The 144,179-nt window shown below is 38.9% G+C and overlaps 1 protein-coding gene across 2 annotated transcripts; it reads left to right on the forward strand.

Annotated features, from left to right (window-relative positions):
- The first annotated feature begins 8,249 nt into the window (after positions 1-8,249).
- On the forward strand, positions 8,250-63,714 carry tbx15 (T-box transcription factor 15). Of its 2 annotated transcripts, none has more exons than XM_084724950.1 (8): positions 8,250-8,775; positions 18,969-19,176; positions 24,588-24,689; positions 37,730-37,901; positions 47,242-47,409; positions 48,993-49,057; positions 55,977-56,074; positions 61,759-63,714. In XM_084724950.1, exons 1-8 carry the CDS (start codon positions 8,589-8,591, stop codon positions 62,589-62,591), a joined length of 1,833 nt encoding a protein of 610 aa, XP_084581076.1. In that variant the 5' UTR covers positions 8,250-8,588; the 3' UTR covers positions 62,592-63,714. The 2 variants fall into 2 exon arrangements, with proteins under 2 accessions (XP_084581076.1, XP_084581077.1); XM_084724951.1 differs by having other exon boundaries at positions 8,251-8,466.
- The last annotated feature ends 80,465 nt before the right edge of the window (positions 63,715-144,179 follow it).

Genomic DNA, 144,179 nt, shown 5'->3' on the forward strand with positions numbered 1-144,179 from the left:
TCATTGATGCATTATGGCCTCAGCAAAAGAATATTTGTCCCGTCTGCTGACCTTCATCTGTGCTGCAGGGAAACAGACTCAGCTCTGCAGCTTCAGGACGCACCATCACACCTCATGAGGAGTCACAATGTGGAAGAGGTGAATCTCGGAGGTAAAGATTTTAAACTGAGCACTGTTATTATGGTGATAAAAGTGTGGATGTGTGTGTGTGTGGTGGGGACAGTGCAGTCGAACTCTGCTTGCTAGAGATGTCATATGCTTATTTCACTCATCTGTCTTTGTATTTAAAAACATGAATGAGAATACATGATTTTTTTTTTTTGGACATTTGCAGCTCAGCATTTCTTTTTCACTGATAACTAATTTTGTTGGAGTCTTGAGACGGGCACACACACTACGTTTTCAAACTTTTGAGGGGTTTTTTTTCTCTTCTTCAACTCTTGGCTCTTTCTCATTCCTCACTCTTTCTTTCTTCTCTCTCTTTTCTTGCTGTCTTTGTTTCTTTCTCATCTTTTTTTAGTCTTTTATATTTTACAATTTCTCCTTCTCCTCCCTCTCAACCCCTCATGCTTCCTTCCTTTATTATACCCACTCATTTTTTAAAATTTATTTTAGCTAGTTTGTCCCATTCAGAACAAGCATCACTTTTACAAGGGACACCAGAATAGCAGTGACACAGAGTTTCAACAATAAATGAGCGGCATTAAAATAATCAATTTAAAAATCTATACACAAACAACCTGGACACCATAGTTTTAAAATAGTTCAGATTAATGTAATAATTGACAACTAATTGATCAATCCTTACAATTCTACTGGAGATACACAAAAATCTTAGCAGGAAAGCATGGGGAAACTGGGGATGGTAGTAACACTTTTTGTTTGAGCATCAGTAACTCTATGATCTTTGCTTTCTGCTACAAACTGCTTTGGGGAAAAAAGTGAACAATTTAGAGCAATAAAAATGCAGAAAGTCTTATAATTTTAATGAGCAGGTATCCCCTACTCCAAGCAGCCATTTGATAGCTAACTGTATTATCATGTGGAGTTGAAGATGACGTGAATGTAAAGCATCCAATTCAACTGGAGAGTTCCCCTCTATCTACAATACAATGAACAGTGGCAAAAAGTAATGTTAATAATAATAATAATAACTTTACTTTTATACCCGAAAATCAGTTTTGTGGTCATAAAAATCACAATGTTGCTCATAGAGACATGCCTCTTCTCCTGTGAGCTCATAAAAGAAATAGAAGGGGACTTTATTGATGGCATCTCCTCAGCTCTTTTCTGATTGGTCAAACTTTTAGTTTTTTTAGGCGGTTCCCGTCATGGACATTGTATGGCTGGCTCCATCTTGTTGTGACAAGGATTATGTTATATATGTTGGTATTTCTTTCTACAGTTGTATTTCTGTGTTGAATAAACTAAACTTAACTAAAAGCTGACAGGGTTACAGCTAACCTGGTGTTACAACAATCCCTGGTCTCCCCTATTCACCACGCAGTTCATCCTCCTGCTGTTTCTGCTCCTGCAGTTTTAAGGGTATGCTCACACTTTCTCTAATTGAAAATGCACTTCTCCAATCCTATAATATTCCTGCAGGGACTCAGACCATGCACACACACACACACACACACACACACACACTATGGAGCTGGACTGCGCTGTGGTTTTTCCATCTCGGTGTTTACCTGGGAACAGAGCGTATCCTCGCTCGGTTTATTTCCCTTTGGTCCCGTTTTTCCTGTTGGCATAAGCAGCTGACAGAATATAAATAAAAAATATATAGACTACATATACACACAGCAGCAGGCTGTAAATCACAGCGACCTGTTAGGACCGCAGCGTTATGACAAACACTGTAACGTCTCTGTGTAAAGTGAGACTGCAGTGATAGCATCGCTCCGCTGCAATAAGTAGTCTGTTTTAATGTGAAAGCGACACCGTAACTGAACCGTTTTATGCGCACAAGTAAAAACTTTAATAGAGTCGTAATAAATGTGACTTTTTAAAGAAATGGTGGTAAATGGAAACAGCTACAGCCCGGGTACAGAGACAAAATAAATATAATAAAACCGAAACTTTTTACTGATGTTGAACTCAGACGGTGTCAATGCAGTGAAGGAAACTAGTAAACTTAAAGCCTCTTAACCTTCACACATTAATGCCTGTTTACTCATGCGCCATTTCTCTTTGATTACCAAACAAATTAGTGTGTTTTTTTATCGTGCTGTTACGCTATACAGTTAATTTAGGGTTTTCTCAGAGAAATCACGGTCTGTTCGCCAGAGATTGGAAAAAACTACTAACAAACAAATAGTTGCTATAGGGGAGAGCGGGGCATTTTGTCACACTTTTTGTCTTTCACTTTAATTTCTTGGTCTCAATACACACAGTCACTAATTTTCCACATTAAATTACATAAAAAAATTCTTGTGCACAAATGCATCACCTTTCTATTTTTACTTCTCACCTGAATATAGACTTAAAAATGTTTAAGTGCAGAATGTGTATCTGTGACAAGTTGCCCCATCGTGGAGGACATTGTCACACTGCAGGGTAAATTGTGACATTATATTTTTCAAGAACATAAATAGCGGATTTACACACTCATTTTGAAATTTGAAGTCTGACTTACATATATTTATTGAATATCATTAATATTTTCCAGCTTTACTTGCTTCACTGCCCTTAGTCTTTTATAATTTGTGGTATGCTGCTATTGTTGCTCTTTCATTTATAATTTTATTTTTCTCCTTCTGTTCACCTGTTTCTACAAAAAGATTTTTGCATCATAATATGCAAAAACTAAAGGCTTATTATTCACCATCCTGTGTATGTCTACCATTTTGTGGCCACACCATTTATAACAATTTAATCTCTTCAACTAATAATGTGTGAAGCAGTATATTGGCAAAAATGTTGTTGTTTATATGTTGCAAAAAAAAACATCAACTTTAGCAGCTAGCGAAGTTGGCTTCTGCAGAGTTGCAGCTGGATAATAATGCATAATGGGGCAAACTGTCACGTGTAAAGAGGCAGCAGAAGAAAACATATTTTTCTCCCCTCTGTTCTGTGCAAACATAATATATTTGAACACACTTAATTATCACAGTGTGCTACATAAACAATGCAGTTCAGCTTTTTTACTTACATGGTTGAAAAATGTGAAAATGAGATCACCATGACATATACAGAATGTTAAGAGCAAAATGACTTCAGAACAGTGAGTTGCACATGCCGTTGTTAGATTATTTTAAATAGCGCCCCCTGCTGTTGGAGATATATCCAGTATGACAACTTATCCATGTGACAAGATGCCCCTCTCTCCCCTCCTTAGCGTTTTCAGATACCTGTACTTTACTTGAGTATTTATTTTTCTGACAACCCTTTACTTTTACTGCCCACATTTTAATACAAATATTTGTACTTTCTGCTCCTTACATGTTCAAAATAGACTCCTTACTTTTGTTTTAATGCATTTGAGAAGTTATTGATTATTTTTGTCTTGATGGCGCGCTGCCTACCCAACGTAAGGACCGATTTCCACCGTAATGGTTGGGACAATAACACATAGAAAAGATATTTCCTTGATGTATCCATCAGTAAATATCACAGACGGTGGATGTCTCAGTACCTCTACTTTTACCAGTCTTTTTTTCCTCACAGGTATCTGTACTTCTTCTTTAGTGCAAAATATGAGTACTTTTGCCCCCTCTGCTATTCACAGTAGGTTATAAAATGTGCGCCTTGGATCTATAGTTTCTGGATATATACAGTATATAGGCCAATATATAACTGTGTCGACTTTTATGATATTTGGACCAGGAGACTAACTCGTTCTCTTTTTTTTTTTTATTTTTATTTTTTTTATTTTTGGACTTTAAAATCTCCCTGTGATATTCCTGAGGGACCTCGGCTCGGTGTAGATGTTAAAACTTAGCCTGTTTCATTTAACTGTAAAAAGACACAAACACACAGTCCTCGTCTCAGCATATCTACAGGCTTGATTTATTTTCTACAAGAAAAGGGACTGATAAAAGTGCAATACTCTGTAGCTTATCCTGCACAAACCCTCATTTAAATATATTTATATAATGATAGTGAATAGATTTGTATTTTATTTGCCTATTATTTTTTTGTTTAAAATGTATTTATTTTTATCTCATTTAATCGATATTTAGTGCTCTTATTGTTGAGCTGGCCTATTTAGGTAGTCAGTTTTTTGTCGAATAATTAGAAATGTATAATATGTAGCCATAGAGTTTTCAGGTGCGTGCTATTTTTTAGTTTACTGTTATAATTACATCTGCATAAAATCTGTTTAATTTGTTCTAATATTTCAAAATAAAGGAAATGCGCAGAATGGATTTAGTTAGAAAGTCATCACGATCAGCGTGTTTTTATGGGCTCTTTTTTTCAATCCTTTTTAATAGTGAGCTGCTCTGCAGTGCCTAAACTTTGTCGTTTTAAAATATAACGTTCACTAAAATAATTATTCACTTCTAGCCTACGTTTCTGACTATCTCTCGTGTTCCAAAAATATTCAACCTGCGATTAAAACGTAAAGATGAAGATAATTAGTTTATTTCCTGCTTTGATCTTTGGCTTTTGTTTGTTTGTTGCCGTTGTTTTATGCAAATTCTTCTTTAAATGTATTATTGGTAGCATAGGTATAGATGTCGGGGGATGGTGGGGACAAGCCCCCCCTCAATATTTAGAGCGTGGGCATTTCCCCTTACCCCAATAAAACATTTAAGAGACAGCAGAAGACTTTTATTTTAACAAACCGCTTACCTGAGATCCTTACTGTATTATATCACATTAATTTTGAGTTGTTACCTGGTGCCTAAACTTTGTGTTTTCCTGTAGCCTAAGTAAATCAAAACCTTACCACTATAAATTGATGCATAAAATAATTCCCAGAATGCATGAAATGAAGTGTTTGACGCACAAAATGTCCCGGAGGAGGACTCCGCTTGATACGTGATCCCGCAGTGTGTAAATGAAACCTACGTCCTTTCGTGCGAGTTTGAAGATGGTGAACTTCGACCCCTTGGTTGCACAATTTCTTATTAAATTCACAATTTAACACCCGCTCCAACATCCCAGACCAACCAGATGCTGGTGATTCAATATTTTACGCATGAACATGAGCGTCAGGTGAGTGCAGATCTTTGCACACTGACCAGTCTCAGTTCTCACATCTTCAACTTCTCGATGTCTGCGACTCCTGCAGTTGCTCTCCACACTATATTTAGAGCGTGTAGTCCTGCAGGAGGACCGCAGTCCTTGGCCCCGCCGGGGTGGAAGGTGCTGAAACAACCGGAGAGCTGCTTGCTGTCAGTTTGAATGCTTTACTGCGCGCTGCGTGCTCTGTCCTCGGGGTCAGGCGGGGTCAGAAGCCCTCTTTTACTAATTGAACATTAACGCCGCTTTTGACCGTTTCCGCCCACCTTCCCTCCACGTGTCTGTCTGGTAGGATGAAGTCAAAAAACAAAGATCCTTCAGAGAGATTTTGGGTTTATGACCGTATTTTGCGCCCAGTTTGGTTAAAAACGGAAAACCAAACAAAACTGTCAAGAATAGCGTGTTTTATTAGCCATAGTGTGAAAAACTGCTACTAGATTAATTTAGAGAGTGTTTGAAAGAAAATATTTGAATCCACTGACGCTTATAAAATGTTCTATTTGCTGCACACCTTTGGAGATATTTATCTGAATTTTAAAAAAGAGAGAGAGAGAGAGAGAATCAAACCTTCAGATGCTCCGCTCATGCTTCAGATTTGGATTAATGAGATGCCATCGGGACTATAACTGGGATCTAAACAACAAACAGTTGGTTTTTAGCTTTTACTGCTTGTTTTTAACGAGTCTCCTTCCACAGAGATTTAAACCCACCCTCCTCCACACAGGCAGAATATTTAGCCTACTTATTTACTTTGCCCGAACTTTACACACACACGTTCATCAAAAAAAAAAAAAAAGAAAAAAAAAAAAGAAGAGAGAATGCAGGACGTGTAAATTCCCATCAAAATGATATTCGTATAATTTTACATTCCTCATTCCTCTCCGATTTTCTGAGTATCTACTCAATATCTAGTTCTAAGCTCAAATAAAAATAGTCGCTGTAGCATTATTGTAATTAAATCGCATAAAATACACATAATATCTCAATGCATTAACGCCAGTTTATGTTATGTGCGCTAAACGCTTTTGACTTTTATATGCTGTATTGACGGCTACGCCTCAGTAAAATCCGCAGACAGTGTATGCACAACATATGTTTTTTGTTTGTTTTTAAACCTTAATATATTTTTGTTAGCTCTCTTAATTAGTTGTGATGTTCTGAACTTTATTTCTGTTTCTACAGACTGTTGCTTTATTATGGAGGTGCGCGCTTTAATAGACTGTTGTTGTTGTTGTTGATGTTGTTTTAAACACTTTACAATGAAGGGCACAAAATTATGTTATTGTTTGTTGTTGCACCAGCAAACCAATTAGGAACTAACTGCTAGTGAACCATCAGTTAACGAGTTTTTCACAATCCTTTGTTTTTTTTTAGTAGTTAATGATCAGTTAATCAAGAAATGAGTGAGGGACTGATCCAGTCCGTTAACAAGTTCTTCCCTAATATTTCTTAATGGAGGACCTTGCAGTAGATAATGATACTAGTTATTAGGTTTTGTGCCCCTTTTTTGTAAAGTGTTACTTTTTCAATTGACAAAGCCTCATTTCCAGGAGCCGCAGCAGGTTGACCTCAGCCTCAGGCCTGCTCCGTGCAAACAGCCGTCTCTGCTCTGACGGACCAAACCAGCAGCGAACATCCTCAGCTCTTTTTTCACGGGTCTGTTTGTTGTGCCGCTGACGGGAAATGTGTGAAATCTGTTTTTCACCGCGCTCTCGTCAGCCTCTCGTCTCTGTTGTTGAGCTCCAGGCCCGCAGACTGATGCAGCTCAGAGCAAAGTCTCAGCGAAGAGACTGAAAAACAGATTTAATCTTTGGAAACCGATTATCTTTGACCAAAAGTCGTTGCAGCAATAACTTTAAGTATTAGTCTATTATTATCATTATTATTATTAGAATTATTATTAGCCCACTATGTATTTGAATATTATTATTTGTGTTTAATATTTAATAGCATTTTATATTATGTTTGTCTATATATTTACTTACAATGCTATTAAAAATACTTTTCTTTGCATCAGATCAAAGGCAAATTATTTTGTTTTTATTTTCCCAACGTAATATTAAACGCAATAATAATAATAATAATAATAATAATAATAATAATAATTTAAAATAGATAAATTGATAATGAATTAATCGAATAATTTTTTAAGTGTTACGTTGTTACGTTGTTTTAGGTCATTTTACACCAGTATTGTTTTCATCAGCGGCGGGGATTTAACTTGCAACTCTTTAAGTATACATTCAAAGACTAATAAATGAGTATACAGTTAGTTATTTAGAAGAATGAATGATTAAAGTCCCTTCATCTCCGCTCCTGAATGATTTCCATCTAAACACGTCAGTGTATTGTCCATAATGTGTATTTTGCTGTTACCGACCTGCAGACACGCTGGAATAAGCGCTCAATAAGCCGAGCAGAGTTAAATTATTTCACTTGTTAATCTTCTTGTTCCTTTTCGTGTCCGACCTCGCGGCCCAGGGATGAGCCCACCTGTCCTGCTGCAGCTCCTCAGCTGCCGGGGGACACAATGAAGCTGTAATGTGACTTTTCCTACAATCCCTGGTAATGATGGAATCAGCGGCTCACTCACACTCGGCGAAAAGACAGACATTAAAATGACTCTGGGATGTTCCCCTCGAGGCGAGGGCCTCGTAGAGTCCTCGACAGTCTGAACTTGAATGATGAACCTTCGGAGTAAAGTGAAGCTGTGGGATCAGAAAGCAGACTGGTGAGGTCAGTAAATGCATCATTTAACTCAAACTGACAGCATTTCAGCATTTTATTGTTCAGTTTGCACAGAGATGTGTGTGTAAAGCGTGTATTGGCATAATGAGGAAAAAAGACAAGCTAATGTATTTTTCCATATGCTACATTATGGAGTCAGTTCATTAAGCTGCTTCAGTCCAAATGACGGTTCGTCTTCCAGGACGCGCGTTCTCCTCCGCTGCCATTGGACGAAACACTTTGTCTAGCTGTCTTTCTTCACTTCTCATTGGACGAGCGGGTTTGACAGGGAGCAGGAGGGCCGCCCCCCTGCGCCTGGAAAAAAACTCCTCCAGAAGTGAGTATCAATCAGAGAGAAGTTAGGGGGACAGAAAGAGAAAAAGAAAGACGCGGAGTGGACGGACGGAGAGACGCGCAAAGCGACAGACCGCATCAAAACGATCAATCTCCTGGACTCGATCTCATGCGCAGCCAGGATGGCACAGTCTGCCTCCAAAAGTTTGACGCAGCGTTTCTAGTCACAGTTGGGATTACTTTGGACACTTGGTGAGTTTGCGTCCCGCTGTAAACACTGACGTGTGCATTTTTACTGTTTTGCTTCACTGCGTTGGACGGACGGAGTGGGTTTTTCACCGCGTCCCCCCCGCCGTCGGGTGGATTTGAGAGAAATGAGTGAGAGGAGGCGATCTGCCGCAGCTCTGAGCTCTAGAGCCCACGCTTTTTCCGTGGAAGCCCTGATCGGCTCCAACAAGAAGAGGAAGCTCCGGGGCTGGGAGGAGAAGGAGCTGGAGTTGTCCATGGAGAGCCTCGCCACGGACGGAGAGGACCCCGCGCACTGTCTGGATATGGACCCGGGTCAGTGCGCAGCGCAGACATGCACCACACCGCTCAAATGTCCGGATCTCCGCTCTGTCACAAAGCGACGAGTCCCGAGTCAAAACATGGCTCCACTGTCAATGACCAAACCCACGACAGGGCATGTAGCTAGAAGCTCCACGGTGTCTTTTCTTAATTTAAACCCACTGAGGGATTCTGCTCAGTGATTCCGCTCTGCTGCAGCGCTGTTACATAAAAAATGTTTTATCTCTAGATAAAACTTTTTTCTTTTTCTGTAGCTTCAGCTGATAAAAGTCATGCATGCAGGCCTGTAGAGACAGTCAGTCACGCTGCTCTGTTGTCAGGATTATGACATAAGACGCATCAAGAAAATTCATTAAAGGAGTCAGTTTGTTCCACTGAGAATCAAACCAGCAAAACAACTCCATAAAAGATTCACGATTCAACACAAGTCTGATAATTAGATTTTTTGCCACTGTGGAGTGCCTTGTCCAGGTTTTGACTCGGACCCTGGACTCCACGGTAACATATTAGTGATATTAAAAAAATGGTGTTGCTGTTGGGACGCTGTTTGCTGTCAGTTTGGCTGCAGGCCTTCACAGGGAGGCCTCGGCTTGTTGCACAAGGGTCCGCTGGCATTAAAGAAATGATTCAGTGTGTTTCATTCTCAAAAAGAAACAAAGTCCAAACATTCTGAATAATTTTGTCTGTTGCTCAGAAATAAACTCATTGAACAGCATTAGTTAACTTTGTAATGGAAGCATCAGCCCTGCGCAAACAGAACATCCAGTATTTTACAGCTATGAAAAAACTTTCCAAGTAAAACTGAAGATGTGATCATTCATGAAATGTTTCAGCAGTTTAAAGAAAAAAAAAATCAATAACCACCCAACCTCCGTCTTAAATGTGAATAAATTAAACGTTACAAATAGTGAAGAGGCACGGTAACCAGGACACGATGATTCTTCTTCCTCTGCAGACAAAACGAAGACATTTGTCTGATGCCAGAGAGAAAATACAGGAAAAAATCGAAACAATCACAAATAGAAAATAATAAAATTAAATTTACAAGACAGACAAGGAGCGATTAAAATGATTTTTCATTTGTGCGTAGTATAAGAAATGAACAATTGTGACAATCAAGATTAAAAAAAGTGGTAATATACAATATTTCTATATTTTCATTTCTTTTAAACAAACCGTCATTTTTTGGCAACAACTGCAATTTTATGTAGTCTAAACAATTCATTTTATATATTTTTATTTCACTAATTGGCATAAATTTAAACGTTGAATAAATTTTTGGCATGTATTTAGTAAATTAATTAACCAAGCAGGTGTAATGACATTCTGGCTCTTTCATTTTAGATTTCAGAGTTTAGAGGAGCTGATCACAGATAAACTTGCTGCGCGGCTGAGATCTAATTTGATCAGATCTGACGTGACTTTGAACCTCAGTGCTTCACTTTGAGCTCAGACATAAAAACCCAATTTTTACATCTACAGATAGAGCTGCGCGGTTCGAGCCATAAAACATGTTTTAAAAATTCAGTTTGTTTGAAAATTGAAGGTAATTTAATTCATATAATGACAATGTTTAGATTTAGTTGTAAACAGTTATATTCGTGAGGATTATGGATCCAAGTGAGGCCCTTCATTAATTACTGAATATTCAGTGTGGTTTGAAATTATATTATATGTACATCACAGCTCACTGAATCATTGTAGAACTGTAGAGACAGAAATGAAGCTCTCTACCTCTGCGTGCTGCTCAGACAGTCTCAGGCCGACGCTGCAGTCTGACCTCCGGGGCGCAGCGCCTTTTACGCACCGCTCCTATCTTCTCTCAAACTGCAAGTGACTGAAAAGAAAAACTTAAAAATCCAAAAGAGGAGAAAACTTTAACTTTACTAGGAGGAGGATTTGAGGAGGGTTATTTTGCCCCAGGAAGTGTCACGAAAACAATTGCTGTTCCTGATGTCAAACTGTAGCTAAATCAGGGAGGCGAAACTGAACGTCGATTACACGCTTGTTTGTGTGCGCTTGAAAAAAAAAAACAACAAACGCGTAAAAGGGTGACGATAATCAACAAAAAAAAAACAAAGCAAGCAGCCATTTTTCTACCGTTCTTTGGAGAAAAGTCTCTCTGGTCATCATCTCGCAGCTTTTGTCCGGGCAGTTTCAGGATTTGTGGCTGAATGAATTCCCCAGTTCCCGGTCCCTCGCCCCCCCCCCGGTCCCGCTCATTAGCAGGCGGGTTCCTGGCAGGTTCAGCGGGTCCTGCTCCTCAGCTTTGGCGCGTCGGGCGGCGGTGACCGAGAACAGCGAGTCTCTGTGGTCAGATTATGTGGTTGAGAGGAATCCTTAACGGAGTGATTTTTATTTTTACTCAACTGCAGGCGAGTCTGGAAGCCGGTTGGTCGTATAACACGTTTATTAGGCTCAGAGACAAGGGCAGGACTGAGAGAGACACAGGCTGTGCACCAGGCTGGTGTTTAACGGTCTGCCTGTAAGAGCTGAACTGCTCAGTGAGCACAGAGAGAAGTCGTTTTGTTAGACCTCACAAAACTACTACAGCCACATCTCCATAATATTTATCCTGTAAATTTATAATTAACAAGCTGGACTACATCTAATATAACTTAATATTTAATGTCATTATCAAAGGTCTAATGTGATTTACAAGGTGAGGTTTACGCACAGATTACACACAGACCTGATTCCCCACAAACACCTGACGTCTCACTGTAAATTCACCCATTAAGATTTCTGTTTAACCATATATGAATACTAATACTAAAGTTACCCAAACACTGCTCCTTGTATTCAGTGTTTATCTGGTGAGTCGTGTATCATGTTTTAGTTTCAAGTACGCGGGATGATAAAAGAGTTGTGAATATGAGCCGGACTGAAGCTTTTACTGCTTCCTCCCTGCCCAAGTCTTCGTCAGTGTGGAAACAGGTGGTCTCACTGTATAGATTTGGTTACTCGGTGATTTCATGGTTGACACTTTGCTACTGTCCACGTCAGAAATCTGCTGCAGCTTCATTAAATGCATCAGTTTCATAAAAGACCATTAGTAGTAACAAGCATATAGCAACTGTCAGTACAATTTGCCCTCTGTTATTTGTTAACTCAAAATATCCCCGTGAATTTCCTCCAGTGAATGCAAGTATGCAAAAATAAAAATTTCACAGAATATAACCGTATCACAGACATGCTGCACGTTCTGTAACTGCTTGTAACGCCACTGCATGGTGCTCACAGATATTCAGCTGGTCAAATAGATTAGATTTTTTTTTTTTAATTGCTGCACTACAACAGCAAATGGAAACACTGCAGATGAAAATTATCGTTTTAGTTTTCTAGATCTCAGCCTCATATTTTTAGTTTGTTTGGAAACCTTTTGTGTTGAATTCAAGTTTTGTAGGTTTGAAATTTGCATTGCTATAAAAAATGGTTAAATAGATAGTTCAGAGATACAATCCTGGGGAATTGTATTGCTTTTTAGACAGAAACTAAAAAATCCCTTTGGTCAGACCTTTTTTCATGTGTTTGGTATGTAGTCTGAAGTTGTGTCAAACAGCAGTATTAGGTTACTTTGGCTCTATTGTTAAGTGTCTGTGGGATCAAATAATATAATTATGATTCATTTAACATCCAGGAATTCAGCAAAACTAAGCAAGTTAAGTGAAAACGCCTGTTTTAAATCAAGTGTAGAACTTCTACCTGCTACCGCAGTAAAACACAGTTACAGCTGTATGTCAAACTAATGCTATAGGTTATTCTTTTCTCTCACATCAGTCTGCAGCTCCTGGTTTTAAAACTCTGATTCAACATCATTAAAATCATTTACCCTCAAAAGACATCTTCATGAAATACAAATTTAATTCATTCATTCTTAAAAACTCTCCAGCAGAGGTGCACCACCAAACAATAAACATTTCTGATTGGAATCCTCCTTATTACATCATTAAAAGCACTTCTTTTCTGCAACAGCTTAATTTAATGCATTTGTGCATGAAGACCATGCTTTAAGCAAACTCCAGACCTTCTGCAGCTGTATAAGTGTGACTGCATGTGAACTGTGACACAGAGGACAGTTTGATGTACAGCACTGACTTGATTAAATTCAGACCAATTAGTGGCCCTTGATGGATGTTAGCCTCGTTTTAATGAGGCCTGGCATGAGCTGATTGGGAGCCTTTAACCACAAGATACAGGCCCTGAGTCTGTGTGTGTACTCTGTGCGTGTGTGTGTATGAGTGTGTGTATGACCGCAGCAGATGTCAGGACAGCGTTCTGCTGAGGGGGCAGATTTTTGTTCATCAATAAATGTCAGTTTTTATTCATTCAGCTTTAAAAAAAAAATCTTCAGTAACTGAGAGGCAATCTTCACGTAAAGTTGATACCGAACTAAAATGATTGTTTTTAATTAATTATTTAATTAATTTGAACTGTAGTGACAGTTTGTTTGAATTTTGGAAATTTTCAATTCACATCAGGCCTGATGTTTGACTCTACACATGAACATATAGATAAACTTATGCATACCGTGTGGTTTAGGTGTGTGTGTGTGTGTGTGTTTGGTGAGTGGCGGAGGACAGGTCCTTCAGCCTGATGACAGGGCTTCCAGGCGGAGTCAACAGGCTCCTGCTTGGCCGGCGTTTCCCTCCTCTGCATCTCGGAGGCGTTCCTGCCAAATTATCTTATTTAGTCGGGCCACTTCTGCTCCCTGGAATGTATGTGTTTCCTCTGAACGCCTCAGTTTCACACACTAACATCCAGTTTGATTTCAGATGTAGATGGGGCTGTGGATTCAATGTGGCTTTTCAGGTTTCAGATTTTCATTTTGGGTGCCAGAAGTTTTTCATGTAGTGTCAAATCTTGTTCCTGTCACAGCACAAAAGCAACCAATTATTATTAGAACGGTTAGGAATGCTGTGATATACCAGTATTGACGATAACTGTGTTATTTTTTTTTTTTTAAAAGTAAATATTCTTTTGGATCTTTTGTTTATCAGTTCATCTGGTTGCCTTTTCACTATCCATGAAGTATCATTGCACTTTCTGTGCATTTTTGAGTGTAATTAGTTTGCCAAAAAGGAGACAAAACACACAATTAACAAAGTTAAAGATGGATTTGACTTATAGCTTTAATTCCAATTTTTCTATAGATATAGAAATATATAGATATATTTCTATAGATATGATATTCTTATCATGAATTCATATGCACATGACAATCGTATAGTGAAGTTCTATTATACTGGCAGCACTAAATGATTAAATTATTGACATTAAATGAAAAAAGAATCCTGGCAGACGTGTCTGACCTGTTGATATTTGATTAATAAAGCCTGATATTAACAAAATTGTAGAGCAGTCTACGTCTTTATGACTTTGTTGTGCATCAGTTTGTGTAAAGTAGCTCAAGGCTGGGATAACCTGAGCCGTGTTGCCTTGTCAGGGCAGCAGACTCTATTTTTCTGACTGACAGTGGCATAGCGAGGAAAACAACAATTTATTCAAAAAACAAAAACAAAAAACCCCGTCAAAAACTTGGGAAACAAACGACCAAAACACAGGTGTAAACAGGGGTTGCACTATTTGTCCAGTTATTTTTAAGACATACTGTATACACCCTGCATGTACAGTCTGTATTTAATACGAGGGTGTCACAGCATCCAGAAGGCATGATAACAATATTATCACAATGTCTTTAGAAAATTAAAATAAATAAATAATGCTATCAGTCAAATTAACTGTTAACTTTGTTTATTGTGTGTTTCATCTCTTTTTTGGCAAATGAATTACACTAAAGATACAAGTGTGGGGAGGTGGAGAGAAAAGTGTAATTACATTATTTACATTGTTTTCATTTTATTATTTTCAAATATCATAGTTATCGTCCGTACCAGTTTATCGTTACACTGGTAATTCAGTATGTAAAGGAATCGGCCTCGTAACAATCACATCTCTTTCTGTTAGATCAGTGGTTCTCAACCTGGGGGTCAGGATGCCCAAAATCATTTCCGGGGTTCGCCAGACAGTTGAGGAGAGTAAAATAAAATAACATGTTGTGGCAACCAACAAAATGATCTCTCTCTGTATTTGGATAGAAGAGCAGCAGTGAACATGGTTTACAATAGAAGTCACGTTAAATTGGGTAAATATTGTGTTTTCTTATCTAATATTCATTGGCATTGCAGTTATTGTGCCTTGAAAGCATCAAGTTAATTTAATATGGGCATATAAGTAATTATACATCCTCATGCTGTAGTTTTCACTAGTCTCTCTCAACACCACCATGCAGTTTTAACACTGAACAACCAGAAACACTTTTGTTTATACATAATTGAAAAGATTCTGTTCTGCATAGTAAATATAAATATGAACGCTATACAGTAATGATATGCAACATATAGAAAAATATCCTTCACGTGAAGGGAATAATCTTAAATTCCAAAGATGGTGCGTTTGTATTGATGTAGCAGATGACTAAGAAAACATGCAGAGGTGGAAGGAGTACTAGAATATTAATGATAATTGGTGGATGGTGCATGAAATCAGAGGGATAATCATGGAGCGGATGTTTTCCTAATAATAATAATAAGCAACTTTGGATAGAAGAAATATCTGTTTCTGTCGCATTATTTGTGTTTTCCCAGATAACGTATTATCATTTTGGTACATTCCTAATAATTAGTGTTTCCCAAAGCACAAGATGATGTCCTCAAATGTTTTGTTTTATCCACAACCCAAAGATATTCAGTTTAATGTCACAGAGGAGTGAAGAAACCAGAAAATATTCACATTTGAGAGGCTGAATCTGAGAATTTGAATATTTTTTCTGAAAAAGAAAAAAGACTCAAAAATGATTAATGTATTATCAAAATAGTTGGCGATTAATTTAATAGTCAATTAACAGACTAATAATTGCAGCTGTGGAGGTGATGGTTATGAACACCAACCTGATTACTCTGAGTGGATCAGCACTGTGTAAGATACTGCAATGAACTGTCCTCTGTGTGTATGATTTAATCTCACCTGAAGATGACATTACAACAGTGCACATTCTTTAGGTTGGTTGGACAAAAGAAGCAAATTGAAGACGTCACTTTGGGCTCAAATTGTGATGAGCACCTCTTTTTTTGACAATTTACAGACTAAACAATTAATTGCAAAAAAGATTGACAAATATTTTTTTTATAAAATATAATTTTCATAAAGCTACAGTTAATTTGCATTAGAGCTGCAAGTTGATTAATTTATTAGTTGTCAACTATTGAATTCATGGACATATATTTAGAGAGCTGATTAATAGTTTTGGGTCATTTTTTCCAAAGAAAAAATGTCCAATTTCTCAATTTCAGCTTCTCAAATCAAACTTAAGGTGTTTTTTATTTATTTACTCCTCCATGAACGTAAACTGAATATACCTGGGTTGTGGACAAAACAAGACATTCGAGGACACCATCTCGGGTGACAGTTAATCGAGCAGCCCTTGTCCCGTCCTCCTCCTTTAACAGTGCAGTGTGTGTGTGATAGGTGTTTTACAGAGAATGACGGGGCAGCTGTATGTGCATGTGTGCGAACAGTTAAAAGAAGGGGAGAATAATCATGTGTGACAGTCCTCACTGGCTGCAGTGACACTGGAAGGATCTCCCAAGAAGATGATGGAAAGTCTGTCTCTGTCTCTCTGTGGTCATTACAGCCCTCCACCCCTCCTTCTCTCCTCCTCCTCCTCCCTCTGCTCTTCCTATCTCCATCTCTCCTCGCCGTGCTCTTGTTTCCAGCGGGGTTGGCTCAGCCTGCGCTGCGGTGGTTTTCGCCTGGGACGCTGTCCAGTCTCTCAGCAGCTCTGCATTTGCATAACCATATTTGTGTGCCCTTAGTCTGCCAAGTCAACCTCCTCGTGTCAGGGCCCTCAATAAATAATACATTATTAGATTCTTTTTTATTTTTTGGGTGGTGGTGGTGGTGTTGGAGGGGGTGAAGGATATTCAGCTATAAACTATTTCTGAGAAAAGTGAAATAAGAGACAACATGTGGTGATCTTATGAGAGTTTTATCCGGCTAAAGTGCAATTTTGAGGTGTTGAGCATTAAAGTTTTTACATCCCAGCTGGAAAAACTATGATGCAGTTTGATATTTAACCCAAAAAAGGTTTCCTTGGGTTAAATGTGTTAAGTAACATTTAAAGGTCAGAGTCAAGTAGAAGAATACTTTGTTGAGAAATTCTTCAGTGGAAGTGCAATTTAATGTTTGAGCGTTATGATTAATTGGCAAAAAGCATCTTCCGAGAATTTGGTGGAATAATTTCCTAATTCACATAAACTCTCATCCTACCAACATATTTAACATGCAGAGACTGATGATAACCGACCAAAGAAAAAAAAATACTGCAGGAAACTATCATAGCTAAATGTTAACTTATTCACAAAATATTATGACTTGTGTAATTAATGTCATCCGAAGGAAAAAAAAGATTATTATTCAAATTTTAGTAAAGCTACAGTTAAATGATTAGTTGTTAACTGTTGAATTAATTGCCAACTATTTCAATAATCAGTCATTTTGAGTTATTTTTTTGAGAAGAAAATGTCCAAATTCTCTCATTTCAGTTTCTCAAATGGGAAAATCTTCTGGTTTGTTTACTCCTGACAGTAAATGGAATATCATTGCGTTGTCAACAAACTAAGACAGTGATCAAGATTTTTCACCATTTTCTGATTTTATGGTCTAAGCAACAAATCAAATAATGGAGAAAAGGATTGGCAGATTAATCGATAATGAAAATAATTAGTTGCATTTTGTGTGATGCGAAAATGGGACAGAGCATGAGGAAATCTGACTGACTCCTTCAAAATGCCTGATAGATTCAATCAACTAAAATAGTTACATCTAAATAATGTGCTTTTGGGTCACCCAGGACTCCAATACATTTGTATATTTAAAAATCACAAATTAAAACAGAAACAGGAAGCAATCATAAAGTCATTAGGAACAAACTGACTGACAAGTCATGAAAATTTTGAACGATAGAATAAAGCAACTGTGAGATGTGACAAAACATAGACCCCCGTGGTCTGCAGGTACCCAGTCGGTTAAAGAAATAGTTCGGTTCACGGTTTTTTGAGATCAAATAACAGTGAACAGGGTTCGTACTGGTGCTGGAAATCCTTGGAAACACCTGTATTTTAATGTAGTGCTTGGATTTTAAGTGCTTGAAACTGCTTAAAATTGCAATTGCATCATTTTCATAATAAATCACTACATGACTGAATAGGTCACTTTTTAAATAAGGACATAAAATAAGTCAGATTATTAAAGGATAACAAGTCTACTTACAGACAGGTGACACATTTTGAAAAATTAAACTTGTGTTCATAAAACATTTTTGTTGTTTGTAGCATAATAACATCCACTTAATGTGATGAAGTAGTGAAATAATAATTTTGAGTAGATGTGCAACAGAGCTTGAAAATAAACCTTGAAAATTCTTGAAAAGTGCTTAAATTTGAGGTGCATGAAAGCCAGAGTGAAAATAACAGTGAAACGTGTGGACAAAAACAGGAAAACATCACAGCTCTTCATAAAGGTCATGCTGGGTATACGGTTGTGAGGTGTTCATGTTATTCTGTTCACCCTGCCTGCTGTGGCCTAGACAGTTGGATTAAAATAAAGTGAATGTAAAGGAGGCTGAGGTCATCCCGGTTGGTGTCTGGGAGTTGGAGGCTCAGGCGGATGGAAAGCTCTCCTGTAGGTCTGGATGAGTTTCAGGATGGAGCTGAACGGTTTTATCTGCCCTCACATTGTGACCGTGTTGATGACTCTGAACGGTCAGTCTGTTAAACTCGCTCCAGAAGGAGCTCTGGAGGGGAAACTTCATTTGCTGAACGCTTCCCATCGGAGTCGGTCATTGTGTGGCCCAATTTAAAATTTAATATTTTCTACATCGCGTTTCAAAGGCTTCACGCAGCATTTATTCTGCTTTTGACACAAACCCAGAACTCCATGACGAGCTGAGCCAGCAAGAGCCAGACTCTCCAAGCCGCTGCTCTCCGAGCTGAGCAGACGGCAGGTGATTTGGAGAGAACCGCTGCTCCCTCACACCCGCGCCAAGTTTCCTGCGCGGAGCCTCATAAGCAAATTAATTCCCCTGTTTGAGAGCTCCCTCCTCATCATCTTCCCCATTTTCCCCTCAGACTCGGAGGCGAGTCCCGGCTCTGACGGAGAGGGTCTGGCCGAGAGGACGTCGTGCTCCTTCGGCTCACCTGACGACGTGGCCCCGGGCCCCTGCGAGCCGTCGCCCCCGGCTTCCATGGAGGAGATCCAGGTAGAGCTGCAGTGCGCGGACCTGTGGAAGCGCTTCCATGACATCGGCACGGAGATGATCATCACCAAGGCGGGCAGGTAGGCCGCACGCGCACTCACTGACACACAGACACTCACGTGCGCACACGCACCTGATGTAAGTAGCACAGACTGTTTAGACGCGACTTTGCGGCAAACAAGGTAATTTGCTCACTTTTAGGCGCAACTTTCATTATTTGACGAGACCAAACAATCAAATGCGTTCCTTATAGTTTTTTTTTCCTTATAGTTATTTATGAAAATAATTTTGGTCATATTTATACAATCAGAGTCAAATCCTCACACACAAGGGCACAGATTCATCAAATAAGCAGACCCCAAACATCTGAAGACTTTTTAAAAAGGAAGAATCCATAGGATTTCTCCGAGCTGTTCGCAAACGCACCAGAAAGGAAGTTGATTGTTGTTGAACGTCAAATACCAACGTCTCGTGTTGGTAAAGCATCCCGAGCACAGTGAAATAATGAGAAAATAAGGAAATACAGGCAGAGCGCAGGGTCTCCACAAACGCAGTCACCACTTTACACAAACACGCGCGCGCGCGCACACACACCTCCGTCTGAGCTCTGTTTGGAGGGTGTTAATGTGTTGCACATGCAGGCCGCTCTGTTGCATTCAGGCCTTCATGACGCGGCAGGTTATTCCTGATGTCGGAGGAGAAGAAGGAGAGCTGCTTCTAATTAATCCCTCTCTCGTTTTAACATGTTCCGGGTTTTCTCGCTCTCGCGCGCCAACAGTCCGTGAGCAAGCGCAGAAGTTAGAAGTTGACCCGCGTATCCTGCAGGAAAAGACCTTTCCCCGCAGTCTGCTCCTGCTCCCTGCGCCACCAGCATTTCCCTCTAACATCTCCCCCTGACTGACATTAGGTTGAATATTAGTTCAAGCTCACGGCAGTTGTCTAAAATAACAAGATCTTTATTATCGTGATGACTCTTTCAAGTATTTGGTTCTTAAGTGAATACATGAGGCGAGATAATTCTTTACATTTACATTTCCAAGAAAAGAAAAGAAAAATCTTGACAACATTTTCAAGATTGTGATATTTTCGTGACAAAAGTTAAGAACCATCGACTGAATTATTAGGCTATATTATATTATGTTATATTATATTATATTATATTATATTATATTATATTATATTATATGTTACTTGGTAGTTAAACTGATATAATAAAAAATTATTTTGTGTTTTTTTCCAATTGACTTTTATCTCAAATTGGCTAATAACGCGTTTGGTGTATTTTTCTTCTTGCAAAACGAATAATTTAATTATATATTTTGTGTATATTTTTATGTTTACCAGGGTCATTGTATTAGTTTGTAATATAATAGGCGTGGTATCTATACTTTATATTTTAGCCCAGCTTACTAAACCTGTTATTTTGTCCTGTTGCACTGTGTTGTACGTTTTTTCAAATGAGACCCAAGTTGTTTTTCAGTTCTGACTTCATACTGAAATAATAATAATAAAAAAGTCGCTCTCCTCCACTCAGACTACATACATTCGTCTGTTTTTTTATGAATTGGCTTTAAATTGGTAATCAGCTCATAAATAGAGCAACAATCGGTTTGCGCTGAAGCAGAGTGAAGGCGGACACGACCGTCGCCGTGTGTATTTCACGGCCTGCTCATAATAAGCTCATAAATCCAGAAGAGAAGGGAAGCAAGAGAACAGCCCTCTTTTCTCATTAGGCCAGCACGGATTTACGACCTTTAAATGAAAAGGGAAAAATGCAGCGTTTGAAGTGCAAAACGAGGAATTAAGTTGAAATGTCTCCCGCTCCAGTCCACATATACACCATTTATATAGATACCGTTTTTTTCCACCTCTTAAATTTTCGGGGGGTTTACGTGAGTTTAAGACGCAAGTTTTAGCCTGCAGCTTCACAGTGGGAGGAGCTGGTTGCTAAAAAATATTTAAAGGATAAAAATACATTTGTTGATTATTGCTGGGAAAACAGTATCACTATACGACACGAGATATTGTCTTAGATTTTGGATATTTTATATCGTGATATGACAAGAGTCTTTTCCTGGTTTTAAAGACTGCATATAATTAAGTAATTTTCTTATCAGACTTTTCTAGCTGTTTTATGATTTTTCTTTACCTACTTAGTCACTATATCCACGTTACTGGTAATTATTCATGAAATCTCATTTTAATATTTTGTGAACGCATCAATAGTGATCCCTACAATATTGTTGCAATATTGATAAATATAATAGAAATATTTGGTTGAAAATATTTTGTATCATCCAGTGCTACACTTCCAGTTTAGAATATTTTAAAGCATAATGACAAAATGAGGTTAAACCCAAGAAGAAAAGCCTGTATTCCTGGAGTGCAAAGGTCAGAGGTCAGACTGACATGCATGACAAGATGGAAGGATGTCCTTCTTTCCACTGACAAAAATCATTGGCAAAATTCAGAGTGGAAAGGTTTTTCAGCTATGAAAAGAGTAAATTGAGAATGTTTTTTTGGAGTCAGAGACATGACAGGTGCGATGTATCATTTAAATGTGATGCATCTCATAAACTCTCTGTTTAGACCAATGGTTTTAATGGAATTAGGAACTGGATGGAAGATACTTTAAAATGCAGATTTGGGTTACTGGTTCTGATAACCTTCAGTCACCTTCATCTTCTCAGTCTCATCTGCGTAATCTTGGTGTGATTTGTGGCCAATCATGAGTTTCATTGCTCACATTAGGACGCTGACTCGATCATGTTTCGTTCACAAACCCAAACAGGTCTGTTGTGTCCAGAAATGAAAGAGAGATGCTAACACATGCTATTATCTCATCACGTTTGGATGACTGTAATTCTCTGTAATAAATCTTTCTCACCCCGTTTACAGTCCCATATTACACCTAAGGCCCGGCCAGTAGTGGGTGTTTAGGGTAAATGCTGATACCGATTTTGGAGAGTAACAGAATTCCAATATTGATAATTGGCTGATATTCTTTGTACAGAATATAATAGACAGAATATAGAATATACACATAAACACAGATTCGTTTGTAATTATCCCTCAAAGGTCGTGAAAAAGTTATGAAATGGAACCAGGATATTTTACAGTTTAACAATAAACTTTATTGTCCAAAATGATATCAGGGCACTGAAACACTAAACTCTCACCATTATTTTTAATAATTATAAATAGCTATGAATGAAGGAAAAAAAACCAAATAAAGTAAAATATTTGTATATATTAAACCTAAATTAAGAAATAGGTTTGGATATACACAAAATGCCTATAAAGCTAAAAGTAACAAATAAAAACAATCAACAATGCATGTTCTGCATAATATAGATGCCAATATAGGGAGATAATAGGCCAATATCAGGCTGATACTATTGGGCGTCCGATACATCAGTCAGGCTCAAGTTACTCTTCGTTTAACCTCTCTGCTCCGACTTCCTGATCATTTTCAAATTCACTGATGCTCACCACAGTATATCATGGACGTCTTACATCCCCACACTACAAGTGCACCTCGGATGTGTTTCAAGACTGGGGGAGATCGTTCTTTCCAGTCAGCAGCCACTAAGCTCTGGAAGAGTCTCCCAGTACGCTTGAGGTCTTTGTTGACTTTTTTAAAAAAAGCACCTCTGTTTAGACGGGCATTCAAGTAGCATGTTGTATTTGGTGTTTTAACTTGTGACTGTTCTGCCTGTATATTTTATCTTTCTAGTATTTGATTTTATGAGCAGCAGTTTGTGACTAGAGTTTGTGAAAGCTGTCTGTATAAATAAGCTTTTCTTGTTTGCTCAGTAGAAGCTTTTGAAATGAAGGTGGGTCATTTGGTTTCGTCAAATAAATCTCAAGACTATATGTTACATATTAAAATACTGAACTCTGATCAAGCAAAAGCTGCCTCTCCCCTCAATCAAAGGTGGAGAAATTCTGAGAAGAGACTTTATAAGATGTAAACTGGCACGACTGGACGGGTTCAGTAAAAAGAGTCAATCAAGACCATGTTAGCGTGAAACCATCTGCAAAACAAATGTACAAATCCTGGAAAATAAAAATAACCACTAACTCAGACTCAGACTTTCACAATGCTTTAAATGTTTCTACATCATATTTTTGTAATTGCTATGGTGTGACCCTTTTAATGAACAGTGAAGAAATGTGTTTGCAGGGTGCTGTTTGATGGGTTCACTCAGCGCTGCACAAACATCAGCGTGTTTACATCAGTTGGGGGGTTGTTCAAGCCCCTGCTCATTACAACCATTAAAGACTGGCAGACCAGAGAGAGATTTTGGCTGAAGCATAAAAAAAACAAAAAAAAAAACAAATATTTTAAACTGATTGTAAAAGCTCTCCTGTTTGATTTTCATTTATCCTATCCAGAGCATTAATAAAGACACTACAGCTACAATTTTGTCATTTACACAAGTTAATTCAGTAGTTGTGATTATGTAACAGTGTGCTGTGTGCCTCACGCTCAAATCTGAAAGGAGGAGTGTCCAGTGCTTGATAATCAGCTCTATCAAATCTTAATAAGAACCAGGATTCTGGAGCTCCTGCCTTTTTTTTTTTTTTTTTTTTTTTTTTTATCAACTTGTAACGTGCAGTGTTCTTTGTTAGTTGACATGAAAAAGTTTGGGAACTCTTGCTATTGTGTATCCCCCCCCCCCCCCTCAGATCAATGAGTTGAAGAAATAATTATTTTGGTACCTGGGAACTATTTTTTTTTTTTTTTGTATTGTATTTTCCTTAGCCAGATTATTACTCTGCATTTTTATATTACAAGAAGGGAAACACCAGCTTCAGTAAAAAATAATATAAGTTTCAGAAGATGTTTACCTCAGCGTCTTTCTTGACCACAGCTGCAGAAAACTGACGAGATATCAGTTTTTTTTAAACCTGAATTTTCTGCAAGTGTTTTTAATTATCCTAAAATAATTTCAAGCAGTTATTTATCTGTTTCTTTTCCTCTGAATATGTGTTGTTGTTCAATCTGCCTTGAGACCTCTGCTGGTTTTACTGTCCACACGATGCTGTTTTCACTGTAAAACATCATGAAGGAATGTAGTGGAATCAACTAATCTTTTCTCATTAACTTTACATAAACACATGTATATTTTCTATTAACCTCAAGTTAATTAAACTTAAATATCCAAGTTATTTTCAGACGATCAACACATCAAATTGAATTTCAAAAGAAACATCATCACTACACAGCTCTGAACTACCCTAATTATTAACTTCAGTCAACTCACATTTTTACATTGGCTGGGGAATGTTTTTAAGTTGAAATGCTTCATGGTGAGGAGGCATGTCTGGCATATTGTTTCACCTGTAATGGTGATTACTGTCAGGGGCATTTTTAAAAATACTAGCCTGGTTATCTCTTTTCTCAATTTACATAACAGAGGGAAAGAGACAGAAATGAATATTTCTCCATCAGATTTATCAATATGTGTTGCTTTTTCCTCCTCAGGAGGATGTTTCCTGCCATGCGAGTAAAGATAGCAGGTCTGGACCCTCATCAGCAGTATTACATCGCCATGGACATCGTGCCTGTGGACAACAAAAGATACAGGTACCTCCCACACACGCACAAATACATGAACAGGAGCGAATCCCTGTTCCAGACAACAGAGGTTCCTCTTTGAATGCATTCACAGATGATATTAAATAGAATTGTTTTTGCGCATTTTAATTACTTTTTTTTTTTTTGCATTTTTACTCCCCTTCCAAATGGAGAAAAGAACCCCAGAGTTTCTCTACCAAACTGCTGCTAAACCAAAATGATTTCATTCTTTTGGGTTTCAGAGGGGAGTTATGTTTCCCATGATGGTCTAAATACTGTTTCAGATGCTTCTCAGCCATGACAAGAATCAAACTGTGGAGAAAACAGAGTAACTGTATGAAAGAATGTAACATGTACAGACGCTACATACCAGCACGAGGTATGGGTGATACACAACTTTTTAATTGGATACAGTATCGATATTTTTTGTCACAATTTTGCCAGTACCAATACTGCTAATTTTTAAAATTGGTTTGTAGTTTTACAAAATAATTAATGATTTTTGGAAAAAAAAATATTTCAAAATGACATGACACATACCAGTTATTAATAACAAATTGAGTACAATTAAATAAAGTGCACCAACAAGTGTAAAAAATCTATTTAGTCTATTTTGGCAAAATACTATAATAAAATTATAATAAAACAAATAATCATCTTCTTGACTTTGTTCAGCCTCCTCACAACTTTAAGGGTGTGATGTTCTTAAATATTTAAATATTTACGTTGCTGCTGTATAGAACTTATTACATATAGTGCACCTTGCTGTATTTTTATCTACAGGTGAAAAGTTGCAACACACCATACATTTCCTTTCTGCCAAGGGCAGATATTTAATGCCTCTGTTGGTGGGGACAATGAAGATCTAAATGATAAACAATAAACACAGACAGACGCTGTGCTGCTGCCAGAGGAGCGCTTACTCATATTACAATGAATAAATGACAAAATAATGGATTAGTGTATATTTCCCTCTGATGGTCTGAATAACTCACTACATTTGTCACTTGTATACTAAAAATTTTGGTAAAAAAAAAACCAAATATCTGCATGAACAAGCCGCTGGTACAGCTGGACACAACACTGCGTTTTCCTGGATGATTCTCAAATGTCAGATGGAGCATAAACATATTGACCTAGTTGGATTAATCTCATCTTCATGCCATTTCTCATGTTAAAGTCATATATAACAGGATCTGGACTGAACAAAGGCGTCCCAGCCGCTTTCATTTTTCAGATTTCTCATAACTGCCGCGAGAGGTGTTCTTGTCTTCTTCTTGGCAATGTAGAAAAAAGTAGTTACTCCCATCATTTGCATCAGTGAAGTGAAGCGAATGTGATTAAAGTCTGCATGTGCTGGAGGAAGCCTTGTATGTGATGGATCTCTCTGGATATGCAATAAGACTGATATCCTGGCCCACAGTACTAGTCCCTGAAGTCGGAGCCAGAGAGAGGAGATTGAAATGTATTCATCATCCCACAACTGGCTGAACGGCAGAGCCAGAGGCTGCCTGCAAATAGGATAACTCTCAACATTCAGGTCTAATGACGGAAATAGGGAAAAACGAGGTCGAGACAGAAAGGAAAGAAAATTCTCAATGCTGCACGTTAACAGGTTATTTTGTGGCTCAGTAGAATCTCTTCAGGTATTATGACAGAGATTAGAAAGAAAGATGAAGATGCTGAGGAAAGTGTGTGAAGTTTACCTGCGTATTCAGTGGTTGTGTCTGGTTTTATGTATGCTGATGTAGATACAGGCTGTTACTGCGTGTGATGAAGTGATAATGTGGTAAATAACCCAGAGCCCGCCTCATTACATTTAAAATCGAGTTGAAGCAGTCAGATCCTCTGAAAGCTGAAGCTGCTGTTTTGTATCAAAGCTGCCAGTAGACGGTGTTTAGTGCTGATATTTAAAACTGATGATAAAAATTCCAGTTGCCTTTTTATTTATTTTTCTTGGAGACTGAGCAAAAATAGTGTCTGAAGGATAAAGTTGATTATGTGCTCTATTTTTGTTTTTGTCACCAAATCCCATGAAAGGACAAAAACCAACAAAAATTAAAGTAATAGCCTTTGAAGCAGGGTTGTATGAGTTATATATTGATCAGTAAATGCTGGTCGACACAAGCACAGTTTGGAGAAGCAGAGAGGAATACCAGCAGCAAAATTTATTTTAGCTTTTATAAAGGTTCATCTAAAACATCAATATAGAATGTATGCTTTATTATGAATATTTTCAACAGTTTATCAGACAGCCTTTTCTGATGGAAACTGCTGTGACACAAAAATAAAAAAGAGCAAAAAGAGTAATTTTACTTTGGAAAAAAACAAGAGTTGCTGGTCTGTAGCTGCCTTGATCTTTTAGTTAGTTAGTTTTATTGTGTGACTTCAGTGAATCAAAACTAACCTTTCAAAAACAGCAAAGTCACACAAACAAACAAACAAAGTGACCAATCGAGGCAGAGGCAGACCAGAAACTCCCATGTTCTGCCAAGTAAAATGGCTGATTTTTCCAATAAATTCCGGTGGCCTTGGAGAGAGCAATATTTGACTTATTTAAATGGCGGCAGAAAAGGTTGTCTGATGGCAAGCTAACGCAGTGAAAATATTCTAAATACCCCTGCTGTTTCTCCAAACTGCCATTTACCGCCGTGTCACCCAGTGCAGCAGTATGGCTCATTGATGTGCTTTCAATCATATTTGAACAACAGTGGAACAACAACGCAATAAGATGAGATTGGATTTTCTTTGACAACAAGACAAATATAGAACATCACCAGACTTATCCACTGTGTTCAACTAGAAGACACTCACACTTTACTCCATGCAAATGCAAACAACATTCCTCTTATAATTAGAATTCCAAATTCAGAATTTGAACTTTCTGTCAAGCGGTTCAGTATATCAATAGCCTTGGGCGTTTCTGGATTTTTCTGGCTGGCCCAAGTAGGATTCTGACTTATACGAGGGTGGCAGGAAGTACACATCCCATTTTTCTTTCATTCATTCATTGTCCGTAACCACTTGTCATTGAAGGGTGGTGGGGGGCTGGAGCCTGTCCCAGCTGACACTGGGTGAGAGGCGGGGTTCACCCTGGACAAGTCGCCAGTTCATCGCAGGGCTGACACATAGAGACAGACAACCATTCACTCTCACATTCACACCTATGGGCAATTTAGAGTTATCAATTAACCTATTATGCTGCATGTCTTTGGACTGTGGAAGGAAGCCAGGGTACCCGGAGAGAACCCACATGGACACGAGGAGAACATACAGACTCCACACAGAAAGGTCCTGCCCCAGCCACAAGCTCCCCAGTGCCCCAGCCGGCTGGGGGATTCAAACTCAGGACCTTCTTGCTGTGAGGCAGCAGCGCTAAACACTGCACCATCGTGCCACCCCCATTTTTCTTATCTACTTTAATTAGTAGCATTACATTATCTTACAGGTGAGACACACCTACACCTTACAGGTGTTTGAAATGTTTATTGTAAAGATAAATGGTCCTACCAGTCACAACACAACAGAATGGTATCATACAAATAGAATATTTCAACACTTTCCATACTTAATTCTTTAAGTCCTCTCTTTCCTCAGATTGTGAAACTCCAAAATTCACTCTCGCCACTCCACCGTTTTATTTCTATGATTTATTATTTAAGTACATCCTCATTAAAAAAAAAAAAAAGAAAAGTAGGCAGCATACAAAACAAAATAAAACAATGCACATTTAAAAATACTTGTCAAACAGCTGGTTCAAACTAAGGTCCTGCCTCTCACTGGACAGATATTCCCCCTCCCCAGAAACGCCCCTTCAATAAACATATGCAAGAAACATAAATATGAGTAACCAACAATGCAGCTGTGAAACACTACAACCAACTGAAACACAGCTTCGTTGAGTCACACACACAAACACCACCAGACAGGCCACAGAAGGCTAGTTTTCACAACTTAAGGCAAACACAAATTTCCTTAAACACACAATAATAAAAACATGGAATTCTTCACCGCTATTATTGACTAAATTAACACAGAGGTCAATGTTTCAAAAGCAAATAAGGAAACATCTTGGAGTTTGTAGTTTTTTGCAGAGAACTCTATTGAGAGAGTCATCAGTGCATGTTGATGCAGATGTGGACCCCAGAAAGATCAGTTTTGCTTTTGACCATGGCTGATAGATGACAGATCTTAACAAATGAACAAATAACACCCATCTGACCCTTCAAACCATCCCTAAAGACATATTATTCTGTAAAATCCAGAGGAAAATGTACTGTATGAGCAATAACGTAGATACTCTGAATATAGTTATGTAAGAAGTTCTGTTGTGTGTGTGTGTGTGTTCTGCACTCAGTAGTGTATCAAGTGTATCAGCAGTGTCTTAAAGGCCTCTCTTGGCAGCTGGTGGCCATATTTCAAAGCAGGACGTTCAATGACATAAAACATATTTAGAGGGAGTTAGTTTTTTTCATGCATTGCTGTTGGACGTAGAGTATTTGACTAAAGGCTGAGTATGCCAAAGATATGGCCCCAAAACAAAAACCCTGTCATCTAAAAAAAAAATCGTGAAAAGCCACCCCCTCATGTCAAGATTTATTTATGATGAAAAACATATGAGGGAGAAATTAAAGAATATAAATACAGCAGCTTGACCTGAGCCTCCTTCATTTCATATCGTTGTTTATTAATATAAAGTTTTCCATCAGTGCGTAGCAGACGTTCTGCCCTGCCACCTCTCCCCGCTCTCCCACCAGCGAACCAAGACATCATGGAGGATTTTTAGGGGCCAGAAGGTCTTGTAAAATTAAATAGGATTTTCTTCCTGGCTGGGGAATTTACCACAGGCCTTTGCAAAGTGAGCTGGGAGCTGTCACTGGTGTGTCTCACAGTCCTGGGGAGTTTGGGGTCTGGAAATACGGTCTTTATTGGAAGCGACTTGCTTTACTTGGGCTCCCTGCCCCTCTTTAGGAACGTCTCATTGGTACCGCGCTCATTAAATCTCCATATATTACGGTTCTTTCATGTGGACAGTCGCTCGGTTCGCTCTGTGCTTGAGCCGCCGAACTTGGAGCTGTCTGGCTCCTCAAACATATCTAATTTCTCTGACTGTGTGTCAGAGCATGTTGCAGTTCTGCTTCTTTAACTCACACACACACACACAAACACATTTATAAGCAATTATGATGGCATTTCTGTTATGTTGTCCTAACTTTAATCCAATAAACTCAAGTTGTAAACTTGACATGGTCATAATTATGTAGAAGTGAGGACTGGAAAAATCCCATCAAATTGAAAGTTTTCTCTCTTTTTAAATCTGACTTTGTGAGGACATCTGGCCCTCACACACAAACACATATGTAGGCATTAAAGGGATAACTCACCCGAAATGAAAATCCAGTCATTATCTACTCGCCCTCATGCTGACTGAAGGTCGGGTTTAGTTTTTTAGTCCACAAAATTCCGCTGGAGTTTCACAGGAAAACAGCGTTGCAAAATCTCTCGAACAGTGTAAGTGAGTGGTGACCAGTTTTCAAATGTAAAAAAAGACAACCTATAAAATACCTCAATACTGCTCATCTGGCAGAATCCCAGTCTCTTAAAGGCCAGACATGCCGTTCACTTGCGGGTGCGCACCGTCACACCACACACCCAGTTCAGATGTTGTGCAAGCATGTGTGAATGTGGCTCCAAGATAAGGATGTACAGTGAAGATTTAGGCTAAAACATGCTGTAAATTATGTCTTTTAAATCATCTTGGCGTGTCGGGGCTTTTTGAGACTTAGATTACACTAGACAAGCTGTATGGATGAATATGCAACTTTTGCCGCTCAGGGTCTCATATTAAAACAATAATAAAAGTCACTGTTTGATAATATCGTGCTCTGGCATGGGCTCATGGGAGTTGTTGTCTTCATTGTTAAAGACTGCCATTGCAGACAAAAATATATCTGACACAACTCAAGCAGAAATCATGTTCTTGGATAAGTAAAGTATCAAAGTTTTCTTCATGCACTCACATTATCCCGCAATGTCTCCAACCATGTTTAAGAGATGTACATTATTTCATTCAGGGCAATGGTGCATTTCATTTGTTTGCATATCAAAGTCATCACATCCCCTTTATCTCTATAGATGCTATAACTCCCGAGGAGACACAGGAAACACCAGATGATAAGTCAGAAAGTGAGGAAGGAAGTTGTTAAACGAGAATGTTAACGAGAATAAAAACCACATTATCTCGTCTGCGAATATGATTTGTGCCTGACACTGCTTTCACGTCCTGTTTTCCAAGTTGAGAAGTTGTTCTTCTTACTTCTGTTTGTTTGTGAGCTTTTAAGTTGTAATGTGGACACAACACAGACGCTGCAAAGAGTAGGGTAGAGTTCTTGTTATGCTTGTTGTAGCATCTGGTTAATGGTTTGACTGAGACTAGCATCATATTGCTATTCAAGTCTGCTGGAACAGTTTGAAGCTACATATTACAAAATGATTTTACCTGACTTGTTGCTGCACCAGTAGATTCCCTAAAACCACTAAAATATTGCTTTACCTGACTTGTTATCAGTGTTAATAGTAATAAATAACTTTTCTAACTAATCTAGGACAGCAATTAATTGTTACAATCTAATATCATATTACAAAGTGTACAAAAAATGATAAGCAATACATGAATTAATGAAAAGTTTTTAACCTTATCATTAACTAACTATTAACTACTATTTACTTTTGTCTGTTCCTGCTACCATGATGTCAACAGACAACAACTCGGCAAGTGGTGTAACAAAAGTTTTACCGACTCTGACACCACATGAATGCAGAATGACTCGCATCATGTAGATTTTCATCAGTTAAAAGACAACAACTCCCATGATCCTTCACTACTGGTGTACAGCTGCCTTGATCAGTTTGTTCTTTTGTGTCATTGTGTAACTTATTTGAATTTGCCCTTTAACCCTTTAAAATATCGGAGTCACACAAGAACACAAACTAACTAACCAATTGAGGCAGGAGTATAGCGACAACTCCAGTGTTCTGTGAGGTAAAATGAGCATTTTTGCCAAAGGAGTCAGATGGCTTCAGAGTGAGTGATATTTGTTTAAAATAACCACAGTTTCAAGTTGGAAAGGGATGTCTGATGGCGAGGTATAGTGGGAAAATATTCTAAATACAGTGTACTCTTAAATTGATACAGATTTTTCAAAGTATTTTTTTAGAGGCAGCTAAAATATATTTTTCTGCTGACCCTGTCCACAGCAGTACGTCGTTTAGCTTCTTACACAGCCACCATCTATAGTAGGTAATACACTGACTGTGGATAAGTACCTAATACAACCATACTTCAAATAAAATCTGGACTATCCCTTTAATCCTATAAACACTAATCCTGCTCTGAAAATTTCAGTTGACATTTGGTCCTCATAAGTGTATTAGAGCTCAAGAACGCACACGCATGCTCGCACAAAGCTGTTGTTCTTCTCTTACAAACTCCGAACACACACACCAGTCAACCCTGAATGGTAATTCAATAGCAATATTTACTCTGTCAGTACAGTAACCCAATATACAGCCTGGGTTTGGCAAGTGTGTAAATGTGTGCGTGTGTTTTTATGTGCATGCCTGCTTGTGTTACTGTATACGTGTGATGAGCTGAGAACACACACACATTCACACATACACTGACAACCTGTTTTTGCTTTCTGATAGGTATGTATGTCCCTCGATGTGTGTGTTTTAACATGTGTGTGTGTTTATCCCTGTGGGTGTAATTGTGTGTGTGTGTGAGAGAAAGAAGTGTGCATTGCAGTTTGGATTTGTCAGCTGTGTGGTTTGGTGTTGGCTGAGAAGGGAAAGGACCCCCACCTCCCCTCTCCCCCATCTGTCCAGTAAGAGTGTCACATAAAGTCCAGTCTTTATTGATCGTACCGGTGCCAGATGGCAGATTTATGGAAGATGAAAGCGGGGGGACTAATCAGATTTCCAGTCCTGTTTGGGGCTAAAGTTTCCGCGTTCCTTAACACTTTCCCTGCTACGCTGAGCGTAACCCTAAACAGCACTCCAAACAGGAAATTACAGAAACGCCTGGCACCCTTTGTCGGTGTATATGCGTGTGTGTGTGCGTGTGCGTTAAGGTCAAAAGTCAGAGCTGTGTATGGAGGTGTGTTCTTGGTATTAGATATAGTGAAAAGGTGGAACAGATAACTTTGTGTTCTTTTGTAGGTCATTGCCCCAGGTTTCAGTAAGCAAAGACATTTTCATATTAATAAATGACCTCTTTACATCTTCACACAGTATAAAAATAGTTGAGAAAAATCATAATTTCAAGGCAGCTGCCTTCACTAGATTTTTGAGTTTTCTCTTAGTTTTAAAATTAAACTATAAACCAAACTATAATCTTTTCTTCAGATAATTAACTTTTCCTTTTCAGATGAGCTTGAATCTTTGACTTTCTTTGAGGGGACCAAGTGTGCAATTTTTTGCTAAATGCAATTCTATGCTGTGTTACAAAAGTACAGTGTCCATAAACTACTGTGTCAGTAGGGCTGCACAATTAATCAAAATATTCTTGAAATGACAATATGGCCAAGTGCAATATTGAAAATGCAGAAGCTGCAATTTTTTGTCAAAGGGAAAATGTGTGACAAAACAGCATTATAATAAAGTACTGCAGAGATATCCTGGTCTATGAATCTCGCTCTCCAGATGTAAGAAAACATGCTTGTTTGGTGTGGACCCAAATAAATGTCACATCATCATGATTTGAAGTTTTTTTTTTTTCCCAGTGAAAACAAAAATTGTAATGTGCCATTTCCACTAATTGGAAATCATGTTGTAATCATAACATCTGTCAGAATACTTATGAAATACACCATATCGTGCAGCACAAGATGTCAGATAGCATGTCAGTTGTGGCTGTAACGATAATGTGAACAGTAGCAGACAAGCAAATGTTGATGCAGAGGAAGACATTTTAAAGAGACATTGGAAAGCAAATATGTATTTGTGCTTAATGGCGATGAACTGATTTGGCTTTTTTGTCTTATATTACTTGCATATTTATTTATTTATTTATTTTTGTATAAACTGTATAATAGTTATACATGTGAATGCCTGTTTGCCATTATTTTCCTAGACTTCTGCTCTCAGAGCTAGTTATTAATTATTAAATTATTACTAAAACCAATAATAATCAAATGCAGAGGCAACTGTGTAATGTGTGGACCAAGAATGTAAAGCCCCTTGAGGTAAATGTGTGATTTGTGATATTAGGCAGAATGAATAAAACTGACTTGGCTTGACTTTGTGATCCTCTATATTTACACTTGCTGTGTGGTCACTCTTTCCTGATACACAGGAAGTGTGTGTTTCTCATTTTCAGGTTATTTAGAGTAAACTCAGCATGAGCAGCAACAACTACCAACAGACAAATAAAAGATCACTCCTACAGAAAGGACTAAGACCTCACTCAGTAACACCAACAACATGATTTGTGCAAAAATGCAGACGATGCCAAAGAGGGCTTAGCTGAGACAGCAAATATGATTAAATATTTATTTACTACCAATAACGGTTTTTGAATTATGTCACAAAGTCTTTATTTATAGTTCAGTCTTTCTTTGCTCAAAAGAAAACCAAAACAACTGTGCTGGTGTGATTAAAAGCCAAAATGGGCTTAATAAGACATGTCAGCCTGTGGATGCTGCAAATCATCAACATCAAGCTCAATCATGGAGGTCTGGTGAAAACTGGATTCCTGTGATGACTAAATTGCATATTATATATCAAACAGGTCAGAGAAAGAGAATACCATCAGCATTAGAAAACACCAACCATTTGCAGGTGCAACTTAATGTGTTTCCAGTATGACTTTTACACTCCCAAAGTCCAAACTATTTAAGAAAACCTAGTATAGTATCTAAAAAAGAACACAAAAAGTGCACACAAATATGAATAAAGGAGTCAATAATGAAATTCATTGAGGGTCAATGAATCCTGAGTGACACATTTTGCCAGCGATGATCCAAAGTTTCCTAAACTTTCCTTAACTAGTGTCTAACTAGTGTTATTTTGGACACGACCTTTGACAAACTTCACTCTCTTAAAATGACAGGCACCATCTCCAACACAACAGCACTAGATCTAGATTGATCTAATGATATGTAATGTAATGTTCTAATACTGATGTCTATACTGACCCACTGTAAGTGAAGTCAGACTGGACAAATGACAAAGTGTGGACATGACAATCTGATTAGTTATGTGTCTAATCCTTGGGATTTTGGAGGTTGAGCTGGCCTGAAGAGCTCTAGAAGACCATTTTCAGTCCAACTACAATGCAGAGTTGAGACCAAGTCATTGTTTTGCAGTCAAAGTAAGTTTCTGAGTTCCTAAACAAGTCATATTACTGTTTTTTGTGCTACTTCAAAGGCCGAACAAAGTTGGTAGTTGTTCTATTTTCATCTGTAATTTTCAGCCTGAACATTTTGCATACTGAAATTTGTGGGTTTTTTTTGACCACCTTGTAGTTTTTAAAGTTTTAAACTTTTAAAAGTTTTCAATACAAATTTTAATCTGTGGGTTTGCGGGATGGTATCAAATATTTTCAAAAATACTTGGCTCAAGGCTGAAGTCCAATTGTCATGAGTTCAAATGTTTTTTTTGATTTTTGTCAAGTTGAGTCTTAAGTCATCAAATTTGGTTGCATTTTGACCAAAAGTACCCAGAACTTTTTAGTTCCAGGGACTTCTCTTTAAGTAACTTCTAGTTCCTGTGACCTATTGTTGTCTGCACTCTAAAGTTCTGTGAGGACTATGGCAATTAGTATTGAAAAGCAATACAAGTAACTGCTCTACACCTCCAGTCCAGTAGGTGGCAGTAAGAAGAATACAAAGACTATATAACAACAATGATGCCATATACAGCAACAGACAGGCTGGCACCATTACTGTGCGACACTACAGTTAGCCTGTTGGCATGGAGAAGATTCAAGTCGATTGTGCTTTATGGGATTGCAAATTAATTCATTAAATCAATATGGGAAAGGAGACAAACACGAGTAGTGTTTCTAGTCTAACCAGAGTCCAGTTCATGTGATTCCAGTCCACACCTCTGATACATTGTAATATGGCAGATATATAAAATATAAAATAAGCTTTTCACAGTCACACAGAGTTGACTTTACCTCCACAGGAGTGTGTGTTTGTGAACATCTCTACAGAAATGGCCCTGATTCTTAAATTTAAATATGTTTATGTATTTTTGGGACCTGTGTCTTTTGTGTCAGAGAGATGCTAACTATGCATGCTTTTATTAGAATGTAACTATAAATAGTGTGTGTGTGTGTGCATGTATGTAATGGGGTGGTACAGCCCTTGGAGGCAATAACAAAAGGACCAAATGAGAGTTTTGTCCATGTTTCAGGAGTGAGTGATGACTTTGGCAGAGACGCTGCAGATAAAACACTTTGAACTGAGCACAGGGCAGAACTAAAGGCAAACAGCTGTGCTTCACACTCACTCTCCTCCACACATTTTCAACCTCACTCTCCCATTCTGTGTTTCTTTTCTCTTCCCGTTCCATTGACTTTATCTCGCTCATTTTCTCTTTATTCCTCTCTCTTCATGAGTCTTCCCATGCATTTTTTTCTTTTCTCCTTTTTCTTTAATTTCTAGCATTTTTATTCTCTCTCATTTTTCTTCCCATCCATTCTTTTCTTTTCCTTTTGTCTTTTCCTTTATTTTTTCGAAACAGTGCGTACCGGCTGGCCTGTGGTTTGTGGACTTGTTTTTAAAAATGAGGGAGAAAAGTCCATTTCTTTTTTGCTTTCTTCTCTCTCCCTGCTGTTTAATGGGTGGGACGCCCCATTGTACCAAACTCACTCACAACATCATCAAATATTATGGCTGGCCTTAATTGAAACTATGCAGCTGAGTGTGTGACTGCATATGGAATATTTTATGTTGCTCGTGTTCAAAATTTCAAGCACAATGAAAAAACAACAGCTGAGTTTTAAAAGCCGGTGTTGTGGCAACGTGGCCGAGTGTTTGGAGTTTGTTTTCCAGCTGAGTGAAAAAAGCGGCCTCGCTCCAGCCTGTTTGAAAATCCAAACAGCCTTTATAATAACCCCGAAGTGACCTCAGAGATTCAAATGACTTTTCACAACAGTGAAGCGATGAGGGAATAATAGTCCTGGGGATTGCTCTAACCTTCTGTGAAATAAAAACATGGTTAGCAAAAGAGAGCCAAGTGACATATGCAGATGAGAAGAAGCAGAGTGTTGTTGTAAGATTAAATTGTGCTTTTCCAGTTTGCATTAACATTTCAAATAATACAAATTTAAATTACACAGTTCTCTAACATACTGGGAATAAAGAAAACAGCTGACATGATCTTCCTGCAAACTGTACAAGATGGATTTTATCATGAACACTATTGTATGGTAGAATATTTGAACCCTAATATTAACCAAAACAATTTGCACAAACTCAAAGAAAACAAAAAAACAAAACAAACAAAACAAAACCAAAAAATGGAAAACTGTATTTGAAGCATTGAGTGATCCCATCCTTTTTCATTTATTTATTAATGGTAACTACAGTTTACATCCATGTGAGTCCAGGCTCATGTAATGTCTGGCAAGATGGAAGTTGTCACTATATTGACATTTATGATTCCAGTAAATCATTTCCAGGGAGAAACATGCTGTCTTCACCTAGAGACTATTTTTACAGAGGAGTACAGAGGACTGATAGAGCTGAACATTATGATGTCACAGTGAAGTCGATCTTTGACCTTTTGTATATAAAATATCATCACTTACCATTTTATCCTATCAGACATTTCTGTGAAATTTTGTCATAATTAAGGCATTTCAGATATGAATTCTTAAATTATAGCCAAAAATGTGTTTTGTGATGCGCAACCTGAAAACAAAATACCTTCACCATGGCTGTCACTTGTACAGAAGCACAAAAATGTGTAATGTTTCTTTTCAATAACAGAATTCTTGTTTTTGGTGCTTAAGCCACTTTTCGCTGTCTCCCTCCCAGGTATGTGTATCACAGCTCCAAGTGGATGGTGGCAGGAAATGCCGACTCCCCGGTGCCTCCGCGGGCGTACATCCACCCGGACTCTTTGGCCTCAGGAGACACCTGGATGAGGCAGGTGGTCAGTTTTGACAAACTCAAACTCACCAACAACGAGCTGGACGACCAGGGACACGTAAGGGACCTTTTCTCTTTTTCTTTGCAACTGTGCTGCTGAATGCTTGTATGTTGTACATGTTGTTATGTATGTTATTTTGTTACAGCATCTTTGTGTCTGTATGTGGCTCAGATGTTTAATAAAAAGACCTCCACACTTTGTAGGAATACGTTAATACCTGCCATGACAGGGGAACAAACATGATAAATTACACACTGCTTCATTACTGCATTGAGTCAACAAAAGTATAGTTATCATATATGTTATACCCTAAATTATTATGTAAGGCTTATTTGTGTTCAAAACATTATTGCTTGAATATTACAAACCAAAATATTGACATCATCATTGACATTAACATCAAAACATTACTAATGAATAACTAAATCTTTCTTTAGGGTTTATATCATCTTTAGTGCTCACATTTTCTCTCCCCTAGTTGCTTGTTTATTCTGATATTTCCCACATGATATAAAGCCAGTGTAAGAGGAATCATTCCACAGACATTACACCAACAAACATGTTAAACCTATTACATGGAACGTTTCTCGATTAAAGGGCCAGTGTGTAAGATTTCTAGAACACAGAAACATGACGGTGCAACATGACGCCGGCCATGGAAGAGGACCCACGCCCTCTGTAGATATAAATAGCTCATTCTTAAGTAATGAGAGCACAATGATTCTTATTTTCAGGTGGTTATACACTAATGGAAACACACTTATAAATATTATGTTCCATTTCTGCCAGTAGAGCCCCAAAAGTCATACACTGGTCCTTTACAATGTCTACTACACCTCTATTATATAGTTTGTTGAGTTGTGTACTTGAATTATCCCAAATGTTTCCAACTATGTTGAATAAAGGTGTCATGATATACTGATATTGACAATAACGTATTTAAAAATGCAATATTGATACCATGTTAATTATACATATAATAATATTGTGTAAGTAATCCAGCACCTCTTAATCATACTGTTTGCTCTTAAATCTTTTGTTTTTTTCCCTTTTTGCTTTGTCACATCAGATAGATTTTCAGCCGCAATTCTGCGTGTTTACTAGTGAAGACAACAAGCCCCATGATCCCACACTACTTAATTACATCATCAAACTACATCTTTTGTCTTTGTTTTGATGTGAGACCCCTAGCAGTAGAAATACATATTAAGTGTTTAAATGATAACCATGGTTTTATGCCCACAAGTTACTTAAACTGAAGACTTTTTCAGTGTGTTTAAACATCACAGACCAATCACATGACAGTATATCTTTTTTTTTTTTTTTTTACTGCTTTATTGCTTTGGATTTAGATGCTAAAGCTGAAGAGGTGAATGCAGTCTGTGAGGCTGTTTTTGAACAGAAATGTTTTTGATGCGTTTGCATGAAAGGAAAGTTAACACTGAACTTCATGGATTTAATGCTTTCATGACTCACAGATCCATGAGACTTGTTCAGAATTGATTTTCTGCAGTACATGACAGTGTGCTCTGCCACATACTGCCCTCCCACAGTCTGACGGTTTCTTTTTGAAGATGGTCCACCCTGGCTGAGTATTATTAGGTTTGAGGATTATCATGGAGAGATATTAGAGGTTTGGGATTTGAACCCGTGCCCTTGATTTAATATATAATATTCATTTCCTTCATGGCTCTGCAAAGCATTTTGTAATGAAACGGTTTCGTTAAAGGCACTTAATGATTGAATTTGATTTGTAGTACGCTCCAGCAGCCACACCACTGAGCTCAAATTTGAGTCTGACCACAATCTGCCTGATTTACTGCCTTGCTTGTAGCCAGTCAGTAACAGAGGTGGTGAGCTAAAGTAAGTCTCTTATTGGTTCTTGGCTGCTCTAATGTGTAATGTGGGTTTCATAGGTGAAATATTTAACTGTAATGCAACAAGTTAGACCACAATTTGTTTGATTTACTGCTTTCCTTATGTATAATCCGCAAGTGGGCAGCAAGCTAAAGTGAGTCCCTTATTTGCACTTCTCTATAGTTAGAAATGGGTTTCATGGGAAAGGGACAATATTAGGGGGAAGAAAATTGTGTTAGCTTTTGATTGCCCCCTTATGTTTAAACTTGCAATGAAAGCTATGAAAGTACTATATAAAATTCTATAAAATCACATTATAATAAATCTTATTAAAAATGGTAAAGCTGCCCAATAATGGTCATCTGTGCAGCAGCACTGCAACTCCTGCAGTTAACTGTTTCTAGCATAGAAACTCTGATACAACCTTTGTGAAGTTACTGAGAGGCTGGTAAACACAGTCGAAAACATAGCCAGTATATAGTGAAAAGACCTTTTAGGTATGAAAGTGAAGGTATTGCAGAAGAGCCTTAAACCTGCATTTTTCCTAATGGCCAGCAGGGGGCAACACCACTGGTTGCAAAAAGAAATCCGATTTTATGCAAGCTAATGAAAAAATGACCCTATCTCTCACTTGATTTATGATCTCAGTAAACAGTTTCCATGGTCTCAATCACTACTTTCAAGTCCTCCTCTTACAGCAGTTTGTAAATTATGGTCCCATTTAGAGTAAAATAGGTGATATGTCAAGGTATCCTTAAGGACATAGCTACCTTGTGACTGACAAGTCACTACCATGGCATGTTCTCAGTTTCTCATTCAGATCCAATTAGGATAGAGGCATAGTAATGTGCACCCTCCCAAGCTCCACCCTATTATCCAAATATGATCACTTTTGACTCCCCAAAACCAAGATGGCAATAGCCAGGAGTTGGTGGAGACCACATCAGAGTGAAAAAGGAAAGAACATGTTGAACATGAAATCACTGCACCTTTAAAAAAAATTAGCAAAACACATTTTAACTACACTAGATAATAAAAACATACCGCGGTTTACTTGAGTATCACTAAATATTTTATCTTGAATATAAAATAAAAAGTAACATTAAACTTGTGCATTTAACGGAGAAATCTGTAATATATTTATTGCAATAAATCATAAAATGACCATGGGATGTCATCAGAGATTAATGAAACATGCTAAGTTGAAATACCGGCTTTTCTGACAGCAACACTTCAGATTTGGTGTCCTCCTTTGAAATTTCTATTCCAGTCTGTAACATGTGTTATTGTTTGCCAGTTTCAGGTTAATTAGAGGGCAGATCAATGCAGAATGTTCGCTGAATGAGTAAGTGTCTTTTTATGAGCCTTAAGAGATCATTAATAATCTTTTAGAAGGACCAGATGTTTATAACGGTTAAATTGAGCAATATGTTAATGGAGTCTGGCAGGCAGTCACTGAACTCTGACTCCAGCGTTTATTTTTGGAGGAGCATACTTTTGTTTTCAGGATGACAGGTTAAGCTTTACATTGACAGACAATTAACAGTTGTAAACAGCTGATCAGCTTACAGTGTAGGACTTGTCATCGCTTGTTATTGTTAAAGTATAATGTTGTACTTGTCTTGTGCTCCTGCAGTCTGCCTGAGCTTCCTCAAGTCTCAGGAGGAGGAGGCAGGTGGAAACAAGTCGCTTCAAACATAGACTCTGTATTAAATATGATTTCAACCTATATAACACACCGACTATGGCTTCTGCTCACTGTTTGGACTGCAGTACTCATTTTTCATGCACAGTTTTTACATATTCCTCCTTTAAAGATCATAAAAATTTGCAGCGTTGAATGAAATTGAATCTCATGACTCAAAGTTCATTTTTTATATAATCTTCTCTGCAAAATGTGTAAAATTATTCAGAGCATCGATCTCAGTTTAATTTAGTCTTCTGTTGAAATTAAATCAAGTTGAATCAAAAACAAAACCAGGAGTGTCTCAGCTCTGAATGAACTCCATGTGCCCTTAGTAGCTGGTGGAGAGTTGGTGCAAACAGGAGATGATCCGCTCCCTTTATTTAATTACATAATCGTAATGTTGAAATAATGGAAGATGGCACGATGCCTCCTGTCATGACTGTCGAGCTGTTTTAGGGATGACTGCTTTGATCACTGCCGTCTGAGATACTGCTGAAAGGAGCATGAGGAGCTGCTGCAAATCAATTTCTTCTCAGAGCTCGTCGTTAGTGTGGAGACGCCAGGTGATGCAATGATTAGAAAAGCGGTGCGGTGATGTGTAAGGACGTATCCAGTGCTACAACAAAATGGTGGCGTCCAGTTGAGCATAACGAGCAGTCACGTGGGGCTGGCAGGTTCCTGCTCCATCACAGTTGTGCAGATGATCACATCAGCTCAGTGGTGACAAATGTAATAACATATGGGTGTTAGTGGGCGAGGATTCACATGCAGGGCTCTGTCTCCGATTGAGGGGAGGTTGTCTTTCCTCTCCCGCTGCTCAGTTTAAGGGCTTTGTTTCCCTGGAGGGGGTTTGGAGGCCAAAGGAAATTAATTTTGGAGCTTCCTGTGTGGGAAACCTCAGCACTTCTCGCTCATCCTCCTGACTTGTGGTGTCGTGAAATGTCTGCCTCATCAGAAACAGACACCATACATGTCATGAATCATCAGACGTCACGGCGCGCAACAGAAGTAGCGTCTGTGAGAGAAAAACAATATTTATTATGTCTGAGACGGCACATTCATCCAGACTGATAAACAGTAACTCCACTAGTTTGTGATTTTGTGATGAGATTTGCAGATTTAACTATTGACAGTGCATATACAATATAAACTCTTTGTCATTTTTTAAGAAATTAACAAAAAAAGTGACAATTTTACCAGTTAAAAAGTTTTCTAATTAAACCGTTTTTCAGTAAACAAATAATAATGATAAGAATTTAAAAATTTAATATTTACAACAAGGCATAATCATAAGAACAATAGGACACATTTAAAATTCTAGTATGTAAGAAATTATATAAATAAAATCCCAATAGAAAATAATAAATAATTAGAAATTAAACAACAAAAACATAATAAAATTGCAGAAAAAGAAAATAAAGAAAAAAGTATTTGTTTTAGGGATCATCAAATTTTTTGCTGTTCTTCATAAACCTTAAGGAGGGACTTTTAATTACAGAGAAGACACTCTTTATGTCCTTCATGTTAATATCAAACTCAATATTTTGTCTTGTCAGAGGAGTAAGTAGTGGGATTTTGGTTGACAGCCAGTCATGTAAATCCTCCCATAATCTCCTACAACAAGACAACATGATGGAGCAAAAGACAGAAGCCTTAGCTTTCCACTGCTGAATGAGTGAATGCTTTAGCTATCATGGCTTTATGAAAATGGCTGAAAATTATAAGTTGATCATAAGTTGTTATAACTTGAAGCAAAAGTTATGATAAGTTAAAGCAAAAAAAAGTATGTCCACCTAAATAAAGTTCTTGTTATGGAGTATTTTACACTGCGGTATTGGATGTGAAGCTTTGTGTCCTCTGTCACACATCAACTGACAAATAGTCCAGACTGTAGTGCACTGTAGGCTAACGCTACTTCAAAATGTTTCTGTCTTTGGGCCGCCTCATCGCCTGGCTGGACCCGTTGGCCTCAGCCTTCATCCTCATGGGTTCAGATCCGCCTCATGCTGTCACTCTTGCCTGTCGTCTATTTCCTGTCTGTCCTCGCTGGTCTATGGGAAAACCCAATAAAATGCTGAAGCAGGCCGGACGGGCCAAAAGATTTCTTCTGTTGCTTCTCAGTTGCTTTGTTGTTAATGGTCCATTGCATTGTAACGTATCGATGCTGTTGTGCGAGATTGTTCAAATCTCCACTGAAGAGTTTTCTGCATAGTCTGCTTTAAACATTTGCCTGTTTTTCTTCAGTCTAGTGACTCTGGTTGATCGGAGATGCAATATTTTCACATGGCATTGTAGCCCTGCTCACATACAGTCAATACTGTCATTGCTCCTGGCTGGATGTAATTTCACTGGTGAAATATTAACAATAATTTAACAAGTTAACCCACAGTCTGTGTGATTTATTGCTTTGATTACTACATTTTTATGGTCATTAAAGTGCTTTTAACTATGTTTGAAAATCAATTGAGGCCACACTGTTGTGTAAAATGTGCTTTAGAAACAAAATTTGACATGATTTGACTTTATAGAGATAAACATGACATCTGTTATGTGGGATGTGTCGGTGTCTCTTGGGTGTGAATGTCCAGATGATTTTCAAAGGGGATTTAAAGGACGTCATTACCTAGCATGAAAATGAAAACATCACTTATTTAGCCTAATTGTATTTGAGCGTGAACAACTGTCAGCTGATGTCCTCTGGCTGCCCTCTCTCGTTTGTTCTGAGTTCAGCCTGTCGATGTGTGATCCGCTCTGACTTTACATCACCTCAGCCGGCTGGGGACTACAGGCATGACTCCTCTGGGCCATAACACAGCTGTGTGTGTCTTTGTGTGTGTGTGTGTGTGCGTGCATACATGTGTGTGTGTGTGTGTGTGTGTGTGTGTGTCTGCTCTAAAATGTCTGTTGCTAAAACATGACTGATTTAACACTTCATAAAAACTTTTTTGTTGTTTGCTATGCTTGTTGGATCTCTCTTTCTTTAGCTTTTTTATGGCAACATTCATCGACATACATATGTATGTATGTATGTGTATATATATATATATATATATATATATACACACAATACACACACACACACACACACACACACACACACACACACACACACACGTATATATACATAACCAGTAACTAGAGATAGAATTGATTTTACTTTACTTAAGTAACTTTTATCCCTCAGAATCAGTTTTTGGGAACTTCTTTTGAGGTGAAATCATCCTGTCCCTGTATCACAGAGAGAAAATCCAACAGAGCATGTGCAGAGTTCCATCTCTCTAGCTTGTTTGAATTGAGTGTGGAACAATTGCCTCCTGTTACTATTGCCCCTGGTCTCCTCATACTCCAAAAACTGTCTATCCCCTCACTTCAACAATAAAATCACCATGGTGGAAAAGACATAAAGAGACAAAAGAAAAAAAAGCCTGACCTGCATCCATTACATTAAAACATTTGCTTTTGATACTTTAACTCTGTAATTTCCATTTTCAAAATTCTGTTTTACCAACTGGAAGAACAGCGGCAGGAAAACAGCCCACAAAATTTGAAAGCATTTCTTCCCTGGTGTAAAACTGATCCCGAGACATGCAGCCAAGAGACATTTGTTGCTTTGGGGGAACACAATTTTTTGCAACATTTACCGAACACCCGAGGATATGGACACCACAGCACCGCCCACACAGTTTGATGGACAGGTGATCTCTGGGCACAGTGTGCTGAAGACACCACAGACATGAACACTGAGCAACACACAAGTTTAAATTGCAGATTACAGCACGCATCTGTGTGTATCTACACAGCAGCCAAGTCATAATTTGTATAGAGAGTGTGTGTGCGTGTGCGTACGTGTGTGTGTGTGTGTGTGTGTGTGTGTGTGACTGTGTGAATGGAGGTCTGGAATGTTAAATGCAATATTTCTGATACTCAGAACTGTTCCCCCTGCAGCCCTGGTTTGAAATGACCCCCTCTATTGCAGCAGAGTGGGGAGGTCGGGGGTGTTTGGCTCTGGGTAGGTTTTCTCACTCTCAGATTAATCAAGAGCAGACCGAGGCCCTGAGGCAAGGCTGGGGCCGACACTGTCTGACGCCTCCACTCTGCTGTGAAATAATCCTTGGCCCTCCTGCGAGCATCATTGCAGTGTGAACTCGGTTTCCGCTTAATGTCACGTAGCCCTGATAGAGAATCGGTCGAGCTAATTGATGTTCAGAGCACTTGCATGCATTATGAGAGGAAAACTGAAGGCTGAGCCTGTATTTTTCATTTTGTCTTGAACTGGAAAGTCACACAACACACATGAATATACAGATTTATTATAGATGACTAAACTGATGAGGGTCATCATTCACCAAATTCCCTTCATAACCCCTAATCCTTGACAAGGAATAGGAGTTTGGAAGTTTGAGATGTTTCTACCTTTTTCTAGATTTTTTTAGTTTAGAATCTGAACTTCCTGTTTTAACAACAACAACAACAACAACAACAACAACAACAACAACAACAACAACAATACCAATAATAATAATGATAATAATAACAATGTCTGAATGGATATATACAGTGGGTGAATGGACTGTCCTTATGAGAGAGTTCACTTTGTTAACTTGTGTTTTTATCCTTTTCATTGTCATTTTAAGTTTTCAGCTACAATTTTGGTTGGGTTTAGGAAATTAAACTGCTTGGATAGGTTTAGGAAAAGATGATTGTTTGTCTATTGTGCAGGTGTAAATAGCAAGCGGGGCTATTTACATCATGGGTTTTTGGCAGTGGACACTGGGGTGCTTGTTTGTTTCATGCCAGGCTATAACCACATTGGTTATTCCACCCTGGGTCCAAATAGTATTGTTAGCCACTGACACCTGGGTGAAAATTGCACTTGCCTTAAGTATTTCTGACTAAATTATCCAATTGAATGTATATATTTAATGTAAGTCAAAGCTACTTGTGAAACTCAACACTTTTAAAGGTTTTATTTATGTCCCCCTCTGTCCTACTCAATGGTCTGAACTGTTTGTCACTTTCCCTTTTGGGTGAAAGCAAGCACAGTAAAAGTGCAGTGCCAAATTGAAAATACTAGTTTCACCACGCCTGTGTTGTATTTAGTATGTCCAGCTATTAATAAAACCAAAGTGGATATTTTTTTAACTTTCCCAAAGAAAAAGGACGGTTAAAAAAAAAGCTCTGTGGCCTCGGGCCGTCTGCAGAGACGATGAAAATGGTGAACTGTGTGACACGGACAGTCAACATGTGTATATCTGTAGTACTTTATCACAGGTCAGTTGATGATATTACTGAGTAAATTATGTGTGCTGAGTGTACCTATAGATTGAAGCAAATCAGAAAACAGTCATAGGTGTGACTTAAGTTTTTACTGTGAAAAAAAAAATGTCCTTACCGTAAAATGCCTGTTTTATAATGGACTCTGGTTTAACAGTCTGTCCACTCAAAAGACCGCCGGGAGCAGAGTGTTTAAATGCTAATAATTCTTAAATGGAGCTGACCTAAATTCTACTAATGAACCTTGTAAACAGTATAAAGTAACATGGGAAGTGTGGCTAAAATCGACCCATTTTCTATTTCTCTCAGCATGAAGGGTTACTTAATGAGCACAAACTGCAATCAAAATGGAGATTAGTAATGTAATTAGTTTACAGCAGCATCAACCTCATCCCAGCAGATAATTCCTGGGCTGAATTTCACTGACCTCCTCTAAGTTGTAAGGAGATGTGCGGTCTTGATTTGGATTCAGCTTTCTGCAGACATCGTACCACCTGAACTGTGACTGAGATGAGCCTTCACAGACTGCACCGTCACAGCTAATAATATTAATAAATATTCTTTCCTTTCATATTTCAGATCATCCTCCACTCCATGCACAAGTATCAGCCTCGTGTTCATGTCATCAGGAAAGACTTCAGCAGCGAACTGTCTCCAAACAAGCCGGTGCCGAGCGGGGAGGGAGTCAAGACCTTCAGTTTCCCTGAGACCGTCTTCACCACCGTCACCGCCTACCAGAACCAACAGGTATGCAGCTCGCATTTTATTTCCTCGCAGGAAAACTTCATGAATCTGTCACTACACATGTACACACATTGATGTATATGTACTGTCTAACCAACTGGACAAAGACAAGTAGGACCACATCACAATCAGTAGCAGGACTTTATTAGCAGGCTTTGAACACACTGGATGAAAAGTCTAATTCATATCATTGTTCAATGTGTAAAACTTTCCACGATCTGAATTCAAAACCTACCAGAACTACTACAGGGACTTTTAAATACCACATAGAAAAAATACCTTTGAGCAGTCAGCCTTTCCTTTTTCAAAGATTGTTATTTTGGGGCTTTTTTGCTTAGCTTCAGATAGCTCAGCTTTTAGCTTTAGATAGGCAGGAAATGGGAGAAAGAGTTGGGGTAAGACACGCAGCAAAACTTTTTCACTTCCCTTGTTCTCCACATCTATAAAACGGTGGTTACTGGACAATCAAACATGCTGTCATGGTCTGGAGTCATGGTTATGCTACTGTGTTTATGTGCTTTTGTAGTCTATGTTTTTTATATTATATCGTTATGTCATTGTTTCACTATTTGTACTTATGTGCTTTTGTGTGTTTTCTTTAAACAAGGACTGCAGATGAAAATTAACCTGTATGGCTAATTAATGTGCATTGCCCCTTGTTAAATAAAATAAACATACACGTACATACATGTATAGAGTCTATTTATTCTTAATGAAAATTATACTGTGCTCCATTTCTGAATTTTACTTTGTTGTATGTAGGTAACTCTCCAGTGGTAGTCTCTGGGGCGCCAAAGATAGTAATAGTAATAGCATTAGTGTACATATTTGTCTGTGTTGTGCCATCACATTTAATTTACTGTATTGACTTCTTCCTTGTCTGACAGTACAGGACACACAACACAACACCTGACAGCTACTTGTTCTCTTGTTCTTGTGTCACCCTGTCAATGTTCTGTCTTTTTTTAAAATCTTACAGTAAAAATGGGACCCTGCAACCTCAACATTAAATGCAAATTCAGACATTCCCAGCAAAATTCATTTTGCATAATCTTGCAACTTATTAAAGCCCCTGTAACTTTCCTGCAAAAATGGTTGAATTAGAGGACTGCTTGCCAGTGTTACCAATCACCGCAGATTTCAATGAAAATATAATTGAATTCCAAAGCACTTTTACAAGCAGTTTTATAGGCTAAAGTCAAATTAATGTAGAGACTCAGTCTATCTAGTAACTACACTAGGGAGGGCATTGAGAACTTGTTCTGTCAGGCACTCCTTTTTATTATCAAACTTTCTGACATGCACCCATTTCAACTTTAATTACTAAAGTGAATCATTTGGATTGTGGAGCTAATTAGCAATACTACATGGCATGGTAGGAACAAATAAATGTTTTCCTCTCGATGATTTAGAGAAAAAACAAACAGAAAAAAACAAAAAATAGCTTGCAGCTTATAATACTACCACAATTTATTGTGAAATAGAACAGACCTAGTGCTGTATTTAAGTGATCTTGAAAAGTATCTGTGTAATTTTACTTTGCGATAATCACAAACATTTCCTTCCCACGTTCTCTTTGTCATCAGATCACCAGACTAAAGATCGACCGAAACCCGTTTGCCAAAGGATTCCGGGACTCTGGCAGAAACAGGTACATTATCAAAGCGTCTGTTTACCAACTAGGCCACTGCACAATACAACATATTACAATGTTTGTCATGCTGCCACAAAAACAAAATCTGTTTTTCTTTAAATATGGAAATAATACTCTGAAGATAGCACTTAGCACCATATGCTCCTCCATATAAAACCAGCTGCCGTCTGTTGCCCAGGAGGAGCTCTTGAGATCTGCAGCACAGACAGTCACTGGCAGATGGGGTTACATGTACTCCTTACCCTCTCTTTATTTCATCAATATTCCCATTCATCTCATGAAATGTACGGGAAGTCTCAAAGTGCAAATACAACACATGCGTGAAAATGTAGCTCATCATCAGATTTCACCAGTTGATAGTTATTTTCTCACCACACCACCAGACAGATGTATTGTATTTTATTAGGCCATGTCATACTCTAATTATATACCACAAAGTGATTGTCCTGCTCAAACGGTGCGTCATCAAGTGATTCGGAGTGTTGTCTATTTTTTCCATGTGACGCACGCTGTTCTCAGCAAAAATAGATCTGAAAATGATCTGCTGATAGTCGTATTGACATCATACCAGCAACACGACACCTTTTGCGACAGTTTCAATGTCTGCATCTGGAGAATAAATAGAACAAAAGTGGATGAAGGGCAGTGTTTTTCTGGTGCTCTCTTGCTCTCTCTCTCTCTCGCTCTCTCTCTGGAAAACTCCTCACTTCTCCTCAAGACTCTCCTGCAAACTCAGTGTAGAGATAGGCTGGCAGTAGCAGTGCTACGGCAGCAACGCCGTCACAGACCACCACATGCGAGCCAGCTGCAGCAGTTCAGCAAGTTTGCCATCACACATAGGTAGAAGAAGGCAGGCAGGGCATAACGCACAAGTACACATGAACCGTCAATCTCAGTTGTAAATCATCGACCAACTTTTTTACACACAGTTGACACATATTTTAATGGTTGAAGGATGTCATCTTTGCATTTTGCTTTTTTTTTTTTAAATCCTTCTCACTACGGGAAACAACAACGGCCACCTACGCACTGAAATGGCAAGTTCCTCAAGGCTTAGCCAGTCGCTAATGGTACAAAGGTAAACAAGCTAGTAGCTTTGTAGGGATTTAGGGTGCTAGAGCTTGCCTCTGCATGTGCAGGGGTTACGTTGCTGTATCCTGGGTTTGGCACTGCCCAGGTCAATTGTGACTGGTTTAAACAAGTGCAAGCAAGCCAGAGCATTTTTCCCTTATAGCAGAATGATCATGTGTGGAGCCAGACCTCTCCACAGCCCTTGAGATAGGCCTGCTTATGCAGGACTAGCTATAGACTGAAATACAACCATTATAATGCTGTTGAAACAATGGTAACACCTGACCATCCCAAAAAATTCACTTTTCAACCAAATTTAGCCCATTTCAGCCCAGACGTTTAGGCATCTTTTGACCTGCAAATCACCAAATCCCTGCTAACAGTGTGAAGTTGTTTTTATTCCATATTCCCACACACCAAACAATTCAAGCATTACAAGACTTGAACAGGATTCTTTATGATACATTGAATCCTCAGATAGACAATGATGAATGATGAATTGAACTGACAGACAGGGTGTTGCAGTGTTTCCTCTGACCATCCACATGTGTGACAGCGAACAGCACATACACAACCTGACTGGTCAGACCCTTTCATCGCTCTGTCAGCTGTTGCATCAGCTGTGTTTTCAATACCACAGCGCTGATGTCAGCCAGACAGAGCTCTCCTATTGGCTGCTGACACTCTAGAATCATAAATCATGTTACTGATCATCACATATAAGCAAGGTAATGATATTGTTAAATATGTTTCATTGTCTTGATGGCGGCCTCTCTGTCTTTTCCTTAGTCGTCTTATCGCTTCCTCAAGCTTCCTCTTCACTCTTTTCCTTTCCTTCCTTTCCTTGCTCTTTCTCTCCGTCTCTGCATTATCATATATAACATTTGTGGAAGAGAGAGGGAGGAAGGAGAGGGGGTGTACCGAACCACCAGACGCCTCCGCACATGAAAGCAGCCCCCTCATCTGGTCTGCATTATTGGCACACAGATATTTGAGACATCTTTTTTCGTTTTTCAAACAATAGAGCGTTTGATTTATGAACTGGCATTAGAATTTCATTGCAGAAAAGCTACAGATGAAAAGATAACGGAGAGTGAGATATTTGTCCGGAGAGAGAAAATGAATTGATCCTCACGTACTGCTTGTGATTCCTTCCTCTCAGTCCTGCCGGGGTTTGTTTTGTTCAGATTCAAGTGGGCGCCTCAGAGAATTCAACTTCCATCACCTTAGAAAACCCTTTCTCAGTCATAATGAACTACACACTTTGTGTCTGGAGGTGTTTTCTATCTTTGATCATTTATAAATATTGTTACAGAGCTGAGGTTCAGACTCTTGACCTTCATACTGCTGCTTTGACATAATTATGATGATTTAGGAGTTTAACTGGTCACATACTGTAAGTCATTCTGGTGTCTCCTGAATATATAATGTGGCTGTAAATCCAGTTTTAGTTTGGTTCATTGTTTTATTAGGTTTCACAGCAGAGCTAAAAGTTTTTGTCCTTCTGTGTGGCTAAGATTTGATTTTTAATGAACAAAAAGACCCATATTTGGGCTGATAATGATAATGATACAAGATAATGATAAGTTTATTTATTTCAAGTTTTTTTTTTAGGAGCGATAAAAACAAAGCCAAAAAGACTGTTAAAAAATACATTTAAAGGTCCAGTGATTTATGGGGATTTATTGATTCAAGATGTTTATCGTCACACTGGTTATACTGGGTTTGGCTGGGATGCTGCTTTACAAAATTACAGTAAATTTAGTAATAAAAGACAAAAGAAGAAGAAAAATAAAAATATACAGTAATAGAATAAAATGTATTTTTATAAATTAAAATCTACAATAATTAAATAAAATATTGCATAAAAAGACATAGAACAAATAAATATAAAAAACAGTTAAATAAAGGTAAAATATTGCACAGAATGTAGCAGAAAGGGAATATAATATTCAGAAGTATGCTGGTGTATAAGTGTTTTCATCACCTCAGAATTAACCACATGTACAGCGGGTGCGGGTCCTGTTCCACAGAGGTTGCCATGTTGCACCTCCATGTTTCTACAGTAGCCCAGAACAGACAAACCAATTACTGGCTCTAGATACGGCCTTTCATGAGATGCCATTAAATCCTAACACACCGGTCCTGTAAAACAATTATATTTTACAAGAAATAAAAACAACATAACCACCTCTGTCAACTCATGCAGTTTTTCATCAGACTGAATCCTTCTGTCATTTTTAAGAGGGAGGGGAATTCATCTGTCAGTCATTCAGGGATCCTCAGTTTTGTTTGCACATATTATGGCCTATATATGAACAAGGCATATATAAAGGCATATAAAAACTTTCCTGCTGAGCTCCTGCTTTGTTTTGTTTGTCATTTTTCCACTCAGTCTGACAACGTCACATGCGTATACTGTTAGATTGGATAGTTAAGGCCATGTGTATCATTTTTTTTTTTTTTTTTACGCATCTCCCTATAACATGCCAATATATCTGGCATGTTTGGAAATATTTGTATCTTGACTCAAATTTAAAGTGCAGTTTGGTGGTTTTGATTAACACTTGTTGTGTAATATAATTTGTAATGATGGACATGCTGACAGGGATCAAAGAGGTCAATACAAATGTCAGAAAGAAAAACGCACTTTACAAAAACTGAGCACAGAGTGCCTGGTTGAAATTCTGATAGATTACACATGTCTTGTTGCTATGACAACAAACGCATTTAGACTGTTGGTTTCACCAACAAAGATCAGTTCTAATCAGAGTTTGGATAAACTAGGTTTAAAATGGATAAATTCAGATTTAAAATTAAGCAGAGCTCTGTTCAATGAAAAAAAAAATCTTCATTTAGTATATCAAGGTTTATTGATGTAAACTAAAATTAAACAGTTTAAAGCTTACCTGCTTGCTTTAAATGAATAAAAACTCATTTGAGTACAAAATGCAACAATGGAACAAAATGTTAGCTAAAAAGGTAATGAAACATTAAAATGTTTTCTAGCTAGCTATAAATTAAAAATGATACCCTGTTTGCTAGCTAGCTAAGTTAAATAGTTAGTGTATTCATGATGGCCCAACAGTGTTTCTCCCTGTTTGACACAAACCTGTTGGCTAAATTAATGGAGTAATTTGGCCAAGTAATAGAAGATAATAAACAAATAAACAAACAATTGTGCCAGTGCAGTAATCTGCCTCATAGAATAGATTTCCTTAATTTTCATTGCACAGTAAAACAGGACAAAACAAAATTGAGTTGCAATCATGTTGGAACATTCACACTTATCAAACAGCTATTAAAAATAAATAAAAATAAAAATAAATAAAATGTAGATATTTTACTTGATATTATACTTCTGAATATACCACATTTGGTAGATTGTAGGGATCCAGTGAGGAGGTTGGTTTGGAGTAAGTACGTACATATTCACATCTGTGCAGCTGGAACATGAAAACTAGTTCTAGTTCAGAATCCAAAAGTGGAGGCAACAGCTGCAGGTAAAACTGTTGGAAACAAGAAGCTGCAGACATTAAAACAGGTGTGACATATTTTGTTTTTGTTTCTCTGCCAGGTGCGTCTTTTAAACATGACTCAGTTTATATTAGCATCGGATATTAATGACATTAAAGTCAGCAGAAAATCGAACATACTTTTCTTTGAATTTCAGCAGTAAAGTGACTGTGGTGTGAACGCAGGCTGTTTGCTGTGGAACATTACCAACTAATTCCACATTGAGGGGAAATTCAAAATTAATAGAAAGGGCAAAGCTGCACTGCTAATTCTCAAATTAAGCACCGACGTGTTTTCCTTTTTCTGACTTTCTTAATAGCATCTAATATAGAACTCTCCCAAGCTCTGAGTTATGGTGGTGTCGTCAGTTGTGTCTGGTGACCGGGCTTTATGGCCTAGCGGAGGGATACAGCTCATTTGTTGGGTTTTGGTCCCGCAGCAGTGTGACTGTATGAATGAGTGCAGTGATGGCGAGGGTTCGGCCGATTAGCATGGCGCACTAACGAGCTGCCACGGCCAGGGAGTTAGTGGCCCTAAAATAACACGAGCAGCAGTGGCGGGCGCTGGTTACCCTGGGACGGGGCCGAGCGGCGTGCAGAGGAGTAAATCAAGCAGGAAGGAGAACCGTGTACAGATTCAAGATGAAACGTCACCCAGATTTATGTGCACAGTAAAAACCTGCTCCTTTTTAATGGCTCCAGTTTCCTCCGAGCAGGACTCCAGTTTCTCCCTCCCTCCCTCTTTCATAAGCTCTCATTCAGTCTGGCTTATTTACCACCAACCTCCTTCTCTCATTCACACACACACACACACACACACACACACACCTACACACACACACACACACATTAACCAATATCACTGCCCCCGCTGTTCAATATTTTTGCTCTTACTCCAAATATTCTGTCTGTCTCTCGCATATCTTTCTCCTTTCAGAGTGCCTTATTACACACACACACACACACACACAGACACACACACACACACACACACACACACACACACACACACACACACACATTAGTCATATATTTTATGACTTTATATAAAAATAATTTATTTTTTTATAATTCAAGTTTTTATTGACTTGAAAGGCACGGTACATGGCATACATATATTAATTTCCGGTCATACAAGAAAATATATAAAAATATAAAAAATAATTTTTAATAACACTGCACTTTTTAAAACAAAGTAACACAGTATATTACAGGAAAGAAAGGATAACAGAAAACCTGATGCATATCTTAACACTAAGCACAACTGGAAAAAATTGCAATTTTTAATTTTAATTTTTCAAGACTTAAAACAATGACATCTGAATACGAATGACTCCATCTTCAGGACTGCAAGAATGATGGAAGTGATTGATTGATTGATTGATTGATTTCCCGTTGTTGTCTTTATTATTTAAAGGTCCAGTGTGTTTTGTGGTTTCTAGTGTGTTCCAGATTTTCAGGGATTTATTTTAAGAATGTGGCAGAAATGCAGAATCTAAAATTCATATTTTATATTATCTTAAGTGCAAAATCACCTTCTTTTTTTTTTCAAACTTTTGAAAGAGCCTTTTATATCTATAGAGGGTACAGGTCCTCTTCTATGGAGGATGTTGCACCGCCATGTTTCTACAGTAGCCCAGAATGGACAAACCATTCACACACTTTTTCTCCTACACGCTTAGAACGGGAGGAAGAGATGACGTGTTTGCAATCTACAAGCTTTTTAAGGACTGAAAGACTAATGTATGGGAGCTTCATATAATAATTGTGATTGTGTTTATTAAATAACTTTTTTTTGTAATACAATCAATTATGTGAGTAATTTAAAAAAAAGTAATTTGTATTCAGTAACTAACTACATTTCAAAATAATGTGAACCAACCCTGACTGAAATACCATTTGTCTGGCTGCCCATTATCCTAAAAACAGCGCCCACTGCTCCAAACCATGCACTTTTCCTGCAGTAACACACTAACCCTAACAACTGTTGGGAGGCTGTGTGTTTTTGGTGCAATGGTTGTACTTGTTTTTGGGGATACGGGTGGTCGGTCCAGCTAAAAAATTTTCGACTATTGTAATTTCCGCCGTAAGAGCTGATGCAGTGATCAGGCTCGTGCAGAACAGCAGATCATAGATATAATCTGACCAAGGAATAAGAATGAGCAATAAAATCTTAAAAGACCAATGTTATTAAACTCCCCCCTCTTCACATCACCCTCCACCAAACTCTCTCTGTGTTCATGTCATCTGGCCAACACGCACATGCAGAGGCCGTTATTGTCCCATTTGTTTTGTGTTCTGAAACCTCTCTGTCTGTATGTCTCTGTCAGGACTGGCCTGGAGGCGATCATGGAGACCTACGCTTTCTGGAGACCTCCTGTTAGGACCCTCACATTTGAAGACTTCACCAATATGCAAAAACAGCAAGGTGCATGAATACACATGTAGGATGTTTTTGTGCACTACATATATTGTGAATAGCTTAGTGCATAAGGACTGACATCCAAAACTGATGATTTGACCTCCGCTGAGTGACATACATTTAGGGAAACTAAACTAAATTACATAATAGATAATCCCAGAGTGTTAGGATGCATTTTATGGCTTGGTTTACTGTCAAAAACCTGACAGTATATGACTTTTCTGACCTTTTCTCCTCAAACAGATGCATTAGAGCCCCCTGACCCCAAGAGATCAGCCCTTTTCCTGCCTAAAAGAACTCACATGAGATGAATGTGAACTGAAGGCCATGATTTCAATAATCAGTGATATGAATATATTCCATTGTACAGGATAATAGTGAAATTAAAATATTCCTTATTTTGCATGCGACCTGAAACCTTAGTGACTACTTTGAGAACCACTGCGGTATCCCATAATACTCCCTGCTGGTGTTAATGCACTTTTGGGACGTTTTATACCGCTCACTTGGATGTGAATGTGTCAACCTGTTGGCACAAAACAATTGATGGTTAGTCTCCTGATTCATTATTACAAGAACGATTATTACAAATAATCACACATACGATACAATTTGCTGCTAATTAATCTGTATGTGATGTTTTTAGAGGATACCTTTATTTTGGATTTTGGATTTATTCTATATTTTTCAATTTAGACTTTATTTTCTCGTGTTATATGGGGACAACAATTTTTGAAATTGGTCCAATATTGAGAGAGAGTGCTGCAGCCAGCAAAAACGGAACAAAGCTACAATGCAGTCCCTCTGGGCAACTGCATACCTTCAAATTATGTCCTCTAAAAGGCTTGCTTTTGCCACTGGCAGGCTCAGATTGTTATTATAAGTGTCTGACAACATTACGGAATAGATCTCTACAGAGATAGATTCTTACTCTTTTTTTAAAGAGTAAGATAAGTTTTTGTTTAACCAGAAACAGCTGTTTTATCACTATAGCCAAACTCACACCAGGCTCCCTTTCCAAATTCAGTAATCTTATCTTGTAAAACACACTTCATTCAAACTTGACAGAAACAAAATAAAATTCACCAAAAACATCTTGGCTTGTCTTTTCACTTTTCCAACAATGGCCAACCCTGGTCGTTTGATCAAATGACCCTTAATTCAACGTGATAGATGTGAAAATATTCTGGCTGAATATGCTGTTTCTCCCCACTGTTTCTCACTCAAGTCCCAATATTTTCTCATCTAAGGCAGTGAATTAAGGATCAGTTTTTACCAAACCAGAATTGCACAGTGAAAAGACGAGCCAAGACGTATTTTGGTGGGTTTTATTTTGTTTCTAGAAAGTTTGAATGAAGATGACAATCACAGTGAGAAAATTAGTATTTCTGTAAAGGGTGTCTGGTGGATTTTTGAGAGAGATGAAACTGCTGTTTCTGAATAAACAAAGCCTGTCTTACTCTTACTCTGTAGAGATCCTTTCCTTAATGTTTCCAGACACTTGTTAACAATTATAACAATCTGAGCCTGTCAATGGCAAAAACAAGCACTTTCAGTGGACGTACTTTGACAGGGCCTGTTTCACGGCTTAGAGTTGCAGTGGTCTCCCTAAATACTGGATTTCGAGAGCTGTTGTCCCCATTAGTCACTAAGGCACAAAAACAGGGGAAAATAGGGTTCATAGGTTATCCTTTAAGGTTAGGAACATGGTAAAGTAATCAATTACTATGTAGTTAAATATCCCAAATGAAAGTAGTGTACAGTGGTAATTTGCATGACCTTGGTGCATGTGCCTGTCCCAACCTGAACTCTCCCTCTGCATATTTTCCCTGCATATATCACCACACACTGCATCAGCTATGGTTGTCCTTCATTTGAGCTTGGCCATACGCTGCTCCTCTGGCAGGTCGGCCGGCGTCTGCTGAACTTTTCACATCACGCGCAGCCCTTGAAAAGAAAATCGTTAAACAAACCCTGTGGCTTTTGGACGGCTCCACGACACGAGTCAGCGTCCGTCGGGCCACCTCCCTTTGTTTCGGCTCCAGCACCCGCACAAGGTCTTAGTCATGGCTCATATCAAGGGCCACGCTGCTTTAAAGCGACTCGGTTTCCTCACCGGCCCTATCTCCGTTACCTCTGGAGGTCAGCATGACGTGACGCTCCATATTTTGTCTGAGCAGGCGGACATGTGTTTGTTATCATTAAACTCCTCCAAAGTGATTAGGATTTAATCAAAGTCCTTGGACCGCCAGTGAACCCTGTGTCACCCTGAAAGGACAATGGTGTGTGCATGTGCAGTGACTGGATATGTGTGTATTCAGCCCTTATGGCACCAAACACCCTTTTCCCTTCAAGTAATCAACTATTCCCCCTCGGCACTGGAGCACCTCGAGCCCTTCTAACCAGAGGAAAACATGACATCACTATCTTCCTCTCTTTTTCCTCATATATGTCTACCTTTCTTTCTCCCTCTGTCTCCCACTTTTCTTTATTTCTCTCCCTCCCCCTCATCTGCTCGAGCACAGCAGAGCAGAGCGCTGCAGCAATATTATCGAAGGCATATGGTGCAAAATCAGAACCCTAGCCAAGCAAGTCCTGGATTATTTAGTTATGCCTCCTCCTCATTCTTGGTTCAAACTGAATTTCTCCAACGGCAGGATGAAGCCTGGCCAAATTCTCATTAATAGAGAAATATGCGATTGATATCCCACAGCTATCGTTTCACTTTGAAAGGCTTGACTTAGTGGATGTCTAAACTCAGAGTCGGTGGCTTTTTATTGAGGAAAGCACTGGGGATGTGAGGCAGCTCTGTTGACCAGACATGGTCAAAACTAAATCCATATTTATCTCCACATACTAGCAATATATTTTATGATACGGCTCATGATCTCAGATCCAGTGGATAGAGTACTGCAATTAGTCTGAGAGTCGGAGTTTGAAAAAGCCCATGTGGATCAACAAAGTTAAAATGGTGACAGGTGAATTCATAATGTAAGTTACTGCTTACTTTATGAGTCTAACTCAGTGCATGTGGACGGCTGTGAATGCTCCCGTTGGCGATTACTACTGCATTGGGCCTCCATCTGCTCTATATGAAGAAAGATTCAAACGTAGAAAACACATCCTGATGATGAAGAATTTGAACAGGAACTCTGGATGTGCATAAGAGAAGATGCCTTGGTTTATTCTGTGGAAATACGAGAACACATTAAGAAAAAAAAAATCTGTCTTAAAGGGAGATTTATACATTCGCAGCAGTTGTAAAAGACATTTCTGCTGCGTTGCCACAGGGTAGGAAGGATGTGGAGGTCTGGCAATGAGAGACTAATATTAATACCTCCCCACAGGGAAAACCTGTTTGTCTCTTGCCACCCTCCACAGGAAGGAGGTCAGAGGTAGGCAGGCAAGGATTTATGTCACTTTCTCATCATATCATATTTTCAGTGAAAAAAGAAGGAAAAAAAGGTTTGCCGCCATATATCAGTGAGCATCAACAGGGATTTCAGTGTTGATTTTTAGTTGAAAACTGGGTGATTTTTGTCCTAAATGTCCAAGACTTCTTATCCATCCTCTTTTCAACAAGCTAAAATCAACGTGTCACAAAACACAAATTTGTTTAATCTTTCTAATAATTTGTTCAGTGAATCCTCCAGAATGATATTTCACTGGTAGGTGAAATGTGTGTGTGTGCTGCCAACAAGAAACTTCCAGGACATTGTGATGGGAGAATCTCTTAATGTAAAATTGAAAAAAAAAGCACTTTTTGCTGTAAATTTACAGTTACATCAGTATACAGCCATACATTACAACCAGTCAACACTACTAAGCACACATTTAGATAAAAATACGATTAGAATCAATATACAAATCATTAAAATTCTTAAAATGAATAAGAATTATTGTAGTCATATCAAGTGAAACACCAATATTGAAAAATTACAGATTTATATCTCCTATTCAGTCTGTCATCTGACTGCCAATAAATGCCTCTGCTTATTCTATTTAAAGGATAGATTTATTGTTTCCTCATGTTGGCAAGCTTCCTCAATTCTGAAGTACTGATGAGTAACTGTGGCTTTATTATCCCCTGAACACAGCACCACTGACCTGCTCATCACCACCTTAGCATAGAGGAATCTTGCAAACATGAGGAAATAATAAATAACGTGACTGTTCGTCATTCAAGAAATTTGATGCTTGATTTCAAGTATAATTAACTCCTTTTTACAATTCATAGTTTTAGGGATTCTATTAAGATTTAAAGATGAATAATGTCATACATCATGGTTACAGGTGTGAGTTTTTGACCCCGGACTTCATTAGGGCCTTTCTGCTTGTTTGTGTCTCATCTATAATCGGATGATCCTATCTCACGGCACAGACACTTCAGTGGATATAGACAAAGGATACAGTCTACAGTCAAACAAAACACAGTTTGATGTTAAAGCGTTTAGTTCAGAGATTGATGTACTTCTCTTTTCATGCCAATGAAAGTCTGTGAATATTAGGAATTCTTTGCTTTCACTAAAACTCATTTTGATCTGGTCTCTGAACTTATTACTTTTTGTTACGAATCTAAAAACAGACCCTATGTTGCAATAAATATCCCGAATGTTCTACTGGACATGGTTATTTTTTTTATTTTATTATTTTCATTTTTTTAAAGGACTGCTGCTGACTGCTGTATTGTTTTGTTTCACAGTTGTAAAAACAAAATTCAAGCATTCATTTCCAAAGACAATTCACAGAATATAGAATTCACTTTAAGATCATCTTGATCACTTTCAATTCCCTGCATGGTCTGAATCTAAACCCTTCACTCTGCCCCAAGACTCTCAGATCAGAGAATCAAATGTTGTTAAAAGCCCCAAGGTTGAGGTTTAAAACAAAAGAAGATAATGCTTTCAATGTTTTAGCTCCAACACTTGTGGTTTATTTCACTTCGTGATGCACATTGTAACTCTGGTTTTGAAAGGCACCATATAAATAAAGTTGTTATAATTCATGCCAATTTTTTGCACACACTCAGGTCATGACTGGGTACTTATATTTTATTACAGAAGGAAGAAGAAACACTTTAAGTTAAAGCTATAATATGTAACATTTCTGCATTAAAATGTCTAAAAATGCCTATGTCATATATTTTGTTGAGTTCTGTTCTAAAATTATCCCAAATGTTACAAACAATGGTCAAACCCAGAGAAATCTGTAATTTATTCAATTTATTAAATACCAGTGCGTTTACTACTGCTAGTTACTAGGACTTCTAAAAAACACGGGAGACGTTGGATACATCCAACAGTGAGGAGGAAAGCCAGCAAACAATATTTAACATAACATGAATAAAACTTTAATGTTAACTCATCCGTGATTTCTGCATAAATCATACAACAATGAAGAAAACAACTCCAGTGATCTCACGCCTGTTCAGATGTAAAACTTTTTCTTCTTCTTCTGCTGTACAAACCATAGTTATTATTTAATAAGGGACATTTTTTAAGCCTTTATTCTTCTTTTTGTTTTTTAATATCTTTTAATATCGCAGTAAATTGACTTTTTATTATGGTTTTATCGTACCTTAAGTTTTTGGTACTGTTACAGCCCTATTTCTCATATTAAAGTGCTCTTGGCTAAGATAGCCTGTCAAACAGCACAGTTTTTCACTGTCTCTGTATTTGTGTGTTTTGCAGGTGGAAGCACAGGCACTTCTCCAACCACCTCCAGTACGGGAACCCCCTCCCCTTCTGGTGCAGCACACCTCCTTTCTCCCTCCTGCTCCCCTCCGACCTTCCACCTCGCCCCCAACACCTTTAATGTGGGCTGCAGGGAAAGTCAGCTCTGCAACCTGGGCCTGTCCGAGTACCCGGCCTGCGCTCGCAGCAACATGGCGGCCCTGCAGGGCTACGGTGGCCTAGCCGACAGCTCCTACGGACGCCTCCAGACTGCAGGGGGCGCTGTGGCCTCTGCTCAGCCCTCTGAATCCTTCCTACCGCAGAGGACTTCCTCTTTGATTGCTGCTGGCATGCAGGGTGGCACTCACGCCTCCCTGACCGGCAGCGGTGGTGGAAGTGGCACAGGAGGCAAGATGGATGCCTACAGCGGTCAGCTGGGCTCCTTCCCCGCCTCACAGCTTCAGTACGTGATGCAGGCCGGAGGAAGCTCCGGCTCTGCTTCATCCTCCTCATCCGGATCCTCCCCTTCCTCAGCCCATATGTTCAGCGGGAGCCACCACCATGTGCAGCAGGGCTCCTACAATGCTTTCTCCCTGCACAACCCTTACAACCTGTATGGATACAACTTCCCCACCTCTCCTCGCCTTGCTGCCAGCCCCGAGAAGCCCCAGGGAGGTTTGCTCTGCTCCTCGTCTCCGGCCGGGGCCTTTGCTGAGCGCCAGTACCTGTCCAACGGAAGCATGGACACTATGCATGTGATTGGCAATACCGCCAGCAGCCAGCAGGGCGGCAGCTCCTGTGACGGACGTCAGTATGGCTCCTCCTCTCAGATGTCCATGCACATGGTGTAGAAACTGGGATCGAACCTCACAGTCCTCCATGTTTCTCAAGTCTTCCAGCTGAAAAGCAAATTTCTAATCTCTGAACCTGGTAGGGTGTTGATGTTGAACCGGTGTTTTTACATGAAGCACCAATGTACTACGGTACAAAACAATCCTTTCTGAGGAGGATATCATCTCATGTTTTTGTTTTTAAAGACACTCCACCACTTACAAACCATTATTGAGGGAGTCGAAACTATTATTTAATTATCTTTGTATTAATAAAGCCAAAACTGGGGCAGCAACCTGACTCTCAAACCATTTCTGACAGGAAAGAAACAACAAGCTCCGATTACCATAAGAAGGAGAGGTCAGAGCCCACATGCTCTGGTTCAGAAGGGAATCTGTTATGGTGCAATAGTAGCAAAACTATTTTCAAATGACTCATTCTTGACTTTTTGGGACTTAAAGACCATTTGGTCATGACATCATGTAACCAAAGATACCTTCACTGTGATTCAGAAGTTTTTGCCTCATGCAGCACTTGCCGTATCACATTAGAAATTTCAAGGGGTCAGTGATTCACCTTCATGGTTGGAAGTTGTGGCTGGAATGAAAGGGACAACTGGACAGTTGTACAACTTAACGACTCACTGCTTCACATACATGCAAGTATCTGGATGCTGTGGCAGCCAGATGATGTGCCAAACAGGGTCAATACAGCACAGGACACAGTAAGTCGGGTTAACCGAGGAACTCCCAGCAGGCATGTACATGAGAGTTCAGGACTTCACCAAACTTCATCAACTCGTCATCCTCACGGACTGGAATGGCTTCACTATTTTTGAGTGGATTATGTTTTCAAACGTATATATAAGATGGCGAATGCAATCAATAACATAAGCTTAAAAGTTGTTGTGTGAAAAGTTATAAAAGAAGCAATAGCAAAACAGAGTAATTAAAGTATGTCTTGGTGTGTTGTAGAGATGTGTATTTAAGTGCTGAGCAATGTAACAATTTTACAGGCCAATCTGTTATAAAAATGTGTGAACAAAGTGAAATGGCAAAGTAATTCTTTTTTGAGGCATTTTGAAAAAATGTAAATACAGGTGCCAAGCACGTAAAAAGCTCAATAAACGTTTTAATTCATGTACATTGTTTGATTTTTTTCTCTTTGTTACCAGTAGGCTGTGTTTTCGCACAAGACAACATCCTATATATATTTTTTTAATTTATTTTGGTAACACTGTTTTTTAACACTTATATAATGGTATATTGACAATTAGTTAGATGCTAGTTAATAATTATTTTACTGTAAAAAAAAAATAAAATAAATAAAATACAATATTTATATGTGGGTTATAAACCATTATAAAACAAATGTAATGTTTTATAAACATAGTTTGCAAAATTTGCAATATTCGTCGTCAAATACAGCAGCTCTCTCCCATCCTGGTAGACTTTCAAAATAAAGGCACAATTACTTCTTGGCTATGTAATGATTTCTTTAAAGTTTACAAATCATTTGATAATCATTAACAAATACTTAAATAATAAAATGTTATAATGTAATTAGCGAATTGTTAATTTACCTATTTAATCAGAATGTATTTGTGCTTGTGCCACTATAATACAATAATAAAAGGGATAATTAAAAACTAATTGTAACTGTTATTGCTATATTACACAAACTAATTATAAGATAACAAATTATAGCATAACCAATAGTAAGTAAACATAATTATAATTTCATTATTTGTTAACAGTGAAATAACTACTACCTTAGTTAAATTGAAGGTAGAATCTGTAGGATTTGTCTGAGCTGTTCGCAAACACACCAGAAAGATGCCAGGACATCAAATTATTGGGGTCGGTCCTGAGCATCTTGAGTACAGCAAAATAATGAGAAAAAGAGACACCACCACACACGTCTAGTCGGACATAAGTGATGATTGCAAGGGATTATGTTTTAAGAGTCTATACAATATTTTTCGGGAAAATTTTGCATTTTATGCCTTTAACTATCAATTTACCATCTATTAATGATAGTTATTATAAAGTGTTACTGAGGTTGTTTTTCCAAAAATGTAGAGCAGGAATTGCTCATAAAAAATAATTTGGAGCACATAAACAAAACAAATTAGCATTTGCTGGAGTTGATCAACAAAATAATGATGTTTTTACAGGCTGGATGTTCTATATCTCACAGCTGGAAATGACACTTAAATTACTATTTTAAAAACACAAGTTGGAGATGGACTGTTGTCAGTCACAGCCTCTAGGCTACAATAACAACGAATGACATGATTATTAATCACCCAAAAGAGTGTTCTCCACTTATAAAACACACACATCTGCTCTGCACCACATCACAGGCCTGAGCTTCAAACGCTGACGCAATGCATCGATCATAAACCAAACTGGAAGAAAACGACCCCAAAAAAGACAAATTTTCTCCCTGCTGGTTCTGTTTATTATGAGAATGAAGAATAAAGCTTCTTGTGCCAGCTGCACTCAGCTGCACTGCTGTTGTGCTCGATGCACATAAATATGGCACCTGTTTAAAGAGACAGAGAAATCCCCCTGTAATCATTTGAACCTCCAAGAGAGGGGAAAACATGCAGCATTTAGGATCATTACTACTCCAGCTTTGTGGTTCCCCTCTTGTTATGCAGGAACAGACTCCAGGGATTTAGCCAGGGCCAATCAGCGTCCATTACACGGATGTCTTCTGAGCGGCTCTCCCCAATCACTTCCTATCATGTGTACGGCCACAGCCATGAAATATCATATCTGAACCATCATCAGAAAATGAAGGGGGTCCGGGACCGTGGAGACAGCGACCCAGTATTGGAAACACCTGTTTTTCCAAGCATGACTTCAAATAATGAGCAGGGTGATGTACCGGAGAGAAGCGCATGATTTCATAATTTGGCTCCACTCCATCTATCTGGACATTATTTCCAATAATTTTTCACGTTATTTGTCCGATATACACCCCCTCTCTTGTTCCAGCAGCATTCAAAAATCACCCAGTTCCCCCCTCTTCGCCCCTCCCCCTGACCAACCGTCTTCACCGCAAATTTACCTCAGGCCCTGTTAAATTAGGAGATGTATTTGTAAAGAGGAGCAGTGCATATGGCTCTATGACATAATGCACAGCAGGTCCGTTTTTATACCGTAAACTATCCATCAGGTCCTTAAGTGGAAAAGAATGGCTGAGCTTGAGTAACAGCCACTCTGTGCCTTTCATCGTGGCGTCTTTCATTAGAAACAAAGTATGCAAACGATCCCATTGATTGATTAATGGCAGAGTGCGGCCAGCTCGCTGTAAAACATGAAACTGGAACAATTGGAGATACAGGACTGGGTATTTTAACGAGATCCTCTGACAGAGATGAGAGGGATCTGGTGCCTGATCTGCCGCTTTGAGCCCATTTTGAGTGACAGCACACTGACTGGAGGGTATCCCATAATCCCCCTGTCTCAGCCATTGATCTTTCCCTCCGAAACACATCTCAGACATTTTAACAGACTCAGAATCACTCTCTGGGGAACTTTACTGGATGCAAGTCCGGCTGAGGGGGGTCAGTGACCATATGCAAAAGAGGGGAGGACTCTGTTGGATGTGAGGGTCTGGTTTTGATACGGCACAGCGTGAGCTGATATCAGACACTCCAATCAAAAATTCCTGGTAAACTATTGCCCTCTTGTGTTTATTCCTCTCTTGTGCTTTAGATTCCTTGGCTTGACTCATCTTCACAGTAAATTATTGCTGACAGGAGACGTGGACCCACTTTTCTGAGGTGTTACAGTGCGCCTGACATGTGTATTGAAGCACTAAATCATTGCTCTCTCACAAAGGGCTTTCACATACCTTCAGTCGCCTTGCGCCAGTGTTTTTTTTCGCAGTCAAGGAACATCTTGAAACTATTTTAGGATTGATAAAGTCATGATACAGATGTCAAGCTTAAAAAAAGAAACATACAGTCTCTGGTGATGTGGCCAATGTTTTTACAGTCACACAAGTACAGAACTCCGAAGGCAAGCTGCGTACTTTCTCAAGCATGATGACTCGGAAAGTAGAAAAGTAGATCTACTGTGTTATTGACCCTATCTGAAAATACAGTAAGTCTTATCATGTGCTGGATGTGTGTGATATCATATCTTTACTCAAAAATTATGACCTTTAATAATATTATTGAAGTAAAAGCTGTTTTGAGAAGAGGAAATCTCAACATGTAAAACATCAGATTGTGAATTTTAGACGAAACAGTTTAAATTTTGAGAGGGAGACTGACAGTGATTGGCTTCTGTCTGCAGATTATACACAAAATTATAGTGTCAGAATCATATTTTTCTTATGCTGTTTTTGTAATGATCTGTGAGGTAAAATTACTATTTTTGTCACTGGAGTTGTTGTGGTTGGTTTGGAGAGAACAATATTGGGCTTATATCACGATGGTTTCTCATCAGAAGAGGCTGTCTGATGACAAGGTAAAGTGCTGAAATCCATCTTGCGAGACAGCCGTATTCACAAAATCACGAGGCCTTGCTTATGGCCAATTTCAATTGACACGAACTAGGGTTGCAAATTTTGGGCACTTTCCTTAACCAGTAGTTAAAATGAATTAAAACTGATCAATTATTAATAATAAATAACATACAAAACACATTTCCATACACTTTTTTCCCCCCATTTTCATTTTTTTTCTTTTTTTGTTTTCTCTTTGTAAGTTCAGGTTTAAATTTCCTTATTCAACAAATGGCTCCACCAGGCAAAACAATGTCAAATGAGTTGCACTTAATGCCATTTGTGGTCTACGATTAATTATTGATTAATACAATTTAATCACTTAAATTCTTAACAGTGATTAATCTATTCATTGACAGTGACAAATCGAATCATTAACATTCCTCCTTCGGACCACTGACATGTAAAAAGATGGATAACATCTCAGCTCTCCAAAAGTGAACTCTAAACATTTCAGTTGCTCCCTGGTGGCTGGCTGCTGTATAGGTGATACACACTGCTCCCTCCATGTTAGCAGATCGCACGTGGGCCAACCTAAAACATCAAAGTACACAACAAATTAATATTTCACAAGGATGGCTTCTGTCATTTCAGGTAGTTCTTATCACACTGATGCGTGTTCAGGTGTTCATTTTTCTGATCAGCTTAGTTTTAATTAGTTATTTGATGCTATGAAAAGGGGATTTCATGCCATGATTGACAGCTGGGTTCTTGTTGTAGGGCAGCTCCAGCAACAATCATCACTTTGCAGACTCTGGCTCAAACGATGTTGGTTGAAGTTTGCTGTCAGATGGTGATTTTTCCGACAGTTTTTTCATTCAATTATCTGCCAAGCATTTTTTAAAAGTGCTTGTCCTCTTCCAAACCGTTTCCAAGGATGACTTCTGATTCTGTGTAACAAACTGTCTGGTGCGTCAGATTAGATGTGTGCTCAGTCACCCACACTCAAACAAATATTATCACACCCTCAGAGAAAGGCTTCGGCGATGGCATGCAGGTCAACAGGAAACAGACTAAATTATTTTCTTCTTCCTCAGGAGGGAAAAGAGATCTCTGAGATATGGTCGACCCGCACAGGCAGGTGGTTCTGATAAAACCCCTGGCCCAGGCTGTCCCATGGTGCCGTGCCTGCTGAGTACAAAGACGCCCCACTGGGAAGCCCTCATGTCCAAATGAGAGAGGTCCGGTGCTGTGCAGCGAACTGCAGTCAGGTCCTTGGAGATCCAGCGGATAGTGTGACTGACTGGGCAGGTGACCCGGATATTGAAACCCCCGTCGAGGGTTGATTTTAGAGTGTGAGAACTGGAGTGGTGGAGTGTGAGACGAGTGTGCAGCAGTAAAGGTAAGTTGTGCTGAAGCTGGTTAATCTAGGCAATTTGAAAACCACACTTGGGAAGCTTGTGAGAAGCTGTGATGTGCATACCAGGATGAATTAGTAGGTATTAAGGGGTAACTTTGGTATTTTTCAGCCTTAACCCTGTTTTCCTCCCTGTTCACCCGATCTGTACTATGGTGCTCTGTCACCAGTTAGTTTTCATATGTGTGAAGGGGCGCTTTTCATCTGTTCTGGTGCTCCAACCTCAGATTTTGTAAAGTGGCTAGTCCGTCACTAACATGGTCTTGCTATTATGCAATAAGCTGCATGATTTCACTTCTGTCATGCATTACACTACCTCTTATTGTGATGGGCAGGGCCTGATTTGAAAATCTTTCATTGGGGTGCAGCACTGACACATTATGCCGCTGCACAAGTATATCTCAAGCCAGATTTGACTTCCTTTGACAGTGAGCAGAATGTTGGGTGAGGAGGAACAGTACTGGTGGACCCTACTACTGGACCCAGCAGCCTAAACTTCTTGTTTCTCATGGCTGTGCTGATTAACTTTTTTTTAAAACCTTGAAAAAATTACATAAAACCTACATATAACCTATATGACTGCCCACTCGTCACTCCTCTTAACTATACAGTAGGGGCTGCAATCATCAACAACTACCAGGCTAAACACCTATTAGCAGTGTTGGGGAGTAACTACTTGCATATAATGAAATTACAAAAAAAAATTTAGCCTCATGTGACCTGTTATAGTTATTGAACAAAAATATGCAATCAAATTGCAGTTACTAATCAAAAGTTTGGTAATTCTGAAATCTTTTCTTTCTAATATTCTTTCATATTTTTCCTAATGGAGATCTGCACACTACTGCTCTATTAGGCCTGGGCAATAATACAATAGCAATAGCTATCAGCGATAGTAGTTTAATTTACTTGCATTTAATGCAAACTGCCATGAAAGCACAAAACATCTATGCACCTGCTCATAGACAGCCTGTCATAGTCCTTGATAATGGCACGCGCTAAGAGTGACACATGAACAGCCAATCATTTCATAGACAAGCCTCATGTGTGGTCCCTCCCTGTCCTACAAACAGCCCAAGATATCCTGTGGTGCTGCAGTGACCCACAAACAATCAGTCATTTCACAGGTGTGTTTTTCGTTTGTGTGGAGTTACATGTGAGACAACGAACAGTGTGAGTGACGGACAGAAACAGAACCAAAGTGAGTGTAGATGAAAAATGACAGGTCAGCTCACCGATGTGGCAGTCTGTTGTTTTTCCAAGTCGGACAACAACTATCAGAGGGAGGCTTGTTCATACAGAGAGAGTTCGGAGTAGAACCACTAGTCCTTCAAGTTGAAAGGAGCGGGCTGAGGTGAACAAGCAGGAAAGTCTTGCAGAAGAGAGGGGCATTATGCTCGACCTGCTGTCACCACGACCCGGCCACTGATAAGCAGAAGGAAATAGACAGATGGATCAATCAACAACTACCAGAACAGTGTTGTATGTAAACAGCAGGAATAGTATCCCGATCAATACTGGTAATACATCAAACTTCTTTTATAACCTCAGCTGCTTCCACCCTCCAGGGTACACAACATGTCATCAGTCATAGACGCCATGATTGATAATTATCGATATCTACCAATATGAAACTAGACTTTTCAGCTATATCACCCAGGCCTATACTTTACTAGTGCACTGTTCTAGTTTGTCACTTTGACTTTGAATCTTATACAAAGATTAAAATGACATTGTTAACTCATATAGTAGTGAGAGGAGAAGGAATATATCCTGTTAAAATTAATCATCATCTATCTAGTGCGAATCTAAATTTAGTAAAAACAAGCATTTTGGTAGTTTGCAGTATGACATAAGTCCATAACTGTGGACTCTCGTCATAATGCAGATTCTCACCCTTTTAAACAAATTATTCTAAAGATCTTTTGGCTCCACAGCCTTTACCCACACAAAAATCAGGGGTCACACAATTCATGAGTTGTCCTTCCTGATAACAAACTAAAAAGCTGGAACTTTACCACAGAAAACTAAAGTAATAGGCATGTAGTAACTACCAGGAAGGTGCAGTTTATACACAGGATGAATAAGAAATGTTAGAAAGTTCAGAAAAGCACAACAGCGTTTGAACGTCGATTGAATAAAACATTGTGTGATTGACAACTCGAGCTATCTGAACTGTCCGTACTGAGCTCGACTCACTGGTCTTGTAGGTGTTTCACATCAAAGTTATAAAATATTTACAGGCTCTATTGCCACTGTGGCCCAGGTCAACCCTGAATGAAAGAGTACAAAGGAGAACAAGCCAGAGGTCAGTGCCATACATAAAAGGCCATCCCGTAAAAATAACAATGCTTAAAAGTGTGTGCTTCCAACAGCATGCCTCTGTTGTCCTTGTCAGGCCTTCTGAGAGGGCATTCAGAGTTTTCCATTCGCCACGCTCATTATTTTCGCAGGAAGTTTGTTTAACGGTTGACGTCGGGACGATGTGAACAACCAGGCAGATTTGAAAATGCAGACTTAATACCCCTGGCTAAATATTCTGGAAAATATTCAGCCCAACACACATGCGTTCTATAAATCACCTTTATAATGCTTGTCACATAAAATGTTACTATGACTGTGGGCTTGAGAGCGTGTCCGCTGTGTTAAAGCTGGCCCGGTTTCAGGACAGCCACGCAGCCCTCGGTCCCCCCCCCGCCCCCCCCACCATCAATCTATCTATGGGGGCCATACATGCCTGCTGGTGCGTGTCTGAATGCGAGTTTGAGAGTGGCAGCTGCGCTCTCTCATGGACCTCACCTGCACTGGCTGGGTGGACGCCAGGGACAGATTCGCAGAAATTTCACAGTGACATTTGTGAAGCCGTCAGTGAGCTAAGTGTCTGACTTATTACTCTGATAAAACAACATTCTATTGTGGTCCGGATAACACTATTAAACAACGCTGCGGTAATCCCCGGTAACAGGCCTGTTGAAAGCTGTATCACACCCGCGCTCATTGTGCTGCCCTGCAGCTTGGCTGGGGTCGCATTGCGACGTGCGCTGAGACGGGAAAACAGGAAGCCGGGGTCCTCTCTCCTTCCCCTGGTGGAATCTGGCGTGGCTGCACATGTTCAGTGAGCTTCTGAAACCTGTGTGTCAAAAACACACACTGACCAACTGCTTGAACTCTGCCAAACCCTCTTTTAAGTCCCTGAAATGCACAGCTGGAGGACAAAGGCTGGCTGTGGATGTGTGTGCTGTGTGTGAGTGGGCGCAGTGTTTAGTTACAACAGTGTACACAAACATGGACACACAGACGCAAAAACAGAACATGGTGTGAGGGTGGATCCTTCACAGGCGTTTTGTGTGTATCGTTGTATAAATCGAGGGCGGCCTCCTGAGGTCAGCATTATTTATGGACACGTGTGTCTTTTTTTGAACTCATTTTGCCTAAATATAATCCAGACAGGCAAAATGGCTACATCTACCGTCCATCGATTGTGGAGGTAAAAAGTCTCTGGAAATACAGCATCAGCGTCACGATACTGAATAAATTATTTTAGAACAAAAGATGTGGCTTGGTGAGTTGAAACTTTCAAGCACTTTTCTAGCATTTTGTTTTATAGCCAGTTCTCACTGAACTTGCAGTTCTCCCAGCACGTTGTTGTCTGTCGTCACTCACAGCTCCATCAGAGGGCAGTTCAGTAAGCAAAGCCACTCACATGGTGGAAAGTGAGGCTCGAGCAGAGTTATCTTCATTTTGTCAGAAAGGTAAAACAATCTCTCTGATTTATTACATTTCTTCATGTGAAAAGCTAACTATTCACTTAAATAGCAATTTATTATGAAAGTAATGCATTTACAATTTCAAACTGCTTCAAGCACTTATTCCAGAATCCAAGGATTTACAAGGATTCAAGGATTTACAGCATCCTTATGAACACTGAATACTGACATCTTCAACTGTCATTGCTTCCAAAGTATGTTATGGACAATAAAATGGAGCGCAGCATACAAGTATCCAAATAATCCTTTATTTCATCTTTTATTCAAATACTAAAGTAGACAACCAATGCTAATGTCATAACTCTAAAAGACAAAAAGCTGAAGCATGGCATTATAGACAGGCGGATACCCAGCATCCATCTGCAAAGAACATTTAAAGGAAACTGTAAAGGTTTCACAGGCAGGAGGTCTTCACCAGCAGCACTTGTCTTCCCTGTAATGATGGCAGGTGTTGAGAGAGCGAGATGAGTGACGACTACTACTGTCCGTCTGTCTGTCATACTCTTTTTCATCTTTTTCTTCTTTTTTTTCTCTTGTTGTCATTATGCTGCCCAGTTGTCAATTTCTCCATAAATGTCTATAATGTAATTTATGTACAGCCTCATCTGCTGCTCACACACAGCAGTGTGCGAAACAATCTGTATGTGAAAGAGTTCAAGTTCAGATGTCTCACAACATGTACAGTTTGTGAGACATCTGAGCCTAATCCCTCACACCTGCTCCATAAAGGAATGCCAAGTTAAATTTACAACCACCAGTAAAGACCCAGTGGAAAGAAGATTTTAATTGAGGATGGCTCTATGACGTTTGGTCTGCACAACACAGTTGTAGTTCATTGCAATAACTTGCTTGTCCATTTCTAATTCTTAATTTCCAAGTCTTAATTGTAGGGGCTACATTCAAAAGAGCTGTAGATCATTACTACATATCAGAGTACTGTGAACGTCCTTCAGCTCTAACATTTCTTTTTCTTTTTAAATCTTGTCTAATATAGAAAGTCAAATGTTTACAAATCACTACACGATTCTTTGATGACTTCTGAATTAACTGATCTTACCTGTAGAACCCAGTTAAAAAGGATCAACAGATGTATTCAAACGCAGAAACTGTGGTGAAGTTTCAGACACTGGCAGAGGTGGAAAGTAATAAATTAAAAATACTTCTTCCTTTTGCCTCTTTCATTATACACCATACATTTTCATAACAGGCTTGTTACTTTATTTTTAATGCATTTGAGGGAAATTATTGATTATTTTTATTTTGTGTCATCGCAACCTTCTCAACATCAATCATCGATTACAACCCATTTGAATGAGACAATAATACATAGAAAAGATGATTCATTGGTCCATCAGTAAAATATCAGGCACAAGAGACGTAACAAGACTAAAATGATGCAAAAGAAATAACAAGACGAAACAGACGAGAGAGAGAGAGAGAGAGAGAGAGAGAGAGAGAGAGAGAGAGAGAGAGAGAGAGAGCAAGAGGCAGGAGGACCTATGACAGTGAAGACAGTCACCTTTACTTGAGTAAGAGATCATCACATTGACTGCATGACTAATAAATCTAGATACATGTGCTTGTATTTTAGATACTGTATCTAGTATTTTTATTTAACTAAGAAGCCATCAGTCTGATTTAAGTTCAGTTAAAGAATCAGTTCACCTACATTACAAGAGGACATTGTTTGCTTCTTAGTCTTATTATTATAGCCATGCAGATAGTTTTGATTTTATGAGCTGAGGTTTCAGATTTCAACCAACTTGCCTCACCCTTCCCTTCCAGGCGTGTAGGAGAACCTATATGGTGGCTGTGAAACTCACAAAAGGCACAAAAAATGCTCTCTAGAAGAGGACCCTGTGTTCATATAGATGGCTCATTGTAAGGTAATGAAAACACAATTCTTTTTTTCAGATGATTATACATAAATGAAAACATTTGCACAAAACATATAGCTTATAGAGGTGTGTACCAATTTGTTTTAGTTCAGGTAAAAATTACAAATGACATTTGGCAACACTGAACTTTATTCCTTGTGACCTTCCCAGTCAAAAAAGTGTTAAAGCCTTTGCTGACTTAAAATCACTGCATGGCATTAGATCAAAGTATTACTGCCAAACGCTGTGAATGTCTCTACTATGTCTCTACTAGTGAATAATGTAGTTCCTAAACAGTAAGTAAACAAAGTGGTTGCTCGGTGATACCTAAGTACTGTTTGTGGTCACAGGTGCGTGCTTATTGGGGTTTTTAACAAAGTCTTCAAAAGTGACTCAGCCAATCAGAAGTGAAGCCAGAAGCAATATGCTCTGACCCTGGATGTGAGCAGCCATGTCTGTTGTCCAGATTGAGACCTCACGCTCAGCCGCGGCCTGGGCAACAGGTTGTGTTTGGACTGCACGTCTCTGGCCAGAGCTGCTCTGCCCTGCCTGGCACTTAATCCACTTAAAGCCAATTACAAGACTATTACTGTGTTCGCCTTCCCGAAAATGACAATGGAGCCCGTGGTGGAGGCGGCCAGAGAGTAGGCCGAGCCCTCAGCTCTGGTTCTCTCCCTGTCTCTTTGTCTCTAGGAGCTCTGTAAGTCTTTCCCTCCTGTGTTGCTGTTATCTCAATTAGTTGCAGCAGAGACGATTGATATAATCACTGTTTTGGCTACAGAAAGGCGAAAGGTGTCGACAGATGAGTTCCTACTTTGGCGAAATGAGATTCAGAAAATGTTTTGTTGGCTTTAAGGTCAAAGTGCAGATGGCCAGATACATCAACTCCTGCTACACGCTGACGCTTTAATTAATTTTAAACACATCAGAACGTGTGTTTGTGTTAAGCTACTGTCACAGGGCAGAATTTTGTTCTCATTGAGTCTTTAAAGTAAGAAACCTCCTTCTGACTGTTCAGTGTGAAGCAAAGCACAACATTATGAAACAAACCACAAATTGCTATTTACTGTCGAGGTAGAAATGTGTGGGTTACCCATACGCAGTGCTATGGTATGCAAACATGAAACTTTTAGCATCCTGCAGTGTAGGCACCATAAAGATTAAATGATCTGAAACTGTGATGGATTCCTGTAATGACTTGAATATCAAATGTTTGACAGTTTGCCTCACATTCAACAGTGTCAGTCTGCACTCTGGTGAGAATAGGCACATGGCAGCTATCCAGCTATTCAAACCCGACCCCCTAGTTTAGCTATAATTTTGCTTGACAGAAGAAGTTGTGGTGGATGAAGGGTTAATAAGACAACTCTCCTACTGGAAGCTGGGGTTTGACTCCTGTCTTGGGGGACTAAAAGTTTGAGTAAATTGTGAAAATAGAAGTTAAATAATTTGTTGGTTTTGTTAAATTATTATTTACAGTTTATTTTAATTATTATTTTCAGCAGTTTGGTTAGTAATTAGTAGTAGTAGTAGTAGTAGTTAGGAAACAAAACTACTTGGTTTGTCTCTGGTCTGTGGGTGCATATAGCTTTGTTACCCACAGACACCTGGGTATAAATAGCATTAGTGTTGGGCGATGTCTACCAGATTGGCTTCTGACGATATGCACGGTGAAACATTGCGATGCATGATGATATCGTTGCTTGATGTAAGAGGGTCTTTTTCTCAGCGCCACATATCCGTAACTTAGTTGTGAATAGATTGATTGCCAATAACTTCCACAACGACATATATGACTGGTTGAGATTGCAGTCAGTGACAGGCATACTGGACTTTAAGTGCATTACATTAAACACATGATTAACAGTTGCAGTTTGGTTAGGCTTAGGCAACATAAATAAAATAAAAAATAATTATATTGTGTTACATAAGTCACATGACATGTCACTTGTTATGTAACTTGAAACTTTACATAACTCTATTTACACCTGGTATTAAAATGCAGTCTGTGTCCAGATACATCATCCAGATAAGGAAAACACATCTTAATGCAAAGTGTAAATGCTTCGTGATCTGAATGTGATCAGATCTCCCAGAACACATCTGGGGGTAATGTGGCTTGTACTGTGTTCAAATCTTAGGTAGGTGTAAATGCAATCCACACAACAATCTGGATGAAGTAGCTGGACGCAGATCCCATTTTAATACCAGGTGTAAATGGGGTGCAAGTCAACTTTGACCTTTGGCTTCACACGGGACTAGAACCTTGGTCTTCTGGGTGAAAGTCCTGTGTTTGTTTGAGCTCTCTGTTTACCCGACCACCTTCATGAGTGAAGAAGTTCTTCACTGTCTTGCACAGCTTGATAAAAACAAACTACATAGTGAGTATGAATCTTTGAACAGATAGAAATGTTTGATTTTCTGTAATTCCTATTATACTTCAGATTATTAGTTTGTTGTTTTAACTAAAACTGCTGAATGAGGAAAACATTTTTGTATCAGCTCAGTAAACATATACCTTGCTAGCATCTTCTGTTTAAAAGTGACAATATTCAACTGTCAGTCTTGAAGAATGTCTCTGATTTGTCTTTTTCTTTTGTCATACTGCAACCAACTGCAGGGACTCTTCCCAAAATTGTAGTTGGTGAGCTATAAAACCTTCAGCCGTCTTTATTAAGAGATATGGAAACTGTGCGTGTGTGAAATACAGTGGATAAACAAGGATAGTGTGTCATCATACATATGGTGAGCACACACACAGCATCATATACAGTACAACACATTGATTTAATTATACAGGAAGCAGGCCCTGTGACATTCTTCCTCTTATTTATGATGTGTTGCAGCCATTTATGTCTAAACCAACCGAAAGGGGGAAACCCAGGGCAGCAGTTAGTCAGGAATTTAAACCACTTGTGTCGGGAAAACACTCTGTTACAGTAAAGACTAACTATCAAAACAAAAACAAATGCACTGAGAAACAACTTAGTCAGAATTTTAGGTCCATTTAACTTCTTTTTATTTACAGGTGTGATTGATATATTTTTTCCCTCTTTGTAGCAAAAGTCAGCAATAATGCACTGAGCATAAAAAGGTGTCTTGATTTAAGCAAATAACTGACAGCAAAGTAAATGCCATGACCTCATACATTATTGTGCTTATACCATTGCCACTTCCCTCAAGCAAAAAGAAGCTGCGTTTAAATTATCACCTAATAATCTGTCAATAATTATCTGTCAGTGAAGTTGGGTGGCTTTGAGGACATTGATAACAGCTGGCTCTGGTTAAACATAATGATCTTGCTCTGTAACAGAAAGGTCTGTCTATATAGGGATCCTTTGCATAATGCTGTGAGACGCTTACTTCCTGTCTAGCCTGCAAACATCGTGTCAGCATCACAGTTGCATGACAACAAGTATCTGTCTATATAGGGTCTGTATCATCCATGCATTTCAAAGTGTCCAGCAGCAAATGAGCAGCCGCCCTGTGCACAGCTTTCCTTCGAGTGAATGTGGATGAGAAAAAAAGTGAGTGCCAGTGACTGTGTTCAGAGCAGACAGTGGGATGAATACTATAGTGAAAGTACTTTAATGGACGCCATATTACCACCATGGATTACACTGCAGCTATTGCAGCATGTGGCTGCTGTATGAGGCATAAAGAATTTTTTTCACATCTGTGAAGTCTGTGAATCAAGGGTTTATTTCAACCGAGCCAGAATTGGTGACTGCCAGAGCAATTGGAAAGACAAATCTTTATTTTGTTTCTATTGAGTTTGAATGAAGTGTTTTATGATGATCTGTGATGTAAAATTACTGTATTCATGAATGGAGTCTGATGAGTCAACATGCTATTTGTTTTGGTCTCAGATGCTGGTACTCTGAAACTGCAACATGTAAAAAACAATGCATGCTGTATGTCGAACCTCATTTTAGTTATTCTGTTTTCACTTTTTGTTGTCTGTCAGTCATAGACCAAACAGTTTACTAGTTGCATCTTCACTGTTGGCAAAAACAAGTCCAATTGTATGTACTCTTATGGCAAACTGAGCCTACTGTTACAACCTCAATCAACCCTTATCTAATGAGTTTATGGTCTCAGCCGCTAATTTCAAGTCTTCTTCAATTCAACATGATGCTCATAAAATAAATTTTGGTCACGTTTAGAGTAAAATAGAATATAAAGTAGGGCGTAGTTATCTTGTAATTGACAGGTCATCCTCAGTGAGTCCACCCACAGCATTCACAGTGTAAAACTTTTGCACAGGTACTCTAAATCTATAAAAGAAGATATTAACATACATATAAACAATTTGAAGATTTCCAAAATTTTTTATGGTTAAGATGTTGATGACTGTTATCAAGCAGACACAGAGCAACGTTAGCATCCCACTGGAGTCATATTTCTGGCAGATACTATATTGAACATTTGGTTTATCACTTGTTTCCTGGAAACAGCTGACAACTGTTTTATATGAATACCAAAGATTTTAGTCAATGGCTGGAATTTCATCATTTTAGGGGCAAGTCCACTTTGGTTTGGCAGTTTTTTGAGGACACAAGGCCAAATGCCTGGGCAGCAGGGCCATCAAATAAAACAATGATCATAATAAAAAACATAATAATAAAGGTTAAGGATGATTTCATTTTTACTCAATTTTTTCTACTTTGTTAATGCTAAGTACTAACTTGTCAATAATCATTCATAAGCATTCATGTACAACATTGAGTTCAACCTTTCAAAAGTTCACTGTAGCAACCTCTATCGACCTTTTTTTAATATCCTGCCGCATCCAGGCTGTGATTGGTCGGTTTACACAAAAGCAACATTGACTTAATGAAAAATTTCCTTCTGCATAATTTATCAAACTTTCCTATCTCAGCTCTGTTGACTTTCTCTTCTCAAAGGTTTCCTCTGTCACAGCTTTGAGGCACATCAGGATGAGTTTCATTAAGTCTCTTGGTCTGTTGGTGCTAGATTTGTGTCAAACATCATAAATAGTGATGTTTTCCAGCGGTTTATATGAGGCTTGAAATCAAACCCATCACTGGTCATGCGTACAGTGTTTCACATGATCTTGCCTAATAACATTTTAGAATCTCAACAAAAGATACTCGTGTCTAGAAACCATATTGACAGGAAAAAGGCAGAGGAGAAAATGGCGTAATCCACGGGGACAGTGACAACAGCCCATCAAAGCTACTGCGGCCGCAGGGCATTTTTTTAAAGAGCATGAGAATAGATGTGGTATGTGAACCTAGACAGGTCAATGCTGCTCAGCTTTGCTTCCAATTTTTCCCAGTTCCCAAAAACTGCCCTGTGGAACAAAAGCGTTTTCACCATAAACTACAGTTCAGTGATCTGTATATCATGGAAGTAAACCCAGAAGCTAGAACAGCTTCTGGGAGTTAATGCAAGACAAGCAATTCTCATTTGTCATCTATGGGCATAAGGCCAAACTGATGGGGCACGGCAGCCATGAAATTCCTGACCTGGCTGTTGATATGCTGCATAGAAATTCTAAATTGGGTGTTAATTCTTAACTGATTATGAATGCATTATAAATATATACATATACATATATATATATATATAACCCATAGCTATGGGTTTTGTCCTGCCTGTGCCCAGAATATTACATTAGGTCTTAGCCACTGTGTGTATCAGCAAGACTTGGCCAAGACTTCAAAGTTGCCAATACATCCTGTATGTCCCTGTGCCATACAGCAGTGAAGGTCTCGTCTTGCTCTAGGTTAAAGTTAATGCAACAGTTTTGGAAGACATGCTCCTCAGATGCCTGGATGTCCCAGTGTAATTTTATATTTCTTTTTTTTTTTTTTCATCTCTAGTGAGTGAGTTGCCAGCTTTAGTTGTATAGGTTACAGACCAGGCACGCTGGGAGCTATCTAGTTACTACTGCCTGTGTGTTGGGGGAGGATGTGGGGGGGGGGGGGGGGGGGGGGTCATAAGGAGGGGCAGGCGGAGCGTTTGTTGAGTGGAAAATGGCTTCTAAAGCTCTTCTACTCACCTTTCGCAGTGACAACATTTAGCACAGTGCGCGGACCCCCGACTCCCCTCTGTCACCCATCACCACCCTGTGTCTCTTACCCACCTCTCCCCACACTCATTCAAATTTCCCTTTTTAAGGCTTCACAACCTGTTTTAGGAGTGATAGGGGGATAAAGTGATTTTGCAGGAGTAAATGCCCTTCAACAGATGGTCAGACATGACAGGGGATGGAGTGTGTGGTGGTGGTAGTGGTGAGGGTTTACAGTGGGGTCCTGGTCCAGCCCCCACTGCGGTCGAATGTGACAAAATGCAAAGTGGAATTTGCTGGCCCCTCCAGTCCAGAATTGGCCCACGCAAAGAGCATGTGAGAGGCATGATGGCATGTCCTTCGCAGTCCGGGCGAGCTTGGGTGACAGCTGCGATGTTTATAGGCCAGCTTCGATGACAGTCGGGGGGGGGCGGCTCGGCTCTTTTCAGACAGGAATTAGGTTTGTCATCAGATTCTAAAATCCTTCTGATTTATGACATTTCCACTCCTGTTTTCCCTCCTACCCCTTTGACCCCCACCGACAAACGCCCAGCGGGGAGACGATGACATTCGGCAAAATTGTTTGTTTGTTTACCTCTTACTTTCACCACAAAGGATCGATTTCCCACCCACACCAACATGCACCATCGTTCCCACACAACGTCTCGCTGCTGTGTTGTGCTTTGTTGGGGAGGCATGGTAAAATGATACTCACTCTTCGATTTACACTTTAATGAAAGCATTTTTCATCTTGTCTACTTGGGTCTTTTTGGTAAATTTTGCCTTGCTGCTCACTCAGCGAAAAGGTTTCTCTCATACCTATTCTTAGATGCACTACCTCAAGATAGTTTTCCAACCAACCAGCATAGTCTGCTCTGAGCTACCGCTGCACACTTCATTGTATCTATAAGACTATAGGTAAGTTCAACAGGTATTTTATATCCTGAGAGGTTTCATGACATAAATTACATATTAAATCACTGGACAAATGTAGGTTAGTTACAGCAGAATCACTGATAAAAAACAAGATGAGACGAGACGAGACGAGACAAGATAAGATAAGATACACTTTATTGATTCCACACTGGGGTAATTCACTCCAGAAAAAGAATTCTCCGAAAAGCGAATACCTTTATTAAAGAGCAATTCTACTTTATGTCTGCCCTAATTAAAACCAAACTGAATATATTCTTGCTAAGAATCCAGAAATTAAAAAAAAAAAAATGTTTCAAGTAAGAGTAAACTCAGCATGAAGCCTGGATCTGCTTAACATCACCACCAGTTGTTTTGTATTCCAGCGGCTGAACTGATGTACACAGCTTCACAGTGGAGGTGTGGGAGAAAGGTAAATTTTGAATACTGTGGACTTTATTTAATCATGAAAAGATTTTAATGCACTCAGAGCTGCATTAAAAAATACATTAGAGCCCCTTTATTGATGATAGGTAATCTTAAGACAGTTGAGTGGACATCTCCTTCTGTGATCCACAAGATCACTGTATGAGGAAGAACAAACTTTATGAGGGTTTGGTCAATGTGAAGATAAACAAATAAAAAATAAGAGTCTTTAGAGATCCAGATACCTTTTCTGAGATTAATTATATTTGTAGATTTGGTTAAAAGTTACACTAAGTTTGTAGCGTGGTTATAAAGTTCAGTTCTTTTACTAACTGTGTCTACAAATAACTGCAAATGTACATTTGATCCCTGGGAGAAAACGATTTTTCTATCCTCTGTTTAAAAGGGAGGCCACCGGTCAACTGTAGAGCATCTTATCTGTATGGAGGTCTTAATCTTCTGGTGCTCTTAAGGCTGTGATTAAAAGTGAAACACTTTTCTACTTGGCCCGATCACATCACGAGTCTGGTGATTTTACATCCAGTGCCAGTGTTTTTAAAAATTCTGTGCATGACAAATTCCTGTTTGTCTCAAATACAGGATGGTTAGGGTTAGAGCTACAGAAAGAGTGTGGTTACAGTCAGTAAAAAGACCAATGTTAACTGTAGATCTGTTAAGGGATGCAAACTCAGGTCTCCTGTATGAAAGTTAGACATGCTACACACCCATCCACCACCCCACATTTCCACACTCTCAGTCTCCACCCTGAAACATATGGAAGTTTAGTCTTACCAGATCCAGACTGATCATCTGGAGATTTTTGAATCCAAGGTAGTTGCTCTCCCCCCATTTCCCTGAAGGGCTGCCCTAAAGACTCAGGCTTGGGCTTTTGTAAAACTCTCAAATTGTTTCCACTCAGTTTAAGGTCTTACAGGAGCATCATCCAATATGGCCAATGTCCCTTGAATACTGTACCGTGTGCAGAAATGCACAAGTGCCAAGTTTCATGAGATTGACTGGCATGTGTGTTGGGTTCTAGGTAAGAGACTGTCAGTATCATCTTCACATTTATTTCAATGGGTACGAACAAAAGGAAGGCAACATCACTTACTGTTTGTGGAGCCCATTGCTGTGCACATTACTGTGCACGTGTCAAATTACCTTGTAATGAGCAAGGTTTCCTTTTCAGAAGACCCTAATCGCTCTGATCCACCCATCCCCCACTAATCTAAACCATCATTTACATAGAAACCTCCTTTGATGAACAGACTGATTTAGAGATTACATGTAGAGTAATGTCTCAGTTGACCAGGGAATGAAATGACAAAATATCTCGCCTGACAACCAATTAATGAGGAGATTATGTGTTGAACATCTCTTTTAATAGGAGAGTGTCATCAATACCAGGAGGGCTGTGTGGCAGTGCAGTTATGTAGGGAGGCAGTTTTACAAGAGGCACCCAGGCACACCATTGGGGGTGGGGGGTGGGGGGTGGGGGTTATTTTAGGAAGCAGCATTTGGGAAATAACTGTGAAATTTTTGGTTTCACAATACAAAGTCAAGACTGGGATCAGAGACTATAGAGTTTCTCCCTGCAGGACATCATGTTATATCATCAGGTTGATTTTCTTTTTGATATTTGCAATATTGACAGCATTACAATATAGATGTATGTAAATATACATTTTTATTTGCCAGTAGGTACTTCAAGCAAAAATGTATATATTTTTTCCAGATGCCGCATTTTTATGTCCAGACTATTATATAGTTTTTAAGCATCAATCAACAATCAAAAATTATGTTTCTATTATTTGCACTTTTACTATTACTATTTGATGGAAGAAATTTGCAGAAATGTCAATGTAAAATACTGAATATCTGTTAGTTCTTCTGTTGAATGGCTCAAGTGGTCAGTGCAACCTTTATGCACATTTTAATGTCAGAGAAGATTTATAGTGTATAGCTGTAAAGGTTAGAAGACCTTGAATAATCTAAATTTCTTGACATATGCTTGATGGTGACAGGACTTTGCTATTAAGACTAGATAGAAAAAGTCCATACATACTCCTCTTTGTGGCCTTGTTTCCTTGTATATCTTGACTAGTGGAGAAGGTATTAGTAAACAAAACCTATGTAGCCACTGTTGTATTGAATTTGCTCCAACTGGTGCCAATACTGTAATAAATACAGTGCATAGACAATAGAAACTGATCAGTGTTTTTCTTAATTAATCAAAGCAGGGACCAGCCTTAAAATGTTGGTGCCAGGATCCAAACTCTGTGTGCGGCTTGATGGGATTAGAAAAAAAGAAAAACACACATTTTACATTTACATTTCAGTAATTTTCTACTACCGCCGCTCCCTTTTTTATTATAAGATCATCATCAAAACAACAAAAGTACAATTAACTACCCCAATATGGCTTATGAGTTCTATCTTGTATAGTCTAACAGTGGCCATGTTCAGAAGACCATCACCAAGTGATGAAGATCCCTGACAAATTGCACAGGCACCATTAGATATTTAATTCATTAGTTCTATAACACAACTGCTCTCAATACCATTAATAAATTTAATTTTTCTGTGCACTACAAGGATCAACTATAACTAATGAAACAGACTGGTAGGGAAACAAGGAAGTAAGGTTGGATTTGAGTTGCCATTTCCATCTTTCCTGCTACATTAATAAAAGTTCATGCAGCATTAAACTTATCACCTTTTTCACAGTTTCTGTATTTCAAAAGGAAATCAAGCTGGGCAGCATTTCCTCACATCTTAAAAAAATGACACCAAGCTATGTGACACTTCCCCTCTCCTTATCGTGGGAATTTATAAGCTCTCCTCCACACCAGGTGCTCCAACTGGGGAATGCACACACACAAACATACACACACACACACACACACACACACACACACACACACACACAGATATACACTTACAGTGTAAATGTATGTCATCAAACACATTCAGCCTTAAATATACGTTACACACACAATTGTATACACACTTGAACATAGACTTGAATTCACAAACACGGATACATATATTTTGTGGACATGGTATTCAATTTACATAACTGAACATATACAAATAAATCAATAAATATTTACACACACACACACACACACACACACACACACACACACACACACACACACACACACACACACACACACACAAACAAGGGCACTAATCTCTGTCCCTGTGGACTGGCTCATTGTTCCTCCAGCTCTACCACCACCTTGGTTCTCCATTCTCTCTTGTCCTGCTGTTAACGGAGAGTATTTCACAAGCTGTAAATTCAGAGCAGATATATAAATCACAGAGGGCACAGCTCAGGGTGGGCCATGACGGGATCTGCAGACTTTTGCCCCAGGGGTCACTAGTGCTATTCCAAACCCAGTCGAGATGTTCAACTACTGATGGGAAGACAAGGGGGTGGGGGTAGAGCAGGGGGAGAGGAGCGTTACTGTGGTTAAGGGGGAGGCAGACAGGTTCACCACACTGGGAAAAAATGTTCTTCAACAAGGAATTTGGTACAGTACAATTACAGAAGCCTTATTCTCTCGATTCAAGCATAATATTATTCATATTTTCTTCACCAGCTTTGTCTGTTTAAGGCTGGGCAGGAAGTGTACAATCGTTTTATCTTGTGTTGAAAACATCTTCTTGGTGCTGGAAATGATAAGAGCTGCGAGAATGAACCATAAAATAAATATTTCGTAATTAGAGTGACCCCTTTCACTCCACTTGTAGGTATTTGTTTCATTAATATTCAAAATGCTGTGGCACTTTAAGTTGATTATTGCAAACAGCTAACCATTTTGCTCTGTGCTCCAATAACAGTTTAGCACATTTGGTACCGAGCTAATGATTGATGTAGCTCTAGCTTGCGAGCCTGCATTTTGTTAACATTAACAAATGTAACTAGATGGGGAATGATTACTGTAGATTAGCTAGCTAGTTAGCTAACATTTGCTACCATTATGTAACTCAAGATGTGATGGATCTTTTAACAATCTTCAAAATTTGGCTTACTTCAACATAGACAAGTCTAACACATAGTATATCTAAGAAGAGGAAATAAAACAACAAAGAAAACAAGAAATCTCTACTGTGACTGTCTATATAGAAACATATAGAAACAGGAAAGGAGTGATACCACCAGGTACCAAATTTGCCCAACTGTTGGAGGACAGAACAAAAAGGGGCGGGGCTTAGGAAGGGTATTGCTGTAAATGTAGTCACAGCTCTTGAACCAATGAAACTTTCCTCAAGTCAACTTTATGACACAAGGCAACAAGTGAGTAAGGCACAGGTATAAGTAATGGTTAGATAAGGTTTGTGTGATTGTGTTTATATGTGTGCACTGCACCTAAATCTATGTTGTGTATCAGATCAGTGGATACATGAAATAGCAGACTTAGCAGAAAAGACAGCTGAAAAGTTTGGACAGTCAAGCTAAGTCACAAATTTTGTTAATAGATGGTTGTTAAGGTAAAAAGTGAGTCAATGCAGTTTAAGAACTAATATGGCACGAACAGAAGTTTTTGGTCAATTGCTTATCTTCCTTAGGGAATACAAAGGCCTTAGGTAGGACAGGGCAGGGTAGGGTAGGGTGGGGTATGAACACCAGAGATGGTCAACTATGGAAAGTGTGCAGACTTGGCCATCACACATAGATTAGGTTACAGGTTTGGAGTCAGATTTGTTTTGAAGCTGTAACCTGGCAAGATGACAGTTAGCTAGAACTCTATCCAATGAACAAGCTGCTTGTGAGTCCATGTGGAACCAAATACACATACAAGTAAGCCTTCCATCTATGGTTCAGACCAAAGAAAACAAACTGCGATCAGACCCAGGCAGAAGTTCGGGGTTGTCCAAGGCTTGACAGCGGGGCACATGGCTCTGCGGCTGAGTTTGTTTTCCTCAAAGCCTGTGTTGCAACAAGATGCCCGGTCCTCCACTCCTCCCCATCTGATCTGCTCCTCTTCCACTGATCCATCATTGGATGACAGTATGTGTCCGTAGCTGAATTTCTGATCCACAAATAGCCCAGCCAGACAAGCCTCACTTTTTTGAGCCTCTGCAATCTCCTGCTATCTACAGTAAGTCATGCGTTATGTGTGCTGGTCTGTGAACACACTTGGTTTGGAGGGGAGCACAGCGACCCCCGTTGCTGCCCTTGGCGACCCCCCACGCCAGGATATTTTAGACTCACAACCCCCTACTCTTCCTCTGTCTGTCCTCCCCTGTCTTTCTCCTATTTCTCCCTGTTCATGCTACTTCTCTCCCTCCTGTGTAGTTCCCCCTCGTCATTAATCATCTGCCTGCCGGAGGTGGAAAAAACAAACAGCACCCACACTAGGACACAAGGGGCAATTTTCGAGTGGTGGCAACAACTTTGCGACTTTTCAAAAATATTCTTTCCCCAGCGGGAGGTTTCAGTCCATCATGAATCTGCCAGCTGACAAAAGTTAGCACTCAGCGGAGTCTGTCAGTAACCTCAGCCCCTGTCTGACGGAGAGACATCCACACCAACAATTAGAACTTAATAAATCAGTTCCCCGTTTTAACACCTTGATTCTCCACACCAAGGGGTGCCTCTTAAGCATGACGTCTTGGTTGGAGATGTCTTCTTTGCTAATTAACTGTTCAGGCAGGTGGGGAAAGAGCAGAGTGGACTTTGACTGAGTGAAAGTTTTAGGATTGTTGGAACATTAAAGGCAGTTCCTTTTGTGAACTGTTTGCTGTCATTATGACCTGGTAAGTGCATCCAAATTAATATAGATACCTGCACTATATTTAGAAGCATAGTAGAAAAACATTTAAATCCAGAGAAAAAAAAAATTAAATAATAATATTTGGTTCTATCACCTCTTGTCTCAAAGATCATTTCAGCATTGAACACTTCAGAATCAAATACATTGTTGCACTTCAGGGAGGGTGATAGCATGACATGGAAGTGGTGTATTTAGCTGCATTTTGGTAAAATTATTATTCTTTGGAGCGCACTGAACAAACAGATGAATAGACAGGGTATCGATTGTGCTACCTGAGCCATTTGAGAAGTTTCTATGAATGTTTGGACCTCTTTCAGCCAGTTATGCCAGTCTATAACAGGCACAAACCTACATCAGCAGTTCTGTGACACAGTCAACCAGAAAGATGAAGCCTTCATGAATATTATTCTACTTCTACCAGGTACATATGTTTCCACTATGCTGCACTGATAAATACTCATCTTTAGCCAGGAGGGCACAAGGACAGTTATGTGTGTGTGTGTGTGTGTGTGCGTGTGCGTGTGTGTGTGTGTGTGTGTGTGTGTGTGTGTGTGTGTGCAGGGAGGGGGTGGGATGAACACCTGTGTGACAGGCAATCTGTCTCTGTCTAAAGAATGTGACAGTGACCCCGGGATGAAGGTGAATGTGTCGGTGTGTGTGTCAGTGCTCTCTGTGTACAGAAGCAGGTGCTCAGTTATTGTTCACAATCATGACAGACAGTAACTCATAGCTGTTTAGAGGCAGTTCTTTAATGTAGTGTTGAGACTTCACCTTATTAGGTATAAGGAATAGAAATGACACAGGCTTGGTGACATTAGATTATACTGTTAGTGTCATTACTGCCTGCAGTTTGGAAAATTGTAGAGTTAGATGACAGAAGAGGTTGTAGACGGCAGGCGTAACAACTGTTAAATCTACAGGCAGTGACTTAGTTTATATACCCCTCCCTCCCTTCCCTCAACCTATGAGGTTTATATGTAGCAATGTCATAATGCAAAATCCTACATCCTGTCATGTGGGAAAATGTTTCTAAGAGGGGCTGAGATGAGTTTTGATGCTCAAACATGTTTACTTAGGAAAGAAAAGTTGATTGTTTGGATTTGAAGAAGATGTTTATTAACCTTATTAAACCCCCTTAGGGGAAAATTCAGTTTTTTCACTCCATTGTTAATTTATACACCTGCATAGGCTTGAATACATACATGTACATGCAATTAGTGGATAAGATAAGATAAGATAATATAAGATAAGATGAACTTTATTGTTCCCACACCTGGGAAATTCACTTGTCAGAGCAGCTCAGCAGTACAGATAGAAAGTGACAATAAGAACTTATAAATATTAAGATAAAAAGAAGAAAATATTGTATATACCTATCAGATTAAAAATATAAAAAAAGAGGTGGAGATGGTAGAGTGATTGAGTTTCCCTGAGTCATGCGTCCCAAGCAGTTAGGGATTCGTTACCTAAAATTAACCAAGTACTTTTTTTGCATAAACTTTACCAAACCTGAATTGTTTCTCAGCAAGCTTTATTTTGAAAGGCTAGCCAAACATGACCTACTTTTCAAGCCTAGGCGAGGCACAACATGACACTGCCACTACCTTATTCATGATTTGTGTCTGTCAGGTATTTTTTCATTGGCAGTGGTGGTTGTTTGTTTGACAACAGCTCCCATAATCCCACACTGCTTCACAATGTCATCCATCTCCATGTCCCATGTTATGGTATTGATTGAGAGATACATGCTGCCTTTAAGGGAGAGTTAAAGTTGTTGCTACCATTGCCTGCACTTTCTCATCTTAACCTTCCAGCTCTTGTTGAAGGAGGCCAATCTAGGCCACTGGCATGATTACACAAGCCCGCTCTTTTCATAGCTAGTTTTATAATAAAACAAATTAAACTAATTTTAAAGTTTTGTATGTTCCTGTTTTAATGTCAGTAATCTTCCATTAAAATTGCAACGACATTTCACACATCAACTGACTTATCTTGGCCAATGCACCGCCCATCTAATTTTTTATTAGCTTAAATGTTTGGTTGACTGCTACAACATTAGAAGGTCTAGTGAAACTTAAACCTCCTCCCAAACACCACCTCTCGTTCTCACTTGGTATGCTCTGGATGGTCAAGTGGAACATTCCTGCAGACTGCATTTCACTCGGTTGGCTCAGATCTGCTTTAATCACCTCAGCGATGGCTGAGCTGCAGATATAGAGTTACAGTACCAGGGAAAGAGAGAGAGAGAGAGAGACCCCAGAATTACTTTTCCATCACTGGGCCAAGCAAGGTTTCACAGGGTCAGAAGAACATGTTCATATCAGTGGGCACTAACTCAGTTTTATAGAGATTTCCTTTAATTTTTCTACAACTCTGTCTAGTAAATTTAGTTTTCAGATATGATTTGGAACAAAGACAGTATCTACAGCTTCACCAAACTAAACAGTAAACTAAGCTGTTTGTCATTGCCTTCAAAATTGATCATCAGGACAACAGACTGTCAGTGCCGACAACACTACAAAAAATATTTATATTACTGTCCTGTTCTCTCACTGTTTTTTGACCGCCTGGGGGCCACAGAACAAGGTGTAAACACAGCCTTATCATATTCTAAAGTTGATGCGTTAGTGAGCAGCCTTTACACCACCGGAAGATATTAGCATTCAGACATAAATTTGCAAATGTAAGTCCAATACCAGTTATTCTTTTAGCTCTGGTTTGGTATCCACCAACTCCTGAGGGAAATATCTGGCTCTTTACCTGCTTAATGCTCCACTAGGGTCAGATGTTATTCATGAACTTGAGTTTATCTGAGCTTTTCTTTTTTGTTTAAACCCATTTCCGCTACAGCAGGAAATGATAAGAGAGTGAGAGTTAAATAAATCAGTAGAGATGCAGGCCATAAAAAACAAAATAATGTGCTGAAAGATAATGAAATGAAGTAGATTGTGGTCACAGTTAAAAGAAACCAACATTAGCAGTTGGTTGAAGATGCAAGCCTCACTTTCCCTTCCCTGGAATTTTCAGAAAATCATTCTTATTTTTTAGATTTATTTTTTTTCTTTCATTTTTATTAATGACACTAGGGGATGTTAAGTGAACTACAGTCAGCATCCTGTTGCAGCCAGCAACCCTGGCACTGATACAAACAGCAGCCTTCTGGCAGAAGGAGGAGGACAAACGTCTATCATGTACAACCACTTCAAAATATCAGGAAACAATGCGTCTAAACCTCACAAGAGTTATACAGTTACCATCTAAACTCAACCCTTCACAGGTGCGAGCAAGCATCCTGGGTATCGGCCAAAACAGTGATGTAACACACAGCACTGAACGTGATTGGCCGGTATCATGTTGATAGAAGAGTTGAGTAAAGTTCTACTTGTGCTGCGCTGTGTGTTGACATTTGTTTGTTGATGTTAACATACTCTATTTCTAAGCCAATGTTAGCTTGTGTTACACGCTGTTGGCGCTGTCCTTTACATCATCCTGAATCCTTTAGAAATCAGACCGCAGGTTGTTGTTGGCAACTGAGAAAGTGGAAGAAGGAAGTCATGTTTCAGTCCCTTCAAACGCTGGCATTACAAAGCGTTAAATACATGTACATTATCACATAGTACCTTTGAGTGTTTCGGTCACAATCTAGGTTTTCAGTTTAAAGTACAAATATAAAAAAATACAAATGTATCCCTCCAACTATTTGCTGTATAAACAGCTGATTAAGTTAAAGCAGCTGCTTGTGTTTTCAAGGAAGAAGCGCAGTGATATGAATAACATGCAAACTAGTTCACCTAATGCTCCATGTTCATCTCAATCTAAACTCAATCAAACTACAACAAGACCACTCACAATTGATAGATTTCATCCATCTACAGCAGGTTGTGTAGCTGTTGGTGCGGTTAAACTAGTCATCTGTACAGATAATGTAATATTATACACTATCCCTCTCCCTCCACCCCCTCCTCTGTCTCCCCTCTGTCATGGTGCCATGTGCCTGATCGTTTACACCGCTCATACTGCGTGTCACCAGGTCGTTACGTTTATTTCAGACGACCACCAATTAGCTGGCTTCTAATTAATCAGCACTTTCCCTGAATCCACATGTCACACAAGTTCAGTCCATCAGCACCATGGAGCTGGAGGGGTTTGATGATTGTCAACTCAAGAGCATGAGATCCATCTTTGTTTATTTGGACAGCATCCTAATGGGTTTGGCTGTATTGCAAAGCTATTCTCTCTGTCCCTTCTGGTGCAAACAAGCGTCCATGATTGAGCTATCATTTAGTTAACTTGTGACATTACAACACTTTTGTATTTACTACTTGTATATACGGCAGATGCACAGATGTAATGTTAGGTGATCACATTATATTGCACGCTCAAATGTGATTGGCTGGAAAGGAAGACGGCATCTTGAATCGAGTGGCAGCAGGAGAGTCTAAAAACACCCACACACATAAATACAGTAAAGTTTACAAATGACAAGCAGTTTGTGATTGCAGGGTCAACAGTTTGTATATAAATGCAACAACACCCAACAGCCATGTTTTCGCTGAAAATTGTGAATACTTTTAAATATATTTATATTTGTGGATTTTTATCAGATTTATTTAAAATAAGAAGTATTTGTGTGTGATCAGAAATACTTCTGTGAATCCTCTCTTTTTATAAGTGAGTTTTTTTTTTTTTAAACTTCTATAAAATGATAAATATTTTTATGCATCGCAAATTGTTTTTGTGGAGAGAGTTGTTTGTATTAAAAACGCAAAATACATTTGTGAATCTTTCTGTGTACATTCATTAATGTACAGACTCATTGGATTCCATATATTACTATTAGGAAAAACTCTTGGATTCTTGGATTAAAGTTTTATGACCAACATATAATTACACAGTCCAATTGTTCTGTCTGTAAAGAATCTTGCAGCAAATTAAAGCATTTATTTTGGCATCAGTGGCTCTAATTTCTAATCCTGCTGCCATCAATATCTTACAAATGTCAGTACGTTGCTTTAGCCTACACAATGAGCTATATGTATTAACACGTAGTAATAATTCTAAATGTGAATGAAAAGTTGGCTCAATGTACACACGTGTTTGAACCAAGATGAAAGAGAAGGAGGCCAAAGTAGTTCATGATTTGATCACTCCATCAGTGAAAATAGCTTGCTATGCTAATCATTTCAGAAGACATGATATGAGCCCACGCTGACTGATGAATAGTGTTGTCTGTAATTATATCTAAATTGATTTATGAGGATACATTTCCAGAGTGCTTTGGCTGTGTGCAAGGTTGCACCTGTTCAGCCAGATGGAGATATAGATAGACCACAAGGTACAGGGCATATGTACAATGTACAAATCTCATTCACTATATAAACTATCAGGTATCAGTTTTGTGGTACTCTTACTTACTAGAAATGTATTTGACTGTAAATATTTTGTATTCTAAGCCATTTTTTCCTTTTAATATAATATCGGTAATAAAACAATTAATCTACTATCTTTGTATATTTCCACTGCAATTTTCTGTGAAGCAACATGTAGATAATGACAGATTGACTGTCCTGACTCGGCGTATTCCTGGATGGGAACACTTGCGGTTGCAATAAAGTTTATGTTGCTACATTCTCAGTCAGTTGCATTTTAATACTGCGCAGTCGGGGCCGTTCACGGGGTCACTGCAACCTTTCCCGTCACTGAGTCAGTTCTCAGTTTTACCGCAGAACAAATTACAACAGAGCGGGCTTTTCACATTAAAGGCCAGTGGAAATCTAAAAGCAGGACAGAGAGCGAGCCCGGCATGCGGGTGGGCAGCCGCTTCATGTTCCAGATATCGTCACATCACATGAAGATTCCTCACCGCACACATCAATCTCTCACCAGGACAACACACTGTAACCCAGAGTCTTCCCATGTGTGATCCTACATGTGGCACATTGTATATCAGTGGGCGGGTGTGTGTGAGAATGTCTGATGCATGGCTCTTATTGCTTTAAGTGCTTTTTAAGGTGCAATGTTCTGTTCAGGCATAACACAACTTAATGACCTGTTGTGACTTTTCAGTGGTTTGGTTCTTTCCCCCTAACCTTAAAGCTGCACTAGACAAATATTTTCTGTAAAAATACACCTGCTCATGCCAGTTAAATTACAAATTAATGTCGCATGAAAAAAGAATTTTCCATCAACACCAGCTGAGACGCTGTCCAAATGAAGTCTAACTAAAATTTAAGTTGCTTTTTCTCCTGTAGGCGTTTCCTGCTAACCACTTTTACCAATCTTATTCTGCAACATCTGTTAACCAATTACCTTGTTGCTTCCACAAGTTAAAACTGTTGTTTTCTAGGCTACCTCCACACCACCTCCAGTGTCCTTTAGTACAAGCCAAAATGTGATTTTGCTCCAGGTCCAGTCCATCCCAGGAATCCTGCTACAGTACACAAAGATGGGCTTCACTGACCCTTTCTTCAGTCCTGACCCTTTTGCTATGTGCTTTATTAACAGCTGCGCAAGCTTGGTACCCAGCGGTCAAATATCTTCTGTACTCAGACATGTGTGCTACAGTCGTCTATGTTGAAAAGAAAATGTTCAAAAAATGTGGCTGGACTTCTAAAAGCAACAAATAGTTTCATCTTAAGTTAGCAAATGTTTGCAAGGTGTTAGCAAATTAGCCAGTTAACAATTAATGTCAATTATCTGGATAGTTAGCTAGCATTTTCCTAACAATCATTAGCTAGGAAGAACTGAACAAAATCTGTAATATCATAAACTTTTTTTGTTTGTCACAGAGCTTATTTCCTGCACTACTCCAGAATCCAATGGGAAAATCCCATTTGCATTTAGTAGAGAGAGTAACTTCTCAATTGGTCAACAAAAATACATCATCACAGCAGCACTCTATTGTGGCACAGGAAAAAGGGGCAGGGCATAGGAAGGGTCAGTTGTACCCATAAGGAGATCTGGAACCTGCTGTAGGAGTGTCCACCACCATCATCAAAGAGCTAATGAGAAAATATACTTCAGAACTTTGCAGCTGGGATGCTGCTATTATTTCTGTCAGAGAATCGACATGCCAAAGGAGCATTGATGATGTTGTTGAGTCCCAATACCTTACTGAAACATGTTTTTCTTTTTTTTGTATATTAATCTCTTAAGTCAGAAGCTCAATCTTCTTCAGATCTTCATCACCACCAACATCTGCTGCTACATCACTGTGGCTCTATGCAATTATGATCCTATGAAAATAATATCAGGATTAGAATGTCAAATCATTTCTCATATACTTTATCTCTTCAGCTGCTACTATGTTGCACACTCTAAATAAATTCAAATTGTAAATATTAAAGACAATCAAGACGTTCAAGTAAATTTGTTAAATTATATATTTCTAAATGCAACCCTCTTTTCTTTATACAGTGTGAAGTTACACATTGGAGCATCTATACTTCTTCACATTTACACAATTATACACATTCACACCTGAGGTCTGCCCATCGAGACTACAGTCTACCTCTGTTGGCCTCTGAGGCAGCGTCATTCATTTTGCCATCCCGCTGTTATCCATCGACATTTCTTGGCCCTTTGGTCACAAGCCCGCTTCTCTAACCTTTAGGCTACCGCCACTGCCCCCAACTCTTCAATCTCAGCGAGCCACAGCGTAGGAATGTGAAAGTCAAATAAAAGAGCAGAGGAATCAGAGAGGTCCTGGTTATGGGAGGAGGTGTGTAAAAATGTGCAGCAGCAAAGTTCACCCTGTTTTGGCCAAAGATACACTGAGAGATATCCAGCGCCAGAGATTACATCTTTTTTAAAGTAAATAAATGGAATTATGATGTTTTTCTTGGCCGTCTATATTGTTTATAAAAAAGCAGAGAGAGCAGTCCGTTCACACTTTAGGTGATAACTACAGTGGGCCTTTGTGAAGGCCAAGTGCTGGCCCAGGAATGATAGTTTACTTTGGAGGCTAAAATTGAGCTCAACTTTGTGTGCAAAGTTGTCAGGATTTGTACCTTGTTTACAGAGCATAACCCGTTTGTGAACTTGTCTGTGTGTCTGTGTGTGCAGAGTGTGGCTAGCTTGTGTGAGCATCAGCATTTGGACATGTGAGTAGAAATTGTGTTTTATAAATTGTAAAGGAGATTCTTTTTACGGGTAAAAAATGTGTTTTTTCAGTTTTAGGAAAAAAACATTACTGGCTCTGGCAAGACTCTGCCTGAATGATGGATGTATTTCTGAAGCAGAACAGAAAAGGCTTCAAGTTGATACAATTACAAACTGCTTACTCAGAGTAATTCAGTAGTGAGTCCAGTAGTTGTGTATATTTAGCCAGCAGACGTAGCCTAAAACATCCAATGGTGATCTAAATTTATTCTGGCTGATATAGCCCACCGTTATAGCGTTGAAAATATTATTACAACAGTTTATTTTATCCTTTCAAGAGGTGAAATGGTGACACTGTACAAGAAGGTACACACAACTTTGAGTAGTTACCAGGTAATCTAAATCCAAATTTGAGTTTGAGAAGTTCATAAATTATTAATGGTTCACTAGCAGTTAGTTGCTCATTATTTCCTCATTTAGTCCCTGGTAACTACCCAAAAATGTGTGTCTTGTATTGTAACGTGTTACCGGTGAAGTGGCTCTTTCCACGCCTCTAGTTAGATACTGTCACCACCGCAGGCCTGCTCATCTTTTCAGGGACTCGGCCCTGCCATGCCTCCACAACTGTTAACTGAGAGAAAGTCTCTGATAAGAACTGACAGGTCAATAAAAGCAGAAATATCAGCTTCGTCATTAACCACGGCCCTGGCAGCTGCCAAAATATCCCCCACCATGTTGGCCGGCTCCACTCCAAACATCACCGCCTGTCTTTAAAGAAAGGTGCTAATTTTATGACACCAGAACGCAGATACGCTCAACAGTTCAGCGCCAAAACACCCGTTGGAAAACGTGGTGGCTTGCCTTTTCCCAGGCTGCTGTGATTCTGGTGCCGAAGATGCTGATATGTGTGCCTGAGCAGCTTCCCACATATCACCCTGTTACTGACCACCTCGGTACTGTCTCTCAACACCCTCATACAGTGAGGTGTTTACTGACAGTCTTCACACGTGTATTACAGTAGGTCACACTGCTGTAGCAGCCCACTCTAACAGCACTCTTACTATGAGCCCACAGTAATTTTTACTACTGATAATCTTCAAATGCGTACGCACCCAACTTTATTTATATTTCATCTCTACTATAATTCCAGAAGCTGAAGCACAGACCAGCATATGCATAATTTTAACATTTTAACAACACAAACACTGCACGAAAAGTAATCGACAAAAAGCATTTTGATATCTTTGCATCTTATTCTGAGTGATATTTTAAGACAGTGACAGTACACAGTACACAGTACACAAGACAGTAACTACCACTGTTCAGTCGAATTAATTAAATTTACTAAACCACTGTGTCGAAGTATAAATTTTAGGTACTTATCCTTTTCTTGAGTATTTCCATTTTATGCAACTTAGTAATTTTACTCCACTTTGAGAAGTAAATGTTCTTTTTACTCCACTTTATTTATCTGGCCTTACCTCATACCTTCCTGTCCAGTGAAGATCATCTGACTACAGATGTATTTTAAATGTTTATGATAATGTGAAGGATGAAGTGTGCCTCTGTGTGTTGAGAAAATGATTCTGCTTCTTAAGATACATAAACTATTTAAAAACTCTCTGGGATTAGCTGGAAATCCTTTGTCACAAAACTGAAAACAAGCTTTTGAAAAGTTGACTTTTAGGAGTCTGTGCCACAAACATATGATGATCCTATAGAATATAATACACTACTGTAGATTTAAACACCCAACAGCATATTAAGTACCGAAACAAGCTCAACCACAAACATCTACATCAGTAAAATGCAACATACACATTAATGCAGCAGTAATACTAAACTGAAAAACTTATAGACACATAGAACAGTAATACACCAACATGGACCATTTTACAACAGAAGTACATTTTGCTGATAATACGTATATACTTTTACTTAAGTGAAATGTTATTATTAGGTAAAGTATTAGGTAAGTATTAGGTAAAGTATTTTCAGAGTGATTAGTTTAACTTTAGTCACAGTTTTTGGAAGTTGGAACAACAAAGAAAGAAAGAGCGTTGACCGTTTTGATCGACTGTAATTTATAGTGATCCTAGTGATTATTGATTGACCATAGATACTTTATTATCTTTTCATAAGCAAAGAATCCTCTAAAAGTGGGGGTTCATAGACCAATCTGCACTTCTTGATCTGAAAAAGTTTGGGAAGCCCCACCATGGGACATGAGTTTTTACTGAAACCAGACTTTCTGTGCACAGTCTACTCAGTAACACTGGGATATATAAATATCTTTAAATGACAAATTCATATTGCCCAAATCTTACTGAGCAAATGGATAAATACACAAACATACTGTTTTCAAGCTGATCAAGATCAGACAGGAACCTCAGTTAGAACAGCCAGTATTATTTAGTTATTTAATAAGAACGATATAATTTAAAACTTAATCCTACATTCAAAATTTCATATCTGGCTCGCCTTGTCCTCCAGTGTGACAGGACACCGGACAAATTCAAATATCAGGCAGGCTGGCTGGTTGAGACTATGTTGTTTTGCTGTTGTCCAAAGCGTTTGATGTTCTATTTCAGCACACACTTGAAAGACCTCTCTGTCACATTAATCAGGGCTGCAGTGAATGCCAGGCAGTGTTTTCTGTCAATCCAGAGGCCTCCGCCTGCGCCGACAACGATTTATTGGGAAGAAAAGTGGCTATATTTGTAGTGGCAACCTTTTGCCGGACCTCACCAGCTGATGTCAGTTAATTATTTGTCCCCCTGAATCTAATACGTTTCTCCCCGGTGCCAAAAACTGCGGGCATGGAGAATCAAGATCCCCACACATACACACGCTCATATAGATAGACACTCACTGAGATGTAACTGACGCACACAAACACACACAGACACCAGCAGATGCCGTCTCTTACTGTCGGTCAGTGCGGAAAATCAGACACTCCATCCATCTGCTTCTGTTATTCCTAGCAACCAAAGTTATGTTGCTATGGTAAATATCTCTCCACATGAACTTGTCAATCAAGCTGCAGCGACTTAATGTTTTTATTGTTTTGTTTCCCCTCCTCCCCCCACTTGTCTTGCCAAACTCATTTGAATTTTTGTTCATTCCCACATTGTGGTTTCCCTGCCTCATCAGGTCAGCCGTGTTTATCTGTTTACAGCTTTCCTCAGCTAACTTTAGATGCTTCTGCTGTCATTAAAACATGGCTGTGAGTCAGAGCCAAGCGAATCAAAGCAAAGAGGAAGAACTTCATGTTCTCAAGACCAAGAGCCTGCGGCATTTCTGAGTTTCTGAATGAATAATAGGTTTGGTCTAACGTATGAGGACAGATTACAGTTAAGCACTTCCCATGGGGTACTAGTGAATCGTGCCATAGCACTGAATCGATCAAAACTTGCGTGAAATAATGACTCAAAAGGTGCTCTGTATAAGCTGTACGTCATGGTGGGTAAAAACCCACATCTGTTTAGACAAATGTGTGATTTAGTGTTGTGGGTTTAAGGGAGAAAAGCCAGGAAAACTTGATAAACCACACAAATCCACCATAACCACAGAAAGCCTCGGTAAACTAGAGTAATGCTCAAATGAAGTGTGAGAAAAAGGAGGAAAAGAATGACTTTGTAATACCTTTAACGACACGGTTTACTCTAGGATGAGTCTCGTGTTTCCTCGGAAATATTGCCACGTCCGAAATGTGGGGCGGCATTTGTCTCATTTTGCACGCTGACTTACGCTTTGGTATTACACTGGAAATAGTTATGGTTGGATTTCAAGCTGTCACACTATTGCACTGACCTCCTTCCACTTCCATTAAAAATATACTGTGCTGTCATTGTGTGTGTTTATTGGCAAGGGAGGATTTCTGAGGAGCAGTTACTGGTTTTATTTGAGACAATTTCCCAGCTCAAAGTACTTGTTTTTAGTAGTGATGACAATATTTTATTAATTATTACATGCAAAACACAGACACTCAGGTTCATATTTTGCAAAAGTCCAAGTTCTGCAGCAGCAGTAGTCTCAAGTTCTACTTGAGTATTATTATCTTACTTGAGCTTAAGTATTTAAATTTGATACCACACTTAACTTCTCCTTTAAATTTAAAATTCAGAAGCTGTTTCTTTAGACATGAAAATAAAATCTTATAAAACATGATGCATTCTTATAGATTAAACTACCCAACAAAATATAATATAGTTAAAGAGTTGAGACACTGTGTAAAATGTTTGTATCAATATTGTATCACACTGCACTTGTTATAAATCCACCAAGAGCACTGAGGCAACTGTGGTGATGTAAGTAAAACTTAATTTACAAAAATGCTTTATATGAATATCATTACCAGCGAGCATAAAACCCAAAGCACACAGCATATGAAGTGCAAACAAAGTAAGACATTTGAAAATACAAACGCATGTCCAAAAATACATACAACATAATGAACATATGACCAACAGAAAACTTACAGCATTAGACCCACCCACACACCATAAGACCCAGAGTATATCTTAGAAGGAAAACACAGTTCAATTTATTTGATGAACTAGAACTTGAAGGTAGCTCACACTGACTAATAATCATAATCAGTTAACCTGGCTGAACTGATGTCTAGTTTTTGTTTTTTGTCTTGATGTGGCTTAAGGAGGCAGAGCAGTAACAGGTGGTTAAATCACAGTGAGGATGGATTTCTGGGAAGGCCCAGCGACAACCCCGTCACACCAGCAGGGCGAGCACCTCGGCTCATTATGGACAAACCGCTGACCTGTAACAACATGACCTTGCTCTTAAACGCAATCGCCACTCGCCACGGCCCGGGCTCAGGCGGGATGTCATGGAAAAGTTCTCAGTGTTTCCTGCCACCCCATTCCCACTGAAGGCACGGCTGGTGCGCGCTCGTCGGCCGCTGCTTTCCCTTTGTAACTTCACAGACCCTGAATCTTAGCTCTAGGTTCTATAAAACCGGTCTTTAAACGCCACGCAGGCAGCAGGTGGGGGCTCCATGCCATTACAGGAATGCTGGGCGAAGGGAAGAACTCTGTGGGGGCTTAAAGATGCCCCTTGGCACCATGGAGGAGACCTCTGCGGGGTTGCCCTTTAAGGCTGCGCAGCCAGTGAGAACGTAGTTCAGCTTTAAGTCTCTACATGTGAACCTGTCACTCTCACAATCTGGAGGCTTGGTGGGGGTGGAGGGGTGTGTGTACGGGGGTGGATTTAGACCATTAGTTCTGGGCTGCTCAGGCACACACTCACATGTGTGCGGAGAGTCACTGAGGTCTTTCTGCTAATTATAGGCTGAAATCTGACAGAGAAAAATTAGAGGGAAAAGGGACAGCTGCAAGGTCCTGTGGACGGTGGAGGGAAGAAGAGAAGGGAGAGGAGGGGTTTTTGATTTCTTGCTAAATCCTCAAACCCCCTCCTCGAACCTAAAAACAAAATTCAATCATCTTGGTGTCCTTCTCGCTCTCTTATCCCTCTCAACACGACCCCGCCGCTCCCCTCGTCCTCTCAGACGAGAGGTCAGGGGTCAGTCCCACATGGGATCACCGCGGGTTTCACACGACGTCCCATCTTTTCCCTGAACTAATGCCATTTCCTCAGGGAAGCTTAGCCAGCAGCTACAGAAGAACTCTGAGACCTCCCCTGTGTGAATGTGGTCACATCATCAATCACACACATACTAACACATGTGCAGACAAACTCACACAATAGCATATTGTCTTTATCTTAAATTGATAAAGTTATACAAAAGAACAACTGAACCGAATTAACCAAAAGTCTCTGATGGTACTCACAAGTTTGAGCATCTCAAGAAAAAGCGTCAGTATATTTTCTATTACATATGAATATTCAGTCCAGTTGATGGCAGTCAGTGTTTCAGTCTTTTTCAAAACAGGTACGTGATTTATTTTATTCATGACTGTAACAATAAATCATTACCAAGAGACCTACTGCGGTCATTAGTCTGATATTTTCCATTATCATGGCAACCAGATAGGTCAACCTCATTAGCATAGAAAGCAGTGTTAAATTTGACCAGAATTTTAAATTTTGTTTTAGTCATAGTCGCTCACTGAAATTTTTTTTTGAGTTTTAGTCACATTTTAGTCTTCTGTTTTTGTTCTCTTTAAGTGAAAAGTTATCTCAGTTTTAATTTTAGTCATAACATTAGTCAAAGCTTTAGTCGCTGCTTGAGTCACAATTTCAGACCCTAATTTTAGTCATGTTTTATTTGTAATCTGTTTTTGTCACTTTAAATTGTTGATGTTATTCAGACTTGTTTATTCTGTATTCTTAAATAAGATTCTCTCATAAGTTGGATAGTGTGGATCTTAAATCATTGTCACATAGTAGTGGGGTCAGTTGTAACAACTTTAGTCCTTGTATTTGACATTAATTGATATAATATGTGATTGTCTGGTACATATAGAAAAGCCTTTTTGTAGTAGACAAATATGGTTACTGTGTATAAAAGATTAGCACAAACTGCATGTATAACTTTATGTATACCGAATGTTTAAGTTATTACTGCTGTGTTATTACTGGTTGTCAGACACTGATCAAGGTTAGTATCTGGAAATACTGAAGTCTTCTGCTAAATTCAGCTCATGCTTCACTCAGGTGACTGTTTTAATAAATTAGCAGTAAAAATATGCAAACTGCGTTGTTCGGGCAGATAAGTGTTATCTTGAAAACATCACATTTATTTACACTATGCGGAGTTATGTTAAATGTTCACAAAATGAGTTGTAATAAATGAGTCGTAAGAAATCATAGATTATGCTTTAGAAGGAGATGTTTGACTGTGAGCTCAGCTCCGTTAAATTTAATAATATGTTAAGGGAGTATGGCAATGCGCCCTAAATCCATGCAGAGCTTGAGCCACACAACATTACGCAATGCTTACTTTTTTAGTTCTAAAAGGGAATTAACATACATGTTATAGGATCAATAAACTTATGTAACAAATATTTACCTTGACAGACACTGGGCTGGTGTGTTTGCAGATGTTTTTAATCCATGTGCTCAGTCTGACTCTCAATTTTAATACAAGAGAAAAGTGTTCACAGACAGGTCATCTCTATATTTTATTTTTTCCTACGTGACATGCTGTTAGAGAAGATGAGTCACACACTTTGACAGTGTTATTAGTGGTTTGTTAATTACTGTGATACAGAGATTTTGTCAAAAGTTTTGTTGTCAGTATTTTTGTCTCTTATGTTGTCAATTTAGTCATGAAATAAAGCGATGTCAATGAATACTTATGATCAAAATTTTCGTTGACAAAATTAACACTGATGGAGAGTGATAGCAACGATATTTGCATGGATAGCGACACTAAGACATAAGTTATGAGACAGGGGGTCTATATCTACCTCCTGCACCTAAAAAGGGGGGACCCTAATAAAACGGAGGTCTGCCTCTAGCGGTTTGTTTTTCAGTTTGTGTCATTTCACCAGAGAAAGAGCAGCTAAAGGGTCAAAGAGTCATGGCTGCACAGGATGACATATAACTTCTACTATAGTTGGTATAGTATGGTTTAATTTTAGCCACAGCTCATTGAGCACAAAATTAAGTTATTTATCAAAACCTATTTAGCTAAGAGTGTGGTTAATTAACACTGTCAAGTTTGTACAAATGTCATTACAGTTTTAGATTTTATTTCTTACGTTATGTACAGTAAGGTACATAACGTAGGTAAGTAGGTAACTTAGCTGTTACCACCTGGGTCAATGTACATAAGTCCAAGGCATCATTGCTCTCACTCTCAATGTTATTCATTTGAATTCAGTTTGTTTTATGGATCCATTTCAAAATTTCTAGGGCTTGAAAACAATTAATATATCGCCTTAGATTTTGGATATTGTGATACGGTATAAGTGTTGTATTTTCTTGGTTTTAAAGGCTGCATTACAGTCAAGTGATGTAATTTTCTGACCTCATAAGACTGCTTTATAATTTATCTTTATGCAGTCATTATACCCACATTACGGATGATTATTATCAAAAATATCACTGTGTTAATATTTTGCAAAAGTTGTGGTGTTGTGTATTGTCTTCATCCATCACTTAAATGCACACACACACACACACACACACACACACACACACACACACACACACACACACACACACACACGCACACACACACATTGTTGGTGAGGCAGCTCAGCTTCCCTCACAAAAGCCACACAAACAATCAACAGTCTGTTTAGTGCTGGGGAGTATGTTACTCATAATGTGCTAGTGTGCAAAATGTTTCTCAATGTCGGTGTAATATTGTAAGATCATTATCTTGTTACAGGGGTTTCCGTGAGAATGTCATGAGCTTGCCTTGGGCCGGCTTAACCGTCTTACAGCTGAGGCACAGTAGCCAAGTCCAGAGTCTTTCCCTCCCCGCTCTGATTGACAGGTGTCCAACAATCCCCCTGGCTTTGCGCCGGAGATCCTGAAGAGGCCGAGCGGAGGCCCCGATGTGGTCGGCGCTGACCTTGCCCGGCTCATCAATAGCAGTCATCGCTCCCAAGCTGTGTGTGACAGGTGCTCAGGCCCAAACCTTTGCCCCGGCCCCTCGAACCTAAATCCTGCCCATTTTATTGGTCCCTCTGCCTTTCCCCTCATCCCTGTTTCCTCTTGGGATATTTGGGAGCGAGGCTCAGGTCTCCTCTGGCTCAAATTAAATGCCTGTGGTTAATTAGCTGAGGTTGCTATTACCAGCAGAGGTGGAAACCCTTACCAGTGCACCCAGGCCTGGGAACACTGGGAGTTGTGTGGCCTCCCCCCTGAAACAAGGCAGAATTTGTAGTTTCACTGTTTGGCCCCAAACCCTTAACAGGACAGACTTGTTGGCAAGCTCCCTCATCCTGAGTCAAATGCATCAGGCCTTAAGCATTACTGCAGGCTGCAGAAGAAGACTCACACCTCCCCCCTAGTGGCTGCCACTGTACATGCAACCCCTCAGCACATCTGAGTTTGTCACTCAAAAAAAAGAAGTATAAGGAGATTCATATTTAGAAATGCAGCATTGATGCTTGCAGTCGTAACATACTGTCAGTGTAATTGGCACATTTGTTCAGTTTGCTTAAAAGATATTTCAAAAAGTAGCTCCTAAAATATTATGGTTTAATTATGTATTTGTATTTAACAACTTATATTTATTATTATTTTTATTGACTGAGGTTTTTTGTAAAATAATGTAAAATAAAGAATGCGATATTCATGAATTCTATGATATTTATTCAAAGCAAGCATCACTGATGGAACTCTCTCTCTCTCTCTCTCTCTCTCTCTCTCTCTCTCTCTCTCTCTCTCTCCATATATATGTGTATATATATATATATATATATATATATATATATATATATATATATATATATATATATATATATATATATATACATACATACACACATACATACATACATACATACATACATACATACATATATATATGTATGTATCAGCAAATATCAGACATTTTTGGAAAGCTCTCTATTTGGTTGCAGTTTGTTCTTATTACGGGGCTGGACCGGTATTAGTCCAACTTCCTAAAATGATTTATACTGTTTACATGGTTCATTACTGGAAGGTAGGTCAGCTCAATTTATCTGAATTATTTGAATTATTCAAGGTAAAATACCCTCTGCTCCTGGTGGTCTTTCAAGTGGACAGAATGTTAAACTAAACTCCATTCTAAAAGCAGGTGATTTCTGAAATGGCCACATTTTTCACAGCAGAAAAGTCACACCATCGCTAAGACTCTTTTCACACACTTTATGTAATTTTGGATTTCTTGCACACTTGCACATTTATAGTTTACAGTTTTACCATTTATTATTTATATTGTTATTTGTATTGTTACTATTATTCTATTCTATTTATTGTATTATTCTTGTACTGCACTCTTCAGTTGTTCCTTACCTGTGTTTTATTCTCATTGCTGTTGCTGCTATGACACCTGAATTTCCCTCTGGGGATTAATAAAGGTTTATCTTTTCTTATCTCATATATACTCAGTTACATCATTAACTGACCTGTGATGAAGTGTTTGTCTCAGATGTACCACACGTATTAACTGGCCCAGCTCTACAGTGGTTGATGTGACATTATCACAGCAGGAAAGTGATGCATGCAGATCAGACCACTGAGCAGGACAGATACGGGAGGGACATAGTTATACTATGTTATAGTTATGCTGACACTCAGAGCTGCTCTGGAGGCAGAACTCCAAAATGTATCGGCTTGGTTCACTCACCCCAAAATAACTTCTTTCTTCAAAGGCAGCTCTGACTTGAATTAATAATTATATAATTCTTTGGGTATACATTTAGCTAAAATTTGGGAACACTGAAACACACCATTGGAAAAATGAATACATGATTTACTAGCGAGAATCATGAATTAATTTTTAAAACAGTAATAATAGTAATCATAATAATAGTCATAATATGTGTTTGTGCAAAATGGTTAAATTAGAATGCATTAAATCAATGATAAATTTGTAAACAAACTTTATTTTAACGGTAAAGGATGTCATTTCTCCTCAAATCTGGGAGATGTTTTTCTTGTTTGTCACAGTTTGTCTCTTCTTCTTTGCCTGTCCTGATTCTGTAGTGGGTCCTTAGTTACAAAGCTGGACTTGTGTTTATCCCTAAACAGACTGTATGATGTACAATATTTCTGTGATGCTTGGCCTCATCTCAAGGCCTCAGCACAACGGGGTTTCACTGGGAACCTTGTCTCACTCTTACACAATTCTTAAAATGACATCCGCGCAGGACCACATTTATATTGCTGCGATACAGGATTAGAGGATTCACAACACAATCGTTCAACAGAAGGGTGGAGCAGGTCTAACAAGTACACAACAGCACCGTTATGTTCTGTGCAGAATGTCACATTGTTTTTATATCTGTGTCATCCATCCATTTTACTGTCTAAATTATTTATTCCTGTGTGTGCTGCTGGCTCAGAATGTCAATTTATAAAGATGATTACTGCTGTGAAGTGTGCATGTATCCAGATGTCCCTCCTAAGTGTGTGCATATGTGTATGTCCAGGCCGGGGTCTGTGGATCCTGCCTGGCCTCAGAGCTCCTTTACAGGCCTGGCTCTGTCTGCAGAGACACCTCCATGTCTTCCAGCTGTTTAACCCAAAATCCACCATCTTCCTGGTAAATTCAGATTTGTCCATCATCTTTGTTCTCTTGTGCAGATATTGTTGTCTATGTTTTTATTAACTTTCTGATATTACTTCTCTCCTTTTGTTTCATTACTTTCATTCTCAGCTCAACACGTCTTTCTTTCTGTTTGTCCTTATCTACCTTTTCTGCGTCTCTGCTGAAAGCATGTTATTTGATTTAACCTGGAAACACCATTATAACCCCCAACAGAGAGGCAACTCACCAATGAGATTAAGTGGAGACCTTGGCAGAAGGTCAAACTCTGCATGCGAGTGTGTGTGTCTGTGTGACCATGTGTGTATGCATGCATTACTAATACTGTTTCTCTGGAATGTTTCAATTTAGAGTGTAAAGACATACATATCTGCATACTTACCTGTGTGCATACACAAATCCACTCTAGTATATAGTGTTTGCTTGTACAGACAAAATTAGGTCCTGTATATGTGCATGTTGTGTATTTTCACACTGCACAATAATGAGCACAATAACCACTCGCCACTTCAAGCTGTCTACAGCCTATTTTCTCACAAACTACTGAGAATGAATGAAAAAAAATCTGTACATGTATCCCATCTATGTCCATCATTTTAAAAAATGCATGTATAACATTGCACTTACATCAACTGTTGCTGCAGCATTCTCACAATATTGTTTTCACCGCTTTCTTATCTACCAGTAAATAGACCGCAGTCTCTGTGTTAATTAGTGTAACAGCACTCATTAATAATGTGTAAAGCTATCTATAAAAATAGTGTCACATACTGATCTATAATGTCCAGTGTACTGCATAGGCACAGATTTATGTTTGAGTCTCTGGGTGCCCAAATTAAATGAATTCCACCAAGGTAATGATTGTCAAAAAATCACTTTTATTGTATTTGCTTTAGTAATCATCATGATGTAGGTCACTGTCTTCTTTCGGACGTATCCACAAATCGCAATAAAAATTGTAATAGCCTACATCATACCAGCACATTGTCTTGAAGATGCAATATTTACATTTACATCAGCCACAACAATACTGTGCTGCTTGTGTGTACAATAATACATTGTATAGTAATACATAAACAAAAAAATATATACAAATATAAATACCACAACTTGGTATTAATCACACAGTATTTACATTCACCTTCTCTGTGGGTGCACCCATGACCAACATGCATGCTGCACTGTGCTCTATGAGCTATTTTAGATGAAGAGATAAAGAAACTTTTCCTCAACCAGCCTTTAGTTTCAGATTTCCTACATTTGTGAATTACTGATTAACACAAATCCACCTGCATGTAGCTGTAAGTGCTCACAAAGAAAGTTTGGTTTGGGTGGATTGACCCTTTAACACCATTGCTAGGCTTCACAGTTATAAAGACTTGGGAGGAGAGATATTGTCTCAAGCTGCATTTGTGTGCCGTGAGGTTGTTAACACACTTTAAAGCAATGCTTTGCATTTACATTTATATACATTGCTATTTATTTATTTATATCTTTGCTAATGTTAATTTTCTGAAAGCAAATATAAGGTTTTGTCACATTCCTCAGTTACTCATATAGATGCAGAAGATACCTATTAACAGCTGTACATGTATACAACACACCAGGGTTTAGATGTAGTTTAAATAGCGAGAAAGTTCATGCTTAAAGTAGGTGGAGTTGATGGATAGGTCAGACAAACACAGGACTTTCATTCAGGACACGGGGGTTCATATCCCATTTAAAACTAAAAAGTTATTAAAAGTTTCATGGCACATAACATTACATGCATCATGTGAATTTCATCACATGACATATGTGATGTATCAAACTTATTTTAACCCAAAACATGTGGTCTTTTCCTTACACCTACCCAAACTATGACTGTTTCACAATGTTAAACATGGTTTAAAAAGGCTTTCTGGCAATGTTTCTGGGATGCTGACATGTTGGATTTTCTGACATGTATAAGTGTCACAGCTAAAAAGACAATTGCTATCAAACTGTGGGTATCAAAAGTCTGTATCAAAAAATCTGATCTTTGGGCAAGTGTTTGTCCGTCCATATACATATATTTTTGACAGAAACAAAAACAAAACCTTCTGACTTTGTTAAGAGGTAAAAATAAATGTTTGCAATCCTCACATTGCACTTATTTATTGAGTGCATACCCTCAGTTTTATTTGAAACACTATGGTATGTCTCGAATTTCTTTTTTAAATACCTCCAGCTTCCCCGTCTCCCTTGTTGTGTGCTGCCGGTGCTGCTGTATGGCTGTGCTGTGTGAGAAGTTGTTAACACCGTTATTCCTAACCCAGATGAAGGCCGCTGGGCTGGTTGTTCACAACCCCGAAGCCTCCGCGGCATCCTGAGGGACCAAAGCCGAGCGACCGTCACATGACCGGCGGCATTAACTCCTAACACCTGTGGGAAGGAACAAAATAGCCTCGCAGCTCGCAGTGGTTAAATATGAGGGGCGATAAGTCTTGTGACTTTGTGCTGATCAGTGGCATTCCCTGCCTCTTACATGTGTTTTGTGTTGTGTGATGTCGTTTTACGAGAACAGTGAGTCCTTAAGGTTTTTAGTCTTTTGAGTTGACTGTAATGCAGGTAATGGAAAATAATAATGATAATGGTCCAGAATATAATAATAAGTTTCACCTACTATAATATGTTTTTCTGGGTTCACACTGTGTTAAATGATGTTTTATGTTTCAATCGACAGTCTTGGAACAAAAATAAGCAGGATCATTTGTTGAAACTGTGATTGGTCATTTAGTCTGACATGTCTCTTGCCATGTCAAAGGAGAAATTCAGAACTGCAGTGAAATGTGAAAGAGCAATAGGGCGGTCAGTCTCTAATGCGTTAATGGCAGAGCTCTGTAGGGAATGTACCAGTCGGCATGTCAAAGGGTTAGCTCACCCAAATTACAATAAAAACCCATTTTCCTAGATATCCCTAGTAATATCAAGCCATCTGATGTCTGAAAAATGCTCCTTTCATCTTAATACAATTGAGGTGAATGGAACTGAGCTTATGCTGCTCAATGGATTGAAAAATGACTTTAGAAAAATCAGAAGTGTGTCTTTCCAGAAGTGGTTTTGATTGATATTGGTGGACTTTCTAGTAGAAAGCAGTCCACTTTTTTAATGAAAGAGGCTGACAAATCCACACTATAATTTTAACAGCCATTTTAATGTCCGATGTTTTATTTTGTGCACAAGGTATGAGTGCAAAGCTTGTCAACTGTCAGGCCTGCAGAGCCTCTCCCTGCATATTTAATGCACCATAGGTCAGTGGAAGACTTCTCAAATGAGGCTTCTCTTTCACCAATAAGGTCTACAGAAGTATCTGTAAACTCTGGCTATACTCATCCTGTGAAACCAGTGAATATGTCTTCTTTGGCTCTCAAAGAGCTCAAAGTCTGAGAAAATAACTCTGATGATGGTTGGGTTAGAAGTCTACAGTTTCAATTATTTGTAACATGAAACAGTATTTTTTATTATTTATTTATTTTGTTACTATTTATTTATTATTTGGAACGTAGTGTCAGTGCCATATCATTACAAAAAAGTGAGAATTTCCTTATTATTATTATACACTCTTGGAGGGGGGGCACAGGGAGGTCCAAACTCAGTGTTACAGTTGGCCAACCACTATTGATGTGTAACAGCTAGGGATGGGAATTGGGAACTGGTGCTAGTTGAGAAAAGGTTACAAAGTGTCTGATCTATTGGAATCGTATGCCTCAGAGTTGATCAGTTCCTTTTATCAATGCCAGCATGTTTGTTAGACAGTTGTGTATTGCAAAACAATGATGACTTTGCTGCTGGAAACTTGTAACAAGAAGGTACCATGGCATCAGAGGCTTTTTTACTACTCTGTCAAGACTCAGATATAATCAATCAGTTGTGTTAATGCTGAAAACCAATGTAGCCCTACTTTTTAGCTCACAGAAAATAGCAGAATTGATAATGGCATTGGTATTGTAGCAATTCCCATCCCGCAAAGTCATAGTTAGAAACTGGATGCACGGAGTTTAAAACATGTAGGCATTAACCAGACAAGGATAGTCCAATGAAAGGTGCAATTAAACTTGCAGTATAGGATTTATCTTACTGAGGTCTGATGCTACAGAAAATATGGTGATTTACTGTGTTGTACCAATCCAGCCTGTGTTAAAAAAAGTTGCATCATGGGAAATGTAATATTTCTAGAGCTTGACCCTTACTAGAGATGTAAAGTCAGAATATCTGACCCTCTGCTGAATGGAACGTGTCGATTCTTTGTCCAGTCTGTATTGAAAGTCAACCAGCTTCATGGAAGAGCCATATTAAAGCAGTTGGGTTCCCTTTTACAAATTCATATATACTGCACGATCAAACCTAGAAAGTCCTGAACAAAGCACTACACTGCCTCATGTTAGACTGTATCCCATATTTTATTATGTGTCTGTTTTTCTCCTTCACAGAGTTACTGTGTTATTAGAGCCTGAATATACTGGACCCCTCGCTGCCGATAAGATTAGATTATAAAGAATTACAGAAATATATTTCATTGAAAGAAAGAGGCGGAATTTGTTTCCCTGCCTCTAGCATGTTTCCACTTTCTGCCTTGCAAAATCCCAATGGAATAATGCAGTATGTGTGTGTGTGTGTGTGTGTGTGTGTGTGTGTGTGTGTGTGTGTGTGTGTGTGTGTGTGTGTGTGTGTGTGTGCGTGAGTGTGTGCATGTATGTTTGCAGGCGTGTTGGTGCACACACATTCCTACACATGTGTAGATACATATGTGAGTTGCAATTCCAACTGTGGTAGTAAGTGTGTATATTGTGTTGCAGCTTATATTTTGTGTGTGTGTGTGTGTGTGTGTGTGTGTTTTGTGAATGTGCTGAGCTCTCCTTAGCTCATTAGGGACTCTCTGCTGGGAAGGTAATGGCTAATGTGTCCTCATTGAGCTATATTGCGCGTGCAAAAGCCTTCATCCAAAAACCACTCACTCTCACCCAGGCTGCCTCAACTGGAAGCATATGGCAGCTTGCTCTATATGTGTTTATGAGTGTGTGTGTGTGTGTGTGTGTGTCCGTGTGTGTGTGTGTGTGTGTGTGTGTGTGTGTGTTCTGCACACCCAACAATGTTGACTGATTTATACTGCAGTCTTGCTCTCAGTGAGTTTGGTTTGAGCTGGATGAAAAAAGCAGAAAGAAAACATTTCGCAGCAGAAACAGAAGTGATGATCTGCAAGCAACATTTTCAACCCATAAAAAGCCAATTTTGGTAACTGTATGTTTTTTTATTTGTCTTGTTTGTGTATTTACAGAAGCAAATTGTCATCATCAAAGACAAAAAAAAAAAAAGTAGTAGTCCACCTCATCACAGATGAGGATGACAGGGAGTACAGAGAATTGACCCAGAGCTTTGTGGACTGGTGCCAGTGGAGGTGCCTAAATGCAAGGACAACCAAAGATGGTGGTGGACTTCTGCACATTCAAAAACAGATAGATGGTAATGCACCTACTGCAATGCCATCACAACTGCCAGATTCAACCAGTGGAGATTTGCAAAGTTAACATGAACCCCACATGCTTTGTCCCTAAATGAAACAAGATCTCAAGCTGAAGCTGTTGTTTATCACTTGCAGTGCCTAGTGGCTGATTAAGCAGAGTGAGAAGTTCACTGTCAATGGTTGTATAAAACAGAGCAGTCTAAAAATGTACAAATGTTGCATTAACCTGCAACTTTGAGAGAATCTAATAAAAGGTATTAAGTGTATGCTTTGTCATGGTATCTAATACTGATGCACAAGGTACACTTCAGCAGCTGTATAAGACGCTGCCAGAAAGCCTTTTTAGCATGTAATGAATGTGTTAACAATGCATGAGTTTTCATGTTTGCATCTGTTTTTGGTATACAAACATGTGAGTGTGCTTTTGAGCACATTGTTCACTAAACTACACCAAGGAGCCACTCAGCAGCAGTGAAGAATGAAATGTGACGGGTCTGTCCACAGGAGCCTAAATCCAAACTCCATCTGCATCTGCAGGCACACACATACACACACACACACACACACACACACACACACACACACACAGGTCTTCTCTCTTCTCTCACCAAACTTTAGTGATGTTTATGTGTTCCCAGATCTAAACAATTTATCTATTTATTGATTTAATCTGTATTTTACTACAAAGTCCCACTAAGATCTCAAATCCCTTTTACACAAGACATCTGGCCAAGTGCAACATATACTCATGATATAAACATGATATACAAAAGTACCACAATAAGACAAGAACAGCCATTCACACACAATTGAAGCATCTGTCTCCAATTTCTATTTTTTTTTTTTTTTTTTATGATTGCTCCAGATTCTCTGAATCTGTTAATGATATTGTGGATTATAGGTGGTGAAATCCCTGAATTCCTGCAGTTTTGTGTTGAGAAAGGTTGTTCATAAACTGTTGCACTATTTGCCCATGCACTTTTTCGCAAAGTCAACCTCACCCCATCCATGGGTGTGAACGACTGAGCCTGTTGAGGATATACCTTTAGTACCCAATCATGACACTGTCACCTGTTAATGAACCTGTTTAACTGTTGAATGCTCCAAACTGGTGTTTTTTGAGCATTTCACAACTTCCCCAGTCTTTTGTTGCTGCTGTCCCAAATTATTTGGAAGTGTTACAGGCCTGAAGTCCAGAATGAGTGTATATTTACAAAAACATTACCAGTGTGAACATTAAATATCTTGTCTTTGTACTGTATTCAGTTGAATATGAGCAGAAAATGATATGCAAGTGATTGCGTTGTGTTGTTATGCATGTTTTACGCAATCACAACTTTTCTGTTTCAGGAGGGTTGCAGAATAATTTACCTGTCTGCTCACATGAAAAATGTGTATATCCCTTTTGATTATGTAGGAAATTGTAAATGAGGCTCACTGAACCAGACACTTTGTGTTAAAGAACATTTAAAAACACTGTATGGACTAAGATAATTCACACTGAACTCCAATAAAGACAAAAAGGAATGACAATAGTTAAAGTGGAAAAGCTCTTTGATTTTGTATTTTTATATTTTTTAATGACAATGAAGTTTTTCTGACTCTAATTGTGAAAGTCAGCTGTAGTTGGCCTTTGAAATGTTGAGCAGTGAACACCTGCAGATATATAGAGTACAGTAAATGTTTCTTGTTCATACTGTGACTAAACAAAGGTAATAATCTACTCACATCATTCAGGTTCCGTCACAGACAAATGTGCAAATTGATTTTACAGTTAAGTATTCGTGTCATGTGCAATTCTACTGCAATAACATGCACTTGTGTTTCACACACACATGCACACGTCTATGGGTACGGGCTTCAAAAAGTGTGTGTGTTTCTGCTGATATAAATCATTTCAGCACAGCTGCAGTCTGCTGCTCTATCTATCCTCAGATAAGCCTTCTCAAATCTCCCTCCAACCATCATGTGGCCCCGCAGCGCTCACGGCCTGGCCGCCTCTCAAACCTCTCACGTTTGTGTGTGAGTGTGCGTCTGTGACAGCATGTGTGCCCCTGTGTTTAAGAGAATGTGCAAATGTACAGAGTGCTTGGGAGCAAATGTGGGTTCGAACGAACGTGTTAGTGTGAGTGAGTGTGTGATTATGTGTGATTATGGGCGTAACTAGTGCCTACTAATCCCCACAAGCTGATAAAGAATCATCTGCTCTTTCTCTCTGAGCCTTTACAGCTGATGTGAGGACACTTTTTGTGACCTGTATGAGTTTTAAAATATCTGCTAAGATGTTTATGAAAAAAAATCATCTCTGTCTCTGAGAAATTAGATTTGTATGTTCCTGAAATATTTTCATAATTTGTTGTGGTGACAATGTAATTTCTGCCTGGATTATGCTAACTGACAAAGTTTCTTTGATTGAATGAAACAATACATTTATATAACACACTGGAGTCCCGAGGAGGCAGCTGGGGAAGATGGTCAGTGTAAAGTGCAGGACTGTTACACCTGAGTCCAGGGTTTGTGTCCAGACTTATGACGAGGGGATTCTGGAGAGAGATTGTTGAGTCTTGTTCCCAGATAGTCAAATATTGATGTTTTGGACTGGGTTGACTGTTGAGTGGCTTGGTCATAGACTTGTTACAGAACTAGACTGGGCTTTGCCCCTCAGCCTTGATGCCATTTTTTTTCCAGTGGCCAGTTTTGATCCATGAAGGTATTATATTTGAAAAAACTTCCCACAAGCTGAAAAAGCTGTTTTAAAAACTGATAACATCTCCACAATGTAAAGTCTATGGGCTGAGATGGGGGGGGAAAGGGACTGTATAACCAGGAAGTAAACTTGGAGGCTAGAGAACTTTTCCGGCTTATGCATCCAAGCCACCAACCCAAAGTATCAATGTTTGACAGCCTGAATGAGACTCAATAATCCACTATCTTTCTCCAGAATCACTTACCCCATCCTTAATGTAAGGAAATATTAGGATTTTGGTTAAGGTTTTAGGCAACAAAAGAACTTTAGTTAAAGTTAGGGAAAGACTAAGATTTTGGTTAAATGTTAACCTCATAAAGTTTTTAGTCATTTTAAGCAGTTTTCTGTTAAAGCCACCGTACCTTTTTCCAGAAGAAATGATCCATCACTGATATTGCCTTGTATGTGGTTTAAAAGCCAATAATATTTACTTTAAGATGATTGTTCATGAGAGAGTGGTGAGAGCAAATGATTTTTTTAAATAAATTATTAAAAAAGGAATACATAATTAATTAAATGATTTTTATCTGTTTAACAGAGATCACACTTTTAACCACAGATTCTAAAATTAAAAACAAAAACAGAAAATATCTGATTACAAGTGGCGACTCGAGATGCTTTTGAGAAGCATTCTGATGTCAGGAGCGAACTGTAATCTGTGTCAACTGGATCTAGACACAATCTGGACACACAGTATCTGGATACAGGATACAAGGTCTGAACAGCAGTCAGCCTGTCACGGCTGATGTCCTCTTGGCAGAAGATGCCGAGTTGAGGCCACAGATGGATCTCTGTGGTGATGCTGTCAGCACACTGAGATCTGTCACGTTCACAACACTTTCACACCACATCCACACTTTCTCAGATACCCAGATGTCATTTTGCGAGAGGCCTTTCATCAGCTTTCGCACTAACAGAAACTCCCAGCGGCCTGCTTCACCATGCAAAATGACTGAAAGAATACACTCCACTCACTGCCTTCATATCAAATCTCTTGAAATCCTTTAGGGTTAGATTTCATTAAAGGTCCAGTATGGAACACTTATGGGGATTTATTAGCAGAATATGGCAGAAATTGACTCATGGTAATATTCACAAGTGTGTTGTGTGTATTAGTGTGTAATCTACTGAAAATACGAATCTTTTTTCTTTTGATTTGTTCTCTTAGAATGAGCTGTTTGCTGTTTGAATGGCTGCCATGCTTCTACAGTTGCACAGATGTGACAAATCAAACACTGCCTCTAGATAAGGCCTTTTATGTTATTATATCTTATGAGAGTTTTACATCTACCGTACTTCAGGAATGGGAGAAGCTCTCCGCTAGATGCCACTAAATCCTGCACAGTGTTCCTTTAAGTCCTTTGGATTGGAAACAGCCAGGAACAGAGACCAGCAGATTTAATAAAGAAAAGGCAAAGTGAACTCAAAATGAGCTTTAAGAGCTTGCAGAAATCACGGTATCAATGTGATTTATTATCATACATACTACACAGGGTTACATAAGGAAATAAGAGTTGTAGTTCTTTCATGCTACATACACATGCAATACAGACAAAGAAAATAAACTGAGAATAAAATAGGATACAAATATAAAACCAAACCAAATAAAATAGAGCAGTATATACAGTTATTTTCATATATAAATATACACATATACACCAAGGATATTATTCTGTAGAGCATTTTTTGAATTTGCATTAGGTTAGCCATAAACAGCAGCAACAAAATGGTGATGATAATATGGCCAACAACCTCACATAAAAAGTTTCAAATCTAGGAAACAGTATCCATCAACTTTGACTGCTCTTGTGCACAAAGCATCATCGACGTCAGAGACAGAGACACAGAGTCCTCCTCCCCTCGTCATCCTCTTGAGTTTTGCTTGTCGTGTCTTGGGAGCTCAGAACTGGTTCACCCGTAAAGTGCAACACTTTGATTCTGGATGATGTGGTGGAGCACATCTTTCTGTTGCCCACTGCTCCCATTTAATTTTCCTGAACAGCCTGAAGTCCAAGCTGGGTTAGCATGGCTTCTGTCCCTGCTCTCCTCCTCCCAGCCTGTGATGGTCTGCAGCAGCGTGTCCAGCTGATCTGCCTGGGTGCTGAAAGAAGGCCTAAGGCCTACGAGTTTATTTTGGTTGTTTCAGCAATGAAGTTGAAATAACTGATTAAATGAGAAAAGCTGCAAAATCTTAAAGAGTGAGAATACAAAGTGAAGTTGCAAAAAATAAATATTCATATTATAGTGTTTTGTTGCTTTATCACTGTAAAAACAAAAAAGTTGAGAAAACTCAAAATTTCAAGGCAACTTACTGTAAAATGATTTTTGAGGTCTGAGCCCAACTCAAACTCTTGTTTTACCAACTAATAATGTTTGGTTGAGAAAATTTTTTTTTTTTTTTTTTTTTTTTGGAAACCACAGAAATTGTATTTCAAAAACTGTTGAGTAAACCTATTGAAGTAAAAGTGGACAATGGCTGATGATTTGATATTTTCAATTACAACCATTTAATTTTAAGTAGTTTTTTAAATACTGTTTTTTTTGGCGGGGTCTCTAAAACTCAAAAATCTAGTGATGGCATCTGTCTTACAATTATGAGTTTTCTCAACCTTTTTTAAACAGAACAATAAATAAAAAATCAAGAAGAAACTGACTCTACATATTTGTGTTTCACCATACCTTTGCTTTGTTGGAGATGTGTGGGAGAACAAAGTAATCTAAATCTCAAGAGAGTATGAACTTTTCAAGAGAACTATGCAAATACACTTTATATAGTAAAGTCAGTATTTGTGTATCATGTTTGCAGTTTGTGCCAGTTGTTTTTTGCTGAGGGCAAAGAGGGCTCATGTATGGTGTGATGGAGTTACAGCTTGCTGTGTGGTGCGCTCTCTTGGCACTTGCAAAGGTGAGTGTTGGATATATATAGCCCTGTGTCCCGGGCCCTACAGGGAAGCATGGCCTGCAGTTGGCTGGGGTTTGGGTTACAAGGGGCTTAAAGTGTAAGTTAATAGAAAGTGTACAGTGGCACAGAGATGAGCTGACGCGATGCACTTTTCTATTTTCACTTCCCAAACCCCCCTCCAACCTCTCAGATGGAGCAAAAGACTTTTTGCTCTGATGCTGTTAGCAGATGCATGTGCGTTATTGCGGAGAGGGGAATTGGACATTCTCCATATACTGCGCTATAAATATCCCTGTGACATTTATTGTACTCACAAGGGTTCAGGTGCTAAACTACTTGGATCTCACTTGATCCTTTTGTCTTTATTCATTGTTGTTGTCAAAAAGTTCAGTCACTACTGAGGTGGATCATTGAGATTACGTGAACTACCGTGGGAACGTAGACTCTGAATTGACTTCATGCAGTCTTCAAATTATGGGGGATTCAGGAGCCTTGACTCCCTAAAAAGAGACCCAAGCTTCTTCAGATGTAGGGTGACCACATGAGAATGAGTGAAAAGTCTGGACAGGGGAGTTAAAGGATTAATTTACTTGAATTTGAGTAATTAAGAGACATCACACTGCTAATCTGATCATTTGTTATTAATAATCTAAAGAAGTTCAGCAAATTCTGAGGATGATATAGCTGTGATTACAAGACATATGAACTATTACACACAGGTGACAGGTGTTTACAGGAATTTTAAATGTCATGTCAGCAGATAAAATTGTAATTAAGCTGTAGGAGCTTGCAAACACATTTTTTAAAAATATATTTTTATCACAATTTCCTCCCACAGCGACAGCTGCAGGCTTGGTCACCTGGTTCTAAACAGGTTAAATGACATCAACAATATTTATGTTTGTGATAGCTAATCGGTGCAACACACAAGTGTAAACATCAGTAATTCATGGCAGAATCTGGGACAACTTCCTGTAATTCTGGACTGTCCTGAATTTTCCAGGATGTCTGGTCACCCTATTCAGAAGTGACACATTTTTGAGTTTTAGGGGTTTCTTGAAAAACTGAAATAATAATTAACAATTCTAATGCTGTGATGAATGTTATAAAATGCATAAAATCTAATTTAATCAAATCTCTTTTCATCAGTAACTTTAAATTTAAGTGTGAAGCTCTGCCCTAGTCAGTCAGCTGACAATCAATAATGCATGTAACATGAAGTTTTTTTTTTCAAATGTATCATGGGTCACAGGCTTTTAATGTGTTGTTTTGGACAATTATGCCTAATTATTATGTAATGACTTGATCAATCTAGAGATAGGCCTAAATTTCTCAACTACATTTAGGTTCTTCGTCAGATAAGCTTCATCGTCATGGTTACTCTTGGCTCAGGTTTGGGGATGATTGTGGTCATCAGATGAAAGTAACTTACATAAAATGCATCTGAAATACCAATCAGTGCTATTTACAGAACAATGCCTCAACTCCCTGGATCAAGAATTAAAAGAATCGACCTGAAACACATGTTGACATGATCAATTTTATATTTTTGTGTCATCATACAAAATGCCTTCCAACCAATTTAGAGACATGCTCATGAGAATGATTCAATAAAACTATGTAATGACCTTTTACTGTTCATTTCAGCATTTTTGGAGGATCAGATGGGTTGGATTCGTCACACAGAAATGGCTTCACTTTTTTTTTTAATTTTAAGTCAAACTCACTCTTTAAGTTTTCAAGTAAACTAAGGAATATAGCCTATAATCTTTTGTTGAGATAATTTACTTTTATTCTTGGAAAAACTTGAATATTTGAGTTTAAGAAACATATTTGGGTGCTTGAAAATTAAATGTTGCAATAGAAAATATTTAAATATTAACCACTATTCGCTTTCACTTTACTGAGTGCTCAACAATTTTTAAAGTAGGACTTTTGGGGCAGTTCTAAAAGTCAAAGATTCTGGTTTCTTTAAGTAGAAAAGTAAATTATCCAAACAAAAGATTTTAGCTTGGTAAAACTTTTTTTTTTGCTTATTTCAAAAGTTAAGAGTCTGAGTTTGATTCAAAACTCAAAAAAATAGGGAACACAGTTGCCTTGAGCTTGAATTTTCTCAACTTTTTCTTTCCAGTTTCCTCACCTGCTCCCCCCCCTCCTCCCCTCTTTGTCATTAGTTTACCATACTGGTTAATTTCCACTAGTATTCTGCCTGATTGTCTTTGTGCCTTACAATTCCTGTATGCTCTTTTTTCTGCTTTGATCTTGATCCTTGTCTTTTTGACCCAATCTTTTTGTTTACACAGATTTTGTCTCAGTCTATCCCTTTTGCATCTTTGTTTGCCTGCCTGAATTTTTGTATCCTTGTTTGTGTGCTATGTTAAACTTTGTTTGTTTGTTTGTTTGTTTGTCTTGGAAACATGATAGTCTATCTCATAACATGTTATACTATCTGATCTCCATCCATTGCTTCAGGTGATCACACATTATGAACTGCCAAGAAGCATTTTAATGCTGAATGGATGTTGACACTGTGACTGGCAGCGATGCTGAAAATAGAAAAAAATGAAAGCTGAGATCATGTCTGTCATCATCCTTCTGCTCCATGGTCTAATTACATTAGCCTTCAATTAAATGTATTTTCTGATATCAGAATCAGTTAAAGTTTGTACTTCAGTGTCAGTGCTTCAGTATCTGCTGCACTGTGCCCTGTTCCTTCATCAAATTATGCTGTTTTTTTAAAAAATACTAATAAACCAATGTGAGTATTTATATTTGTCTGTGTTTAGCTGACCCCCACAGAAGCAGCCTTTACCTCCTCTGGGGAGAACATGTAGTTTCTGTCCCTGCGCTGTCCTGATACAACGTCCTCACAGATGTCATTACTCCTGAGTGATGCTCTGAATGGCTGGCTGATAATTTACCATGGCTGACCTTACCACTAATCCCCCCCTGAAAATGAGATTAAAGCGTCTTCTAGCATTTCACTCGGTATGCACATATTCACTATATGTTCTTTTCCAAGAATACCCACCAGCAGAACGTTCCCAAATTGAATGTGACTTCTGGCTGTGGTGAGGGACATTCTATATGAGGAGCACTGATAGGCTCTGAGATCAAGTGAGTGTGACTGTATGTGTCTCTGTACTCTCCTGTACAGCTGTGTTTAAGTGTGCGTTCATGCTGATACAACTGATTCATGGTGCTGAAACCTACAGGAGTAAATAGATCATGTAAATATTAAAAAAAAAAGAAGCAATATTTCCACTTGAGGCACTGTGACCAATAATTATTTTTTTATTTGTACAGTGGGATGGACACAGGTGTGACAAAATATGCAGACAATAACACAAAATAGTACAGCAGGGGTTATGATTTGTATTTGGTACAGATTTTAGATTTTGACTGTAAGAGAACTATGTCTTGTAAGCATCTCATGCAAGCGTGCAGAATTGGTTCATGACAGTAGGGATATGTCACTACCAATGACCAGGGATTACTGATGGGTCCCTAACAAAATTTTGATCAAAAAAATTGACATATACCACTGTTTTCTCTCAGTGTCATGTCAATGTTAGTTGGTGAGATTCAGTATTGTGACAAGGTACTTGTGCTAATCGTAGACACAAAATAATCTGTGTTTTTGAAAGATTGCGTGCTCATTTTGCCTTACAGTTGTTTGGTCCACCACCAGCTTACAGCCTCATTTTCACTGCCAAAATATTCAATATATGAAATAAGCGATACCTTCAGGGGGAAACTGAGAAATAGACACAAACCTCTTATTTTGTTATTTATTCCATGAATACTGTAATCTCAGTCAGCCTTCCTCTGGCAGCAGCACAGCGTGCATCAAGTCTCTGACTTGTTGGTTTCTTCACTCGTCGATCCTCACTTGAATCAGGAGTTCTTTTGGTCCGCCATCTTGCAGACCATCCCAAGTCTCTTATTTCTGCTCAGAGGAGCTCGGAGCAAAGAGGGATCTCTGAGGAGCGATGAGTGGGGATGCACAAGAGTAGCCTTCACTGAAGTCTTTTAGCCAGCCGATACCCATCCTTATTGGAAATCATTTACTGATTGGACACTGCAGTTGATCAGACCGATCTGATCAATCACATCACTGGTGTTTACTAAGGTGAAGACAGATAACAAATTAAACTAAAGTGTATCACTCTCAATTTGGTTTACATAAATAAACTTGGATTTACTAAGCAGAAGTCAGTTTTTTAATTGTGCAGCAGAGCTCTGCTTAATTTTAAGTCTGGATTTACTCATTTTAAACTAAGTTTTTCTAAACACTGATTAGAACTAATCTGAGATTAAATTTATCTTTGTTGGTGCAACCCAGTCTAAATCCACAAGTTTATCAAAACATTTCAAACTCAGCAACTTTGAAGATCTACTTTGGACCTCAGGAAGACTAGCAACCACAAAAACTAATGAGGATCTAAAAAAAGAATAACATTTTGTCTTAAGAGCTTGAATCTGGACTTTCTCCCAATTTTTTAAGACCAGGTTGAGGTCCCCTCCATATCAAATGACAAAATGCTTTGTTTGGAGCTGCTCTCCATTACCACACATAAGCATTTTCTAATCCCCTTCTTGGAGAAACGTAATTTCATTCCAAAACTGCAGATGAGACTGAAGAAAGGGAAAAATAAACTTTTTGCCAAAGGTCCTTTCATCAGTTTCTGAGCAGAAAGGACACATCAGTGTTTCAGTGACTGGAGATGAGGTGGTTTTCACTCTTGAAGCTCCAATTTGTTGTTCATCTTCTGTATGAAGCTGGTGTGTAAACATCACAGCCAAGAGTCACTGTGTGGATCAAGTCCACCCAGCAAACCTGTTTTATAGAGCCCTGCTAAAATGGAGGGCCCCTCTTACGCCTGGTCTCCCTGCAGATGGTCTGAATTACCTCACTGTATGGCTTAGGGTTCCCTTGAGATTCAGAGCAAGCATGAGTTGTGTGCAGGTTTTGTGTGGTCCTAACCTTTTACCGTTATTTCTCTCTTTCTCTCCTCTCAGATAACACTTATTTCTCTCTTGTTAGAATAAGAAGAGAGTGGGGGTTTGTTCATCATCATTTTCATCTCTCGGTGCACAGCTTCCCCATTTCCTCGTGTTCTTTGTTTTCATTTTATTCTCTTCCCTCTCCTCCTCCTGCTTCACTCTTGTTCCATTTTATCTGGACAAAACAGTCATGTTTGCAATATTCATCTTGACAGATTGTATTTTTAAAGAGGATGAGAGGTAGAAATTTGATAGCAGAACTTCCTTTGGCTCCCTCATCATGCAGATTTTTTCCTGTAACAAAAAAGAAAGAAAATCCCTGATTTATAAAAAGTCCTTTGATGACAGAGATGTACTTATAATAAGAAATGTGAGCATCTGAGGCTCGCTGCAGCACGTGTCCACCACCTGTTCTCTGTAACAGACCCAACCTGAAGTCACATATTCTGCTCTAAAAGGCCTCTCTGTGTCAGACCAGCCTGATAGAGCTGCAGACCCACTGTAACACAATCACATGCTACACTGTCAAACACATTATATCTATATTTCTTCAGCCTATAATGCAGAACATATGCAACTGGTTCTGACTGGTCGGACCAGTGAAGAAAAGTGAAATAAACTAAACATGATACAAAGACTGTCTTTTTGCTAATGGCTGTCAAGCAAACAGTGTTACTGTGTAACTGTAACATATCCATCATTAAAGGACCGGTTTGTAGGATTTAGTGGCATCTAGTGGTGAGCCTGCAGATTGCAAACACCTTGCCTCCATCTCCCCTTCCAAGCATATAGGAGAACCTACAGTGACTGTGAAACCTGTCTTTGGTTTATCCGTTCTGGGCTACTGTAAAAACATGGCGGTGGAATATGGTGGTCTCTGTAGAGGAGGACCCTTACTGTCTGTAGATATAAATAGATGACAAAATAAAGAAAGTAATGAAAAGCTGCTTATTAAGATTATATTCCATTTATGCAATATACTGCCAATAAATCCCCATTTCTTATTCATATCTACAAAATAACACTTTTAGTGTTGTTATTGGTATCTTTGATTCATGGAGTACCTCAGGGGTCAGTCCTTTGCCCTGTGCTTTTCTCCTTTTAAAAGTTACCACCACATGATCTGTAAACATAATATCGGTCTCCATTTTTACACAGACGACACACAGTTTTATTTTCTCTTTAAACCCCAGCAGTAACAATCAGTTAACCAGTCTCAGTGCATGCCTAACTGAAGTTAAGGACTGGCTGTCAAATCATTTTCTCCAACTGAATACAGATAAATCTAAAGTCATTATCATAGGACCAAACTCGCAACACAACTTGGTTCATTCTCCACATTCTTCATACACTGGTGCAGAAATCTTGGTATCATTTTTGACTATAATCTAAATTTCAATCAGCGTGTCAAATCAGTTGTCCAGTCTTGTTTCATACAGTTACGCAGAATGTCCAGGAAATCATCATTCAACTTTCATCACATCCCTCTAGATTACTGTAACTCACTCAACTCATGCTTAAGTAAACACAATTTTTCCAGACTTCAGTTAATTGGAAACTCTGCTGGTAGGCTCCTCACAAATTTCCACAAAAGAGTAGCCCCAATTTTAGTGTCATTACACTGTCTGCCTGTGCATTTTAGAAATGATTTTAAGTACAGAGTACATTAGTGACTGCTTAACTCCTAATGAGCCCAAGATCCTCTGCACAGTCTATTTTAGAGTTCCAGATTAAAAACAACTGTGAATCATAATACCTTAAACTTAAAATCATATATGTATAGGCATGGTTTTTCACTGACATTTTAAGTGGAAGTAACAAAAATTGCTGATTATCAGAGCAACTGTTTTTCTAATAAAATGTTAATCAAGTTTGATGAATCAATTGTCAATTTACTGGTCTATTTTTCACTAAATAAACATTTCATCACACCATTTCTTCTTTTCTTTTCTTTTGTTACTCCCACCCACGAGGCCACTCTCCTTAAATGATGGCAATATATGGCAATATTGTATTATGAAGGCAAAATGAGGAAAATGATAAAACGTATTCGTTTCACATGTATTTTGATGACTTCTAGTTTTATAAGTCAGTTTGTCTTACTTCCATTTCTCTTACATAACTGCATAATAATTTTTTTTTTTTACAGTGATTTGTTCTTCATTTAAAGGGAACAGAGATAGAGTATCGGTGGTGACTAAAGCTGTGCATCATGGGTGAAAAAGGGAAAAAACAAAACAATGAAAGAAGCAATCAGATCTGTACATCAGAAATTAGTCCTTTCCTCTTATGAAGTGGGCTTTTTTTCTTTTCTTACACCGTCAGCTAAATCCCTTAAATGTCAATTAGAGGTCATGTATCTGGCCTTTGTTGCCTGATTTCATGTTGTGGGTTAAAGAAAAACTGTGTTAACAAGCCATGAGCTGCCTGAGTCAGGCAACCTTCTATCCCTCAGCTCTTGTCAATGGACTTTACACACCCACAAAAACTAATCTGTGTGGGAGTGTGGCGGGGCAGATGTAGTGGTAGGGGGTTTAATGGGTGGAAACAGCTTTTATATTCCTCCATTGAAAATGTTCCACAATTTCACCATCAGTCTTCAAAGAGTAGGTTTGGCTCTGTGGCTAAATTATAATATATCAGTATCTCTTACCTGCAGTTAAAATAACACATACACAATGGTACTGTAACTTTCACCAGCTACTGTTATGGTTTACATTTTTCTACAACCATCAACACTACAAGTGAAATAAAGTGTCAGACATCCTGGATGTAAATCTTCACCAATGAGATGAAAAATCTATCAGCCGTCAACCACTTCAGCACACTAGCCCAAAAACGTCTTATAACATCCTTTGCAGTAATAAGATCAGAAGTTTAGGCAAAATATAATCTTAATTTTAAGAAACCAAACTATTTTGAGAAATTTAAAACACTTGGTAGCATACTTGTGGTGTTTAGCTTGCATGACTTTTTATCTTGAAGTCACAAATCACCCCAATTATATGTTTACATACAATAAGAATTTAAGGTGTCACAAGTCATCTTGAAGTAAACAGAGGCAACAGTTGTTGAAGAGAGGAGAGAAACGGGTGCATCAGGAATGTGCTTTGACACCCTTCGCTATGCAGTTTCATAATAATTTGCACCCCAATTAATAAGACACCAATGTGAGAGATCCACGCTGCAACAAAAGTAAGATCTTTCTTAAATGCCAAGTGAATCATCATGCACCAGGGGGTTTACATGAGTATTAAATATTGATTAAATATTGATATTCTGTATTTATTAATGAGAAGTACCAATTTTTTATCAACCTTCGATCGCTTCAAGTCATTTACACATTTCTCTGGCTGACTTTGTGAGATAAATGAGCACTAGAATAAAGACAGAAGCAAACTGTGTACGCATAGAGACACCAGGCAACACAAAAGATGCATCATGTATACACAAAATTTGTGTTATTCACATTTATGTGCTCTTTCAAAATGTGTTACTTGAGTAAAAATTTGTGTGTATCTGGATTCTGACCTGTTTATCAGCAAGAGAAGAGCTCAGCTCAGAGAGGCTGATGTTTAAACTTTTGGTATTAAAAAGTGGATTTATCTTCACTCGGAGGATCCAACCTCGCCTGTATGTAATGTTGCTCTAATTAGTCTCTCTTCATTGTCCATGCTGACTGTTGACTGGAGAGAAAACGTACTTTAAAGAGTCTTGGTGGATACTTGTACAAAATGTGAAGAAAATCTATTACAGTAGTCTTAATATATTCATGAGAGAGGGATGAATGTATGGACAAAAACAAAACAAAACATAATGCTTCATCCTTAGTACCCAACACTGGCTTCATTTTTACCCTAAAGACAATGTTGTGCATTATTCAATTACACTTTTTTTTATTATAAGCACAATATAAAGAAAATGAAAACATCTCCTCTTTGATTGGCCAATCTTTCTACAGTAGTTGCTATTAATAACACATTCTACTGATAATACTTCCAAACCAAAGAATACTTCTTCCACCTCTGTACGCCTAACATTTTGTATGAGAAAATGATTAATCATTTATGTTTCATGGGACAGAAATATGGGACTGCCTCTGCACATGTTTCGAGAGGGAACCAGCCAAAATGTAATATAGCCTGTCTCTACGGCCATGTAGTGCGATTCACTCCTCCGGTGGCTCTGTCACAGTGGCTGAATATAAACCTGCAAGCTGAGAAGCCCCTTTGTGAGTCATACTCTATCACATTAAAATAAAAGCAAACCTCATATAAATAGAAGAGAGATGTGAGTGTGTTCACCAACATGTTCTTGGCTGCGTATAATGGGACTGGCTTCATATTTCAGGTGTTTATGTGTAGACAAGGCCTCACTTCGAAATATACTACATGAACTTAATTTAGCCGTCATTTCTACATGTAGTGTGTGTCATTTATTTTATCTTTTGCAGGATTAAAGTAAAGCATTGTGGGTTTTTTTTGTTGAGGTTTGTGGTCATGCTTCTTCTTCACAGGCATGAATGACTGTCAACATGTGTGCAGTTACCTGTGTGTGTGTGTGTGTGTGTGTGTGTGTGCATGTTCCTCAACAGAAATGACTGATTGTTCGCTTGTGAGAAATTGCCTCTGTGCGAGCATGTACGTGTGCGTATGTGCATGTCCGTAGTAAACTATGGGGGTCACTGGGGGGTCGGCTGGTTGTCTCCTCTAGAATGTATTTGCATCTGAAACTCCAAGGTCAGGACTAATGTTTTTCTCTCCGGCCGTGTCCCTGAGGGGGACAGAGAGATTAGCTTGTCGTATTTCACCTGTCAAACACTTAAAAAGGACCAGCAAGAGCCGGTCAGAGATGCCTGTGAGCTGCTGGGTCTCCTGAGGTCGCAGCTGCCCACTCACCATCACATCACAAAGGAAGGACACGGTTGTAGAAGTACGCCATGACACCACCTTTTAAAATATGATACTTGCTGATATGATACAGGCTGATCTTTAGAGCAAACTCACAATGACATCTGATATTATAAAATTTAATAAATGCATTTAACTGTGCATCCACAGTGTGGGCATCCAGCATCAGAGACGTGGCCCTCACTGCCTTCTCACTCACTAACACCTGCAAACCCAGCCTGGCCTTGGTGGTGGATGTGCAGGTCAAATACCTGGAGAAGACGCCGTGGTGTAAGCATGGAGCAAGAAGGTCTTCCCCTGCACCACCTGTTAGTACCAATTGTAGATTACTTGAGTAAAAAGCAGTCTGAGAGCTCCATAGATTCTTCTTTGCAGAAAACCTCATGCCCTCACGACCATAGATCCGTTTTTTTTTTTTGCCATTTTTAGCGGGGGACAGCAGATCTTTAGGGGGAGACAGCAGGTCAACAGTATATTCCACATAGAGGAGTATACATCATCTGAATGGCTGGGGACCTGAAGATTAATTTGAGCCATTCCTGTGCTCATGTCTCATAAGTTGTCGCAGCAAGTATGGTGAGGAACACCATAGAGAAATACATGCTGTGATTTGGTATCAAAAACTTTTTGACATTTGGAGATTTCTGTAAGACTTGCTCTTTTTGGTGATAGGATGACAAGCACTTAGATTCTGGCGATTGCTCAGAAACCTCCTTACTGTATATGATATATATGTGTATATCCCCTGAAGGGCCCAGGTCTCTAGTTTGCGGTAGTGCAGTTTCATGTGGCTGTGATTATCATAGCGGTCACTACAAGTCATTTTATAGAGTAGGGTCAAGTTTCAAAAATGGCTTCACTACAGTGATATGGCTACTATGGGGACTAACATCAGCACACATGAATACAAGTGGGCTCAATGAATCCACAAGTGTCTCGTCTTTCCAGTCATATCCAATTCATGCAATTCCAATACTGTTTAGAGACACCATAACATATTAAAATGGCATGCAAAAAATGGCATGGTTTTACCCCGAAGTGCTTTGGATTAGCATCACGTGGGCATGTCTGTAAAGGGTATCGATAGACCCATTTTCATTCAGATGTCTTGAGGGGAGAGGTTAAGAGACCTCTTTGAAAACTCGCCAAAATTTATCCTAACATTGGAGTGTAATTTAACCCCTTTCCCTAAAACTGTACAGCAGTACAAAACAGTACAGCCTCTGAAAAAGAATGTTGGCTGGGGAGGTGGACATCCCCGAGGAGGTGAAGAGGTTAAAGAGTAATCTGACACCCCGGGAAATGTTGTCTTTACTGACCTTCAGTGGTTAAACTTTTCACTTTCCTGCTGTGATGAACAGTTTACTACAGGGCCTGATGACATCACTGTAAGGTGTGTTTACAGGTGCAACAGCCCACAAACAACATCACACAACCCATCAGTGATACAGGCTGTGGTCAGAGGTGAAACAGGCTTGAAACCCTCAACTAGAGCCAGAAACAACAGTAAAACATGGCTTTACAGACTGGTGTTAAGTTCCTCCTCCTTTCCAAATAAAGAAAATAAAATGCTCACTTTTACACTTTTTCTACCACTGTTTCTACTGCTATCATTTGACCCACTTTATTACAAGAGAGCAAACTATGACCCTTTTCTTTGTCACCTTTCTTTCACTTTGTATATTATGAATTGTGAATGAGGTCGCCTCGTCTCTGTGTTTGATTTTGAGCCATGATGGTGAGCACATCTACAGCTGACAAAGATAAATGTTGATAGTTTTACCAAGGGCTGGGTGATATATTGATCTTATATCGATACAGTGATGAGAGACTTGATATTTTCTTATACTGTAGATATCTTTATATTGTGATATGGCAAAGTGTTGTCTTTTCCTCATTATAAAGGCTGCATTATAGGAATTTTCTGTAATTTTTGAACTTACCAGACTGCCATTATATCGACATCACTGAGTATTATTTCTCAAAAATCTCTTTCTCTTAATATTTCAGTCCCTCCAGGATTTCATGGGCTGTTTTTGAGAATGTTTTTTTGAGAATGATGCCTGATTTCATGGTAGCTTTTCTTAAAAAAAAAAATATTATGCATGTTGCAATGCTTTAAGGCTTTTCTGCAATGAAATCGTGGGAGTAAGTGAAAATGAGAATTGCAATTTTTTTATTCATAATTAATTACAATCAAAGGCAACTTGTTCCAGCGAGAACAAAACCACACTCTATTCTGAGTATTCTAAGTAACCTCACCTAAAAGGCTCACAAGTACAAAAACTCAAGAAGAAATGCACGGAGCATTGATAAATGTCAATAACACTGACAATCCTTCTGTTTTTTTCAGTACCTGTGACAAAACTTAAAAAGAAAACAAAGGGAAAATACTGAATAATAAAACAAAACACTGACTGGGTTCACTGAGGCCTACATGTATGTTGTCAGATTTTCAGTTTGGACAAACTTGTTTGGACAAACTTGCAAGACTGTGCAAATTTCATGGGGATTGGTTGAATTTGCATGACTTGTTGCGTTCGCAACATCGCAGCTTGCTGGAGAAACTGATATTTTGTAAAGGCATCAATAGTCATTGCTACAATATTGTTGCAATATTGATAAATCTCAATATCCAGATAATAGAAAAATGTTTGGATCAGAGCACTTCCCGGGCTTAAACTTCTTGATGTAGGCCACCGAAACGTGTCAGGCTTTCTTTGTTTTAAGGCCTAATATAACCATGCCATGGCATTTTAATTGTTTTAAAAGAGAGTACCTTGAAGGTTTTTGTGATTTTATCAATATCCAGGCATTTGATCAAAATATTGTAGTATTTGATTCTGTTCACATCGCCCAGCCCTGGTTTTGCCTGTCACCCAAACACTTGAGCACTAAAGTGATGGAAACAATCAGTATCTAGTTTAGTGTTTAATGATTGTTTATTATGTACAAATTCTAAATTTACATTTAGATTATTGTTTAAGAATATATTAGCATAGCATATTAGCATGTAGACGCCACTTTTAATTCAATGTCATCAACTTCTGGTTACGCCATCAGTTTTAGCAACATTTTCAACATTTGTGAAATTTCTGAGGGTAACGGATCTGATTTCAGTTGTCTGTAAAGCCATTTTCACACGTGTACTTCAAACTATATCCTGGGAATCAGGTCAGAACATCATCCAAATGTGCCCTTTCACACATGCAGCACACATGAGGGATTGTCTATGTCATGGTGGGTGGTTCAGTCCCTGGCTTCTCCTGTTTTGTGTGCCCCTAATTGGTCACAATTAAAAAGTTAAAGCTACCTACTGAAGTGCAGATAACTTTGCTCACTCCTCATCCCAGTGCTTGATAAGATGCATCCCCCTGCCATGTTAAAAAAAAAAAAAAAGAATCAGGAAGAGATGAATAAAAAAGAGGGGTAAGATGATGAAGGGAAGCAAAGTAGTGGGAAGACAGAAAAAGAGAGCGGAAGCAACATTTAAAGGGAAAAGGGAACCAGGTAATAATTTTAGATGTCTACCTGGGGAATTCGACTAACGTAACGACTTCCACAGATTCAACATTCCAAGCAGCTTCACCCCCCATCTTGTTGTATCCTATACAATCCACCCCTCCTCTAGTCCCTCCGTGCCCCCCACATGCGGGGCGATGATGTCAGATCCAGTATTTCACAGCCAGAAGCGGGCGATGACATGGACAATTTGGCCTGTGAGTTCTCTCCAGCATTGGACATGGTGTTACGATTACACGCTTCACTGCAGGTCCGACATGCCAGGGATGAAGGGGTGATGGTGTGTGTGTGTGTGTGGGAGCCGGGGGTGCAGACCTTTTAAATAACTTTCATAGAGTACAGCTCCATCCTGCTCTCTCCTCGTAAAACAGAAAAACACTGATAGATATCCAGAGGTACAGTGAGGCAGAGGAAGATTACTGGAAACATGCTCAATTCTTCTTTGCAGCAGCCCAGAAGTCCAGCGCTCCGCCTTCACTTCCGGTCCAAACGGCCTCCCACACATGAGCACAGTGGAGAGGAAGTGTGTTTCAGAGTGTATCACTCAGAAGAAGCCTCTAGTCGTCTCTCTAAGCAGGAAGGGAGAATAAGGCAAAATCATTTTTCTTATTTTTTTTCTTTTTAGTTTTACAGCCAGTTTGGGTTTCATGGCCACAGCAGGTGAAAACCTGAGCATGCTTACAATTACTTAGGAGAACTGAGAATAGGGGAGTCGGGCAGCTGAAACCCCAGGGTTGGCCTTCATGAGGGGGCTGGAGCATGGAGGAATTCAGTCTCCGCTCAGCCTTCGAGCCAAGGAAACCCCAGGAAACCCAGCAGAGATAACTGAGTGCGATATCTGATATGGAATATCAGAGTGTAATGAGGGAAGCTGTCTCTGGATGTAAAATTACTCCAGGCAGGCAGGATACTCACCCATGCCTCAGGTGGTTCCTTGGGACACGATAACTACATGTATGAAATAAAAGTAGTGCTGTAGATAATGACAATGAGACACAGAGGAGATTTCCCACAGAGCCTACAGCAACACAGAATTCACAAAGCATATGTTGCAACAGTCTTTGGAAAAGTGTGACTGCACTTTTAGGTTTTGTTTCCTAATCTTAAGAATACAATACAGTTTTCTGAAATTCTGTGAAGGTTTTGTAATGAAACCACTAAAACTTAATTGTTTATTTATGTTTATGATACAATATTTAAAGAACAATTCTCTAGTTGCAAAATGTAGTCTGACATATATCTGTTTTACAAGCCACACATCTGTTTACTTCCTGTCAGCTCCAAAGTGATGTTACGCCTCCATTGATTTCCTTATGGTGCTTTTTCATCCTCAAGTTAGTTACTCACATTTTCAAGTTAGCTTTGTTCATGTTTAATATCATTTCCTTTAGCTGCATTAGCTTGTCACTCAGTGTAGCACCAACTTTACTCAAAAATCACAAAGAACTCTGAGGCACTCTCTTTTAAAACAATAAAAATGTCTTTACTGTCACAACATGGTCATGTTAGACCTTAAGCCAAAAAACTATCAAAACAGATTACAGCTTGATGTTGAAATGCATCATAGTTTGTTTAAAGGCCAAATATGACCAGCTGTGACAATTTTAATTTTTTGTGATTTTTGAGTACACATGGGACCCTTTCTAAAGAGCACTTCAAAGAAACATTTTTTGATTAGCACCAATGTTAGTCTGATTTTCACAGCTCAGCTAACGTTAGGTTGCTATGGCTCTGTTTACACTCAGTGCTTGGAAGAGTTGCCCAGAATGAAAGCTCGGTGATGTACTGTGCAGCATCTTGCGAAAGCGAGCAGAAAATTGCTAAATAAAAGGTTTAAGTTATGTGTCCAGCCAACATTAACACAAACTTTCACCAGGATTGTTCCATTAATGTTAGCTAGCTACTGCAGACAGAGTGCACATGAGGACTGACAAATTGATGTTGGTGGCTTTCAGTTTGAATGTTTCATGTAGCATTATATTCAATTTATTTTGTGACTGGACAGTTTCGAACAAAGATAAGCTGGCAGGGGAAGTAAGGGTGGGGGCTTGTTGCTACAGGTTAAAGAAGAAGAATGAGAAGCTGCACAGTTTGATAGTGGGGTGAAATTTGTAGTGATTGTTGCTCTGAACTGTCAGGGGATTTCCGTGTCAGAAGTCAGATATTTATATCTAAGCACTGGCAAAGCCATAGCAACCTAATGTTAACTTAACAGTGAAAATCCGGCTAATGTTGACCCTACACTGACTAACTAGCAAATGTTGTTAACAGTCTTAAGTCACTAATTTGATTATCAAAATGATCAAAAACAAGCTGTAAATACAATATGTACAAACCTAAATGTGAAAATTGAAGTATCTAACTTAAGGATGAGAAAGTAGTGTAAGATAATCACAAAAGTTAGTGGCAAAACTTCACAAACTCAGCAGAAACAAACATTTGTAAAGTCGATATTTCATTTCGAGACACAAGCCTTCGGTCTAAAATACATTTTTCCAAATACATCAGAACCAAAGAGAGTCTGAGCCTGAGTTAAAACAACAATAACAAGTCTTTAATGGGGAAAGGTGTTTGTCTTGGGCTCACAAAGGCTGCCTGAGTGACTTTGAGACGACCTTGGCTGTCAGCAGACAGTAAATAAGGAGGAAGCTGCATGTGTTGAGCAGGCTGTCATCATGTCAGGAAATCAGTTTGTCCCCCCGACTCTCCTCCTCTGTAACACTTGTTCTTCGTGATAGTAACTGATTCATTATCCTTTTACAGGTAATTTGTGTATTAATTTCAATTTTAAGCACTTTTCATTTACTTGCAGTTTAATTTGCCTTTCATGAACAAGCACTCATTCCAACAGTTACCTGGTTCAGTTTATGAAGTCATCACTCCATCACTCAACAGTCCATCAGTCAAACATTATAACGTCTTTAGGGCTGTTTTCAGGACATCGGGAGGGAGAGGCTGCTTTAAAAAATAACTAAATGGGTAAATGAGTTTTAAATTCATGAGTGAGTCAGCTTGTGAGAAAATACTCTTCCTTGTTGTGACCATGTCACTTTAAAGGTTCTATTGATGTTTTCAAATGAATCTTCGAGTGTCTGAAATCATATTTTATGATGTCATTACCCTTAAAAAAAAGGATCCTCAAAGAAAATTCTCAAATTGAATGAAATGATTCATTGGATTAAATGAGCAAAGGGTTTGGGTTCATATAATGTTTTTCTCTGGCAGGGCCCTTGGGAGTGTTGGGATGAAGCACTTGTGCGGTGAGAAACAAAAACTCTGCACGTAGATTTTGTTTCTGTGACAATAATGTTTTGATATTTTCTAACACTTTGCAGTTTGCTTAACAAGTGTACGGTGGTTGTATAAGACAACTGTGGACAAAGCAAACACTGTTTTTTTTTTCTTGCTTTTTACTTGAGTAAAATGTTAGCTTACCTTCACTTCACCTGGCACTTGGTCCATTGGTGTCTGCTCTGTGTGTGTGTGTGTGTGTGTGTGTGTGTGTGTGTGTGTGTGTGTGTGTGTGTGTGTGTGTGTGTGTGTGTTTTTATATGTGTGTAGGAGCTGAGTCCCACCCTCAGTGAAACATGTTGAGGACAGAGAAGCTTCAAGGTATTAGGTACAGCCCTGTTTATTACTTAGTGGAAGTGCTTAGATTAGATTTTTGTTGTCTCGAGATGGATGCATAACACGTTCTCCATGATTAGAACCTTGGAGATCTGGTCGGAGGGACTATTTGACACGGTTTGGCATGCTTATCAGAGAGTAAACTACAGATTGCAGTAAACTACAATATTTCTATGCTATATTTCTGTAAGTAAACATGTAATACACAGGATAATGTACAGTGAGCAGGTCATTAATGTGTACATATCACTGTACATTATCCCTTACATATCTAATTAATATTAGATATTTGGGAGTGTTCTAAATTATGGATGTATATGGTGTGATCTCAGGTGCTATTTTATAGCAGTGCTGTTTAATTTGTTACTGAAAGCTCCCCAGTGGGACAGTTCATCACCAACCTTCTCTGCTATTGTTACAGCTCAGATTAGGCATCTAAATAACTCAACACTTCTGCAGCCTGTCTGTGATTTCTGCTGCTGATTGTCCCTCTTAAAACTGTAAGTATTAGTAGCTCCGCGGGAGTCTGCGTGGCCAGGCCTCGTGTGAATTCTCGACACTATTGTGGAAGTGTCACGTCCACGTTGGACGCATCAGACCTATAACTGTGAATTATCCGGCTCACAGGAATTGGCCGCCATACTTCATTCACAGGAATTCGGCAATGACAGCCCTCTCCCCATGGAGGAATAAACATGGAGTCCTCACTCACCACGTCTCTCTCCGCTCACACTTCTTCACCCTCAGCTCTGACACATCTGCTCTCGTCAACATACAGATATCAGTGCTGCTCAAGGTGTGTGCTGACAGGGCGAGGTGTGTTCAGGGTAAATACAGTGCAGGAAATTAAATTGGCAAATTTGGGGTCAAACTGTGTTGTCTGTCCTTTCGCTGGTTGTTTTGATTTTGGTTGGCTTGAAATTTCTCACAGATTCTTATTTTCCTTTCAGGGCTGGGAAAGATTTTAGATCCTCATAAATCGATCTTTAAAAACAAATAAATGAAAATCCCTACACAGACCCAAATCACCTCTGTTGTCTCATGTCAACTGTTTAATATATTTTCAAGACGCATTCATAGTGGTAGGCAAGAAACACCTGCAGTGAAGACTGGGATTTGCGCCCGCTCTCCAACACTGAAGACTTGGGTAATCCCATTAACTGCAAATATAGATGGATGAAGCGTCTCCACTTCCTCCCACTGTCCAAAAATCAAGCCAAAATATCTCGGAAATAAGTGCTGCCATCTTGTGCTGGTGACGTCATTTAGAGCCCGAGTCTGCACAGTAGTGATCAGGGCTGGTTGTGGTATTTAAGTCTGGCAGACTCAGCAGCACTCAGCTGTCAATCATGACATGAAATCCCCTTTTTGTAGCTTTAAATAACTAGTTAAATTTAAACTGAAAAATTAACTATCTTAATCAACTATATTACTAACCTGTGATTGAGTGTTGTGAACAGGCTAGATTTTCTAAAGCCTAAAAGCAGAGCCAAGAGGAGGCAAATAAGTCTAGTTTTCTTTCAGGCCACTCGAAATAGATTATGCTTAAAGGTCATTTTGGGACTTTTGCCCAATGAGGCCAAAAATAAATTTCCTGTCACAGCTTTAAGTTGAAAGCAGAGCTCCTTACAGACCCTTACAGGTGCAGCAATCTCAGCCAGCACCAGTGTCTTTGCAGAGTCCTGCTGCTAGACACATCCATATTTAGTCAGAGAATGGAAATTTGTACTAGTGTTATTTTATACTTTTCCATATGGTGTTGGATTCACCAACCACTTTTAGCTCAGACTTCTCCAAACCTGTTGCCTGTCATCATGGAACAAGGAGGCTGCTTTTGGCCCCTGAAGTCTTTTGTTATGTGCAGCCTGAGAAGTTGACCCCACAACAAAGGGCTAAAGTCGACTGTGCAATGCAAAATGACCCCTGACAATCAAGATGGAGATCCTCAACTCTTCGACAACAGTGGCTATGAACAGTTGATTTCACAGCATACAACAACATAGTCTCTTTTTTTAAGATGTGAAAATGTTGTGCCTTGGCCTTGTTCAGACTGCCAGACCCATTTCTAAAACCTAACCAAGCAAAAGAACACACAAAAGACATATTCAATTTAAGCTAAACAAAAACAGGAGAAAAATATCATCACCAAAAATGGCAGTTCACCCCTATGGCTGTGTGCAGATGTGTACAGTGACTATTTACAGGCTTTACAAGTGGTAAGGTTAGTGTTAGAGAGAGTTTTTCTAGAGAGCACAAACACAATAGCATTTGGCACAGAAGCTTTGAGCAACAGTAGTTGATAACTACAGTTGTGAAAGTTGTCTAGCCACACAAAACTCAACACAGAAAGTTACTCAGAGTTAGGAGAATCCGCAAGCTAAATATGCTGGCCTCAGGACTTTAGTTAATCTGCAGCCATACTGTCACTGTAGGTCAGTCGATCCACATGCGAGAACGGTACCTGTCAAATGACACAGATGTTCGCAGAGAGAAGAGCTCTCACTCTCCACCAAACAGGTAATGCAAAAACACCATAACAACTGGGGGCCATAACAGATGACAACACAGAGAACAACTGTCTGTGGTCAGAAGCTGAAACAAATTGTCTGCTGGCATTTTGAGGGGAGACTTAAGTACAAGCTCTCTCCATTTCTCTGTTACCACAGCAACCCATGCAGACAGGTTGGTGATGTCTGGATACACAAATCTGATCTGATCACTTGCAAATGTGGACAGTCTGTCCTAAAGATCTGATTTGAGAAATAAATCATATTTGTCCGCAGTCTGAACAAAGTCTTTGTTTTGCCTTTTGTATTGTCTCTTTAATCCTCAAGCAGACCTCTGTGTTGCCACTCTTGGTTGATACATCTGCACGACCACTATTATTCTGTATTCCCTGTTGGTAAAAGATTGACATGTGAAAGTTCCAGGGGCTTTCCTGACATCCAATGACGTTCTAAATCAAACCTCACTCGACAAGTACACGCCACCCATGACCAAGTGGTGTTGTTGTTTTTATGTATTCAGAAGGCTGAGTAAGCATTTTAAGTAATCCTGGATTTTAGGCACATCTGCATTTTATAAACAATTCTACAAAGTTGTTGTTGTGGTGAGATCCCTGTGGCAGAGGGACTCAATGTTGCAGATTATAACAGGACAGTATATTTAATAAAAATCTTGGATATGTATTGATTCATAACTTCACTGAGATGACTCAGACTTGTTGTGTCTGGATACAAATTAGGAAATTCCCACTGAGGTTTACATATGTTTTGGATTATTTGCATAGCAGTTTAGTTGTGTACACAGAAGTCAGGCCTTGAAATGTCTTACATGTTGAGACCCCACTGCTAATCTGTCTTTAAGTGCCCAAAATGTGATATTTGATTTGTAATGATCTGTTGAAACTAAGAATTCACAGCTTGCACTACAGCAGTGTGACGAGGCACACTGATGTGCTGCAAGTTAAGTCCAGATCTGCCTTCTGATTTTGTGGTAATCATAAACTGTTACTGCGTTACACAACTATACAAAAAGTTATGATGTATTTTTAATGTACTAGATCAGTACAAACATATTTCCCAGTATAGAGGCAAATTCTATTCTGTAAAAAAAAAAAAAAAAAAAAAAAATGTATAAAAAAAACTTTCTGTCCAAGCAAACCCCAGTTTTTGCCATTCACACAGTTGTAGGATGTTGGGAATGATTATAGTGTGACACATCAAAGGCCCTGATTGATTGATTTTTTTTCCCACCCACACTCCAAGAACTCTGCCATGGATTGGTTAGTAGGCTAATCATTTCCTCCATTGGTTAGGCTGGCTATAGAGTTTATTTTGAATGGATATAAATACACTGCCTGGTCTCACTGCCAACTCAGTCAGATACCAACAAAATGTCACTGCCTTCAGGAACTTATGGAGAAGTGGATGATACCTGTTCCTGGCTGAAACTGACACAGCAAGCTTTTCAAGTCACTTCAATAAAATCCCATCCATAGCTGTATAAAACGCCCCAGGCTACACATGGAGGAGATGGGGTCGTTGGATGTCTCCAACAAGCACCCAGGAGACCAAGGTAGTTACATACATCATGTGACATTTGTGCGTCGCTTCAGTGACACGAGACTTTCTTAGAAATGGTAACTCAAAGCGTGATTTCATCCTAAACCTAACCATGTAAGTTTTTGTGCCTCAACCTAGCCAAGTAGTTTTTTTTTTTCTTGTCAAACTGCCACTGTTTTAATCAGTGTTAATCATGTTTAAAATGGCTTTTTGACCAGATCAGATATAACAGCCAAGGGGTACCTTCTGCCTCGGTATCAGACGCCAAAGCACAGTGACATTTCATCGGTATGTGACAAGTTGGATGAGAAATGGACTATAGGTGTGCCTTGAGATTTTGACTTGCCCTTTGGTGGGCCATGGGCACAAAGTCTGAAAACTATTGCAGTATAAAAATGAACAGGGCCTGCCTTGATTATACATAAATAATATGTTGAAGAAATTCTCTGGTCCTAACAATGAGTTCAAACATTTGCTCAATCAGTAATTGTAAGCGTTGAGCTGCTAATTGCTTTGCAACTCATTTATTTTGCTAAGTGTTTGAAACATTTACACTTCTGCTCATAAATGTACAGACCTTTGAGACACACACACACACACACACACACACACACACACACACACACACACACACACACAGTGCCACCACTGGAAAACACCAGTGCATGGGTGAAATTTCAGATGCTCTGCGTTTGGTGCAAGATCAAGGTTGGGGTCAGCAACATTTAATCTTGAAATGTTTCCCATTTTCTTTTAATGATCAAAATAATGAAAACCTCTTTCAGATTGAAATACAAAACACATGATCCCCGATCTAAGCTTCTAACCAAACCATAAATCTCTCTCCAGTTTGTAAGGTCACGTTTGTGGGGTCCACAGTCTAACTGAGACACTTGATGACTTGGCGTCTTGGCAGACAGGGAGACCAAGAGGCAGCTTGGCTCAATCAGTGCCATGTGGGTTTGATGCACATATATATTTTGTATTTACTTGTGTGTGTACTGCTTTTTATATATTCCTACTACTACAATATTGGAATGGCCCACCACTTGCAGTAATGGAGTATTCTACATATCCTACTTTGAAAATCCATCTCAAACAATGGCTTTAAAGAACTGTGACCAGTTGCTATAGTCATGTTGGCATGTTTACATCATGTATTTTTATACTGATATCCATTATTGTGTGCTATCCCTATCAAATAAACAAATGAATGTGTTAGGGCTGACCATTAAATATGAATATTTGAAGAATTTTTTTTTTTTCAGTACAGTGTGCCACACTAAACTCCTATATCAGCCTTCAGAAGTATATTTTACCAGCAAGATTTGTCTTTTAATTCCTTTCTTTGTTAACTGTGATGTGAACACATCAGAATTTCACACAGTCAGAGCAAAGTGTGTATCCTCCTGTTGTTCAGGTATAAAATCCCACTGCACTGTGGAGCTCTCTTCTTCCGGGGCTGCTGTCATCTCTGCAGCCGCTCCTTCAGACCATGATGGTTTATTTTGATGAAACCAAAGTTGATGATTGTTGGAACAGTGGAAAAACAAATATGTTTTTGGTGAAGTTCATTTGGCTTCTGTTGAGTCTAAATGAAGCTGATGATGATAAAATTGCAGTTTTACAAATGAAGTCAGGTTAGTTTGGCAAGAGCAATAAAACAGTGGTTTCTGGTTAAACAAAACATATCTTACTCTTTCAAAAAATGTCTCTCAACAACAATCTGAGGTTGAAAAGTGACAAAAACAAGCACAATGAACATTCGATTCAGTTATTGAAATCATGTTTCAGGCAGAAATCATTTTCATGGACAAGGTGATACTTAAATTATATTCACATTACATTTAGGCGTACTCATTTCCTTCTTCACAACTCAAGAAAATGTTTTTTAGACCCTTTAATGTGGAAATGTTACATAATAATAGCTTTAAGACTTAAGATAGAATGTTTCTGTAATATGGTCCCAGAATTAGCTTTACTGGCCAAGTATGTATATACGTAGAAGGGATCTGACTGAGGGATTTTTTTTCCATTACTCTCAATGTACTTAGACAGAAATTGACATAGAGTTGTAAGGCTGTCAATCTCTTACTTGAACTGCAGGAGTCCATGTACTGCTGATATGATGTATGAGGCTCCCTCTGTCTGCCCATGCCAGCTCTATAGGAGGCAGTTTCATCTCTCTCTGCAGGGAGGACCAGATTTATGGAGCTGAAACTGTATGCCTGTATATATGCTTTTCTAACTCTCACCAATCTGCACCCGATGAGGAAGGTTGATAATCAAACAGCAGAGGAGAGCTCAAGCAAAATCTGCTTAATATAACACAAATAAACAGATAAGGATACAGTAGAAGAACAGAAAATAAGATTTTTTCTCTTTTGATTATTTCGTATGAAGATGGGTTGGTGTGGGATTTTCTCACACACTCACAACTCTCTCACACACACTCCCGTGTCTGTGGACAGCAGGTCTTCCTCCTCCTGTTTCCTCCACCTTCTAGCCTACCTGCCTCCTGCTGCTTAGTTGTAAACTCACGTAATATGTTTAGCATGCTCTGCGATCATGTCACTACTGCTGCTCAAGGCCGCTCTCTGCTATCATATCAGCACAGTGAGGCCATCAGCCCATCACAGGAAACCTAACACTGATATAAAGTATCTGTACTGAAATGTCAGGAAAGCCAGGTGGTTTCTGATTTCAGTACTGGCTTTTATCTTTTATTGTAGCATTTTATTTTATATTGTATGTTGTTTATTTTGTTCTCAGAAATCTTGTGACTATGTACTGTAGACACATACATACATACTGTACATTTAATTGTTGATCATGAAGCAGAAATAATCATATTGGTAATGGCCCACTCCACTGAGTTGACTGATTCTCTGAATTGTGGAAATGGAGTGTAACAGGTTGAATATTCAGTCTGATATCTGTCTAAGAAATCAGAAAACTAATGAATTAAATACTCATGAAATAATTCATCTTGCCTTTCAACAACTCCAAAGCCACCACAACATTGCAGCCTCTGCACATTTAGGAATCAGAAACAAAATGTTGTGGTTTAAGCAACCTGCCAACATATTGGAGCTGGAATCACTGAGTTAATCTCATTAATGTGTAAAAAGACTGATGATGATTGGCACTGGCGCCATCTGTGGGGGGCCATGAGGTCTTAACGCTCTCCAATCCTGATACGAAGCAGGAAAAAACACTGTTGTAAAATTGCCATAGACTTATAAATTCCATTGGCATTTAAAAGAACTACAATTAACACATATGATATATTATTTCTAATATTGAATTTGCATAATGAGGTGTAGTGGGTGTTTTTATTGCTCTAATGTGTTTGTTGCGGGAACTGTCAGTGAGTCTCTCCCAGGAGTGAGAGTACAAGTTTCTGTACACTTGCTATAATAATACAGCTAATTACCCAGTAATGTTAAGCTAACTAGTTCGTCATTATGGATAAGGGCAATGTATGCTAGTATGTCTGCTAGTTCACATGATTGTGTGATGATTCGTGGATAGCCTTCAATCAGTGGTGTATAAATTAGATGCCTTGAGTTTTTTCTCATAAATTTATGAATAGACTTGTTTATCTTTGCTAATAATATGTTGGGTTCAAACAATAATTTGGAGCTCCCTCTGCAGTAACTCTGAGGACCCCACTTCAAATAATCCAAACTCTTTCTTTAAGGGTAACTTTGGAAGAAAGAAAATCTCTGGTTCTTTGAGGTTTAACTCAGCCAATGAGATTTTCAGCCTCCAGAGCAGCCCTGCCTGCAAGATTGGACTAAAGTTCCAATCTGTGCATGAATGAAATTCAATCTGCTGCATACATACATGCCAGCTGGATTCAGGGACAGTCAGGCAGACAAATAGACTTCCCAGTAAACTAAACTCCCCCGAAGAAAGCCTTAGAGAATGAATCTCATAGAATATATAATGCTTATTCACAGGAGAGCAATCAAAAAATGGGCCTCCTTCCTACTGCCTCTTTCTCCATCTCTCTCTTTCTTCCTCCTCTCCTCTTCGGCTCTTATCATTTCCTCGCCAAACCTCGCTGGATGCAAACTGCCATAGATCAAAACCTGCATGACTCTGGGAAACGGTTCAATTCCAGATTCAGCATCTCATCTACAGCAAAAAATGATCTGATCAGGTTTTGGGTTTAGTATGAAATCCGTGCATAACTTGCTCCATGTGGCGTGTGTGCAAGTAACCCATATGTGTGGCTAGGCTTACAGTAAGGCTGTTCAACAATGCCAAATGTTTCTTCTGAAACTCTGTTTTCCATCTTTATCCTGTATATCTTTTCCTGCAGTAGACATATACAGTAATGACAAGCACATCAGTTACAACTCTTTAAAGTGTGAGGCATGGCATGACTTATTCTCTACAGAGCTGGGCTATAATGTATATTATTTGAAAATAATAAATAACATGTATGGTGGAAACCGCTTGTATTGATCACAGATACAGTGACCAGCCACTTATATATGAATCACAGAGAATGGATCAAGATTCTCTGTCACATGGTAACTGGTCCACTTCATATGAAAACCAAAATGTTGTTAAATCTTTTAAGGTATATAATGTTTCGGGCATCATGTGACTTGTGTGGAAATGTTTTAAGATTCATATTTTTCTTATGTATACCTATAATTGCATGTTTACTCCTGTATACACATTGCTTTGCACTTAGATAAGTTCTTTATGAACCTATGTCCCCCTAAGACGTCAGTGTCCTTATATGTAGGTATAATGTCAGGTTTAAGGTTCACATAAACCTTGACTCCACTTATATAGTATTCTTAAGTGGAAAACTGCTGAGAAGTTTTTATGAGACTGAGCGCTCATCAGAAACCTTGAGAGGCAGTTTGTATCTTGTTTTTGGACCACATAGTCTGGGTGTCATCACAGGTAGACCTAATGAAATATTCCATTCTTTACCTAAAAGTTAAACACTGAAAAGTGCTATAACAATAACTCTTCCCTCTTTCACTCCCTCTAAAGTGAAACGCAGAGGAGCCTCAGAAAACTAGCAAAATCTAAGCCCCCCAATAGGAGGAGCCAAACTGGGTATAAAAGAAGGCTTCACTTAGGTTTAGCCCTCGGTTTGTTGCACTTGGACTACAGTGAACCTTTTGTTGCACTGAACTCTACTGGAGTCAGTGTGTTGTCTCTGATTTTGTAAAAAAAAAAAAAATACTTTTAGACATTAGTCAAGGCAGAAATTCCTATAAATACAGCATACAAATCACTGGAGGGTTAATTTTGATTTTTAGATATTGCCGCAGCAGCTAACAATATTAACCTTAGCATAGCTATATCCAGAGCACTAGATGGACAATCTTGCATACAGTGG

This window comes from Lutjanus erythropterus, chromosome 8, assembly GCF_056507025.1.
Source record: "Lutjanus erythropterus isolate fLutEry1 chromosome 8, fLutEry1.hap2, whole genome shotgun sequence".
NCBI lineage: Eukaryota > Metazoa > Chordata > Actinopteri > Lutjaniformes > Lutjanidae > Lutjanus > Lutjanus erythropterus.

What these genes read in the sequence shown, in the direction of transcription:
- tbx15 (XM_084724950.1), top strand. Translation starts at nt 8,589, where the DNA reads ATGAGTGAGAGGAGGCGATCTGCCGCAGCTCTGAGCTCTAGAGCCCAC. An exon ending in GTGGACAACAAAAGATACAG is followed by an intron (nt 24,690 to 37,729) that starts GTACCTCCCACA and finishes TCTCCCTCCCAG; the next exon opens with GTATGTGTATCACAGCTCCA. An exon ending in CGGGACTCTGGCAGAAACAG is followed by an intron (nt 49,058 to 55,976) that starts GTACATTATCAA and finishes TGTCTCTGTCAG; the next exon opens with GACTGGCCTGGAGGCGATCA.